The sequence below is a fragment of the Oncorhynchus mykiss genome, chromosome 1 (assembly GCF_013265735.2).
Source record: "Oncorhynchus mykiss isolate Arlee chromosome 1, USDA_OmykA_1.1, whole genome shotgun sequence".
Classification (NCBI taxonomy): domain Eukaryota; kingdom Metazoa; phylum Chordata; class Actinopteri; order Salmoniformes; family Salmonidae; genus Oncorhynchus; species Oncorhynchus mykiss.
This window is the reverse complement of record NC_048565.1, coordinates 30,238,291-30,372,777: the sequence shown is the minus strand read 5'-3', so window position 1 is coordinate 30,372,777 and position 134,487 is coordinate 30,238,291. Positions and strand designations below refer to the sequence as shown.

At 41.3% G+C, this 134,487-nt stretch overlaps 2 protein-coding genes, 2 long non-coding RNA genes and 1 other non-coding gene across 13 annotated transcripts; 3 read left to right on the top strand and 2 right to left on the bottom strand.

Annotated features, from left to right (window-relative positions):
* Positions 1-6,175: 6,175 nt before the first annotated feature.
* Positions 6,176-13,012, bottom strand: fam174b. Its single transcript, XR_005051438.1, has 3 exons — positions 12,414-13,012; positions 11,385-11,516; positions 6,176-7,066 (listed from the first exon to the last, which is right to left on the bottom strand). It is a non-coding gene; the product is annotated as a family with sequence similarity 174 member B (transcript).
* A 7,117-nt stretch (positions 13,013-20,129) lies between these two features.
* LOC110520865 lies at positions 20,130-26,023 on the top strand. Of its 2 annotated transcripts, none has more exons than XR_002473027.2 (4): positions 20,130-20,506; positions 21,972-22,214; positions 24,897-25,036; positions 25,276-26,023. It is a non-coding gene; the product is annotated as an uncharacterized LOC110520865 (long non-coding RNA). The 2 variants fall into 2 exon arrangements; XR_002473028.2 differs by having other exon boundaries at positions 24,897-25,086.
* Positions 26,024-36,362: 10,339 nt separating this feature from the next.
* Positions 36,363-69,159, top strand: chd2 (chromodomain helicase DNA binding protein 2). Of its 7 annotated transcripts, none has more exons than XM_021598263.2 (42): positions 36,363-36,568; positions 38,089-38,152; positions 38,317-38,376; positions 39,662-39,722; positions 42,586-44,341; positions 44,668-44,779; positions 48,812-49,037; positions 49,594-49,680; positions 49,864-49,925; positions 52,230-52,355; positions 54,454-54,630; positions 54,716-54,849; positions 55,233-55,458; positions 55,559-55,659; positions 55,862-55,903; positions 57,139-57,329; positions 57,479-57,603; positions 57,789-58,005; positions 58,289-58,378; positions 58,572-58,762; positions 58,897-59,085; positions 59,217-59,376; positions 59,621-59,773; positions 60,274-60,345; positions 61,078-61,227; positions 61,444-61,592; positions 61,701-61,797; positions 61,940-62,032; positions 62,162-62,335; positions 62,901-63,070; positions 63,168-63,349; positions 63,559-63,697; positions 63,872-64,022; positions 64,139-64,255; positions 64,381-64,503; positions 64,687-64,827; positions 65,099-65,212; positions 65,450-65,628; positions 66,156-66,255; positions 66,369-66,573; positions 66,702-66,963; positions 67,107-69,159. In XM_021598263.2, the coding sequence occupies exons 6-42, from the start codon at positions 44,718-44,720 to the stop codon at positions 67,405-67,407; spliced, it is 5,478 nt and encodes a 1,825-aa protein (XP_021453938.2). In that variant the 5' UTR covers positions 36,363-36,568; positions 38,089-38,152; positions 38,317-38,376; positions 39,662-39,722; positions 42,586-44,341; positions 44,668-44,717; the 3' UTR covers positions 67,408-69,159. The 7 variants fall into 7 exon arrangements, with proteins under 7 accessions (XP_021453938.2, XP_021453929.2, XP_021453922.2 ...); XM_021598247.2 differs by having other exon boundaries at positions 36,372-36,572; XM_021598271.2 differs by having other exon boundaries at positions 36,373-36,572; positions 57,139-57,320.
* A 3,434-nt stretch (positions 69,160-72,593) lies between these two features.
* rgma (repulsive guidance molecule BMP co-receptor a) lies at positions 72,594-88,150 on the bottom strand. Of its 2 annotated transcripts, XM_036975431.1 has the most exons (5): positions 88,013-88,150; positions 83,216-83,334; positions 78,306-78,817; positions 75,515-75,861; positions 72,594-75,484 (listed from the first exon to the last, which is right to left on the bottom strand). In XM_036975431.1, the coding sequence occupies exons 1-5, from the start codon at positions 88,024-88,026 to the stop codon at positions 75,154-75,156; spliced, it is 1,323 nt and encodes a 440-aa protein (XP_036831326.1). In that variant the 5' UTR covers positions 88,027-88,150; the 3' UTR covers positions 72,594-75,153. The 2 variants fall into 2 exon arrangements, with proteins under 2 accessions (XP_036831326.1, XP_021453913.2); XM_021598238.2 differs by having other exon boundaries at positions 72,594-75,861.
* Positions 88,151-88,539: 389 nt separating this feature from the next.
* Positions 88,540-94,523, top strand: LOC118964375. The gene is made up of 3 exons (XR_005051428.1): positions 88,540-88,676; positions 91,559-91,604; positions 94,454-94,523. It is a non-coding gene; the product is annotated as an uncharacterized LOC118964375 (long non-coding RNA).
* The last annotated feature ends 39,964 nt before the right edge of the window (positions 94,524-134,487 follow it).

Here is a 134,487-nt window from a genome sequence, read left to right as displayed (position 1 = left end):
AGGTGTTCTTAATGTTTTGTACACTCAGTGTAGATCGCCATCAAAATGACCGATACACTTTTGGGAAAATACCTCTTTCTGAGTTGATGTCTATCAGACACAGACATCTCAAAGGAAATAGTTTCATTGTATGAAACTGTTACAGGACACTTTTATGAAGCTATGAATTGAGTTCCATGACAGTATGTAGGATCATGCATGTCTAATTTGGGCTCATATTGTTGCCCTACAAGAGACATGAGCAGTGAATAATTTTGAAAACATGTTTACAGTAACCTGTGAAAATGATCTAAAACAGAAATGTGTTGCTTTGTTCATTGTTAAATCAAACTAATTGGTGTTGGTAGGCAAATTGCTTCTTTGTCAATGAGAAGACTGAAAATGTTATTGCATTTACATGGCAAGTGTGTCATCTAAAATGAATGTAATTACAACGTTTATAAATACTTCCTCCAAGGGCAATGTGAATTGAACTACTAAGTTATCAATAATCAATTTTGGTCATTATTTCTTTGAAATATACAATAAATCTACTTCATCAGTACTGTTGGAGACATCATGTTATATCATATCATATTAGACAGATTGAAGGCAGGAACACCAGTCTGCAGGGCACTGGTTGAACCACAAGATGGAAGCACTTCTTCATAGGGGAGCTAGCTAGCTATATGTAATATTATTGCATTGTCTTACATTTTAAAAATCCTTAATATAGCTACAGTAATAGTGAAATGATAGTGTTTAACAATATTTCCACAAAATGTTTTATTGGGCTCACACAAAATGGCATTCTAATGGGGCAGGCATCTTATTGATTAGCAAAAGACGGACCGTCTCTTGTTGTCAAATTGACTGGGGCCAGCAAATCTCTTGTTGTCAATTCAACAACGGACCAGTGAATTTGACAAGAGATTTGCTGGCCCCAGTCAATTTGACAACAAGAGATTTGCTGGCCCCAGTCAATTTGACAACAAGAGATTTGCTGGCCCCAGTCAATTTGACAACAAGAGATTTGCTGGCCCCAGTCAATTTGACAAGAGACAGTTCATTGTTGAGTTGTTACATGTAGTACCTTTAATTAGTGAACATGGGTTCAACTACATGCTAATATACATATTTGTGATGGTTTGTAAGCTTTCACTTTAAATTGGGAATTTGATCATTGAAGTAGTAGGTGTAGGCCTAGTTTCTTATCTTGCCTTAACTTCTTCCTCATCAGGGAAACTGTGTGTTACAAGGAATGACATAATTGCATTTCTTTCTTTCCTTCTGTTCTGTTTGGAGTTTGGTGTATAATGAGTCTTTGAATATAGTGTGTTCACTTATGAATGTTTTCATTTCATTCGATTTGGAGATACGAGGTAACTGCACACAGAAATCCCTGGGTAAAGCATGAATGGTTGAAAATACAGCACATTCGTAATCAAAACAATCAAAACAAAAACAAGATGGTTTCATTGATCCTACAGATGATCTACAGAGGCCACAGCAAGTGTTGTAGACAACAACCAGTTGCTTTGTGAGAGGACCCTCTTCAAGCCACAGGACTCCAGTCATCCAGGGCAGACATGGGCTATTATTAGTTTACCTAGAGTGCTCAGTCAAAGGCAGTGTAACGTAGTAATGTTGAAAAGAGGCACTCAACTGTTGTGGAAAAAGTTTGAGATAATACAGTCCAACAGGGAACACACCCAGCTGTTCACACACTACTGTTTACACAGGAACAGCCAACATCTTCAACCTTTCCCTGAGGTTTTGACAATGACTTTTTTGGAATGTGCCTCTTAAGACCATTTCCAAATATAGGTGTGTTTAAGACCTTGGGTTGACATTGGCTAATGCTTTGCTGTTCAGAAGGTTGTGGTTGTTTTACTAAATGCCCTACTCATCAATAAGTAGGAAGCTGTTCCTGTGAAAATGTTTTATGTTGTCAACTGGACATCATAATCGTCAGACAACTTGTTATCAACAAATAATGTGAACATTGTTTCTTAACAAAACTGGGGCTTGAGATGGAATGTGTGTAAATATTTTGCAGTCTGTTTATATGCACGTCTAGCTCAAGGGAGCTGTGTTAAAGAAAGTTCTATTTAATTCTAAAAGTAATTTCAAAGGTTTGGCAAAATGTTCAGCACTGTAGAAAATGTTTACTTCCACGGCGGGAACATGCCTCTGTTAATAGATGTTAGTAGAAGTATTTAAAATATTCGTAGTGTGGCCTACTCCAGTCGCAGCCTCTCATGTGTTCTCACACTCCTTCTGATCCTTCTGCAAAAAAAGTTTTGTTTTGATAGGATTCTTCTGTAGAATTACATGTTGCTCTTATTACACTGACAATTAAGTTAAACATAGATATAGTCTTACTATAGATGTCAGATGGCCATCCAGAGTAATAGATGCATTTATTCCTAAAATAACTGCTGTGTTTTGCAAAAGCAGAAACGGACTGTGACCAATACAACTAAACAAATTACCCCTGAAACGGGCTTGTTGGACATACTGAAGAGATGTTCACATATCCTTCTGTCAAAATGTGATCATTATGATCTTTCTTTGGTATTCTATTTTGAGGTTTTCCCTTCTGAAGTCTATATATGTCCTCTGAAACACAGTCAACTTTTTTGTTCAAATTTCTTTGATGCACATTATTGTGTTGGATCTGAAAGTGATTTTTGTTTCGGAACGACACCATACTAAAATTCCCTTTGTAAATCTGTTGAAATAGCCTCATTTCGTCAGGAATGGTTCTTTCTAATAAAGTTAATCTATAGTATCACAGGAATGGTTTGATAGTTACAGAAGGGAGGAAAAGTTAATGGAAAGGTGTATAACATGGTGACAGAGTCGATATACAACCCTGACTTCATATGGAACTCCATAAGCCAAGGGCTTAGCAAAGATTTGTACATTTGTCACATTTCAGTACAATTATTCATTAAAATGAATGACATGTTTCAGCAGACAGACCAAGTTAGGAGATAGTTGATGGTAGGGGAGAGTCATTTTATTTGGTTAATGTTTTATATAAATGGAAATCCATGGAGCCAGCCAGTGGGTTGATATCAACTACATTTTTTGTGACAGAAAAACCAACCGTAGACATGCTTTCAATATTTTATAAAAGAAGCGTTAAACATTGGTTTTCTCACGTTTTTGGCTTAGAGTTGGGATGAGGGTAATTAGTGAAGGTCTACATATAGCATGGCAGATTTAATTTCATTTACAAGAGGAAAAGCTGCATAAACCAGATGATTCATTTAAAATAAAAGTTCTCAATAAAGTTCTAATGAACAGTGTTACAAGACATAAGCCCAAAAATAAATTACTTGTACATTCAAACACTGCACTGAAGATCAGAAACATTCACACTATTTTCCTTTTGGAGAGGATATTGTAGAAGAGATAAATTGCTGAGGAGAGGGACGATGAAGGTAGCAACAAAATATCTAAAACAAATACATCAAAGGAACAAGGCGCCAATTGTGCATTACTGAAAACTGAAGCTAACTTAATCACACACAAAATATCTAAATAAAAATACTCTGATGACTGAAATATGATATAGACTACAGTTTCTTATATTAGTATACAATGGGAAACATGAATTTTACTGTCAATCTTAAACAGTAATGTATTTTAACTGCAGGCTGAAATATATCAATCTAGATGTAAAACAAGTAAACAGCTTTAAATCATAATGCGCCGTCTGTCAATGTGTCATAGGAAGAATGAACAGAAAGTTCCTGAATTGTGTTACTTTTGACCATATAATAACAGTGAATAGAATCAATAGATTGTATTCTGAAAATATAACGTGCTTTTTATTGATAATAGAAATTTACCTTGTAATGATTGTATGCAAAATGCTTCAGCTATCCACTATGGGTTAGTACACATTTCCCTTGTGAAAAAAGGTAGGAAAGTTTATTATTTGCATACAGGTGTATGACTTATCAGGCAGCTCAAATGGAATTCATTTGAGTTGCCTGAAAACCCCTACATTTACTGTAGTTGATAGTGTAGGGTTCTCTCAGATAACAAAACTGGTTAACCAGACAAGGTCACCTGAGTTCATGGGTAACTTGTGTTCAACAATAGGTTTTAGGTTTTGGGTAGTGTACATTTACTGAGGTATGGTTCAATTAAAAAGCACTGTACATGCAAACAAAAAAAATGAAATAATAATTTTTACTTTTTTTTGAATTTTACCCCTTTTTCTCCCCAATTTCGTGGTATCCAATTGTTGTAGTAGCTACTATCTTGTCTCATTGCTACAACTCCCGTACGGGCTCGGGAGAGACGAAGGCTGAATGTCATGCGTCCTCCGATACACAACCCAACCAGCCGTACTGCTTCTTAACACAGCGCGCATCCAACCCGGAATCCAACCCAACCCAGGGACTCTGATGGCACAGCTGGCGCTGCAGTACAGCGCCCTTAACCACTGCGCCACTCGGGAGGCCGTACATGCAAAATTACCCTTTATCCATTCCTTGGGGGCTGAAACATGTCTTGCAAGGTCATATTGATCAAAAAAAGATGAGCTACTGTATGTGTGTGTATATATGTGTGTATATATATATATATATATAGACTTTGCAGGGTATTGAAAATAAATGTATGTTTCTCAATTGTAAAAAAAAAACATACAGTGGGGCAAAAAAGTATTTAGTCAGCCACCAATTGTGCAAGTTCTCCCACTTAAAAAGATGAGAGGCCTGTAATTTTCATCATAAGTACACTTCAACTATGACAGACACAATGAGAAAAAAATCCAGAAAATCACATTGTAGGATTTTTAATGAATTTATTTGCAGATTATGGTGGGAAATAAGTATTTGGTCAATAACAAAAGTTTATCTCAATACTTTGTTATATACCCTTTGTTGGCAATGACAGAGGTCAAACGTTTTCTGTAAGTCTTCACAAGGTTTTCACACACTGTTGCTGGTATTTTGGCCCATTCCTCCATGCAGATCTCCTCTAGAGCAGTGATGATTTGGGGCTGTTGATGGGCAACACAGACTTTCAACTCCCTCCAAAGATTTTCTATGGGGTTGAGATCTGGAGACTGGCTAGGCCACTCCAGGACCTTGAAATGCTTCTTACAAAGCCACTCCTTCATTGCCCGGGCAGTGTGTTTGGGATCATTGTCATGCTGAAAGACCCAGCCACATTTCATCATCAATGCCCTTGCTGATGGAAGGAGGTTTTCACTCAAAATCTCACGATACATGGCCCCATTCATTCTTTCCTTTACACGGATCAGTCGTCCTAGTCCCTGTGCAGAAAAACAGCCCCAAAGCATGATGTTTCCACCCCCATGCTTCACAGTAGGTATGGTGTTCTTTGGATGCAACTCAGCATTCTTTGTCCTCCAAACACGACGAGTTGAGTTTACCAAAAAGTTATATTTTGGTTTCATCTGACCATATGACATTCTCCCAATCTTATTCTGGATCATCCAAATGCTCTTTAGCAAACTTCAGACGGGCTTGGACATGTACTGGCTTAAGCAGGGGGACACGTCTGGCACTGCAGGATTTGAGTCCCTGGCAGTGTAGTGTGTTACTGATGGTAGGGTTTGTTGCTTTGGTCCCAGCGCTCTGCAGGTCATTCACTAGGTCCCCCCGTGTGGTTCTGGAATTTTTGCTCACCGTTCTTGTGATCATTTTGACCCCACGGGGTGAGATCTTGCGTGGAGCCCCAGATCGAGGGAGATTATCAGTGGTCTTGTATGTCTTCCATTTCCTAATAATTGCTCCCACAATTGATTTCTTCAAACCAAGCTGCTTACCTATTGCAGATTCAGTCTTCCCAGCCTGGTGCAGGTCTACAATTTTGTTTCTGGTGTCCTTTGACAGCTCTTTGGTCTTGGCCATAGTGGAGTTTGGAGTATTTTATACTGATAACAAGTTCAAACTGGTGCCATTAATACAGATAACGAGTGGAAGACAGAGGAGCCTCTTAAATAAGTTGTTACAGGTCTGTGAGAGCCAGAAATCTTGCTTGTTTGTAGGTGACCAAATTTGCAAATAAATTCATTAAAAATCCTACAATGTGATTTTCTGGATATTTTTTTCTTTCTCATTTTGTCTGTCATAGTTGAAGTGTACCTATGATGAAAATTACAGGCCTCTCATCTTTTTAAGTGGGAGAACTTGCACAATTGGTGGCTGACTAAATACTTTTTTGCCCCACTGTATATATATATATATATATATATACGCACACACACATACATACACACACACACATATATATATGTTGTTGTCGTTTTTTTTTACAATCCAGCTTTTGAGAAACATACATTTATTTTCAATACCCTGCAAAGTCTATTCTATGAACAGTTTTCCACTATACTTACATGCACTTAAAACCTTAACCAACCCCCAGTTAGAGATAGCAGCAAAATGGGAGACTCTGAAACACACACAGGAAAACATGCACCCAAACCAACCACGAGACAGAGGACAGAAAGCCTCAGACAATTTACAGTGTATGCATATTTTAGTGGTTAGTGTAATATTTGGAATAGCCAAATAGTTGCCAATTAAAATAATATTTGCACCAGACTAGTAAATAAGTATTCTTCAGTGTGCAAACCATACATATGAAACTAATAATCTGAGGAATGCATCTAATATTACAGTGAATAATATACCATAAGCATTAGAGGACAGCCAGAGGATTGCCTTTACGCAGAAGCCATCAAATGTTCTCTATGTATTTAGTTTTAGCTTAAAGAGGATATGCATTTACTGAGCTAGCTGGGCGCAGTATCCCTCTGAAGATGAGTCTTCTGCATTAGAAGTGTATGATGTGTACAAAATGATTGTAAATACAGCATGTTCACAATCAGAATACATTCTAGAAAACAAGCCAACCGAGGTACCTCTTCTGAAAATATTGGGTGAGATGGGTAACTTGACTAGACTTGACAGAAGTTACCAAACACTGAATACATCAGGGAACAGCTTTACGAAACATATCCTTGGGTTGTGTTTCCACTGGAGAAAATGGTGGGTTCAAAATCCAACATCCTCTGTTTAATGCTGGCATTCACCTGAAAAACAAGTGAAAATACAGAATAAGGTTACATATAGAGTACCAGTCAAAAGTTTGGACACACCTACTCATTCAAGGGTTTTTCTTTATTTTTACTATTTTCTGCATTGTAGAATATTTCAAGAACTTTGAAAGTGCAGTCGCAAAAACCATCAAGCGCTATGATGAAACTGGCTGAGGACCGCCACAGGAAAGGAAGACCCAGAGTCACACCCTGACTTTAGAGAGCTTTTTATGTCTCTATTTTGGTTTGGTCAGGGTGTGATTTGGGTGGGCATTCTATGTTCCTTTTTGTATGTTTTTCTATTTCTTTGTTTTGGCCGGGTATGGTTCTCAATCAGGGACAGCTGTCTATCGTTGTTTCTGATTGGGAACCACACTTAGGTAGCTGGAGACAGGCTGGGGAATATAGCCGCCCGAAAAAGGAGCTGGAGGCAGCTAAAGCTGAGATGCGGCGAGATGAGGCAAGGCAGCGCAGCAGGCATGAGAGGCAGCCCCAAAAAATGTTTTTGGGGGGCACACGGGGAGATTGGCGGAGTCAGGCGATAGACCTGAGCCAACTCCCCGTGCTTACCGGAAGCAGAGTGGTACTGGTCAGGCACAGTGTTATGCGGTAAAGCGCACGGTGTCTCCAGTGCGCACTCATAGCCCGGAGCGCTATATGCCAGCCCCCCGCAAGTGCCATGCGAGAGTGGGCATCCAGCCAGGGCGGATTGTGGCAGCTCAGCGCACTTGGTCTCCGGTGCGCCGTTTTGGCCCAGGGTATCCTGCGCCGGCTCTGCGCACTGTGTCTCCGGTGCGCTGGGACTGGTCAGTTCGTCCTATGCCTGCGCTCCGCCCATGCCGGGCTAAAGTGGGCATTGAGCCAAATGGAGAGGTGCGAGTGGTAAGCACCAGATGTCCAGTGCTCCCCCATAGCCCGGTTCGACCTGTGCCTGCACTCTGGAGGGGCTGGGCTAAAGTGGGCATTCAGCCTGGAGGAGTGGTGCCAAGGCTGCGCACCAGAGCTCCAGTGCTCCCCCACAGCCCGGTTCATCCGGTGCCTCCTCTACGCACCAGGCCTCCTGTAGGTCTCCCCAGCCTGGTGGGCCCTGTGGCAGCCCCACGCACCAGGCTGTCTCTGCATCTCCTCCCTCCAGAGTCGCCCTCCAGTCCGGAGCCTCCAGAGGCGCCGTCCAGTCCTAAGCTCCCAAAAAGGGCGCCAAGTCCGGCGCCCGCAACGAGGGCGCCCAGTCCGGGGCCCGCTACGAGGGTCCAGTATTTCTTTGTTTTGGCCGGATATGATTCTCAATCAGGGACAGCTGTCTATCGTTGTCTCTGATTGGGAAACATACTTAGGTAGCTTTTTCCCACATGGTTTTTGTGGGTAGTTGTATTCTGTTTTGTGTCTGCATCAGACTGTTTCGTTTTGTTCCATTTTGTTATTTTGTCTCAGTGTTCAGTTTAAATAGTCATGAACACTTACCACGCTGCGCTTTGGTCCGATTCCTCTTCTTCAGAAGACGACACCCGTTACACAGAGTTACATCTGCTGCAGAGGATAAGTTCATTAGCGTTACCAGCCTCAGAAATTGCAGCCCCAAAAAATGGTTCACAGAGTAACAGACATCTCAACATCAACTGTTCAGAGGAGACTGCGTGCATCAGGCTTTCATGGTCGAATTGCTGCAAAGAAACCACCACTAAAGGACAGCAATAAGAAGAAGAGACTTGCTTTGGCCAAGAAACACGAGCAATGGACATTAGACTGGTGGAAATCTGTCCTTTGGTCTAATGAGTCCAAATTTGAGATTTTTGTTCCAACCGCAGTGTCTTTGTGAGACGTATAGTAGGTAAACAGAAAATCTCTGCATGTATGGTTCCCACCGTGAAGCATAGAGGAGGAGGTGTGATGGTGTGGGGTTGCTTTTCTGGTGACACTGTCAGTGATTTATTTTGAATTCAAGGCACACTTAACCAGCATGGCTACCACAGCATTCTGCAGCGATACACCATCCCATCTGCTTTGCGCTTAGTGTGACTATGATTTGTTTTTCAACAGGACAATGACCCATCACACCTCCAGGCTGTGTAAGGGCTATTTGACAAAGAAGGAGAGTGATGGAGTGCTGCATCAGATGACCTGGCCTCCACAATCACCTGACCTCAACACTCTTTTGGTTACTACACGATACCATATGTGTCATTTCATAGTTTTGATGTCTTCACTATTATTCTACAATGTAGAAAATAGTACAAATAAAGACAAAACCTTAAATGAGTAGGTGTGTCCACATTTTTGACTGGTACTGTATAGTTTCTTGTGAAATGATTCCAAGTTGTGAATACTGTACAATTGGACAGACCTGGCTTCCTATTCAATCAACATGAGCTATCAGGAGACAGAATATATTTAGCATGGGTTCCCAGATCCTCAAAAAGTTCAACAGCTGCACCATCAAGAGCATCCTGACCGGTTGTATCACCGTCCGGTATGGCAACTGCTTGGTATCCGACCGTAAGGCACTACAGAGGGTAGTGCTTATGACCCAGGACATCACTGAGCAAGCTTAATGCCATCCAGGACCTACATACTAAATAGGCAGTGTCAGAGGAAGTCCCAAAAAATTGTCAAAGACTCCAGTCACCCAAGTCATAGCCCGTTCTCTCCGGAGCAAGTCTAGGTCCAAAAGGCTCCTTAACAGCTTCTACCCCCAACCAGTCTTTTAATCAAATGGCCACCCGGACTATCTACATTGTTTTTACACTGCTGCTACTCGCTGCTTATTATCTATGCATAGTCACTTCACCCCTACCTACATGTACAAATAACCTTGACTAACCTGTACCCCCGCACATTGACTCGGTACCAGTACCCCCTGTATATCGCCTCATTACTGTTATTTTATTGTGTTACTTTTTATTTTCATTTTTACATGAGTTTATTTTATAAGTATTTTATTAACTCTCTTGAACTGCATTGTTGGTTAAAGGCATGCAAGTAAGCATTTTAAGGTAAGATTTATACCTGTTGTATTCGGCGCATGTGACAAAATACATTTTATTTGAAACCCCACATCTTACAGAAGAACAATGTTGAAATAATTGATTTACTACTGATCCGTTTGCATTTCTAAGTCGACTGTCCACTGGGTGTGGGAGGAAATAGCCTTGCTGAGCTGAGTTTGACTTATAAGAATACTGTAGAATATAAGGTAAACAGGAGGCCATATCTTTCTCACAGGAAATTGGGACTGTGTCAAAGAACAATTGAAAGGACGGATGGGAGAAGCCTTATATCAACACTTGAAATTTTACTACACACAGAAAGCATATGTGACGTAAAGCTGTGCAAAGACCAGAAGTACTTTATTTTACCGTACTGTTTCCATTTTCCCTGGTATTTTAGTAGCAATGGATACATTCTTGAAGGCTACTTCAAAGAATTTAACACCAGTAACATTGGAACTAGGCTACCTGGTACCAAATGTTACATGGTGGTGTTTGTTTTATGGAATCACAATGAAACATATGTTATTTATGTTATTGCTATGTAATTAACATTTTCGCATGTTATTTCTTAGATAATAGCTATTAATTACTTTACCGTGAAATATTGTGAAACCATAGGTTCAGTTAACTCCAAGAACTTCCCGAACCATGTGAGATGGATGATATTGAATGTATTTGGTTGAGCTCAAACAGTTCCCACTTTCATGGTTATTGTTGTTTAGTGTTTATTAAGCAGACAGTCTCAAATCTAAATATCCTACTTTCAAACATTTCCAAAATTTGCAATTATGGCAAGGGAAATGTGTGTGGCAGCTCCACACAGAAAACCTTTCATGATTAAACATCTAAGGGAAGAACATTATTGTTACCTTGTAAAATTTTTAATTTTGCTTAAGCACTGGCAATGAAAGTAGTGGAGATTAAACAAAAAAAGCCAATATGATGCATTTCCGTATGCTCTAATTTTGTCCTTATGTTTTTAAACTGAAATAGTATGAAGAAGGGCTCAGGGCACATGCGCTTTGCATTACGAACTGAACATATCACAGAGAAAGTTACCCATTCACGGATGCAACAAAAACATATCGATAACATTCATCTAATGAGTTAATCAATGGCACTGAAATATTTTGAAGACTTCTGAAACAGGAATAATCAGTGAGCTATAAATAAAGGTAAAAAATAGAAAGCATCCTCATAAACAGGGATGTCTGAATCAAAAAGAAAAGGCTGAACGGCTGTGCCACTCTTGTGGGTTTGGGAAATATTTTGGTGCTCCCTCATTTCAAGTTCAGACCGCCTTGAACTGATGAGAGTAGGCCTACCTGTACTTGACATCAAAGAGGGTGGAGTCCTCTTCATCATCATTCTCCTCATTCAAAGGAGCCATTTCTACTCGCTCTGCTGGTGTCGTGATTATGTCATACTTTCGTGTTTTCCTGATTCTCCGTCCAGATCTATGAAAAAACAGAGAAGTGTTGTGATAATTACATTTCAAGAGGGCTGCATTTACACAGGCAGCCCAATTCTGATATTTTGCCTAATTATTGGAAAAATTGCTGATCTGATTAGTTAAAAGACCAATTAGTGAAAAAAAATGATCAGAATTGGGCTGCCTGTGTAAACGCAGCTGAGGTGTGTAGTAGTTTCCCACTTGGAACAAAGAAGAATCTGATATGACTGCTTTGCCATATGGACAGGATTAAAGTAGTGTATTGTGGTTGCAGTTTAGCGTTTTTCGTCATTAATCTTGTTCTGTAGGCAGCTCTGCAGAGTGGTCACTAGCTGGTACAGCCACAAAGACATCAAATCTGATTTTAAACCTAACCACACTACTAACCCTAATGCCTAACCTTAAATTAACACCAAAAAGCATGTTTTCAGGAATTTTTACAATATAGCCCATTTTGACTTTGCAGCTGGCCCATCTAGAGAAATCGCTCCGTTCTGCCTCTAGGGTAAGATTCATGACAGTAAACGTCAACCTGCATTGTGGTTAAGGCCTAATGTTCCACCTGGTGTAGGGAATGATTATGTCATCGCTGATGTAGCCTAATGTAGTGGTGTTTAACATATTTAGATATTCAATTACTGACACAATATGATAGTTGCTGCAATATAAAGAACACCAAGACGCATCCCCTGTTTGTCAACTCTCCTACTACATACTGGCTGATCGAAATCAATAATGACGCACATGCTAAGTTTTTTAAGTAAGATCTTTATGAATGCTTCAATTCGATTTCATAGAAGAATAGTATAGTATATTACAATAGTAATATATGTTAATTAAGATAATACAGTTGCCTATAGAGTTTTTGGTTGCCTATTGGTGTAAACATAAATCAGCCTACCTGATCACTTTGATTACCAAGCACGTGATGAGAACAGCTGTTAGCGCGCAAATAATAATTACAGTATTTTTAAGAGTAGGAAGATATTCTAACATTGAAGACATTCTTGATTCGGTCTTATCTGTGTCGTTATTTGACAAATCCCCTCCATGAATGGATGATGTTGAATTTAGCTGCGTTGAGGGTGAAGGTAGAGTTTGTGGTTCACCGATAACTTCCCATGCCACAGCAATAACCAAAGTGAATATGAAACTGTATGACACCATCCTGCTTGAAAGAATAAGAGCAAATGTCTTGTGAAAATTATCGTCTGTGTTCTTTCTATCTAAATTACTTTCACGAAGCCAAGGAAGATATGTGATTGAAAATATTCAAAGACATGCTGTGACATTTCATGAAAGGTGTTTAAAATTGCGCCACCGCTCGCCAAACGAAATTGAAACGATTCCATAAAATGGTGTAAATATCCAATCTGTATAACCCAACAATACTATCTCCTGAATGGTTGCGGACTGCTTCTTTCGCTGCTCGCTGCTTCTCCTAACTGCTGTCAAAGCAAAAGGTGCCAGGCTTCCGGTCTGGACAGCCTGGTATCATAGACTAGACGTAACATAGTACACGTAAATCCGGGAAACTAATTTCTATGATATGTTACGTTTGGTATTGTTACATAAAACATATGGTTACTGAAAGTAGGGTTGTTGGGTTGGGTTGGGCGTATAATGTGAACGTCTAGCAGCACAAAGGTTGTGAGTTTCAATCTCATCACTGACAATTTTTGAAACTTTTCAACTACTTACTACTTTTGTGCAACTTTGCAACTACTTAGCATGTTAGCTAACCCATACCTAACCATAACCTTAACCTTTTTAGCTAACCCTTCCATAGCTACGTGAAGTAGGAGTGCTTAGGGTGCTGCAGTATCCCCTGAAAAATTGGAATAATAATATATATATATGTAATTTTATTTCACCTTCATTTATCCAGGTAGGCTAGTTGAGAACAAGTTCTCATTTGCAACTGCGACCTGACCAAGATAAAGCAAAGCAGTTCGACACATACAACAACACAGAGTTACACATGGAATAAACAAACATACAATCAATAATACAGTAGAAAAATCTATATACAGCATGTGCAAATGAGGTAGGATAAGAGAGGTAAATTTACAGATGAGCTATGTACAGGTGCAGTGATCTGTGAGCTGCTCTGACAGCTGGTGCTTAAAACTAGTGAGGTAGGTAAGAGTCTCCAGCTTCAGAGATTTTTGCAGTACCAGTCAAAAGTTTAGACACTAACTTATTCAATGGTTTTTCTTTATTTTGACTGTTTTCTACATTGTAGAATAATATGAAGACATCAAAACTACGAAATAACATATATGGAATCATGAAGTAACCAAAAAAGTGTTACACAAATCCAAATATAATTCTTCAAAGTTGCCACCCTTTGCCTTGATGACAGCTTTGCACACCCTTGGTATACTCTCAACCAGCTTCATGAGGAATGCTTTTCCAATAGTCTTATTTCATGGTTTTGATGTATTCACTATTATTCTATAATAAAATAATAACCCTGGAATGAGAAGGTGTGTCCAAACTTTTGACTGGTACTGTATAGTTTCTTGTGAAATAAGTTGTGAATACTGTACAATCGGCAGACATGGCTTCCTATTCAATCAATATAGATATATACAGTGGAGAGAACAAGTATTTGATAAACTGCCGATTTTGCTGGTTTCCCTACTTAATAAAGCATGTAGAGGTCTGTAATTTTTTTTATCATAGGTACACTTCAACTGTCAGAGACGGAATCTAAAACAAAAATCCAGAAAATCACATTGTATGATTTTTAAGTAATTAATTTGCATTTTATTGCATGACATAAGTATTTGATACATCAGAAAAGCAGAATTTAATATTTGGTACAGAAACCTGTTTGCAATTACAGAGATCATACGTTTCCTATAGTTCTTAATCAGGTTTGCACACACTGCAGCAGGGATTTTGGCACACTCCTCCATACAGACCTTCTCCAGATCCTTCAGGTTTCGGGGCTGTCGCTGGGCAATACGGACTTTCAGCTCCCTCCAAAGATTTTCTATTGGGTTCAGGTCCGGAGACTGGCTAGGCCACTCCAGGACCTTGAGATGCTTCTTACGGAGCCACTCCTTAGTTGCCCTGGCTGTGTGTTTCGGGTTGTTATCATGCTGGAAGACCCAGCCACGACCCATCTTCAATGCTCTTACTGAGGGAAGGAAGTTGTTGGCCAAGATCTCACGATACATGGCCCCATCCATCCTCCCCTCAATATGGTGCAGTCGTCCTGTCCCCTTTGCAGAAAAGCACCCCCAAAGAATGATGTTTCCACCTCCATGCTTCACGGTTGGGATGGTGTTGTTGGGGTTTTACTCATCCTTCTTTTTCCTCCAAACACGGCGAGTGGAGTTTAGACCAAAAAGCTCTATTTTTGTCTCATCAGACGACATGACCTTCTCCCATTCCTCCTCTGGATCATCCAGATGGTCATTGGCAAACTTCAGACGGGCCTGGACATGCGCTGGCTTGAGCAGGTGGACCTTGCGTTCGCTGCAGGATTTGAATCCATGACGGCGTAGTGTGTTACTAATGATTTCCTTTGAGACTAGACTGTGGTCCCAGCTCTCTTCAGGTCATTGACCAGGTCCTGCCGTGTAGTTCTGGGCTGATCCCTCACCTTCCTCATGATCATATTGATGCCCCACGAGGTGAGATCTTGCATGGAGCCCCAGACCGAGGGTGATTTACCGTCATCTTGAACTTCTTCCATTTTATAATACTTGCGCCAACAGTTGTTGCCTTCTCACCAAGCTGCTTGCCTATTGTCCTGTAGCCCATCCCAGCCTTGTGCAGGTCTATAATTTTATCCCTGATGTCCTTACACAGCTCTCTGGTCTTGGCCATTGTGGAGAGCTTGGAGTCTGTTTGATTGAGTGTGTGGACAGGTGTCTTTTATTCAGGTAATGAGTTCAAACAGGTGCAGTTAATACAGGTAATGAGGGGAGAACAGGAGGGCTTCTTAAAGAAAAACTAACAGGTCTGTGAGAATTGTTACTGGTTGGTAGGTGATCAAATACTTATGTCATGCAATAAAATGCAAATTAATTACTTAAAAATCATACAATGTGATTTTCTGGATTTTAGTTTTAGATTCCGTCTCTCACAGTTGAAGTGTACTTATGATAAAAATTGCAGACCTCTACATGCTTTGTAAGTAGGAAAACCTGCAAAATCGGCAGTGTATCAAATACTTGTTCTCCCCACTGTATATATACACTGTATACACATATATACATCTGAAAAATAATATATATATTATTTTTCAGATTTATATATGTATATTCAGTGGTGATTTTATACAGTGGTGATGTAGAATGTAAATCTTGGTGGGTCCAACAACAAAAAAAGGGATACATGCCAGCAAAGCCACTACACAACACAACACAACACAACACTAAACAATACATTAATTGCACTATAACGGTGACAAATGGTGCCCACAAACTGTTAGGGCCTACATAAAGCTGTCCCAACAACAGAGTCCCAACAGCAGTCCCAACACCTTACGACTGCTTCACCTGGCTATCAGCGGAGCCTTGTCTGGCAGCAAAACAGTTAATTCAGCCTCATTTACTGCCTTTAAAAAAAGCATACAGTGGGGCAAAATAGTATTTAGTCAGCCACCAATTGTGCAAGTTCTCCCACTTAAAAAGATGAGAGAGGCCTGTAATTTTCACCATAGGTACACTTCAACTATGACAGACAAAATGAGAATATTTTTTTTTTTAATGAATTTATTTGCAAATTATGGTGGAAAATAAGTAATGTAGGTCAACGAGCCAGTGGCGTGTATTCACGGCTGCCAAGGGAAGCCAGTCTTCTCCAAATTGGGTCCCCTGAGAAGAGCTGTAATATTATCAAACTAATTATTAAAAATGTATTATCTTCAAATGTGTATAGAGTACAACCTTTTAGTGTCAATTAAGGTCCGCTTACACTTTTAGAATGTGTTTTCATGTCACACCTACTCCTGATCACTGGTCCTGACAACCCACATTGCGTACACCTGGCAACCATCATTGCGCGTACATGCTCCCCATCGTTAAAAACACCTGGACTTCATCAACACCCTGATTACTCTCCCTTCATATTGCCCTCACCAACCTCAGTCATCAGGCAGAGTTTGTGGACATTTCAACAGATGGTTAAAAAGAGCCAGGGACGGGACGGGACTGGACTGTGTCGGCACTTGTAGTGCAGGAATGTGGGGTGGAAGAAAACGTATTACGGATCATCTGGCTGTTTGAAAATAGCACCGAAGAACATGGCTGACGTTTTACATTCTCCCAACCAATTGTGCTATTTAGTATTTATTTTTTTTGCGTTTTCTGTAACTTATTGTGTACATAATGTTGCTGCTACCATCTCCTATGACCGAAAATATCTTCTGGACTTTAAAAGAGCGATTACTCACCATGGACTGAAATAAACGTTTTACTTTAACGAGTCTGGCGAGAAGGATATCCTGCTTTCACTGGAACAAGCCCAGATCCACGTGCTTTGTTTGAAGAAAAGACGCCGGAAAAGGGTCCGCAGATTGGGCTTCCTTCTGAAAATACGGAGGCGAGCGAGTAAACTCGCACTGCCTTCCATTCTTCTCACTAACATGCAATCATTGGACAATAAAATGGATGACCTACGATTAAGATTATCCTACCAACGGGACATTAAAAACTGTAACATCTTATGCTTCACCAAGATGTGGCTGAATGAAGATACGGACAACATAGAGCTAGCGGGATTTTCCATGCACCGGCAGAACAGAGACTCTACCTCTGGTAAGACGAGGGATGGGGGTGTGTGTCTTTTTGTCAATAACAGCTGGTGTGCAATGTCTAATATTAAAAAAGTCTTAAGGTACTGACGTAGAGTACCTTATAATAAGATGTAGACCGCATTATCTACCAAGAGAGTTCTCATCTGTGTTATTCGTAGCCATCTATTTATCACCACAAAATTAAGCTGGCACTAAGACCGCTCTCAACCAACTCTATAAGGCCATAAGCAATGAAGAAAATGCTCAAAATGCTCACAAAAGCGGTGCTCCTAGTGGCCGGGGACTTTAATGCAGGCAAACTTAAATCAGTTTGACCAAATTGTTACCAGCAAAAACTAAAGCAGGAAGTACCAGTGACTAGCTCAATACGGAAGTGGTCAGATGACGCAGATGCTACACTACAGGACTGTTTTGCTAGCACAGACTGGAATATGTTCCAGGATTCATCTAATGGCATTGAGGAATACACCACCTCAGTCATTGGCTTCATCAATAAGTGCATCGACGACGTCGTCCTCACAGTGACTAAACGTACATATCCCAACCAGAAGCCATGGATTACAGGCAACATCCACATCGAGCTAAAGGCAAGAGCTGCCGCTTTCAAGGAGCGGGAGACAAATCCGGACACTTGTAAAAAATTCCACTATGACCTCATACGAACCATCAAACAAGCAAAGCGTCAATACAGGATTAAGATTGAATCCTATTACACCGGCTCTGACACTCGTCGGATGTGGCAGGGCTTGAAAACCATTACGGACTACAAAAGGAAACTCAGACGCGTGCTACCCAGTGACGCGAGCCTACCAGATGAGCTAAATGCCTTTTATGCTCGCTTCGAGGCAAGCAACGCTGAAACACGCACGAGAGCACCAGCAGTTCTGGATGACTGTGTGATCACCCTCTCGGTAGCCGATGTGAACAAAACCTTTATACAGGTCAACATTCATAAAGCCGCTGGGCCAGACGGATTACCAGGACGTGTACTCAAAGCATGCGTGGACCAACTGTCAAGTGTCTTCACTGACATTTTCAACCTCTCCCTGACCAAGTCTGTGAAACCTACATGTTTCAAGCAGACCACCATAGCCCCTGTGCCCAAGGAAGCGAAGGTAACCTGCCTAAATGATTACTTCCCTGTAGCACTCACATCGGTAGCCATGAAGTGCATTGAAAGGCTGGTCATGGCTCACATCAACAGCATCCTCCCGGACCCACTAGACCCACTCCAATTCGCATATGTCCCCAACAGCTCCACAGATGACGCAATCTCAATCACACTCCATACTGCCCTTTCCCACCTGGACAAAAGGAACACCTATCTGAGGATGCTGTTCATTGACTACAGCTCAGCGTTCAACACCATAGAGCCCACGAAGCTCAACACTAAGCTAAGGACTCTGGGACAAACCTCTGCAACTGGATCCTGGACTTCCTGATGGGCCGCCCTCAGGTGGTAAGAATAGGCAACAACACATCTGCCACACTGATCCTTAACACTGGGGCTCCTCGGGGGTGTGTACCTCCTGTATTCCCTGTTCACCCACGACTGCATGGCCAAACACGACTCCAACACCATCATTAAGTTTGCTGACAACACAACAGTGGTATGCCTGATCACCGACAACAGTGAGACGGCCCATATGGAGGAGGTCAGAGAAATGGCAATGTGGTGCCAGGACAACAACCTCTCCCTCAATTTGAGCAAAACTAAGGAGATGATCGTGGACTACAGGACAAGGCAGGTCAAACAGGCCCCCTTTAACATCAACGGGGCTGTAGTGGAGTGGGTCGAGAGTTTCTTGGTGTCCACATCACCAACTAACTATCATGGTCCAAACATACATAGACAGGAGACTGATAATATTTGGAATGGGTCCTCAGATCCTCAAAAGGTTCTACAGCTGCACCATTGAGAGCATCTTGACCGTTTGTATCACCACCTGATATGGCAACTGCTCGGCATCTGACCGTAAGGCTCTACAGGGGGTAGTGTGAGTGGCCCAGTACATCACTGGGGCCAAGCTTCCTGCCATCCAGGACCTATTTACTAGGCGTGTCAGAGGAAAGCCCATAAAATTGTCAGAGACTCCAGTCACCCACGTTTACGACTGTTTTCTCTGCTAATGCAGGGCAAGCGGTACTGGAGCGCCTAAGTCTAGGACCAAAAGGCTCTTCAACAGCTTCTACCCCCAAGCCATAAGACTGCTGAAGAATTCATAAAATCGCCACCGGACAATTTACATTGGAACGAGGCAGTTGATTTACTGGCTAAACAAGCTCTTAGAAGTGGGAATGTTGATGCAGTTTCAATGAGCAAGGCAGAGGCAGAAAGCCTGATATGGACAGCCATGGTGCCGAGATGGTAGGAGCAGTGGAATAGAGATACTAAGGGCAGGCATTTATTTCAAGTACACAGGAAAGTCGGGGAGGATGGAAGGGACAAGAGGGGAGGCTATTTTTACAAGATTAAGGGCCAGTTGAATAAGTCCTTAAATGTGATAGGGAAGCATCCAATGGGAAAGTGTGATTTTTGCCAGGGGACAGTGGTGCATGTATTGCTACAGTGTGGGCAGTGTCAGAGGGAAAGAGGGAGGCTGAGATCTTGTATGAGGGAGAAGGGGATACAGGAAATTAGTTTGAAGAGTATATTGAGTAGAATGTCATTAGATATAGTCTCAAATATGTCATCTTTATTAAGAGCAATGGGGCCGGCAGGTAGGATTTCGTTTCTCCCTGTCTCTGGCCCACACTCCAGTACAGATGGTGGCGGTAATGCACCATAACGTTGGATGCCAACCACCAATAAACCCCACCGAAGAAGTCATCAGGCAGAGGCCATGGGTTTTGGACGTTGACGGAGCACGTCAGAGAAGGAAGACGGAGACCGCGCTTGTTTGAAATTGAAAGGTGTCGCGGTAGCTTTTGATAAAGATTGTCATCAAGACGAAGCAGCTGCATTATAAGTGGGATGCACTGTTGACCGCAACATCTCGAGGCGTTCGTGCTGATTGTACGGAGATTGTGACAGCGGGTTAAATGACGTCCCTTGAGAAAGCAAGAACAAGATATGTCAGGAGAAGTGCAGTATTACATAATGAGATGTATACTTGGAAAATGGATATGGTTTGTTAAAGAAGAATGGTAGAAAGTGTAAACTGAGTGAGCTGAAGACCGGTGGAGAAATGGAAGTGAATGAGGGCGAAGTATCGGAGGTAGGTGTGGTGAAGTTAGCCTAGTGGTTAGAGCGTTGGGCTAGTAACCGGAAGGTTGCAAGTTCAAATCCCCGAGCTGACAAGGTACAAGTCTGTCGTTCTGCCCCTGAACAGGCAGTTAACCCACTGTTCCTAGGCCGTCATTGAAAATAAGAATTTGTTCTTAACTGACTTGCCTAGTTAAATAAAGATAAAATAAATAAATAAAAAAGTTCTCGGAGCCCGAGGCTTGCATTGCAGGTCAGGATAAAGATGTGACAGTAGGAGTGAAGTTTTTGGAAAAAGTGGACCCTTGCCTTTTGGCTGATCCATTTGTGGTTTCGGGGTGGGTGAAAACAGAATTGTGTACTGTGGAATCGGTGAGGGTAACCAGAAGTGGTCTAGTGATAATTGTTTGTTTCTGCTGGTCAGAGGGAGAAGGCGCTCAGTGTTAAACGAATGGGGGGGCAAGAAATGTGAATTGTTTTGCTCTCAAGAAAAGGGTGCCATTGAAAATAGTGATTACTGAGGTAACAGTAAATGTAAAAGTTGACAAACTAAAGGGGAACATTCTCGGTGTGTGTAATGCTCGTCGCTGGGTGTGATGCAGAAAGGGTGGCGAGAGTGGAGAAACAGAAGTCATTGTCTGTTTTAAGTTTTATGTTGTTTTTGCCCGACAAAGTGATGTTAGGATATATGTTATCCTGTACTAGCTTTTGTACCGAAAACATGACATTGTTACATGTCAAGCTTATGGGCATGTGGCATCAGTGTGTAGGAGGGAGGGTCCAAGGTGTGACAAATGTGCAGAAGGGCATGAGACAAAGGAATGTGTAGCATTGAGGAAAGTAGTGGAATGTGTTAATTGTAGGGGTGCCCGTGGAGCTAGGCATCAGAAATGTCTGGTGCGAGAGAGGCGGTTGAGGTTTCCAGGGTTAGAGTAGTGCAGGAGTTGTCATATGCTGATGCAGTGAAGAAAGTGGAGAGATCCTGTGAGGAGTAGTGTGCATGGTAGATCTGTACCTTTACAGAGGAATAGGCCAACAAGTGATATGTTTCAGTAAGATTGGATGTTTAGCATTTATAGCAATGGTTATCAACTGTAATGCAGGGATGGAACATGAGTCACAGTGCGTATGAACATACAGCGTTAACTAGGGAATATAATTTCTCCAAGTCGGGAGCACTGCATTTTCTAGTGTAATTTGGGGTTGTGTGCAGAATTTTTTTAAAGAACCCCTTAATTAGGCCATCTATTGGAAGTGTAATGGTTGCTTCATAGGTCTCTAATCTCTTTTAATGGTTTTAATATTTAAAAATGTACAAAGACACAAGCTTGAACTTTCACTTGAAAGCATTTCACTGTGTTTAATTTGTCACTAATTTGTTGGCTTACTTTATTTGTGCAACATTTAACAGCTGATTAGTATATTTGTAATTTCCACTTGACTGAGCCTACTATTAAATGCATTACCTTTTTCCACAGGTTCCCATTTCATGACAAGCCCAGGCTACAGCAGTGGGTAGCAACTGTCAGGCGGATGAATTGGAAACCAACCCAACACTCTTGTATCTGCCCATCACTTTTAAGATGAGTGTTTTTGGGATGATGACAGGGGAAAGGTCAGCCTCACTGCTTCTGCTTGTGCCCATTATTTTCTCCCCTGGTTGTCTTCAAAAGTGGTCACAATGCCCCAGGGAAAGATCAAGGAATACAGTAGGTACAGAGGTAAGTGGCAACTCTGATAATGTGAAAGCGTCTGCGGCATGATCACACTTAATGTGTACGTAACATCGTTGAGGTACTTGTTGATGATGATGATGTTGGTCACAGCAATATCAATGTGTTGTGTCTTTAGTATCATTAAAGGTGAAAACTGTTATTTTATCAACTCAATTCTCTGTAATTATTATTATGTGATTAAACTAATCCTGTATATGTAATTAACTAGGAAGTCAGGGCACCACGGAAAATCTTCAGATTACAAAAATTATAATTTTCCAAATATAACTCTTCAGATATTTTAATATCAGATCAATTAGTCTTCTATTAATGAATTATTCTTTATCTTACGTCAGTCTCATTTCAAACGTCGTAGAATTCTTGGTTATCTGTACAAACCCAGCCTAAACTATGAATCATCCATACACCAATTAGCTTAATCATTTATTTACTTACTAACTAAATAATCACAGAAATGCATAACAAACAGAAGATATTGGTTACTAACAATGATAGGGAAGATCCCCTAGTGGACTAAACCGACATGACAGCTTGGTGGACAAAGAAAAGGGGGTGTGGACCGATAAAGGAGCTTGAAAGACAAAATGGATCACTACACACAGTGGATAATTATATTAATTAAAATGCTAATCCTTTGCAGATGAACGCTCGCTCATTCGGGAATAATTGCAATCAATATATTTACGCCCATATGTCGTTGTCTTCTCTGTTGGAATCGTCGGTCCGTCTGCTGGAGAGTCAGTTCATCAGAGTCTCTCTGGTTACTTATGGTGTTAGCTCTATCGGCGGCTCCTGATAGTGTCTGTTGTAATGGGTACGTCAGGGGTCCATTGTTCTTAGAGTAGATGTTTCGGCGGTTGTCGGTATTTGCATCCCAGGTTTACATAATTTCTAGCTGCAGACTAGTAATTAGTATCTAAGATTTGCTCTTATTCTGTAGGGATCGATAGTCTCAGAGTTTAACCATTTCCAGCCGTGTAGCCAATGCACCACGTGGTATGGCTTTGTAGTCGTGATACTCAACCATTACAACCACAGCTCACGCTGGGGGTTTGCTTAGTCTGAAGAGGATTTCCTCAGGTGGGGTTTTTATTAGTAACAATAGAAAAGGGCGGTTCCATGATGCCTGATCATGTCTGTGCTCTCAGGGTGTGCTCCCTGTGCTCACTGGGAAATCACAAATAGTTTCATCTTTACTCATTCATTTTATAAACCCATAATTCAGAAATGTACACATTCAGACATATAGTTGTGTGTTTCCTGTCCTCCATGAGGTCACCAAATGAAACACACTCGTCATACCTGTCCCTTAAGTGTCCATGGACCCTTCCCACATTCTCACAAGTGGACATATAGTTTAATTCTCCCATTTTGGGGATTTAGGAGTTCGGCCAAGTGAAATTCCTTGTTCTCTCTCTGTATGCTCAGTCCCCTCCTGTACTCCCTGTTCACCCACGACTGCATGGCCAGGCACGACTCCAACACCATCATTAAGTTTGCAGACGTCACAACAGTGGTAGGCCTGATCACAGACAACGACGAGACAGCCTATAGGGAGAAGATCAAAGACCTGGCTGGGTGGTGCCAGAATGACAACCTATCCCTCAATGTAACCAAGACAAAGGAGATGATTGTGGACTACAGGAAAAGGAGGACCGAGTACGCCCCCATTCTCATCGACAGGGCTGTAGTGGAGCAGGTTGAGAGCTTCAAGTTCCTTGGTGTCCACATCAACAACAAACTAGAATGGTCCAAACACACCAAGACAGTTGTGAAGAGGGCACGACAAAGCCTATTCCCCCTCAGGAAACTAAAAAGATTTGGCATGGGTCCTGAGATCCTCAAAAGGTTCTACAGCTGCAACATCGAGAGCATCCTGGTTGCATCACTGCCTGGTACGGCAATTGCTCGGCCTCTGACCGCAAGGCACTACAGAGGGTAGTGTGTACGGCCCAGTACATCACTGGGGCTAAGCTGCCTGCCATCCAGGACCTCTAAACCAGGCGGTGTCAGAGGAAGGCCCTAAAAATTGTAAAAGACTCCAGCCACCCCAGTCATAGACTGTTCTCTCTACTACCGCATGGCAAGCGGTACTGGAGTGCCAAGTCTAGGACAAAAAGGCTTCTCAACAGTTTTTACCCCCAAGCCATAAGACTCCTGAACAGGTAATCAAATGGCTATCCGGACTATATGCATTGTGTGCCCCCCCAACCCCTCTTTTTACGCTGCTGCTACTCTCTGTTATCATATATGCATAGTCACTTTAACTATACATTCATGTACATACTACCGCAATTGGGCCAGCCAACCAGTGCTGCCGCACATTGGCTAACCGGGCTATCTGCATTGTGTCCCACCACCCGCCAACCCCTATTTTACGCTACTGCTAATGTCTGTTCATCATATATGCATAGTCACTTTAACCATATCTACATGTACATAGTACTACCTCAATCAGCCTGACTAACCGATGTCTGTATGTAGCCTCGCTACGTCTTTTTTACTGTTTTTTTTATTTTATTTCTTTACTTACCTATTGTTCACTTAATACCTTTTTTGCACTATTGGTTAGAGCCTGTAAGTAAGCATTTCACTGTAACACCTGTTGTATTCGGCACACGTGAGAAATAAACTTTGATTTGATTTTCTCTCTTTCTGCATGGTCAGGGGGAGAGTCTCCGCCAAGAATTTACGACCTGAGATAACAGAACCTGGGTGTAGGAGTCAGAGGGGGAAGCCACGATCTACACCCAAAAAGGGCCACATCATGACAACTGTGATGCTGAATGTGCATGATGACACCAGTGGTATGTCAGATGTAGGCCTACATCACAATGACATAGCTGTGATAGTGGATGTGAGTTAAATGTGGTGTCAGATTAGCAGAGGATCTAAACCCAATACAGACAAACCCATGCGCTCTATCCCAGTTTGCCTGTAATTTTACTGTTTGTTTTCACATGACACTTACCGAAGGTCCTCCTGCGTATTCCAGCTAACTTTGTTAATCGCATGCTAGTTATCAAATTTCACTTGTGTGTTCCAGGCCGGCTGCTGCTGATTTCTTGCTTCTCACTAGGCGATGTTGCCACACCTCAGCTGAGCAGAGGATCCAATATGACAAACCATGCAGTAATTTCTCAATGGTACAGCTTCTTGGTTAAATACAAAGGTTCTCTTTCATTTTCTCCTCTACATTTGGATTGACAATGGTGCTTGTGTGCATCTAATATATTTTATGAGCTTTGATTAGAAGCATAACCAAACGGCTTTAGAAGTATAACACAGAAACTATAGATAACGTTATCCAGAAATCTTAAAATCTGTTTTCTGAAAGTTATTTTAAAACTGTAAATCCCTATCCTAAAGAAAATTATCCAACTTGTTACTCTATTTTGGACTATCGGTTTCTGTCAAAACACCCACACTGATGAAAGTGATATTGTGGAAAGCCTAGATATGGAACCGCTTGGATGATATCAGTCTTTGGGCAAGGCATCATGAGGTTAAATCATGTCCTCTGCCTCTCTCACTCCTCTCTGTCACTTCTCTCCTCTACACGTGGTCATTGCTTCAGCACGTGGACATTGCGGTCCTCCTGATCAAGTTCAAATGAAGTGTTCAGTATTCTCTGATTCTCAACACAAGTAAAAGAGGTCTCATACAGTGAGTATACCAAACATTAGGAAGAACTTCCTAATATTGAGTTGCACCCCATTTTGCCCTCAGAACAGCCTCAATTCATTGGGGCATGGACTCTACAAGGTGTCAAGTGTTCAACAGGGATGCTGGCCCATGTTGATGCCAATGCTTCCCACAATCCTTATTTAACCTGTCTCCGCCCTTCATCTACAATGATTGAAGTGGATTTAACAAGTGACATCAATAACGGATCATAGCATTCACTTGGTCGGTCAGTCTGTCATGGAAAGGGCAAATCAAATTTAACATGTCACATGCGCCGATGTTACCATGAAATGCTTACTTACAAGCCCTTAACCAACAATTCAGTTCAAGAAAGAGTTAATAAAATATTTACTAAATAAAGTACAAATAATTAAATCAATCAAAAAGTAACAACAAATGTGTATAACAATAATGAGGCTATATACAGGGGGTACCGGTACAGAGTCAATATGCCGGGATACAAGTTAGGTGTTCTTAATGTTTTGTATACTCAGTGTTTTAAATTTGTTTTGCTCATAATGGTAGATGTATGCATGTGCTCTCTCTTTTCTAGTTGCACAACTAAGTTTGACTTCCAATGACAGTCTGCTCACTATAATTCCCGTCCAATATATTTGTACATGCATGTCTGGGGAAACCCCTTGATGCAGAGAAGATGGATCACCAGCTCAGCTCATCACTGTCCAATTTCTGGTGGGGAAAACGGACATTGCTCAACCTGCGCTTGATTTGGCCCATTTGCTACCCGGCCAAACAGTAACATTTTAATGCATAAATCCTTTAGCTTTTGCATTTTAAAATTGTGTGTCTCTTAAAAGCGGGCTGGTTATTAAACAGTTTAATATCTTCTCAATTAGTTAAGTTATTACATATTAAAAGATTAGCTGTGGATTTTTCCACTATATTATTGCTTTGTGACTCTCCGACCAATCGCTAATCATATCCTGTAGTCCTGTGAAGTGGAGTTCCCCCTCCACCAATCCCTCAAGGCTCCAATGTTAAGTCAAACTCCATTCTCTTATAAACTGTGCTGAACTGATACAGTGAACCAGCTGAAGTCGTTATGTAAACTGACACCACTGGAGGTCTTGGCGCTATTTGTGTAGAACAAGAAAGAAAACAAGTAGGCGGACAGTACAAGTAAACTTTATTGAACTATTTACAAAACATAAGTAGGAGCAGATTAGAATATCGCTTACATCAGAATGCACAACCTTCCACTTCTGTAAGGAGTTCTTTATTTTGCCATTCTTACTATGTTGAAGCACTTGATTGTTTTTGAATAGCAGGACAGAAATAAAGTACCTCAAGAAAGGATATACATTTTGCTGGGTCTATCTGTCATAACTCACAATGTCAGTGGCTCTGTAAATACATCATGTTGTGACTTGTAGAATCCTGGAGTTGGAATATTATATTACTTTTACATAACGCTGCTTTTATCATACTGTCCTATTTAGAATGTGTAAATGCAGCTTTACTGATTGTCAAATAATAACGGCATAACTTTTGTAACAAGTGGCATGTTGTGTTGAATAGAAAATATACAATTGCTAGGTCTCCTGAGGTGCACATGTAGCGCTAACTAGAGCACGTATGATTTAGTCCTCAATAAGTTACGTGCACACAACTACATACACAGAATTACCTTTCATGGTTGGAGTGGTTGTGGTAACTGCAGATTTCCCGTTCCCCAATGTTGGTGGTGCAAAAGCAGATTTCCCCTCCCGAAACTAGTTGCAGCCATGCAGATCCACGTCCCTGGCAACATTGGCAGAGTGCCCAGAAACTATACCACACTGGCGGAGTGGGGTAGTCCTAGAAAAACCGGAACTAGCAATATGGCAGCAGCCACGAAATGGTCATTGCCACAAAGTCAGAAGGCACGCCTACTTGACCAATCAGATGAGGAAGTATGATGTCCTACTCTATGCCGGTTTGTGGGAAATACCTACTTATCGAGTAAAAAAACAAAAAATTATCTCCCATTCCACCTGATTACATATGTGGCGTGCCACATTCAACATATGAATGGTGTGATTGGTAAAATGATGTCGACCTTTTAATGGGGTGATTGTTGTCTAATCTGGTGCCCATTTAATGGTGTTCTGTTTCAAGTTGCGGGACTTGTAAGAATGCCACCTGGGGAAAGGCAGAAAAACGAAAGACAAAGAGAAATATCCTGCTGAAAAAGGCAGTAAGTTCAAAGGCTGATCACTGGAATATAAACCATACGCTTTTACAACATAAATATTGAATTCCCAACTAACAATGGAATGTTCCTCAATAAAACCGTAAAAGCCTTGGTTTCATGCATGTTAACATTAGAAGTCTCCTCCCTAAATTTGTTTTATTCACTGCTTTAGCCCACTGCCAACACGGATGTCCTAGCTGTGTCTGAATCTTGGCTTAGGAAGGCCACCAAAAACCCTGAAATTTCCATCATTAACTATAACATTTTCCGACAAGATAGAACTGCCAAAGGGGGTGGAGTTGCAATCTACTGCAGAGAGAACTCTGCAGGCTATGTCTTATTATCCAGGTCTGTGCCCAAACTACTTTTAAAAATTCACCATTCCAGAAACAAGTCTCTCACTGTTGTCACTTGCTATAGACCACCTTCTGACCCCAGCTGTGCCCTGGACACCATATGTGAATTGATTGCCCCCCATCTATCTTCAGAGCTTGTGCTGTTAGGTGACCTAAACTGGGACATGCTAAACACCCCGGCCATCCTACAATCTAAACTTGATGCCCTCAATCTCACACAAATGATCAATGAACCTACCAGGTACAACCCCAAATCCGTAAACACAGGCACCCTCATAGATGTCATCCTAACCAACCAGCCCTCCAAATACACCTCTGCTGTCTTCAACCAGGATCTCAGCCATCACTGCCTCATTGCTTGCGTCTGTAATGGGTCTGCGGTCAAACGACCACCCCTCATCACCTTCAAACACTCCCTAAAACACTTCAGCGAGCAGGCCTTTCTAATCGACCTGGCCCGGCTATCCTGGAAGGATATTGACCTCATTCCGTTAGTAGAAGATGCCTGGTTATTCTTTAAAAATTTTAGAACCAGGAACAGATATAGCCCGTGGTTCACTCCAGGCCTGACTGCCCTTGACCAGCACAAAAACATCCTGTGGTGTACGGCATTAGCATCAAATAGCCCCTGCGATATGCAACTTTTCAGGGAAGTTAGGAACCAATATACACAGGCAGTTAGGAAAGCAAAGGCTAGCTTTTTCAAACAAATGTGCATCCTGCAGCACAAACTCCAAAAAGTTCTGGCACATTGTAAAGTCCATGGTGAATAAGAGCACCTCCTCCCAGATGCCCACTGCACTGAGGCTAGGAAACACTGTCAACACCGATAAATCCATAATAATTGAGAATTTCAATAAGCATTTTTCTACTGCTGGCCATGCTTTCCACCTGGCCATCCCTACCCTGGTCAACAGCCCTGCACCCCCCAGAGCAACTCGTCCAAGCCTCCCACATTTCTCCTTCACCCAAATCCAGATAGCTGATGTTCTGAAAGAGCTTCAAAATCTGGACCCCTACAAATCAGCCGAAAGCCAAGTTAACAGATCACCGACCATTTCGATTCCCACCGTACCTTCTCCGCTATGCAATCTGGTTTCAGAGCTGGTCATAGGTGCACCTCAGCCACGCTCAAGGGCTTAAACGATATCCTAACCGCCATCGATAAGAGACATTACTGTGCAGCCATATTCATCAACCTGGCCAAGGCTTTTGACTCTGTCAATCACCACATTCTCATCGGCAGACTCAACAGCCGTGGTTTCTCAAATGACTGCCTCGCCTGGTTCACCAACTACTTCTCAGAGTTCAGTGTGTCAAATTGGAGCCAGAGGGTTCTAAATGTATGCTCTTCAACTGATGGCTGCCCGCACCTGCACGCCCGTCCAGCATCACTACTCTGGACGGTTCTGACTTAGAATATGTGGACAAGTACATACCTAGGTGTGTGGTTAGACTGTAAACTCTCCTTCCAGCCTCACAATAAGCATCTCCAATCCAAAGTTAAATCTAGAATTGGCTTCCTATTTCGCAACAAAGCATCCTTCACTCACGCTGCCAAACATACCCTCGTACAACTGACTATCCTGCCGATCCTTGACTTCGGCGATGTCATTTACAAAATAGCCTCCAACACTCTACTCAGCAAATTGGATGCAGTCTATCACAGTGCCATCCGTTTTGTCACCAAAGCCCCATATACTACCCACCACTGAGACCTGTATGCTCTCGTTGGCTGGCCCTCGCTTTATGTTCGTCGCCAAGTATTTGCTAGGTAAAGCCCCGCCTTATCTCAGCTCACTGCTCACCATAGCAGCACCCACCTGTAGCACACGCTCCAGCAGGTATATTTCACTGGTCACCCCCAAAGCCAATTCCTCTTTGGCTGCCTTTCCTTCCAGTTCACTGCTGCCAATGACTGGAACAAATGGAGAGAAAAAAAATCACTGAAGCTGGAGACCCATATCTCCCTCACTAACTTTAGGCACCAGCTGTTTAAGCAGATCACTGCACCTGTACATACCCCATCTGTAAATAGCCCATCCATCTACCTCATCCCCATTCTGTTATTTATTTTTTGGCTCCTTTGCACCCTAGTATCTTTACTTGCACATATCATTCCTGCGTTTAATTGCTATATTGTAATTATTTTGCCACTATGGCCTATTTATTGCCTTACCTCATTTGCACACACTGTATATAGTCTTTTTCTATTGTGTTATTGACTGTATGTTTGTTTATTCCATGTGGAACTCTGTTGTTTGTGTTGCACTGCTTTACTTATTCTTGACCAGTTCGCAGTTGTAAATTAGAACTTGTTCTCAACTAGCCTACCTGGTTAAATAAAGGTGAAATAAATAACATCTCAAATTTAAGAAGGTGGCACTTGTTGTCATAACTCTGTGGTCACTAAAGATCCCATGGCACTTATTGCAAGAGTATGTAATGATAAGTACCATTTTAGGTGCAATGTGTATAGCAAACTATATTCCTATCATGTAATACTGTGTATAAAAATACCATGTATGAATAATGTATATGTAACTATTTGTATAAAACATGTGTGAAACAAAGTTATTTTTGTCCTCCAAAGAGGAGGGTAGATGGGTCAATAAAATAAGTATGTAAGTGGGGTTAGGGTGGTGAGTTTCCCATTACACTGAGTCCAATCAATTAGTATTATTTCATGTTTAGCCATCTTCCATAGCTTGAAGTCCATGCTTTTGTACAGAGACGGATACTGGTACAAAATACCAAAAAGGTAGACTGCAAGGCTATGTTAAGTTAAATAAATAAGTGACTATAGTAAGTGCCTAGGTGCCAAATAAAGTAACAGGATTTAAGTTAAATCTTAAATTAGCCCATTTCTGTGAAACTGTGTACGTTTTACTTGTGGATTACTTGTATTTGAAACTCAAAATAAAATCAAGTTGTGTCGATTTCTTTGCATGCCATTTTAAAAACAATGGAGATATTAGAGTAAACCTATTTGGGTTAATACAAGTAACTGAGTAAGGACAAACATGATAAACTTGCAAGCTAAGCTTGAATAAGACAAGTGATTACCACTTTGCATTTACAACGGTTTTATTATAGCTAATAAATAACCACATTTCTGTATAACTAGATAAAATAAATGAATGTCCCTCGTCTTCCCCTGTAAACTGGGTGGGGGCATACACATCATCACACTGCCTCATCTGATTGGTTGAGTAGGCGGGGCTTCTCACTTTGTGGCAACTAGTTAATTAAGAACGTGAGTAGATTATGTTGCAGACAGCGGTCAGCAATTTTGGACGCTGTCTCCAGTTCTTTATACCTTAGTTCTGTCAAGGTGCGTTGCTCTTTGTGGCCAACAGTCCTTTGATTTCATTTGGAATGCTTGCAGGGAAGAAGGAATGGGGATTATTTACTGCCGGAAGACTGAGCCCTGTTTGGTGTGTGTAGGTCGGCCACTGTTCATGATGCTGGAGCCCTGCAGGACAGAGGGAGTCTGGACCTTTTCATGCATTCATTAAATGCGACATAAACATAACATTCTGAGTATTGTGTGCGCCCCAGAAACTGATGAGCCATATATTGCGAGTACATCCATTGAAATGTCTTCAAAGGAATATTTTACCCAAATTACACATTGGGTTCCTTACCCTGTAAGCAGTCTATGGACATGGTATGACTGCAATCCATGCATTGGTTTAGTTTCCTTGGCACTGTTTCCACATGCTAACATTTGATCATTTGTAGCACAAATCCCATTCATTCACTGATTATTTGAACATGATGCGTGATAAATGTTTATCAGTCCTATGTCATGGTATTTGTGTCACAAATGCTAAAACATTAGCATGTGGAAACAGTGCCAGGAAAACAACAAAGATATGTATGGATTGCTGTCATACCTTGTCCATAGGTTGTAAGGAAACCAATAAGTAATTTCATAATTTGGGTTAACTATTCTTGTATGACCCTGTTGATGCTGCATGTGTGGATTTTGAAAAATAGCATATGCTGCGTTCAAAACAACTGGGAACCTGAAAATGTCAGACTTCAGTGTGTTCAAGGCAACTGGGAACTCTGACTAGGAAAATTTGTTTTGAACTGTCATCCAAGTCGGAATTCCAAGTCGGAAACTTAGGCATCTTTCTAGAGCTCCAACTTTCCGACCTGAAGATCACTGACGTCATGACTTGACCTCTTTCTTTCCGAGTTCCCCGTTGTCTTGTAAGCACCACTAGTATTCTCACTCAGATAGCTGCATGAATCTGTCTGAAATTTATACAAATGCAATATTTGGGACCACATTATTTTAGCAAGCTAGACATCTAAATATATGTTCATTTTATCAAGTCTTCACCTAGCATTTAGTTTTTCTTAGAAAGATTGCCAGGTGCACAGTGTTTCCTCCGACACATTGGTGCGGCTGGCTTCCGGGTTGGATGCGCACTGTGTTTAAGAAGCAGTGCGGCTTGGGAGAAAAAGGGGGTAGATTTCACAAAAAAATAAAATAATTTAAAAAAAGAAAAGGTAAAACTGATTTAAGTTTCCCTGCATTTAAGTCAAAATAGGAGCGCCGCCTCTGGAAGAGTGTTTTCCTGTTTGCTTATGGCGGAATACAGCTCATTGAGTGTGGTTTTTGTGCCCGCTTCGGTCTCTGGTGGTATGTAGACAGCTACGGAAAATACAGAAACTCTCTAGGTAGATAATGTGGTCTACAGTTTATCATGAGATACTCTTCCACAGGCGAGCAAAACCCTGAGACTTCCTTAGATACCGTGCACCAGCTATTGTTAACAAATATGCATAGGCCCCCACCCCGTCTCTTACCAGAGGCTGCTGTTCTGTCCTGCCGATAGTGTATAACCCGCCAACTGTTCTTAATGTCGTTGTTCAGTCACAACTTGGTGAAACAAGATATTACCGTTTTTACTGTCCCGTTGGTAGGATATACGTGCTTTCAGTTCGTCCCATTTATTTTCCAGCGATTGAACGTTAGCTAGCAGAACGGATGGCAAGGGCATCTCATTGCCTGATCCTCACAAGGCATCTCGTTCCGCGAAACCTACGTTTCCTTTTAAAGCGAATCATGGGGATCTGGGCCTGGTCGGGTGTCCGTAGTATATCCCTCGCGTACGAGTCATTGGAGAAGAACTCCTCGTCCAACTTGAAGTGAGTAATCCTAGTAGTGGAGGCTTCCAGGTTTTGAATTGAAGTCAATGTACCAAGAGGACAGAAGCTAGCTGTGTACTCCGGCTACACCATGGTGCTACCCTGCAGAGTGCTGTTGAGGCTACTTTAGACCTTCATTGCAAAACAGTGTGTTTTAATCAATTATTTGGTGACAAATATATTTTGTAAAGCTCCTCTGAGGAGCCTCCACTGTTGTAAACAAGCTGGTGCATTGTTTTCTACAAAAATGAAGGTTATTGACCACACATAATAAAATGAGAGCATCTACAACCAATTGCGCTCTAATAGACACTAGATGGCGGCATTTATTCACCCTTTGCTTCCCGACTGTTCGTAAACAGGATTAGGGTTGCCACACTGCCATATGTTCACGTTACAGAGCTTGTTTACGGAGAACAAACGGAAGACCGAGTGGACTACCTGTGCTAGTTAGTCATCTGCGTCTCAGAACACGTGTGTAAACGGTAGACAGACGCCACAAAGGTGTTGTCACTGAAAAAATACGGTGTGTTGAAACTGTTAAAACTGGTTTAAACAGTGTACGGTAGTGAAGGCTTGTCGAGCTATAGGCGGACGGGCTCATTGTAATGGATGGAGTCAAACATGTGGTTTCCATATATTTGATATTGTTAAATGTATTCCATTCCAGCCATTGCAATGAGCCTGTCCTCCTGTAGCTCCTCCTCCCAGCCTCCTCTGTTGTACAGTGTGTGTATTTTGCAGTTGTGAAATTAGTTTGATGTTATATGAAAGTAGAGGGATTTATATTTCTAGAACCTTACTGCAATTGAGAATCGATTCACGTTTAGCTGGAGTATTTGGCAGCTTTGGCTTCCAGAGCCAAACCACCCTTTAAACAGACATGTAAAGTCCTTGGATTAAGGAGTAACGTTAGGCTCCTTTAGTCCAATATTGGGCTAACTATTGAGTATGGGCTGTCAAATGCTGCTTTTTAATTTATTCATTTTACAACAACTACTCTTTGTCTGACACACTACTGGTTTTATCAAAATAAAACAACTCTGAATTTGTTTTTGTTGTAATCAGATCTGTTGTCTGTTCGGCAGGAATTGTAAATCAGACGCAAACGCAGAAAATGAGTAGATCTGGTTACTGTTGCCTGGATACTTGTTATTCAAACCAGTGAATAAGGGCTACAGCAAAATTCTACTGACAGGAAACGGTGGTCTACTCTTTCAGTCTAATACAATACAAACGTTGCAGTTAAAATTACCATAAACTTCATAAATGGGCATATCAACTGGCAATAATACTTTAGTTCTAGAGCATGTGTAAGCAAGCACGTGTAACCAACTTCAACCTTTATGATTTTATGGGCTGTTAATGTTCAACAATGACAATAAGTTTGTTAAATGTTGCATTAATATATCCCCTCTTCCCCCATCACAAATCACAATGTGTCTTTCAGCAGGAGGTAGAATTTGACCCTAACTACTGATAGTGGATAAGATATCCCCCCCCCAGTTTGGGTAGGGTAATCTGATCCCAGATATATAGTGACAGGGTAACTTCTAGCTCAACTGGCACCATTTTGTTTTTCCTGTGCAAATAAGTTTCTGTGATCTGTCCAATAAGGGAACGAAGGGTGACGTTTTTCATTTGAATGGGGGTTTGGTTTACAACTCTTGTTGCTAGGCTGTGGATATTTTTTCCCCTCTTCGCCCATCACAAATCACAATGTGTCTTTCAGCAGGAGGTAGAATTTGACCCTAACTACTGATACAGGATAAGTTTGGGTAGGGTAATCTGATCCCAGATATATAGTGACAGGGTAACTTCTAGCTCAACTGGCACCATTTTGTTTTTCCTGTGCAAATAAGTTTCTGTGATCTGTCCAATGAGGGAACGAAGGGTGCCGTTTTTCATTTGAATGGGGGTTTGGTTTACAACTCTTGTTGCTAGGCTGTGGATATTTTTTCCAGGAAATCTTCCACTGCAAAACAGCCAAAGCTGTTCCGCTCACATCTTATTGGTCGGTGATGGGGTGGAGTACTGAGGACTGAACAGTACATTCAAAATGGCGTATGTGTTTTTGCTGCTTCCCACAAAGCAACGCCACTATGGTCTATCCATGACATTCTTCAATTGTACCTGTATACAATTGGTTCTTACATGGTCAATGCATATTATTTGTAATATTAATAGAAATTATCAATACAAGCAATTACATATCATAGGCAAACAATTACAAATGTGGTAGTCTATATTAGTTTGACACTGGTATATTTTGACATATCTACTGTGTTCTGTAGTTATTTAATTGAATAGCCTTTAGCTATGCAACACGTGATGAAATAAGTGTACTGAAATACAGGACAGGAGGTAGTAAAACACAACTTCAGCATTGTTTAATGTTCAAAACTAAACTATTCAACAATGAAGTTGGTTTATACATCTTGCCTCATAAACACAAAACATTTCTTAAGAAGAACAAACATTAATTGCAAAACAGACAGTAAACCTTTGAGCATAGATCTTTGGACAAAACGAGGGAAATGTTGCCACAATGTATCTCCTAGTTTTAACATTTGATACATTTCAGACAAGTGTATAAAATACATGTAGAGCCACAATGTTGCATATTTTCCTCAATAAATCGCTTTATAGTAATTATCTAAACCATTAGAGTAGAGGCTCTGCTTGCTACCCAGGATGCTGGTGTGTTTCAGAGGAAGTTGTGTACGCTTACGTTGAAAAAGAGGGGGCAGAGCTATTGAATAGGATAACAGTTCATGCAGACCCAGTGGGAAGGACAGACGGAAGAGACCAGCATCCAGCACAGAATGGCAGAGACGCAGAACTGTCAGGGTGAAGATCCCGATAAAATGACGAAAATCTGCGAGAAATGCGGCGGTCGCGCAGGTAGAAGACGGGGGATAGCGCCCGTCTCACATGTGGGTAAGAAACTAAAAAACAAAAACAGTTTTCCCCTATAAAGGCGCGTTTAGAAGATGTGGCAATATGGTGGAAAGAGCGAGGGTTCTAAGGTCTGTTGTAAAAATGGCCATGGTGTGTTCCCTGTTAAGAATTATACAAATAAAAAATTCGGACCTAATGTTCGTGTGGGTTGAAATTCTAATTCGTGGGATGAATAGGAGAATGAAAAAATGTGTTGCGTTAATTTAAGTCAAATACAAAGTAACATTATTATTGGGTACACTTTCGAGTTCTAGAACCTACGCATTTAAAATGTGCTTTGTCCTTGAAAGGGCAAATGCCCTTGTCTGAAATTGACAGATAATTAACTAAATTGAGTAACGTTACACATTAACAATGTTATTTTAAGTGGGTTGAGAGTAAGATGAAAGTATGAAGCTTTATATTGTGAGTTCTATTATATAGTGCATTTCGATGTTTTTCCATACAAAAAAAATATATCTGTTAGAAAAGGCTTTATTGCCAGGTTTAGGTGTTACATGCTGGAAAACATTCCAGACAGGTATAGTTCTGGCTAACTTAATATTTCAGCTAATTTTAACAGTAGTTAAAATTATTCAATTAAATTTGAAGTTAAACATGTTCGATAATGGTGCTTTTTCTTTACACATAACACAAGTTGTATGTTCAAATGAAACTGCAACGTCTTGAGGAGCATATATGAAGCTATTTTTCAAAAAATTGTAAATAGGGTGTTGGCTTTTAACTCTTTGTGTTACAGAATGGAAATAAAAGTCTCAGAAATAATTCTGTAAATATTTTTTGGGTTATTATTTTAGTAGTTATGGGAGTAGGTTTTTCACACTTCACAAATACAGAACGATTCACTTGATCACATTTCATAGAGGAATTATTAAGAAATACACCCTTTTCCAAGACACAAAAGCTACTTAATGCTATCCTGATCAGGTTATTGAAATATGTCCATACAGTGAGGATGAGATTTTTTTCCATAGATATTTAATGTAATCAAGTTGATGCTGTGTTATCATCTTTATTAAAGCTTAATATAAAAGTCCCTGGGGCTGAGATATTGATTCAGCCAAGTCTCAAGATGTCCATGTTTAGGGACACTATATTTAAATAAGGTATCATTGACCAGCTGCTATATTGTGGTCATAAATTGGTTGCTGGTTTAATCTTTGTGTTCCATGAACAATTCTTACTAATTTTGATACAAAAATCGTTGGATAAATGGCCACAACGCATATTTCAAGTTGAAAGTATAGTATTTTTGGACATGCATGTATTCAAAGTGTAAATGGTTATAAGTTGCCTTCTGCAAATTAATCACAAATTAATTTTGGGTAGATATTAGTTGATCGAGTATATGGTTGCCTCTAGTATTTGTAGTAACATTTCGAATATGAAATTCTGTACAGATGTATAGAATCTCTTGTATCAGACAATGTATGGCATTCTGCCAGATTTTGTGACATAATCACCATAATCTAACATGTATATTTCTTTTTTTCAGGAACCATTGAAGTTTGAAAAATGAGGGTAAAGAAGAATACTGAAGTTTTGATACTTGGAAAATGGTAGGTTTGTGAAAAACTGAGCTTGTGATGGCATTTTATGACTATTAATTATTAACAGTGCGTATGTTTAATTTAGCAAGTACGTTTCTCCTGACTGCTATATTAGACTGACCAATAGGTTGTGCTGTTTGCCTGTTTTCACTTTTGTATTTGTACTTTTGAAGGTTTGTTATCTGGGTGGCCCACCAAATCGATGACTAGGGGGATCGGAGTAATCAAGGCTTGTAAGTATAAAGTGTTCGCTTTTAATTAAAGACGGGAAGAAGATAGAACCTGAAAACAACACATTTTGAATAACATCTATTCCATGTAAAATATTATATGGGTGTGTGTTATAGTGTATCCTAACACTACATTGTAACATTTGCATTGTGTACTTACTTGGCATTTATTTAGTCTGTGCCCATTCAATACCTGAAAAGGAGAGTAAATAAGGAAATTTCTTAAAATGAATAAATACGTTAAAAAAAAAATCGCTGAACACACTTGTGAGCAGTGTTATGATTGTTAAGACCACAAGAGGGCAATATTATTCACTATTAAAGTTAGCTCTTATTGCTACCATGATGCTGCTTCAAATCTTCGCATTTTGTGGTTAGACTTATTTTTAGAATTTGATTCTCTGCTAAGGTCTCTGTTAAGTGCTTGTAAAAAATGCTATTTATCCTCTTTGGGAGAACTAACTGACATTTGTACATTAGTACGAAAAAAATGGCTAGCTAGCCAATGGGTAAGTAAAGAAATGATCTCAGACAAGTAAAGGACATCGGAAATTAAAGTGCTTTTAATAATATGCCTATTAATTTGGCTCAACTCAATCTTGCCTAGGTCTTAAATGTATGATCGTTATCCTAAAAGTAGTATTATCCTTGTGTTGAAGTTGCTATATGGCTTAAGTCTGTTCAGGTTCTTTATCAGTTAGAATGTTTCTGGTTGAATGAGATGAGTTAATATAGTAAGTAATACTAATAAGCTAACTAAAGTTGTTAATACGTTAGCTAGCTAGCTTGCTAAATTGGTCAAGTTGGCAATATTACTAATCAAGAAGATGCCATGTTGTATTCTGTTAATATGAACCATGGTTATCATAATTGATAATACACACACATGTTTGATGAAAATCTGTAAATGATTTGTTTGGTTGAAAAGGTGAAAGGTCTGTAATATAATGTCACAACTCGTAGACTAGGGTTGCAGAATTTTGTAATGTCCTCTTGGGGGGGTCATAAAAAAATCTAAAGTCAGGAACCCATGTTTTTTTTTAAAATAATTCTGCACTACTTGAACTGAGCATTACGCATAGCACTAGGAAACCTGATCACTTGAGAGATCACATTTTTGGGAACTTGAATTTTGGTTTGCAAAAACGGTATTCAAGTAAAAGCCTAGATGAGGAACTCCATTCCGAGAGACCACATTTTGTAATATTTGGCCAGTATGAGTGAGTATTCACAACTTGTGGTCTGGTGTATTTGATGGTCACCTAATTTCTCATCTTATCCCTTACAGAATCAAGACATGGACTGACTGCCTGTTCCATTCCCTCCCCATGAAGTAAGAAGACAGCTATGTAAGTCTAGTCTGTGTTGTGTGCTGTAACAAATGGAATGTTTCTTAAAATGTCTGCTGTAAATGTAATGTTAATGCTCTGTACTAAATCAATTCCTTAGAAAAACATTAAGTTATGTTTAATAACATTGAAGTAACATAACTTCTACATAAAAGTTCAAATCCAGGCATGTCATGTTTGCCCAAAACACAGGGCCTTAAACATAGCACTTGATATTTAACATCCATAACAATCCAGAGCTGGGCTATTTATTGGTAACGGGAGTAGGATTCCCAGTGATGTGGTATAATTTGGAAAACTGATTTTAACCAATTGAGATCAACAGATCTACCACCATGACATTTCTACCTCTTCTTGTAGTGTTATTAAAATATGTATATTCCAGTGAAAGTTTACCCTTTTGTTGTTTTTTGCTGCATGGTGAAAGCTATAATTATATCACACATTGTTACATGCCACTGAACAGACACTTCAAATTAAGCTAAATCAGTTTAAAGTTACTAATCTCTTAATTTGGTAATGAAGCCCTGTTACAAGGGCATCCTATTTTATAACAATGATTTAAAGGGATACTGCGAGATTCTGTTTTTCTACTTACCCCGTCCAATGAACTTGTGGATACTATTTTTATGTCTCTGTGTGAAGTATGAAGGAAGTTTGGAGCTAGTTTCGCCAGCCAATGCTAACTAGCGTAAGCGCAATGACGAAGTCTTTAGGTACGCTAGCGTATGATGCGTAAAGGACTCGCCCTTTAAATCTTTACTTCAAATATGCTCATGCTTCTCCTAGAAGCTAGAAGTTGCCATTCATTGTTGATAACTCCTGATGCTTAAATAACTTTCAAATATTCCGTGATTCTTCTCTTGCCTGTGGCCCAATTATTCACAACTGCCCAAATTTATCCCCCAGTATTTTTTCCCCCCTCTTTTTTTTTGTTATCAGCTTTATTTTGAAATGTAATAGATTGAAGCTCCTTTTTTCACTTAGTCAGTGTATTCTGACATAATACATAGACTACTGCATTATGCTATTCTACCTATTTCCTAGCTGGGATAATAAAGTCACCTACCTACTACTACCATTATGATTCAGTATTTTCTGCTTTATTCGGGAGGAATTTCACTTTTCTTAAAGTCAAACGATCACAGTTAGGCCATGTTGTCTTTTTTTCTTCAGTAAAAAGGTGAGATGCGAAATAATCCTGTATTAATTAGACCCAACCCACCTCTACTAATGATTTATTTGCATGTCCACTAAATTATAACTTCAAACTAAAGGCCCAATGGATATTTCCTTGTACTTTGAATATGAGATGGTTTCTCGTAATAATTCAGTTTTCTTGGCAAGATCCTCCGAAAATCTTCACTTTGTTTTCACTTGTTGGTCATGAACTGACATCTTCGGTCGGAACCTGCCTCTATTTTTTTCTTGGCTTAAGTGAATGCGTAAATAGATTTTAAGAACTCTTTTTATTATTCTCGTTCTTATTAAAATTATTTTTGTGATTTCCTCTCGTCCTTGGTGAATCTCTGCTGGTCATGTGTGGAAGTTTGAGGCCGGGTGCATGCAGAGGAAGCACATTTAGCATATTTTGTGCAGTTTAACTCCATGCATGATTACTATTGTTGGGAATGTTGTGTTTCGTTACAAATAAAGGAGCAGTAGTTTAGATACAACTAATAGTTCATCAATATCAGTTGGCCAAAAGTGGATTATGAGATTAACTCATGCCAGCGTGTGCTCAATTTGATTCCTGTGAACCCCCTAGTGGGCAGTTGAAGTAGTTTAGCCTAGCTTGACAGTAAAATAATAATAAATCAAATTAATGTCACCAATTTATTGTCTATCTATTCTAATGAACATTGTATAATCCCAAAAGTAGATCACCAGCCATGGGTTGTATGAACGATTTTGATTTGTCAGATATAAATAACGACTTTACATTATCCATGCTAAAATGATAAATTATACTGATCTGTAATGATTAACAGACATTTTGTAACATTCCATTTGCTTAGCTTTCACCTGTATTTCCTGTTTTGTCTTTGTTGTTTTCAAATTATTCAGCTGTAAAATTTGTTGAATGCTTGCTATTAAATTGCATAATGCTGTGTTCATGTGCTCTCGGAATCATCGGAAATTTGGAACTGGGATACCCCCCGGAATGCTCCCAGAATTTACGTAATTACGAGTTTCCGACATCCAAAACCAATCATAACGAGCGCCCAAGTATGAAATAGTCGTACTCCTAATGTTTCCCCGTTCTGGTAGTTTTGAGTTTCCTACTTCAGGTGAACGAAGCGTAATAATATTTGACTTTAGATTTATCGTTAAAACACTCGTGAGAATCATAGATTTCTAAAGGTTTTAAATTATTGCTTTTGTGGAAATTTGAACAGCTGATTTGCATTACTTTTAGTATTCCATCCCCCAAAAATATTAACATAATTGTCTAACGTTTATATTTGAAAATCATGGGCACAAGGTCATTTGGGGTGAATAGGGCTGAATCTTCAAATTATATTCACATTTTGTCCAATCTGTCTGCATATTACACATGTGTATGGTTAGTAAGCATTCAGCCCTTAATGCTCTTTATATAAACATTCTGGATTTTGGGGGATTTATTTTAATTGCGATATTTGTCACTGCATACTGCTATGATACAGACATTTTAACTTTGGGTTTCATTACCAACTCGACTTTCAGCTAGCTATTGAGCATTGGAATCGGAATCTTTTGTGGTGTTGTTGAAGCTCTTTTCGCAGGCAAATTCCAATTGATGGGATAGGACAAAATTGAGGTCTTAATTAAATGTAATTGGGGCTTTCGACTCATTTTCTTTTTCTTAATTCCATTAAAGACCCCATTCTACTGGACATTGAAGTGGAGACAGCTGCTTTGTCATCAAGATGGCGGCGTTGATTTGGGAGCTAATTGGATTTTTGAAAAGCTGACTGGATTTTTCAGGATTTTATTTTACTGGATAAGATGCATCAATTGGAATTACATCAAACTTTGACATGGACTCTTGTGCTTTGGATGTGCTGGCAATTCTTTGGACTCAATTGTTTGAATATTGTAATGGTTTCCTTTACTGGGTTCAGTTACACTACTTTTTCTACTTCTGTGATTTCCTAATAGGATGTTATTTATGTTAAATAAAACATTGCAATTTTCACTATTCTGACTTTCTTTCATTGATCAATATGCTACCCAAGAATGTTACAGGACTTGTCTTTTCGCTAAATGTGAAAATTCTCTCCAGCTGAATCAATTTTACTCAAATGTAATCCAGTTTCTGGTATTTTCTTGGGCTTCCGATTTACTCCTGTTTACTGGAAGGTATGATACGTTTGCCTTGTACAATCTAAATTGACATTTAGTGCTAGCTAAATTAGGCCCACTAACTTTAAATAAGATCTGGAGAATTGGAGGGTAAACGCAAGTAATACTTTACACAACTTTTTATTTTGTGAACTTTTACACCTATTACGCAAGTTTTTTTGCTCAAGTGTTTACGCTACTTGTCTCGAGCAATACTTAACAATGTAGCAACTTTTTAAAACTATTTATATCCCGGGTTAATTTAATTGACCAGTTTATTACTTCCTACACTTTTGTAGGACTGTAATGTATTCACAATCCGACTCGTAATTGGCGCAAACATTTATTTTTAAATTTAAGTAAGTCAAATGAAAGGGTATGGCTTCTAGTGATCAACGCATTCCATGGTGAATGAAGGGGCTGGCTAATCTATACAGTAATACTCTGCATTTCTACATAGCTCTACATAATACACAGTTGAAACAGCTTTTGGCAAAAACTGAAATGGTGGCCAAGGCTCTGCCTCTAAAATGGCTCCTGAAGTCATACTTCCTGTCTGAGCAGGAAGTGATGGGTCTTAGTGTTTAATTATTTTTGTACAAATATTACCCTTATTGATAAATAATATATATGGATATGACTTTGGCAAAGGCTATCCTCTTGAAGTGATGCAACTTTTTATGAAATAAAAATGTAATATAGGTTTGCCGTTTTTATACAAAATAAAGGGGGTGGGACTTTGGGACATCACCTGAGTGTGGGGTAAATGGAAATAACGTCAATCAAAGGCAAAGCTTTCAGAGCTAGGAAGGAGCTCTAGATGGCGGATGAGCCTTGGGAAGGGGAACAATTCATTGGGCTTTCGTCAGCCCTTTTTCTTTTTCATGAAATCAAGCTGGAATATGCCGCTCTATGAATATTTTTTTTATTTAAAATAAAAACTAGTACTATAGTGAACAGTAGATTAGGTTTACTGCTTTTATTAGTTTTTCGTCGTGTATATCGGTTTTACTGAGTGTATGCGCGAGTCGTTGTCTTCTCTGCCTAGGTCTGGCAGCCATGGCGCGCCTCCATTTTTCGTGTGCTCTGTGAAGAGCTCTAGCCTTTCGTCTCACGATCACTTGTGTTGACGCTTCAATATCCTATTAATGTCTTTTCCCCTAATGTTTATTTTCATTCAACCTTTTTTTTATATATACCTTTTTTTGGGGGTAATGAGTATTATATAGTCTATAGCCTATTTTGCGGATGTGAATCTAATACTTCATTATACCTTACTGTACATGGAATAGGTATGTTTACATTTTTATAATGCCTACAATCGATTTAATTTTTATTTATCACATTTTGGTCGTCCTTTGTCTGATGACGCAGTTAGAATTAGTGCATGTGGCTCGGTCGGTGGATCTAATTGTAATTCTCAACACTTGGCTTTTTAATTACAGGATGTCATCAGTTGTCATTTATCCATCGATAATTTATATATTAATATATGTCCAATTTAAACGCCTGACACAACGTTGTCTTATTTCGTAACGTCAAGGATTTTACTGTCCTCTGAGAAACACTATCTTATGGGACTTTTATGATAGTTCATCACTCTTCTAACTTTTGACAGCAAATACCAGCACATAAGACCATCAAATCCAACGTTTTCAAGATAAAACTATGATGAAGAATAAGAATAAAAAGCAAGAAGATGAAGGTTCGACTCAAAGCAATGCATCAAGGTACGATCATCTATTTAACTTTTTAGACATCTGTTTTCATTGTTTACCTTGACAAGCATGGTTGATCGCCTGTGGACACATTTGCTACATAGTTTTAACGATTTGTACCAGTTTCAAACCAATGACCTTGGTCTTGTTTAATAGCCACACCCTAATTTTGCTAGCATTTTGTTACACTAAAGACTGAACTTTCAGGCCCATGTTATTTCATCTTTACCCACATGTATACAACCTAGAATAAGTTTAATTGGCTTTTTTCCCAAGAACAAATACATGATTTCAATGTTTGTTGTTCCATCGTTACTATGTGATATGACCTTGTCATATTAGTCGACACTGCATTGCACCATTTGAACATGCAACGCGTATTCTTTTTTCAAACGTTTTAGAACTCTAATTTACTCATGTTAACAGCATGTGTGGCTGAAGGGAAGTATTTAAATAAATATCCAGTAGGCTCTATTCAACTTGTTTTCTGCATTGGCAACTATGTAGGTAAGTTTAAAGACGCATTTGTCATCATTTGAAACAGTTGACAACATTGGTTTTTAGTAAGCTTAAATGTGGGTAGCCTAAATTATAAAGTGTGTAGTATTTGAATGAGAACTGTTAAATATATAGTAGGCCATACAGTCAATCACGACTGAATGTTCACTAGATTTTAGTTTCTATTTAGGCTGTTGTAGATCTATTTACCTCCTGGATATTTTGTCTTCAGTTACTCCTTCATTTGTTACAGGCTTCTGTCCATAAGAAAGGGAGCCTCTATTATTGTAGGCCTATTTGAAAACGGCTTCACTGGTAGTCAGTCCTCTTGTAAATGTATTTAACTTTGACATGTTTTATGGATAGCCATTTGAAAAAGTTATTAATTAAGGTGTGTATATACTGAAAAAGTATGCATTCTGATGTCATTCAGAGAACAATTTGAGGGGTTATTGGCATTGATGTAGCTCTTTCTGAAGTGCTCTTCACTGGTACACAAATCAGACTAACCATTGACATACTACATTTTGCACAGATTTGGTGTTCACTCAAAAGTTCTAGATTAGGCTTTTCTATTAGGCTGTATTTTCGGATTTGATAGGACAGCTGATTCAATTGAGTGATGTCCTCAATGCACAGTAGCCCTTTATTCAGCTGTGCCTATATTTGTGACCAAGAGGGGCTTATATTCTGATACCAAGGAATAGGCTACTAGCTAAGTGCCAGGATGGTAAATGTCATGTATTGCAGATGTTTTCATGGTCTCAACAACTTGAGCTATTAGATTATACTTTTATTTGTAAAATAATACAAAAGTTGGGATTCAAATGATTGAAATGTATTATCTGTTTGCGTTTGAACACAAAACAATGTAATTTATTATAATCAATAAAAAGTTATACATGTGCACAGGTTATTTTGAGGCATACTTGTGTCAAATAACCATTCTTGCTTGCAAAATCATGGTAATCTTGAGTGGAACATAATATCTGCTTATCCATCAGTGAAATCATTTCATTCTATCGGGGATGGTAAGTGCACATTGCTTACATCTCTGATAGTTTTAGAATTCAGTCATGGAATTAACTGTCTTATGTCGGCCTATGTATAATTGGTGACTGGATATCGTAATTAAAGCCTGATGGGGCCAACATGTTGTCACCTATTACATGGCTTACATTTCTTACCATAGGCCTACATGACTACTACAACTACAGGCCTGTTTGGGATTGTCTTCAAGAGAGAAGTATTGCATTGGTTTTAGATTGTCAATCCATGCAAATGTTTCAGCTTAACTGCCCATAGCACTTAATTCAACTGATAATGGGTCACATACATGGCATGAAGACGTTGTCAAACAATTAAAGGCTGTGTAGTGCATTTGCTATCCTGTTGGCAGCCATTTTAATAACCATGCACATTTTATCCGAAGTCTGTCCCTCAAAATACTAATCCTCTACCACACTTTTGACTGCTCTCGTCCTGATAGAGGACTACTTTTCAAGCACATGTAAGCAAAAGACACTGGGAGAGCAGATCCCTTCAATAAATATTATTTTGAAATACAGGGCATGAAGTGGAGTCCACTTTTAATTCACAAAATGGCTCTTGTTTTGTACTTTCTGTATTAAAAGTGTGCATAGAACTACAGGAAAGGGGAACAGGAAGTGTTTCAAAGGTCATAGGCTTTTTTTTGGAGCTGTGATTGGCTCATTCCTCACCTAGCAACCCACCAGCCTGTAATCATTTACTTCAGTTTTTTGTCCCGCCTATGTCTAACTTCACATTCAATGAAGGGAGTCACTTGCTCATGGGGGTTTGAGCGTTTGTCACTGGGTGACTGACTGGTCAATAAATTACAATAACTTTATCACAGTTCATTAGCTTTTGATATCACAATAACAAATCTTTCTTATCTGAATGGTTATATAAACATTTAATCAGTTAGATTTTCTATAGTTAGATGTATATTTTCAAATGAAATATTATGTACTAATAGAATAGCTCTAGTTATATGCATAAATACTGTCATAAGTGACTACACATAGGTAATAAAGCATGGCTACACATTAAATGATTGTTTTTGTTCTATTGTAGCAGCCTTCTCCATGTTTTAACCATTTTAAGGTAGGCTGACTGTGGATATGATCTATTTTGAAAATGAAATAATGCTGGATGTGGGTACCCCCTATAGTCTGTTCAAGGTACTGCACATTCTGTTCGTATGGGGCATAGACAGACAGGTTTACATTCTTGTAATTTGCTGGGTTTATTATGTAAGAATTACAGTTTTAATAAATAAATGTTAGTGATTAATGTCTTCTGGTTTCATTAAATAAAGACATTCCATTTAAATTGAATAATGTTGACATTTCTTCTAATCTTTTTTTAGTTGCATGTAACATTTTCACGGTAAAGTACAGTATGAATATGGCATTTTTTGGTTAGATTGCTAAAAATGTGGAGTGTTTTGAATGTATCAGGGCATGGTTCTGTCATTGTTTACATACATTAGTTAAATGTAGCCTAATATTTGCATTAACAAAATGATATGATGTGCTCTTGAGGTGAATATTACTTCAGGTCTAGATGTTATAATTGGTTGTTTTGATAGAATCTCAGTAGGAGCTTCATGTTTGGTGGAGTCACTGTTGGCCCTATGTATGTACTGATGTGGCACTGGCAACCATAGGACTTATTTGGCGCCCTCTATTGTTTTAAAACAGTAATGGTTATTTGTGAAAGTTTGTAGGCTATGTTAGGAATTGAATGAATGCAAAGATATTTTTAGTGTGAGCAACTTTTAAATACCGTGATAAGATTTTTCAACATACCAATAATAGTATTGACATAAAACACATCCCTGATTGAGAAGCACTTGTGTGGTTTTCAGCAATTTCTCCTGCATGGGGTTATGGAAGTATTTTTAAAGATCTGTTTTAACAGGTTTGGATTGGCATTGAGAGTGGTCTTGTTATGACAAAGTTAATCTGAGCACACTATGGTGATGTAATGATGTTTCCTTTCCACCTAAAGGTGTTAGCATTTTGTGTGTAGTCTTTTCAGTACTACATGAACTCCATTCACTTAGAAAACATGTTACACATTCTCCAACTTTTTGTACTTTGTGAAATAAGCCTCTTAACTTTCTACACACAAATCCTAGATGACATTGGCTGCTGTTGTGTCCTTGAGCAAGGTGCTCAACACCCCACAACAACAGCTCCATGGGTGCCCAGTGCGGCAGCCCCCTGCTCCAACTGTTAGGATGAAGCGGAAGTCAAATTTCCTTTGGACCTTGTGTACTATTTTGAATAATAAAGTGTGTACAATTTTGAATAAAAAAGTGATCTTCATTTGTTGAGCCAAATCAGTGCTTGACAACAGTAGGTGGGAGATTGGAGAAACTGTTCATGAAATGGGCTTGTTATTGAAAAGGGAAATCTTTGCATAGCTTACCAAATGAAAGTACAGCACTATAAAAGGATGATATTAAGTAAATATGGTAATATTTTAGACTTAAATTCCACATTTTTGATGCTATAGCAATTCGGCCTCAGAAGAATCGAACCACTCTGGGTTGGAGTCTGGGAGTCAGTCGGAGAGTGAGCACGGCAGGGAGAGGAGAAGATTGCACCACTCAGGAGAGTCCAACAGCTCTTCTGAATCTGGGAGCCAGTCCGGGTCTGAGAGTGAATCCCAGCAGGCCTCGGCAGAGGTCAAGGACAGACAACCAGTTAAAAAGAAAGACAATCTGTCAGATGTGAAGAAGGTAAACAAAGCAAGGCCTGTACTGCAAACTAGTTTGCTTGAGTTATAATATGTAGGGCTGAAAGGCCGTTGCAGCGTTGGAAATAAATTGAAGCCATATGCCAAGTCTGTGGTCTGTGTATATATATATATATAAGCCCCATTTCAGTTGAATGCATATAGTTATACCACAGACTTGGTATCCTACTCCCCATATTTGGTTATACCATTATTTACCTGATGATTATTTGCCTGATGGTTTCTAGATTGTAAATCAGATTTTCTATACCAGGCCAGAAGAAGACATGTACTGTATTTACATTTTAGTCATTTAGCAGACACTTTTATATAGAGCGTCTTCATATTCCGTTCAGATTCAGAAGCAATTAGGGTTAAGTGCCCACAAGGGCACATCAACAGATTTTTCACCAAGTCGGCTCTGGGATATATCGCGCCATCAGTTACACAACAGCTTTTATGCATGGACACTGCATATTTAGAAACGGAGTCCTGTCTTAATTGGGTTGGAGACGGAAAATGGCAAGGATGCAATGATCCAATTTGGTATTTGATTCCAGATGTGGGAAGAGCATCCAGATGTCTATGGGGTCAGGCGATCAAATCGCAGTAGACAAGAACCTGCTCGTCTCAATATTGGAGCTGGGGTAAGAAGTGCAACATGAAATCTACTGAAATACTGCTGAATGGAAATTCTTTAAAGAAAACTCCCAAAAAACTTCTAGTGTATGTCGTGTGGATTTATTGGTGTCTCAGTCAATTTAGCTGCAACCCCTTATGGCAAAGCCTAATCTCTCATTGAGATGTAATCAATTTCAACACACTTGCAGGGTAGCAGTGACTCCGAAGGTGAAAGTCCTAAAAGAAAAGCATCACGACAGAAGAAGAAAGAGTGAGTATTGAGATTATTAGATTTGTAATTTTCAGTTTTATTTTCTTCTCGATTTTTTGATTCTTATCCACTTAAATCTATCATGTCGTGGGATGAATTTATTATGTTGTGCCAAATTCTGCTCAATGTTGGGCTATGTGTAGAATAACTCATTTGAATCATGACTTAGGTCTACTTGTCAAATCAATTGTAAATGGGTTAGTTAAACCGACAAATGCCATAGATGACATTCGTTATCTGTAGCATTACTGGCAATCCATGTTTTTTTTTGCTTCCAAAATGCACTTTCTGCTGTCCAATTAGACTCTTCCATAACCTTGGATCACATTCTTGATTGATATCATGAACATATAGCCATAGTATCCCATGACAGTCTGGATGTAAGTGCAAGACATACAGTGCCTTGCGAAAGTATTCGGCCCCCTTGAACTTTGCGACCTTTTGCCACATTTCAGGCTTCAAACATAAAGATATAAAACTGTATTTTTTTGTGAAGAATCAACAAGAATCAACAACACAATCATGAAGTGGAATGACATTTATTGGATATTTCAAACTTTTTTAACAAATCAAAAACTGAAAAATTGGGCGTGCAAAATTATTCAGCCCCTTTACTTTCAGTGCAGCAAACTCTCTCCAGAAGTTCAGTGAGGATCTCTGAATGATCCAATGTTGACCTAAATGACTAATGATGATAAATACAATCCACCTGTGTGTAATCAAGTCTCTGTATAAATGCACCTGCACTGTGATAGTCTCAGAGGTCCGTTAAAAGCGCAGAGAGCATCATGAAGAACAAGGAACACACCAGGCAGGTCCGAGATACTGTTGTGAAGAAGTTTAAAGCCGGATTTGGATACAAAAAGATTTCCCAAGCTTTAAACATCCCAAGGAGCACTGTGCAAGCGATAATATAGAAATGGAAGGAGTATCAGACCACTGCAAATCTACCAAGACCTGGCCGTCCCTCTAAACTTTCAGCTCATACAAGGAGAAGACTGATCAGAGATGCAGCCAAGAGGCCCATGATCACTCTGGATGAACTGCAGAGATCTACAGCTGAGGTGGGAGACTCTGTCCATAGGACAACAATCAGTCGTATATTGCACAAATCTGGCCTTTATGAAAGAGTGGCAAGAAGAAAGCCATTTCTTAAAGATATCCATAAAAAGTGTCGTTTAAAGTTTGCCACAAGCCACCTGGGAGACACACCAAACATGTGGAAGAAGGTGCTCTGGTCAGATGAAACCAAAATTGAACTTTTTGGCAACAATGCAAAGCGTTATGTTTGGCGTAAAAGCAACACAGCTCATCATCCTGAACACACCATCCCCATTGTCAAACATGGTGGTGGCAGCATCATGGTTTGAGACTGCTTTTCTTCAGCAGGGACAGGGAAGATGGTTAAAATTGATGGGAAGATGGATGGAGCCAAATACAGGACCATTCTGGAAGAAAACCTGATGGAGTCTGCAAAAGACCTTAGACTGGGACGGAGATTTGTCTTCCAACAAGACAATGATCCAAAACATAAAGCAAAATCTACAATGGAATGGTTCAAAAATAAACATATCCAGGTGTTAGAATGGCCAAGTCAAAGTCCAGACCTGAATCCAATCGAGAATCTGTGGAAAGAACTGAAAACTGCTGTTCACAAATGCTTTCCATCCAACCTCACTGAGCTCGAGCTGTTTTGCAAGGAGGAATGGGAAAAACTTTCAGTCTCTCAATGTGCAAAACTGATAGAGACATACCCCAAGCGACTTACAGCTGTAATCGCAGCAAAAGGTGGCGCTACAAAGCATTAACTTAAGGGGGCTGAATAATTTTGCACGCCAAATTTTCAGTTTTTGATTTGTTAAAGTTTGAAATATCCAATAAATGTCGTTCCACTTCATGATTGTGTCCCACTTGTTGTTGATTCTTCACAAAAAAATACAGTTTTATATCTTTATGTTTGAAGCTTGAAATGTGGCAAAAGGTCGCAAAGTTCAAGGGGGACGAATACTTTCGCAAGGCACTGTATATTTGGTTTGATCTTTCAATTCGGTGGCGTTTGTATTTGTCATTATTTTTTCCAATAATTTTCTGGATACTGTCCTTGCCATTTTCATGCATATGTGGATGTTTGTGCTTGTCTAAAGTGGCTCATTAGGAGATTCAGACAGCAAGACTGAGGTGGTCTTCAGAACTTTACTTTATGTTTAGTTATCTGATCAAATCTTGCTAACCAGAGCACCCTAAGCCCGGTGTAGAGCATTAATAAACCCAAAGGGTGAACTTGTGGTATTTCTGTGTTGTAAGAAATACCTGGAAAAGTGATGAATCGGATGATGATGATGATGATGATGAGGAGGAGGAGGATGCCAGCAGTGCAGACAGTGAGCAGGAAGAGAAAAAAGTTAGATCCAGACGACTTCCTGCTAGAAGGTAAGGGTGTAGTGAAGCCTGGCCTTCAGACAGCTAATCTGTCCACTTTCATGTCCATTGTGTGTGATCAGAAACTGGCTGTTGTAGTGCTTTTTTGGCTTTGAAAGTGCTGTATGACCGGGTTTCTTTTTAGCCTTCAATCACATACAAAATATGAAATCGGTCAATTCCAATCTGATAATTGTTCAAAATGTTCTTCTGTGTATTATTTATTACTGTGCATTTAATATGTTGTATCAACTATGATATGCATTATACTATTCTATATTGTTATATTGCAGTGAATATTTGCATTTAGACTCAGAAGGATGACCAAAAAAAGAACAGTTAAATCCTAAAGTCAACCAAAATTATGTTTTGATGAAGGCTTGCTAACATTATCAGCTACAGTGCCTTTGGAAAGTATTCAGACCCCTTGACTTTTTACACATTTTGTTATGCTACTGTTCTAAAATTAATTAAATAAATAACAATTCTCAGCAATCTAATCTACACACAATACCCAATAATGACAAAGCAAAAACTGTTTTTTAGAAATGTATTAAAAATATATGTACATTCGTATTCAGACCCTTTGCTATGAAACTCGAAATTGAGCTCAGGTGCATCCTGTTCCCATTGATCCATCCTTGAGATGTTTGTACCTGTGGTAAATTCAATTAATTGGACATGATTTGGAAAGGCACACACCTGTCTATATAAGGTCCCACAGTTGACAGTGCATATCAGAGCAACAACAAAACCATAAGGTCAAAGGAATTGTCCCTTGAGCTCCAAGACAGAACAGTGATCTCCATCATTCTTAAGTGGAATAAGTTTGGAACCACCAAGAGCTGACCTCCCGGCCAAACTGTGCAATTGGGGGAGAAGGGCCTTGGTCAGGGAGATTACCAAGGACCCGATGGTCACTCTGACAGAGCTCCAGAGTTCCTCTGTGGAGATGGGAGACCCTTCCAGAAGGACAACCATCTCAGCAGCACTCTACCAGTCAGGCCTTTATCGTAGAGTGGCCAGACGGAAGCCACTCTTCAGTAAAAGGCACATGACAGCCCGCTTGGAGTTTGCCAAAAGGCACCTAAAGGACTCTCAGACCATGAGAAACAATATTCTCTGGTCTGATGAAACCAAGATTGAACTCTTTGGCCTGAATGCCAAGCGTCACGTCTGGAGGAAACCTGGCACCGTACCTACGGCAAAACATGGTGGTAGCAGTATCATGGTGTGGGGATATTTTTCAGCGGCAGGGACTGGAAGACTAGTCAAGATCGAGGCAAAGATGAACGGAGCAAAGTACAGATAGATCCTTGATGATAACCTGCTCCAGAGCGCTCAGAACCTCAGACTGGGGTGAAGGTTCACCTACTAACAGGACAATGACCCTAACCACACAGCTAAGACAACTCAGGACTTGAACCCGATCGAACATCTCGCTCTCGAGACCTGAAGATAGATTTGATGCAACGCTCCCCATCCAACCTGACAGAGCTTGAGAGTATCTGCAGAGAAGACGGGGAGAAACTCCACAAATACAGGTGGGCCAAGCTTGTAGTGTCATACCCAAGAAGACTCAATGCTGTATTCGCTGCCAAATGTGCTTAAACAAAGTACTGACTAAAGGGTACTTATGTAAATGTAATATTTCAGTTTTTATATTTGTAATACACTTGCAACAATTTCTAAACCTGTTTTTGCCTTGTCACTGTGAGGTATTGTGTGTAGATTAAGGGGGAAAAAAACAATTTAATCAATTTTAGAAGGCTGTAATGTAATAAAATGTGGAAAAATTTGAGGGATCTGAATACTTTCCGAATGGACCGTACATTAAATATTTTTGTAGGCTTTAGGACCCCCCCCCCCATTGATCACTTGGTATTCTAAAGGCATTTAATTAAGAAATTCACCTGTAAGCCTATCAACAATAAATTATTAATATTGCTGAGGTCGGAGGGTTGAAAGCTGTCTCAAGGCCATTGGTGTGAGTCAGATTGTTAGGAGTGATTATAGTCAGCTAGAGCTGTTAGAGGAAAACTAGTAAGTAGGCTGTCTTGCAGAGTGGTTAGAAGTGGTATATGTGTGTATTTGACTCAATATTTTACAGACCAAAGAACAAATCATCTACAGTCAAAAAACAGCAGCCTCCAAAGGGAAGGAAAACCAGGAAACAAGAGTCATCTGTGGAGGAAGATGATGACGACGACGATGATGATGATGATGATGATGATGACGAAGATACCCCAAAGAGACAAACCCGGCGAAGGGTGTCTGCTAAAGTCAGGTATGTCAATGTTTCACTTGTTCAATATAAAATATGAAGGAAATTGTTTACCGTGCATGACATGCATTGTGTTGGTTTGTTACAGTTACAAGGAGGACCAAAATGACTTTGAGACTGACTCTGACGACCTGATAGAGATGGAGGGAGCTGAGGTGGAGCCGGAAGATGACAGCGAGACCATTGAGAAGATCATGGATACCAGGACAGGCAAAAAAGGAGGTGATGCATCCTCACTTAGTATCTCACCTGTATTGTGTTAACCCATCTAGATAGACATTGCCAGCAGATGGGCTTGATAGGCTGATAGGCTTGAAATGGGCATGGTCTAATTGATTCAACAAATGAAAACTCATATCTAAGTTTCTCTTTTTTAATAAACCAGAATATCATTTTTTTTGTGGTTGTTTATCAAAGTTAGCTGAATAACTAATTGATCCTGCTTTATAGTGTTGAAAGAGACAGTAACCGAGGTGCTCATATTACTATGCTAGACAAGATATCTGTTTACTAGCGGCTGCCTCCTGGTTAGGAATCTATACTGTGAATAATATTCAGATATTGAAAATATTAATGTCCAAATGTTGTGTGTGTATCCATTTTAGCCTGCGGGGCTTCCACTACCCAGTATGCTGTTGAGGAAAATGGGGACCCAGGAGCCGACTTTGACCCAGAGAAGGATGAGGGAGAGATCCATTACCTGATCAAGTGGAAAGGCTGGTCCTACATCCACAACACCTGGGAGAGCATCGACTCCCTCACTCAACAGAAGGTCAAGGGACTCAAGAAACTAGATAACTTCAAGAAGAAGAACGATGAGCTCACTGCTTGGTGAGGGCTTGTTGTGTACACATGTAAAGTAGCTACAATTTGAAGTTTTATCTTTCAGTGTTGTGTTCTTTTACTTTTTGACACTGATTATCTTCCATAGGTTGAGCAAAGCATCCCCTGAGGATTCAGAATATTACAACTGCCAGCAAGAGCTAACCACTGATTTAAATAAGCAGTTCCATATTCTGGAGAGAGTCATTGGTAAGAAACTAAACTCCTTTGAAATGTGTCTTCATTGACTAGCAGCAATGGTTCATCGATGAAAATATATTTGACAAAATTGTGATTATTACAACAGACTTACCTTCTTTCTTCACACTTTATAATATATTTACAGAATTAGTGTAATCAACAATTATAGCTATTTGGGGAATGTAATTTGAGATATTATTATTATTTTCAGCGACTAAAACCGGGAAGACACAGGGTCTCTCGGATTTTCCTTGTAAGTCCCTTATGTCATCACCAACATTATCATACACTACATATACAAAAGTATGTGGACACCTGTTAAAATGAGTGGATTCTGCTTTTTCAGCCACACCCATTGCTGACAGGTGTATAAATTCGAGCACACAGCTATGCAATCCCCATAGACAAACATTGGCAGTAGAATGGCCTTACTGAAGAGTTCAGTGAATTTCAATGTGGCACCGTCAAAGGAGGCCTCCTTTCCAACAAATGAATTCATCAAAATTCTGCCCTGCTAGAGCTGTCCCGGTCAACTGTAAGTGCTGTTATTGTGAAGTGGAAATGTCTAGTAGCAACAACGGCTCAGCCGCGAAGTGGTAGACCACTCAAGTTCACAGAATGGAAGTGCTGAAGTACGTAAAAATCATCTGTCCTCGGTTTCAACGCTCACTACCAAGTTCCAAACTGCCTCTGGAAGCAACGTCAGCACAAGAACTGTTCGTCTGGTGCTTCATGAAATGGGTTTCCATGGCCGAGCAACCGCACACAAGCCTAACATCACCATGCGCAATGCAAACGTTGGCTGGAGTGGTGTAAAGCTCACCGCCATTGGACTCTGGAGCAGTGGAAACGCATTCTCTGGAGTGATGAAGTACGCTTCACCATCTGTCAGACCAACGGACGAATCTGTGTTTGGCTGATGCCAGGAAAATGCTACCTGCCCGACTGCATAGTGCCAATTTAATGCTACAGCATACAATGACATTCTAGACGATTCTGTGACTCCAACTTTGTGGTAACAGTTTGGGGAAGGCCCTTTCCTGTTTCAGCATGACAATGCCCTTGTCTGTGCACAAAGTGAGGTCCAGAAATGGTTTGTTGAGATCTGACTTGCCTGCACAGAGCCCTGACCTCAACCCCATTGAACACCTTTGGGATGAATTGGAAAGCTGACTGCGAGCCAGGCCTAATTGCCCAACATCAGTGCCCAACCTCACTAATGCTCTTGTGGTTGAATGGAAGCAAGTCCCCACAGCAATGTTCCAACATCTAGTGGAAAGCCTTCCCAGAAGAGTGGAGGCTGTTATAGCAACAAAGATGGGGCCAATTCCATATTAATGCCCATGATTTTGGAATGAGATGCTTTACGAGCAGATGTCCACATATGTTTGGTCATGTAGTGCATCTTCATTATCATACTAAGCACATTTTGAATAAAACCTTCTGAAAAACATTTTCACTGAAGATGTTGTTTTCACTGTACTCCAGCTCACAGCCACAAGAATGGTGCTTCTTCCAATGAGCCAGAGTACCTGTGTAAGTGGATGGGCCTGCCTTATTCAGAGTGCAGCTGGGAGGATGGAGCTCTGCTGGGGAAGAAGTTCCAGCACTGTATAGACGGCTTCATCAACAGGAACTCCAGTAAAACAGTCCCCTCCAAAGACTGCAAAGTGAGTGAGGAAAGTGTCCCGACTAGATAGATTGCACATCAATACTCATCACAATTGTTTTATTTAAACATTTACTAATATCAGCTAGAACACAAATGTACAATATGTAGCTATGGTAATTTCAGAACAGTGCAGTGATTTTCTAACTCTAATTTCAGGTGTTGAAACAGAGGCCCAGATTTGTTGCACTAAAGAACCAGCCATCGTACATTGGGGATGAGAACCTGCAGCTGAGAGATTACCAGTTAGATGGACTGAACTGGCTGGCTCACTCCTGGTGCAGGTATACATCAAGTCACGAGGGACACTAGAGAAACAGTAGAGATTATTACTGTTTTAATCATCTCATTTAGTGGATGTACTGATACTGTACTGAGGTGTACTGTTAATTACCTGGAATTAGGTAGTTCGTAGGTCATTTTAGCATGAATGTAACCCTAATAAGACTCCATGTTCTTTGTTTTTCAGGTGCAATAGTGTGATCCTGGCTGATGAGATGGGTCTGGGGAAAACCATCCAGACCATCTCGTTCTTGTCCTACATGTTCCACCAGCACCAGCTGTATGGGCCCTCCCTGGTGGTGGTACCCCTATCCACCCTCACCTCCTGGCAGAGAGAGTTTGACACCTGGGCCCCCGATATGAACGTGGTGGTCTACTTGGGAGACGTGATGAGCAGGAAATCGGTACGGAAATCTCCTCTTTACAAAACTCGAAAGAAGCGTTGTAGTCTTGTTGCCAACCAAAAATGAATGTCCCCCTCTTTAATTTTTTATTTAACCTTTATTTAACTAGGCAAGTCAGTTAAGAACAAATTCTTATTCATGGGTTAAGTGCCTTAAGGGGCAGAATGACAGATTTTTACCTTGTCAGCTCGGGGATTTGATCTAGCAACCTTTCGGTTACTGGCCTAACGCTCGAACTACTAGGCTACCTGCCGCCCCTCTGCTTTGCTTTTGTGTTGAACAGATCCGTGACTATGAGTGGGTATGCCATCAGACGAAGAGAATAAAGTTCAATGCACTTATAACCACGTATGAAATTCTACTGAAAGACAAGGTAAGGCATCTGTATTTCTTGGAAGCATTTTCAGACAGATGCATTTCGATATACTGAATCGGCTTCGATTTGTACTGGCCAAAATAGTACACATTTTGTGATTTATTTAAAATATAAAAAAGACCAAGAAAACATTTAATTGTTTGATTGAATACAACTCTCCACTCACTCAATGTGTGTGGTCTGTCCATAGGGGGTGTTGGGGAACATAAACTGGGCTTTCTTGGGTGTGGACGAAGCTCACAGGCTAAAGAATGACGACTCCCTGTTGTACAAAACCCTGATCGAGTTCCGGTCCAACCACAGACTTCTTATCACAGGGACACCACTGCAGAACTCTCTCAAAGAGCTGTGGTCCCTTCTGCACTTCCTCATGCCTGACAAGTATGTACTTCTCCTCTCTATAAAATGCATCATGTATATTTTGGCAAATGTGGACTTTGAGAAGAACAACCTGTGCATTTGTATTCATTTACAGTGTTCTTATCTCGATGCAATTGTACTTTCCCCCTCTGAAGGTTTGAAAATTGGGAAGATTTTGAAAGTGAGCATGGTAAAGGGACTGACAATGGCTACCAGAGCCTTCACAAAGTCCTTGAGCCCTTCCTCCTGAGGCGTGTAAAGAAGGATGTGGAGAAATCCCTGCCTGCCAAGGTAGAACAGATCCTCCGTGTGGACATGTCTGCTGTGCAGAAGCAGTACTACAAGTACGTTCCCTCAAATGTAGCACTTCTGTCTATCCATGTCTGCCTGTCTGGACAGATGATTTGAGCAGTATCTAAGGTCTTACTCCTTGTCCCTGAAGTTAACTGGTGGTTTGTTTTGGTGCTTGTTTCAGGTGGATTCTGACCAGGAACTTCAGAGCCCTGCAGAAAGGCACCCGAGGCAGCTCCTCTGGCTTCCTCAACATCGTCATGGAGCTGAAGAAGTGCACTAACCATGGTTTCCTCATCAAACAGCCTGAGGAAGAGTGTGACACTCCACAGGAGCACCTGCAGGTAGGACTAGCAAGAAGAGCTCAGCTCAGCGCATTATGGCAAAATATGTATTATGTCCATGTGATAATACAGTGGACTAATTATCTCTACTTTTGCTGTTTTGAACATTTAGAAATACCCTCATTGGTTAAAATGGCAGCAGAGCATGATTACATGTAGCCACACTAATGTATCGGTTTGTTAGAGGGTGGAGAAAATATGTTAATTTCCCTAAGTTTGACCGTTGACCTTTTGCGTATCTCAGGCGTTGGTGAGGGGCAGTGGGAAGCTGGTTCTTCTGGACAAGCTACTGACCAGACTTCGGGACAGGGGCAACAGAGTCCTCATCTTCTCCCAGATGGTGCGCATGTTGGACATCCTGGCTGAGTACCTGGCCCTGAAGCGCTACCCATTCCAGGTAGGGTATAACACAGCCCAGGGGATGGCAAGGCAGCAGGTCCAACCCTTCAGTAGTGTACCTGCTGTTCTTTTATTCTGCATGACTTGTCCTTGTTCTCTTACGTCTCCATTAAATGTTAATACATCTTTATTATGGTGACTTAGTGAGGGTGTTTTCAGTAGCTGTTGAGATATTGGAGCAGTGTTGGAGTCCACTCAGATGTTAACCGACTCATGTGTCAGTGTTGCCGCAAACATGCTCTTGCATAGTTATTTTTATCCTCAAGTTATTTTTGATGGGGACTGGCTGGTCCCCAGAGCCAGAGTGACCACTGGGTCTTAGCACAGGTAAATAACTAGACATAGTTTTACTGTTGTAATTCTCTTTGACAATATGCTGCTTGCCTGATGGATCATATAATGCCATGTATAGCTGAGCATTCCCAAGTGGGATCTTAGGGTTTGGAGTTCAGGCAAGGTTCCAAGGCCTGAAAACTCTCTCCTTCCCTCTCTTCTCAGCGCCTGGATGGCTCCATAAAGGGAGAAATACGAAAACAAGCACTTGACCACTTTAATGCTGAAGGTTCTGAGGTATGTCATCTATACTATGTTTTAGCTATTGCAGATTGCAGGTCTGAACATTCGAGGCGTTGATATTTGAAGTGTCTATGTCAGCCCTGAATCTGTGTCGGAACTCAGTTGGTATGCATTTCACTTACTCAGCGACGTATCTACCTGAAGATAACCATAGTGATACCATACATTAACATGACAGTCAGTACATTGTTTCATCTAGTGTTAAGATTTATTTTCCTCAGAAGTTATCATATTCTTTTGAGGTCAATTTAGCAAGACACATTTACTGACCTGTGATAGCGTAGCTCAACCAAGTAAAAACAAAATGGCCGTGACTGTTACCTGGTGTGTTTTACCACATCAGGTAACACTTTCTTTGGATCGTCCCAAGTAGATGGTTTGTAGATGTTCAATAACTGTCAACATTTCAACAAACTATCTACTAACCCTAGCTCAAATCTTAACCCTTATCCTAACACTTGTTCTAAACCTCACCTTTACTGTAACATTAACAAGCAGTTTCTTATCAATAGGTAGTTTGTTGATATATGACCATCTGTGGATCATCTATATGGGAATATCCAAATAAAGTGTGAACCCACACCATAAAAGCCACAAGAACGGTTATCACACTTGACATGTTCTCTACTTCAGGCATTTTGTCCCTTCACCTGTGATGTTCAGCAGGTTTGGCGTGATGCACTATGTGATTTGTTTTGAGAATAATAATCCCCCCTCTCTGTCCAGGACTTCTGTTTCCTGCTGTCCACAAGAGCTGGAGGTTTGGGTATCAACCTTGCCTCTGCAGACACTGTGGTCATCTTTGACTCTGACTGGAACCCTCAGAATGACCTGCAGGCTCAGGCCAGGGCTCACAGGATTGGCCAGAAGAAGCAGGTATCTACAACTAGACCCACTGTCCTAAGTATTGAGGGAAGGTTTAGCTAAGCACAAGATTGTTGGTCTGATTCTGGTGACTTGATCCTAATGAATAAAACCTGTGAGGTACAGTAGGAAGTTAGTAATCAGTTTGGCATACGTTTTCTTTGGCAGAGCCTTCATGGAAAATGTTTGTCTTCCAACTTTGTGAGTATTTCTTGTATTTCTGAACAGGTGAATATCTATCGCTTGGTCACAAAGGGATCTGTGGAGGAAGACATTATTGAGAGAGCCAAGAAGAAGATGGTTTTGGACCATCTTGTAATTCAGAGAATGGACACCACTGGCCGAACTGTATTGGATAACAACTCCGGAAATTCAAAGTGAGGAAACTTCACCATGCGGTCTACTAGTCTTTGAGTGATATTTTGCTTTGACTGAAAACATGAGGTCTCTCAGGTTCTTAACTTAACGTCAACATCTTTTCACAGCTCCAACCCATTCAATAAAGATGAGCTGACTGCCATTCTGAAGTTTGGAGCTGAAGATCTGTTCAAAGAGGCAGAAGGGGAGGAGACTGAACCTACGGTACACAGACACACATTTCTATTGATTATGTACTCTGTTGAAAGTTAAATTGTATGAGTGAATGATTTTCAAACTTCCAGATTTGCAGAATGTCTGCGTTTCTTGTCCTTTACATTGTACCTTTCTCTTTTTGCCCTTGCAGGAGATGGATATTGATGAGATCTTGCGGTTGGCTGAAACCAGAGAAAGTGACCAGGGATCAAGTGCCACAGATGAGCTTCTCTCTCAGTTCAAGGTACCTAGAATTTGAACCAACTCTCAGCCTGCTTTTCACAATACTTCTCGGAATACCTTTAGCTACTATTCTAACTAAAGATATAATATTATTCCCAGTCTCAGACAGTACATGTGTGTCTCCCTCCAGGTGGCCAACTTCTCCAACATGGAGGAGAGTGCTCCAGAGATGGTGGAGCGGATGGTGCCTGACTGGGACGACATCATCCCGGAGGACCAGCGGCGGAGGCTGGAGGAGGAGCAGAAGCAGAAGGAGATGGAGGACATCTACATGCTGCCTAGAAGCAGGAGCTCCAATAAGAGGGTATACAGGAGAGAACACACATCTCACGTTAGATTTCTTGAGCATGACAGAGATGTGACTACTCCATGGTGCTGCTCAGGTGGCTGTGTGTGAAGGGGCTTCCCCAGGGAATGTGTGTGCTGCTGAACTGTTTACTTTCATCCTCTCCTGCTCTCTGTCGGGGGACTGGGGGTCTGATGGGGTGGTAATGAGGTGTTTACTGCCTCACGGTGTAGGTGAATCCCTGGTGATTCCACTGTGTGTGTATGTGAATCTTCTGCATGAGAAGCTTCCTTAATGAATCATTAGGGCTTATAGCAGCATTGTCCCTTGTGATGCAACAGTGGGTATTTATATCACACAGATACACAGAGTCACCTCAATTATTCATTAGTGTGATTCAATTATAATTCTTGATTAGATTTTCTCTTGATTTTATTTAATATTATAGTAGAGAAAACAAACATCCTTAAACATTTCAGCATTCAGAAGTATTCATAACTCAAAAAGGCATTGGGCAATTAATCAGTAGGAAGTAGGTTTTGCTTGTTGTGTCTGAAGGTTGTATTGTGTCTATTAATTGCAGGCCCAAGCCAACGACAGTGACAGTGACGTTGGCTCCAAGCTGAAGCACCGCTCCTCGGGCTCCGAGAGCGAGACGGACGACAGCGGCGATGACAAGAAGCCAAAGAGGAGAGGCAGGCCCAGAGCCCGCAAGAACAACGTGGAGGGTTTTACTGATGCAGAGATCCGCAGGTTTGTAGGTCTCTTTGGCCATTTAGACTGATTTTTAGAATGGTTTCTCGGTGTTTCATTAAACACTTAGTTCATGTTTTACACTTTCCTTCACCAGGTTCATCAAGGCTTATAAGAAATTTGGAGCTCCGCTTGAAAGGCTGGAGGGCATTGCCCGGGACTCAGAGCTGGTGGACAAATCCCAGGCAGACCTGAAGAGACTGGGCGAGCTGATCCATAGCAGCTGCGTGACGGCTGTCCAAGAGCATGAAGAGCACCTCAGAGAGAATCCCAGTGAAGGTGAGTGTGTCTGACTGCTGCCGACGGCCTGCCTGCCTGTCTGTCTGTCTGACGGCCTGCCTGCCTGTCTGTCTGACGGCCTGCCTGCCTGTCTGTCTGACGGCCTGTCTGCCTGTCTGTCTGACGGCCTGTCTGATTCAGATTTTTAGGAATCAGGGCTTAGAATGTGTGTGCTAATATTTTGACTCATGCATACCCGGTTCCTTTAGCCAAAGGCCCTGGGAAGCGCAGAGGTATTAACATCAAGATCTCAGGAGTGCAGGTCAATGCCAAGTCCATCATTCAGCACGAGGAGGAGTTTGAGCCACTGCACAAAGCTGTGCCAGCTAATCCTACTGAGAGAAACCAGTAAGTTACCATTGCAGATATATCTGAGGCCTGTGAAACATTTTATCAGATGAAAATAAATATTACTATAACAGATGTGGGTCAAAGAGGTAACAACTGATGCAGACACCAGGGCATTGTCATGATGGGCTGCAGTAGCAGAGGGTTTGACCACCTCTCCTCTTTTCGCCACAGATTCCAACTGACCTGCAGAGTGAAGGTGCCTCACTTTGACGTGGACTGGGATCTGCAGGATGACACTCAACTGTTGCTGGGGGTCTATGAGCATGGCTACGGAAACTGGGATCTGATGAAGACCGACCCCGATCTCAAACTCGCAGACAAGGTAACCATCAGAATGTCAGAATAAAAAAAGTTCTCAGAAAGCTGTGGAACTCGATGAAACTATAAAGCTGTGCGTTAGATTGGCTCCTGTTAAGAAATTGTATTCTATATGCACAGATTCTCCCAGATGACCCAGAGAAGAAACCTCAAGGGAAGCAGTTGCAGGCCAGATCAGACTACCTTCTGAAGATGCTGAAGAAAGAAGCGGACTGTAAAGATGTTACTAAGGAGGAGGTTAGAAAAGACATGGCTGCTCTGTTTAACAGGACCTCTCAAATAATAAATGTACAGTCTGTCTGGTATTGGTTTTTGCACAGTATATACCCCATTGGCTCATCATATCTCTCCCCCCCTCCCAGGCCAAAGTGAAGAAGAGGAAGCCTCGGGTGAAGAAAGAGAACAAGGCCCCTAAAGATGAACAGGGCAATGACATCTCCTCCCCCCGCATGTCAGACAACCCCTCAGAGGAAGGGGAGGTGAGGGTAAGTCATCTCAAAACACCCAGCTCTACCTGCCTATCAACCACCAGCCTTTTCACAAGGGAGTTTCTTGTTGGTTACAGAATACCGGGATAGAGAAAACAAGGGAAATGTGATGCAGTCTTTGTTGGTAGTCCACCAGAACTAGTTTACTTATTTACCTTTCCATGTTCTTTATTTAACCAGGATGACGGGACTGAAAAAACTCCCACAAAGAAGAGGCAGAAGAAAAAGGATAACAAAGAGAACAAAGAAAAACACGGAACTCCTAAAAAAGAGAAGGACGCGGACAAAGACAAAAAACGTCCAAAGCCAAAAAAAGAAAAGGTACTTTGGCAGTGGCAAACTTTATGCCTTGTGCTGCGGTAGTATACAATCTCACACCCACTAACCTTTTTTGTTTCCAAACAAATGGGACAACATTTAGCTTTGTCTGTGTTGTTGGTGGTGGATTTAGGAGCAAGATGGGGTGTACAGATTAGGTTATAAGATTGCTCCTGGATCACCGGGAGGGATAGTGTCACTGTGCAGGTGTTTGTATGGAGATCTGTGTTAACCTGCTTGGTGGTGTGTCTGTCTGTCTTTATCTGTGTCTCAGGCAAAAGGAGCTAAAGGGAAGAAGCCCCAGGGGCCGGTCCACATTACTGCTGGGAGTGATCCTGTTCCCATCGGAGAGGAGGACGATGAGCTGGACCAAGAGAACTTCAGCATAGTGAGTTATTGCACCCTGTAACGACTAGAGCATGGCCATGCTAGTTACCACCGGCGTGGACAGGATAAGGAAACATATTAACTACATTGAAGACTAATGTAGGTGTTAATAAGCCATTTAATATGTCAAACATAATGGATGTTCTGTTACAGCTGAGGATAATTGAAACATGGATCATCTTTGGCTTGGCGCTCTCTTGTACTTAGCGGAGTAAACTGTCTGTGTGTGTTTGTCCAGTGTAAGGAGCGCATGAGGCCGGTGAAGAAGGCCCTAAAACAGCTGGATAAGCCTGACGAGGGCCTGTCTGTTCAGGAGCAGCTCCAACACACACGCACCTGCCTGCTGAAGATAGGAGACCGCATCACTGAGTGCCTTAAAGCCTACAGCGACCCAGAGCATGTCAAAACATGGCGTCGGTAAGCCCTCAGCCAACCACAAGTTATAAACTGAGTGTACAAAACATTAGGAACATCTTTCCAATATTGAGTTGCATCCTTTTTTGTATGGATTCTACAAGGTGTTGAAAGCGTTCCACAGGGATGCTTGCCCATGTTGACTTCAATGCTTCCCACAGTTGTGTCAAGTTGGCTTGATGTCGTTTGGGTGGTGGACCATTCTTGATACACACGGGAAACAGTTGAGCGCTTTATTTAACCTTTCGCCTCCCTTTCATCTACACTGATTTGAAGTGGATTTAACAGGTGACATCAACAAGGGATCAAAGCTTTCACCTGGTCAGTCTGTCATGTGAAGAACAGGTGTTCCTAATGTTTTGTACATTCAGTGTATGCACTGAAGGTTTGATTATGAAACCAACTCCTTGGTCATTTAGGTCAATCTATGTTTTTAATTCCGATGCCATTGAGTTTCATTAAAATAGTTCTCCATATTAAGGGTAAGTCTGTGACTTAACATGACTTACCAAGATGTCTTTGTTTGGCAGGAACCTCTGGATTTTTGTGTCTAAGTTCACAGAATTTGGAGCGAGGAAGCTTCACAAGCTGTACAAGATGGCTCAGAAGAAGCGGTCTCGGGAGGAGGAGGTGAGCTGGTCTCTTTTCTCCTAGTATGAAAACTCACAGGCTTCTGTAACAAGTACAACCAGACAAACGTTATTTTTGCTTGGTCCTGTGCTTGACCCTTTGCTAATTTTCAGAAGGAGCATAGAAAAAAGGGGGATGACCCGTCAGGCAGGAAAAAGACTTTCCGAGCAGAGGCGTCTGGTTCCAGTCGAGACTCCACCGGCACCCAGCCATCGTCCAAGTCTCATCCAGGCATGCCCCACCCCTCTCCAACGTCCCCCCATGGTCCCCACAGAGAAGGCTACAACCAGTCCAACAAGCGACACTTTGGAAATGATGGTAAGAGTTGTTTATTTTGTATGAAGTATGCACAATTCTATAACATTGCAGCAATTGTGTGGATTTCTATAAAAAAAAATATATGAGCATGACACTTCACGGGCCACTATTTTATCTTATTATAAAAGATCGAGGAGATTGGCAGCGAGATCGTAAATACAACTACCCTGGAAATAGCAACCAGCCCTGGCAAAGCGAGCGGCATCATCCATATGACGCCCATCGGTATAAGGACCATCACTATGGTGACCGTCGTCCGCGTGAAGACTCCTACCGCAGCAGCTCTAGTAGTTACCGTAGTGGCGGCAGCAGCAGCTCCCCTCGGAAGAGGCCGTATGACCAGTATGACAGCGACCGAGAACACAGGGACCGTCGTGCCTATTACGACAGGTGAGAATTAGGCCTTTTCAAACACAATAATGTAGAGGTTTGTATTTGTCAGTATTGCAATGTAATGCTAAAACCATATGACTTGTGATAGCTTGTAGCTCTGTAGTAGTAAGCTCTGAAAGACATCATCCCTCTCGCTCCAGACATCCAGACTCAAAGCGGAGACGCGGCGATGACTTCCGTCCTCCCCAAGATTTCAGGGGGAGTGGAGGCCATCCCCAAGACTTCAGGGTGAGGATGCCAGAGCATAGGGGGCCCCCGGGGCCAGCAGGGCCAGAACACTTCACCCGGCCCTATCCAGACAACAAACCCCCCCCCCTGCTGGACCCACGCTCCCCACAGGCGCAGAAGTCCCCCCAGGACTCACGCTCGCCAACTGCAGAGCGGACTGCAGAGCAGAAAGCAGCTGCGGCTGATTTAAACTGGAACAACAGGAAGACATGAGGACTGTCGCTGAAGGACAATGTGAGTGTATTTTGTTCAGGTGATGAACACAGTGTGAACTCCACATGCTGCTGAAGGACAGGTCTGGGCTGGCTAGACTCACTGGTTTGCTTGGCCTGACACACCCTCAGTCGCAAATACTCTGTTTACCAGCAAACACCAAACTCCAAACCCCTCCTCCGGGTGTGACTGTGGTAGTGAACTGTCTGTGCCCATATTGAAATCTATTACAGATGTTTTTTTTAGTTTTTTTTAGATGAAATGACAGGTGATCAGTCAGTGTTAGTGGTGAGTCTGTAAAATGCCTGTGGATCACTAGTCCCATGGACTATTATCTGGGGAAAGCTTACAATGCCTAAAAGGTTGATGTTGACTGATCTTGGAACATAAAAGTGCCTACAGTATTTGGCCTTTTTGACTGTTAGAGGTATGGGATTATTCCCAAAGGAACCATGACTTTGATTTTCTTTTTTGTGTTTAGCTTCATGCCATTATGATGTCCATAGGAAATGTTTCTGTAAAAATGTTATATTTATCATGTCACCCTCACCTTCAGATGTTTATGAATCTTAATGTTGAGTTGGTCGTGCAACTATCATCATTTCATAAAGAGATGCACCTTCTTCCCCAAATCCAAATGGGAGTGCATCCGTATGTCTAAATTGAAGTGGAGAATAGTAAGTTAGTCAGCTTGCCAGTACCTAGTCCTCAGAATGACTATTTAAAAGGTTTTAATGAGCATTTCTCATTACTGTTGATAATCATTCTTCTGAAAAGACATTCATCATTGCAAGTTTCTTTAAGTTGATAAAAACCACTTACTCGCTGATAAGTTGAGGACCTAATGAAAGGACAACTTTCTAAGCAGTATTTAAGGTAATTCATTGTGCAAAGGTTCAAAAGAACACTATGACTATGTTTAAGCTATCCCTAATAACATTTTATTTGTAGATGTGCAAAGAATGAAGCTATTTCAACCATATTTCTGTGTCTTATGTATGAATGGTACTTTTGCATCTTACATTGCACTAGAAGTACTGCACTCTACCGCTTTATTCCACCCATAAAAGTATTGAACGATGTTTGAGAAGACTGGAAATAATTTTCTCTTTCTCTAAAGTTAAAAGATTGCTGTCGCTGGGAATCAAACAATGTAACTAACTTCTGGTAAATTTTCAAAGGGACATTTGAGTGTTTACGGATGTGGTTGATGACAAGCTGTTATTGGTCAATCTGGTTCAGTGCCAAACCAGAGACTGGCCCTGCTCTGGTTCTTATGATTTCTGGTGTTTTGGTGTGCTTCTCCATTTGTGCCTTATTTTTGTGTATATTTTCATACTGTATATGGGTTCATGTACATTAGTGTACTCTACTACAGCAATGATGCAGTATTAAACAGTCATGTTTTGAGACTTTTCTCAATGGATGATTTGTGGAATGCTTGTTAAGTGAAGACTGGAGGTGGGAACAAATTGTTTAGTTTGTCATGTTCTTCTGTAACTCCCCACAAGTTATTGGGAAAAGGATAAACAGCATTACACAGGTGAATCTGTGTATGTCCTCTGTGGGTAGATCTGTTACAAGGAATAGCCAACCAACACCGCCTTCCTTCTCTCCACGCTACAGTCCCTGGACCTGTCCTCTTGAAAACAAGCCGAAATAATTTATATTTGTGAAAGCCACTCTTCACATGAAATGTACTGTAAAAATGTTAATAGACATATGTATTAAACTTTCCTACATTATGAAAAGCATTGTCACTTGTTTATTCATCTAGTAAAGTATAAGACCAACAATCAGTCTGATTATGATAAAGGTTAATAGCTTTGTGAATGCTATTAATGATGTCATTGGGAATCTTGACTCTTCCCACAACATTTACAGTGCATTCAGACCCCTTCACTTTTTCCACGTTTTGTTAGGTTACAGCCTTATTCTAAAATGGATTAAATCGTTTTTTAACGTCAATCGACACAATACCCCATAATGAAGCAAAAACAGGTTTATGAAAATTTCGCACATTTTTTACTAAAATGACATTTACATAAGTATTCTTCAGACCCTTTACTCAGTACTTTGTTGAAGCACCTTTGGCAGCCTCGAGTCTTCTTGGGTATGACGCTACAAGCTTGGCACAACTGTATTTGGGGAATTTTCCCCCATTCTTCTCTGCAAATCCTCTGTCAGGTTGGCTGGGGAGCATCTCTACAGAGATGCTCGATCGAGTTCAAGTCCGGGCTCTGGCTGGGCCACAAGTACATTGAGACTTGTCCTGAAGCCACTCCTGCATCGTCTTGGCTGTGTACTTAGGGTCGTTGTCCTGTTGGAAGGTGAACCTTTGCACAAGTTTTAGGTGCTGATTGCTCTGGAGCAGGTTTTCAATGATCTGTACTTTTCTCCGTTCATCTTTCCCTCGATCCTGACTAGTCTCCCGGTCCCTACTGCTGAAAAACATCCCCACAGCATGATACTACCACCACCATGCTTTACCGTAGGGATGGTATTGAACCAGATGAGTGGTGCCTGGTTTCCTCCAGACCTGATGCTTGGCATTCAGGCCAACTAGTTCAATCTTGGTTTCATCAGACCAGAATCTACTTTCATGGTCTGAGAGTCCTTTAAGTGCCAAGCGGGCTGTCCTGCCTTTTGTCTGGCCACTCTATGATAAAGGCCTGACTGGTGGACCACTGCTGCTGAGACTGTTGTCATTCTGGAAGGGTCTCCCATCTCCACAGAGGAACTGGAGCTCTGTCACAGTGACCATCAGGTTGTTGGTCACCTCCCTGACCAAGGCCTTTCTCCCCCTATTGCTCAGTTTGGCCCGGTGGTTCCAAACTTCTTTCATTTAAGAATGATGGAGGCCACTGTGTTCTTGGGGACCTTCAATGTCTGTTCCTCGACACAATTCTGTCTCGGAGCTCTACGGACAATTCTTTCGACCTCATGGCTAGGTTTGTGCTCTGATATGCACTGTTAACTGTGAAACCTTATATAGACAGTTGTGTGCCATTCCAAATCAATTGAATTTACCACAGGTGGACTCCAAGTTGTAGAAACAGGATGCACCTGAGCTCAATTTCAAGTCTCATAGCAAAGGTCTGAATACTTAATGTTTTTATTTATTTTGAATACATTTGCAAATGTCTAAACCTGTATGCTTTGTCATTATAGGGTATTGTATGTAGATTGAGGACATGTTTTATTTCATCAATTTTAGAATAAGGCTGTAACAAAGTGGGAAAAGTGAAGGGTTCTGAATACTTCCGGCATGCACTGTATATGCTAATATGAACATCCATGGCTATTACCATCGAGATGCTTGTTTTGTATGATATGTCAGGACTCCCCCGGAGCAGTTCAAACGTATTCATACCATTAAACGCTTACACCAGGGGGCAGTGTAACTAAGCAAATCAAGGCGCTGAATGCAACACCACTGGGAATCAAGAATTTTAACAATGCTTTTCATCTCAAGTATTTCATTATCACTATGAAACACGAGGTTCACTTTAGGTGCTGTCTATTTTTTATTTAATAAATAAATTTACAGTATAAACAGTTTGTGGCACCGCTTTTGTCCTACATACACAGTTTGATCTTTCTGGCTTCTCCCAATCGGACATGTTTTTTTTTATTCCATATTTTTCTACCGTTACAAGTCTGACAACCTCTATTCACAATCAAGTTCAAACCAAGTAAGAGCCAAGTGAAAAAACATAAAGTGCGTTAAAATGAAAGACATGAACACCAAAAAAACTTTCTTGTATTCCCTTAGTAGACATCTAGGTGGATGGAATGAAGGTTAACATGTCTGCTCCTGAGCAGGTAAAGGAATGCTCTGAAACTACAGTAACCAGTATAGGATTCCTGCCATTAATGGATAGCTGAAAAATAGGCCCTGACAACCCAACAGCTTTGTAATGTTCACGTTTTCACAATCCTTTTTAAATAAGTCACATTCACCAAACCTTTTCTCATATACAAAACTGTAGTGATAAATTCAACACAACAGATAATACAATATTTTAGCAATTCAACAAACATGTATACAATCACACATTACACATGTAGAACCATATATCAAACGCACAATACAAATTACATCTATAATCACAAGATTCAGTGTTTACATTCATTTTTGTTTCTTTGATCATCTTTTAAGGCCAGACTAAGAACAAACTGCACATGCTCCCATAGCAGTAGTTAGGCCAAATACTTCAGTGTAAGGATATATTACCTTTTAGGTTGTTTAATAGATGAGTGCTAAGGGACTAGGAAGGTAAAACCCAAAAATATTAAACCGAGATGAAATCGGAAAACCCCCCGAAGCAAATCGTCTGACAAGGTTTTATCCTTACTTGGGTATACAACAAATAATGGCAAATCAAGATCCAACCAGAATGAAAGGTTCAATGTCTTCTTCATATAACATGCCTTTGAAGTATTAGTACCTCCAGCCTCAAGATGTAGAACTTGATTAAATCTGTATCGTGAAAGTTCAGCGCTATAGCATGATTGACATTTAAAGGCAAAGCTCCTGGCTCGTGGAGATAAATGCTGCATGTGTCGGCTCAATCAGAAATTACCTTTCAATTTCGCTATCGCACTGAACTTCCGCTGTACGAATTTAAACGAGCCCTTAGGCTTACTAGTGAATGAAATTATTACACAGACAATGCAATGGAGAAACTACAACACATCAAAATGATACTGTAGATCAGTGGAGGCTGGTGGGAGGCGCATGGGCTCATTGTAATGGCTGGAATGGAATCAGTGGTGGAAAAAGTACTCAAATATCATACTTGAATAAAAGGTTTTTTTTTAAATACCTGAATAGAAAATGACTCAAGTAAAAGTCCCCCAGTAAAATACTACTCGAGGCAAAGTCTAAAAGTATGTGTTTAATATACTTAAGTATCAAAAGTAAATGTAGTTGCTAAAATATACTTAAGTATCAAAAGTAAAAGTATGAATCATTTAAAATTCATTATATTAAGCAAACCAGACGGCTAGCCAGGGTCACACTAACACCTACAAACAAAGCATGTGTTTAGTGAGTCCGCCAGATCAGAGGCAATAGGGATGACCAGGTGTGTGAATTTGACCATTTTCTGTCCTGCTAAGCATTCAAAATGTAACAAGTACTTTTGGGTGTCAGGGAAAATGTATGGAGTAAAAAGTACATCATTTTCTTCAAGAATGTAGTGAAGTAAAAGTTGTCAAAAATATAAATAGTAAAATACAGATACCACAAAAACGACTTAAGTAGTACTAAAGCGTTTTACTTAAGTAATTTACACCACTGAATGGAATAAATGGAACGGCATTAAACAATTAACATTTAGAAACCATGCGTTTGACTCATTTCCATTGATTCCATTTCAGCTGTTAAAATGAGCCGGTCCTCTTATAAAACTCATCCCACCAGCCTCCACTGCTGTAGCTGCATGCATTTCACATATGACAGAAGATCAAATTCAAAACCAGAAACTGACAGCTTATTTACCATACTGCGCTGAATAAGTCAATCCACTAAGTTCAAGTAGTAGCACCAGCGTTCTACACAATCCAAATGGAAACGTTAATCAGAAAAGTTCACAGAGAAAGAGAGAAGTGAAAATTCAGCTGTTGGGAAAATTGTTGGCACCAGGGCTTGTTCTTTGGCAAAGATTAAAGCCATAAATGAACAGGTCTACAGACAGATGCAAGTTGTACGTTCCCTATAGCGGAGCCATGTCAACACCCTCTTTTACGTACAGGGCCTGCTCTCTACAGTGGTCAGTAAACCACGTTTCCATCCACAGTTTTTATGTGGGTAAAATCATACCGTATAAAACAAATCACGACAGTGGTGTTAGAAACAGGAGGCTTTGGTACAACTTTATAAATGCCGATAAATAATTTGTTCATTCAACATGGTGGGATCTTTTTGTGTTGGTAAAATTAATTATGCGAGAAATGGCAGTGGAAACCCCTTTATGCGCAAATATTAATAGAATAACCATCATATCGTAGAACTTGGAGTCACGTGATGATATGGTGAGTCCTCCGACTAGGGAAACAATGCCGCTTATTAGACGACAGATGAAATAAATGAACTTCACAGGGTGATGAAAGTGCACGGTGATGAGCTTGATGCTCCTTTCCAATAAATGTTGAGGATCTGGTGACATGATGATTGATGCTTGACTGCCATTTGACAAATATTCTTGCTCTTATCCATAATAATGTCAATGTAGACAAGCCTACCCGCACTGTATCTGCCAGCTGTTGGCTAGAGCGCATGTGTCAAGACCAGAATAGATACATTTTCTACAATTTGTGACAAAACTATCGGTAGAATTGAAAATACAATGGAAACAAATTGAACTTAAAGTACATTTTGTGTGCACTACGTCATCACACTGATTTGTATCCGCAACAAGTCCATTTGGTGGAAGCACACCACGGGTGGGAAAACATTTTATTTTAACCTAGTGTGACTATACCTTTCTCAAACCCATCACATTGCCAATATACCTACATCTGCAGGGAACTGTTGACTGCCTAGACAAGAAACAAATGATCAGTAGAAAACAATTTCTTGGCTATGATACATTGTACATGAAAGTTGGTTGGTTGAATGAAGAGAGATACTGTGTAAACGTGATCTGCGTTTCTGCATTGTGTGCCCTTGGTAGAATTTGTTCAGGGCTTTTTCCTTATGAACATCTCCATTCCTAATTAGACCTGATACAAAAAAATACATTTATCATACTTAACACTTTAAAACGGCAATATTTGAACTAAGTCTTTTTGACACTGATTGACAGGTAAAAAGTTGGGAAAATATTTTTTTACCGTCTGCCAGTTCACTTAGAAGTAACCACTTGGCAGGCAGAGGCAGTTTCAACTGACTCTAGACCACCATGACGGTTCTATATTAGAACCTGGGGTGCAATATAACAACATTAAGAAATATTTCTCCCAAGGAAAGATTTCTTGCACTTTTGAGTAACACTCACTCTCACTCACAACCGTTTCTGGAGCACACAATTAACCACAGAGGTGCGCACGCACACACACACACACACACACACAGACAGACAAACAAACACACAATGTTACAAAAGACCTGGCGTTATGACCTATTAATCTCCACAGCAGACAACTAGACTCGCTGCTCTGACATCCTTTTGGCTGAGAGCTTCCTCCAAAAAGCTACAGCTTTTCCAAAGCTGGAAGATCATCAAACAGGGAGCTACTTCTGGCCAGAGGTTAACAAAAGCCCCTGTCATGTCGTCTAGCCCATACCCATGAGCCACAGGGAGCTCCACTGGCTTGGAACCAGTGAGGTTCTTTCTGCAAGAGATAATCTCATCTCGCTTCCCATAGGCGCATGCAGTCCCAGTGGGAACGTGGGATTTAATCCCAGCTTGATATCCAAAGTACTGGGGCTCCTGGGCTCTCCTCACTCACCACCGCTCCCCTTCATCAAAGGACCAGTCCTTAAACCAGCAGAATGAATGTAATGATAGGTGGGAGCACATAGAGCTCACCTCACCACCAGATGGAAGTCAACACATGATGACAACAACAAAACAATGATGAAACCATGGCTGGGATGAGTTTGATTGCACATGGGCTGCTCTGTCCCCGCAGAGGCATGGAAGGGCTTGCGGACTCCACTGGCCACCAGCCACTGAGGACAGAGCAGTGGTGGTGAAGTATGACACGGTGAGAGCACTGTTTCACACCCACTGACAGCTAGCATAATGAGCATGATGTTGGCAGGGGACTATAGATGTACAACACAGCCAGAAAGTTGAGGAGGACTAGCGAGAACACATCTGATCCCCTTGGCGCCGCATTACTCCCAAATGCATCCTTTTCATAAATGTGGTATTTGTCCTTGTTGGAGTGGAGCATTTTCACATCCTCAAAGGCATAGTAGGCAGCCATGGTGAAGTTGACGTCCCCAGAGGAAAGCAGGTCGAACACACAGGACTGGAAGTACAGGTCCTCCACTGGGAGGCGCTCTTTACACTTAGCCATGGCAGCCTTGTAGGTAAACCCATGGGGAGGGCTGCCAGTCCTGCTCAGGCCGTGGCCCTCCACTGCACGGGCCCTGAATGTCCTGAAGTCGATGCGTTGGTTGGCGGGGCAGCCGTGCAGGCAGAGGTACAGGTCCTGGTTGTCTCGGTCTTCTACAGAGTTCACTACTTCCTCTGGCATCCGCACAGCAAAGGTCAGGTATCGCCCCACCTGCCGGACCACAATGGTTGTACCGATGTAGCGTGCGTGGATCTCCACCTGCTGCCCAGGCACCTTCTCCACGATGCGTAGCGTGTTGGCCCCGTGGCGGTCTCCGCCGTTCTTGGAGCCATCGGCGAATGCTGCAGGCAGCTCGTCTGTCTCTGCATGATACATCTTCTGGTCCACACACTCCTGGAAGTTCTTAAAGATGATTGTCAACTGTAGCAAGAGAGAGGGGATTAGAAATAGCAGTCAGCACAACAATAGTTAGCTCATTCAATACGTTTCAGGTAATGGTGGAGCCTTTTGAGGCTGAAAATAGAAAAGGTACATATAGACATCAAATTAATGAAATCATTGAACACCAGTTGAATTTAATAACTGTATGGAGGCTCTCTATTGTCATGTTTATGTGGACAAGAGTTAGTGGTAGGGCTACACAAATGACTGAGGGGTATCTTTGTGCTTTGGCATTAACACCACCAGTAGTTTGTGTAATGCAGACCCCAACCCAGTTTCACATTTCAGCTCTGCCTCAACATAGGGGAGGCCAAAGTAAACGGCCTCAGAAAACATGGGTATAGGCCATGTTAAATCGGGCCTTAGTGTGCAGACACAAAGACGAGCCATTCATAGTGGTGAAAAACATGCCTGTGAACCCCAGAACTATGCTCTGGGGAGTGGCACTGGGCCAGTAGGGGAGAGCATGCTCTGCGGCTAATTAACTCAGGCTGGTCACTTCTCCGCTTGCATGGTTTCATTAGGACGCCAGTGAGCCGTTGTCACAGAAGTGAGCCCGGTACAGCCAAGAGGCTCTAATCTCAGAGTGGAGGGGGGAGGGGAGCACGAAAATGCCTTACCCAGTGAAGTCATCTGCCACCCAGCCCACCCCTCAATCTCCCGTTTTCGAAGGACAACTTTATCTAAGAACATGCAAAAACCCTGTGCATAAAGAAACAATTTGCATCATTAACCTTAAGGTAGTCAGTGTTTCCCCTATATTAAATTGCCAGCGGTGGCCCATCGCTGCTAAATTGTCGCCAACGCTAAATAAAAGTCATTTTTTATATATTTCTACTGAGAAGAGCGTTTAAGTGGATAGTCATTGGCTCAATGACTGGAAATCTAAGGGAACAGCTAGCATGTCACACTGGTAGAGTATACAACCGACAGTTCCCATACACTGCAGCAGGAGCCAATGTTAATCAGAGCTCCAGCAATGCCATGGTCTATCTATAACCAGGGAAGTCTTGTTTGTATAGGCTGTAGCATTGTTTTCCCTTTGTCCAGACTGAATAACTTAAAAAGCTGTCTAATTTGTTTCCAAGTACAGCTGTGTACAAATATAATTACCTTAAGTGCACAGAAAAAAGCCTGAATGCTGAAAGTGCATCATTAGGTCTGATGATGGAAAATTGGTCTTTCTCCATGTGATTGAGGACAAAGTTTCAGTGTAAACCCTGAAGTCAGGATAGAGCGCACGGAGGCCTTTTGGTCACACAATCACTATTGCCAAAATTTCACCAAATGTGGACCGAATATTAAGTGAATTCACAGACTACAAATGCTCAGGGTTCTTGGTTTTCCCCTTAAGTTAGTGAAAGCCATTTCAGGGTAAACCCTCCAGGCCGTCCAATGTACCATAGAAGCAAAACAATGATAATTGATGAGGTATGAGGGCCAACTAATGTGGAGAAAATGTCTGCAGTTTCCTGCATGGCTTGAGCACTTAGTTAAAACAACAGTTTCTAATTCACATACACACAATGCTAGGGTATGGACTGCTACACATACAGTGGGCCTAAAATTAGTCTTGGCTGTTAACAAAACAAAAAAAAGCGAGAGGGCTGGAGCCACCTGGTAACGTTTGATGTTTATACTGCTGTTATAATACTGGCATATCATTTGTAAACCTTATCAAGATCCCAACAATTGGTCTGTGTATTGCCTCTTGGTCTGCGATGGAATTGATCCAAACATTAACCAGAGTCCACAAGGCTGTTCCTACTTCTCTACCCACATTAAAGAGGCCCAGAACCTTACATACGAAGGTCTTACTTACGATACTATTTCTTGATTTGAGAGCTCCTACAAACTAATCACTGCAGTACAATTTGTCTGTTTACTGATTCATACAAGCCGGCCAACATATTTTCCCATTCCCTGAAAGGGCTTTCTTTAGTAAGAAAATGGCAGAATAGAGGAGTACCAGCCCTGGTCAGGACAGACAACAAAATGTTCCCTTTCCTAAAAACCTCTACCTGGCATTTTAACACAGCTTTCCTTTATGGGCCCATTTTGGAAGCTCAATTATGTAATAGTGGACATAGCAAAAAATATAGCTTGATAGATAGCTATTTCTGAGTTCTTTACTTAGAAAACTTGTACACTCCTCCGCAGCGGTGAGAAGACAGGTGTTTTCAGAATTTTTTTGCAAGGTCTGTTGGTATTTCTATGATAAGAGAAGTGGTGACATTTTACTTCAAGCGAGTAGTTTTGCAAGGTTTCAGTCCTTGGCAAAGAATTTATCACAGAATACTTGATCAGTAGTTAGACTGTCTGGGGATGCATGACATTGATAACTGTGCTGTGCCCACAATATAGTTAATATGTCATGGATTCAACATGTGAATATGATAGAGAGCTGTAGAGGCTCCTCTCACCTTGCTGGTGGCCGTAGCAGAGGAGCCAGGCACGACAGGTGTGTTGGTCACCTGAACAGACAGGTATTTGTTATGGATAAGTGGCCAGGCTCCCTCCACTTTGCAGGTCTGGAAGTCATCGCTGAAAGTACGGAGGTGCGGGTCTCCAAAGAAGCCACAGTGGGTGTAGTTGGGTGGCGAGGATTGGCGATGAAGGCTGCGTTCGTAATGACACTGCTCTGGCCCATCGGAGCGCTCCTGGCTGTCAGGCTGTAGCTGTGGTGGTGGAGCAGGGGTCCGGGCTCGAGGCTGAGTTGTAGGCCCCTCCTTGGAGCAGTTGTTCTGGCTCATGAGATCCTCTATGCCATGTTGGGCTGAGTGGTAGGCTAAGTCGCCTCTGCAGGTGCGTGCGGTGCGGCGTACACAGTTGTTGTACGCCCGCAGCGCAGTACAGAACTCCTCCTCCGGGCCGGAGCTTGAGGTGGAGGCCCAAAACTCTGAGTTACACTTGAGGATCTTACACTGCAGACTCACTGTAGAGAGAAGCAAACATTAGGACCATAGTTCAAACAAACAATGGAAAAAAAAATACTTACAATGGACAGTTTTTTTTATGTACTAAGAAATTTAAATAAAAGCAAGTGTTAGTCTTATCTGTGTGTTTTGAAACCTATAACAATAACCTATGTAAGGGCTATGCCTTCTATTTAGACTTCTGTAATTCCAAAAAGCCCTGCAGCATCCTTTTAGTTTTTCCATGTTTTTTCAGTGTCAAGACAAATTGAGCATTTATTTCCATTAAATAACTCTGACCTCATGTGTAAAGAAACCCAAAATTCCACCACATGTGGATTCCAAGTGGCTGCAATTTGCCAAGTTCAAATCAATTCTGCTCTGAGATTTCATAACACTCAATGAACACCATCGCATTCTTAAAGAACATACAGCACACAACGTGAGATTCACAGTTTCCAAGAGATACAGTAGACTTGCAAAAGTTAATGCATCACCAAAAATATATATTTTGTGGAAGACAAGGTGTATTAATTTAACTTGTAAAAAAATATATACTAACTTTATTTCAACAGGGACATAGGGGGATAAATTATTAAAAACACCAACATACACCCCAGGCCACTCTTGTAATGGCACCGGACGAGATGACTGCCGTTTTACAAGCGCCTAACCAATTGTGCTATTGTGTTGTCCTTTGTCGCGCTATTTGTAACTTACTTTGTTTCTGACACTGTCTCTCATGATTGATAAGAGCTTCTGGATATCAGGACAGCGATTACTCACCTCATACTGGACGGACGCGAAAGATTTACTTCAGACACCAGACAAGGCACAAATCCCCGTCATTTGCATGAAGAGACAGAAATATCGGGGACATGGGTCAGGGTGCCATGTAAGGATCCGACAGCAAGCGGCTAATCCGCCGCTGCCATCAGTCCTATTAGCCAACGTGCAATCATTGGATGAAAAGATAGATGCGTTCCGATCAAGACGAACCTGCCAACGGGAGATTAAAAACTGCAATATCTTATGTTTATCCGAGTTGTGGCTGAACGACGACATGGATAACATACAGCTGGCGGAGTTGTCCGTGAATCGTACTACACCAGCGCCAACGCTCGTCGGATGTAGCAGGGCGTAAAAAACTATTACGGACTACAAAGGGAAGCACAGCCGAGAGCTGCCCAGTGACACAAGCCTACCAGATGAGCTATGCTCACTTCGAGGCAAGCAACACTGAAGCATGCATGAGAGCACCAGCTGTTCCGGACATCTGTGTGATCACGCTCTCCGTAGCCAATGTGAGTAAGACCTTTAAAATAGGTCAACATTCACAAGGCCACAGGGCCAGATGAATTACCAGGACATGTACTTAGCATGCGCTGACCAACTGGCAAATATCTTTACTGACATTCTCAACCTGTCCCTGACCGAGTCTGTAATACAAACATTTCAAGCAGACCACCATGGTGTTCTTGGGCACAGGGACTATGGTAAGCTGCCTAAATGACTACCGACCCATAGCACTCACATCTGTAGCCATGAGGTGCACCATTATCCCAGAAACTATAGACCCACTTCAATTTCCATACCGCCCCAACAGATCCACAGATGATGCAATCTTAATTGCACTCCACGCTGCCCTTTCCCAACTGGACAAATAAAACACCTACATGAAAATGCTGTTCATTGACTACAGCTCAGCATTCAACGCCACAGTGCCCTCAAAGCTCATCACTAAGCTAAGGACCCTGGGACTAAAAACCTCCCTCTGCAACTGGATCCTAGACTTCCTGACAGGACACCCCACGGTGGTAAAGATGGGTAACAACACATCTGTCACCCTGATCCTCAACATGGGGGACCCTCGGGGGTGTGTGCTCAGTCCCCTTCTGTACTCCCTGTTAACCCACGACAGCGTGGCCAAGCACGACTCCAACACTATCATTAAGTTTGCTGATGACACAGAGGTCGGCCTGATCACCATCAACAATGAAACAACCTACAGGGAGGAGGTCCGAGACCTGGCAGTGTGGTGCTAGGATAACCTCCCTCAATGTGATCAAGACAAAGATGATCGTGGACTACAGGAAAAGGAGGGCCGAGCACACCCCCCATTCTCCTCGACAGGGCTGTAGTGGAGCAGGTTGAGAGCTTTAAGATCCTTGATATCCAAATAACCAACGAACTATCATGGCCAAAACACACCAAGACAGTCAGTAAGAGGGAACAACGCCTATACCCCCTCAGAAGACTGAAAGGATTTGGAATGGGTCCTCAGATCCTCAAACGGTTCTACAGCTGCACCATCGAGAGCATCCTGACAGGTTGCATCATTGACTCTGTACCGGTACCTCCTGTATATAACCCCGCTACTGTTATTTTATTGTTGCTCTTGAATTACTATTTTTTTTATTACTTCTGTTTATTTTAGTAAATACTTTTAACACTTATTTTTCTTAAAACTGCAATGTTGGTTAAGGGCTTGTAAGTAAGCTGTAAGGTCTACACCTCTTGTATTCGGCGCATGTGACAAATACAATTTGATTTGAATTAGTCAAAACAAGCTACTCAGAAGTGTTAACTGCATAAATTCACCAATTGGTACCCTACCCAGTGTTTTCATGTATACTATATCCTCCTGTTGCATGGCTAAAAGCCTTTATAAAACCCCCACCAGGGGTGAGGAAAGACCTTCCCATTTGAGAATCCAGCTCGTTGAAGTGAACCGGAGGGGGTATGAGTTTGTGTGAGCCAATGTGGGAGGGGGTAGTCTTACAGCTCTGAATGAAGACAATGTAATTTGCCATTGAGAAGAGACCAGCAGAGTCATAAATTAGCCCTGTGTAAAGGGATTAGATTGAGTTTCATCAGCAATGGGTTGAGGCAATGGGGGGGGGGGGGGGGGGGGGGGGGGCTCCAGGACCAGAAGAGAGGTCTCACCATTCCACAGTTCAAACTGGATATAAGATATCCACCTGTCCATTGCAGAAGGCCTTAATCAAAGAGTAACGCAATTTTCAACAGGCATTCCCTGGTACTTAAATTACATGAGCTGAAATTTAAGTTGCTTTGGGAGGCATGAAAAAAGGGGTGGGTATATAGGACATAATAGATGTAATTAAAAGCAAATACCAATACAATTGGATCTCCTAGCTGTCGCCTAACAAACAAACTTCAGTTTAGGCCTTCATTTCCTCCACCAAACTTTTCCTCAGAACTGAGCAGCCAACACTCAGTTGAATGCTGATGGTTCTACCACACCACAACAACGATTTCCCCACCACCACCAAATTACACACCAGTCCCGCCTCAGCAACTAATAAACTTCAAAAAGGAACACTTGCATTTGTCAGTAAGTGATTTGAAAGAAACCAATAAAAATGGTAAGCCATCATTGTCAATAAGATTGTGTTCTTAACCGAAGTGCCTAGTTAAATAAAAGGTAAAAAAATAAAATAATGAAGGTTGGCAAATTGAGTTCTATGGGGCATGGAGATATGGTATTTTTGTATCTCATAAACAGGAATGGTAAGACCATTAGGTAAGACCATTATTAGCTGTGCTTGATCAAGTTTTATTTCATGTTTACTTTTACTAGAACCATGCAGGTCAAACAATGAATAACCTAAGCATGGTTATGAATTGCTCAGGGGGAAATTCGATGTGCAGTTCAGGGTAACTTTACTTGTTTTGACCGAGGCCAAAATAAAAAGTCAAATCAAGAAAGTAGGCTACTTTAGTAAAGGGGGATAGAATCCGTAAACCCTACCCCCATCCCCCCATCCCCCCAAACAAACAACCGCACGGGGGTGTAGCACTTGAGTAGCCTAGAGCTGCGTAAAACGGTTAAATTAAAATAAGACGTTATTTCTATAACTAACAGAAAAGTATTACGACTATAACATAGGCCTCAAACTCACAACATGGAGCACAAGAAAGGCGAAATAAGTGGCTGTTTGCACCGACAGTCGATTCCACGGGTCTCTGATATTTTATGCATTTTGCCAGTGTTGACATGCAATTTATTAAATTCTTACATTTTTGTTGATACACTCAAATATTGTCTTTTTAATACTATGTGAGCTGCAAAACGTACAAACGGATGCTACATTTGTAGAAAATGTACTGTTTTGGCACGACGGCAAACGCTTTTGCTAAATGTAACAATGCATTTATGTATCCATTCTGTGAAGCTTGTTTCAATTTAACATTGTATCCGTGAATATTGCCTCAATGTAACAATGTGTCTTGTCCTTTTCATTGTGTGGATTTTGCCATCATCGTGGTACTGGGCTAACTTTGCAAGACCTCAAGAGAGAGTATAACTGAACAAGGATTGTAATAACTACATGAATCATATTAACAATGTTTACAGAGGCATGATTCAATTAGTATCTCTAATATTATCTTACCAGAAGGAAACAGGCAAAGAAACACAACAAGGATCTTGCCGACTTCAAGCGCCGAAGGTCCTCCTGCTCCTTTCCCCATAACCATCCATCCAGCACGGGGTCGCACTTCTCTCCTCTCCCTGGTGGAATCAAATGAGAAGGTGGAAAAATGAATTAGAAGAAATTCGTATCGTCTATCTGGTTGAATAACCCAAATCAGAAGGCTACATGAGGTCTGGAGTTAAGGAATGCAGTCATGTCCTCGAACAAGAACTTGGTTCGAACTCGAAGTAACTTCGCCTTCTTTCTAGAAGCCTATTGACTGCACTCGAATTCCTCAGCAAACAGTGAAAGCTGGCAATCGAGCTTCCATTTACGGAGTGAGGAGATTCGATTTTATCTGGCCCGGTTTTGCACCGGTTGAAAAGTGATTGCGTTCGTTTAGTTGCTTCCTGGGCGTGAGCCGTCATGTCTAGATGGGATACAGCTTTTATCCCCCCAAAAATGTGGGGTGCATTATAGCTAACCTTAACCAAATAATCCTAACCTGCTGTGTAAATTCTTCTAAACCTGGTACGAAAACAACATTTTGACAAAAGCTATATCCTAAACAAAACCTGCCTGAGCCAGTGCCAAACAACTGGCCTACGCTGGCTCAAAACAAATGTGAAATAGTCACCTAGGTTATGCACGTGGAGTAATGAGTATGATTTTATGTTTTCACATGCAAAGGTGATTGCTTTTGATTTATAAAAAAAATCTGCCTTCCCAATTAAAACTAGTTAGAAATTTTGAACATATATTTTATGGAAAAGAGATATGTTTCTGAACGATGACCAATGCTCCCTTGTTGACAACATAATGGAGCAGCGCAGATTACTGTTCGATTTGAGCAGGCTCTCCTCCCTCACCGTTTTTGCCCTGTCACGTCACGGGCCATAGACTGGTGCACCGCGAGTCAGTTTAATCGAGCTTCATCAGTGCCAAGAAGGTGCAGTTTAGGCAATTGCCTACTACTGACTGGGCCAATGAGGTGCGGTTGTTCCAGCTTTCGGCCCCTCCTAAGTGTCAAATTACACCTCAATGTGTAGATTTGTTCGTTGAAGTCACGTTTGGGTCTCTTGTCAATAGTTTATTGGGAACAGTGTTTTGCTTTGCAGCTAACAGCACATGCTAACCTAAATAATAGTATATGTCGCGTAAATATATGTTGGAGCAGGTAAGCCTGTAACGTGGTGAATCGCACTTATCGTGTGCTTTGACCTATAGTTTATATGAAACGTACTAACCATCCTTATTAACTACACTGAACCAAAATATAAATGCAACATGCAACAGTTACGGTTCATATAAGGAAATCAGTCAATATAAATACATTCATTAGGACCTAATCTATGGATTTCACGACTGGGCAGGGGCGCAGCCATGGGAGGGCATAGGCCTACCTACTTGGGAGTCAGGCCCAGCCAATCAGAATTACTTTTTCCCCACAAAAAAGGCTTTATTACAGACAGAAAAACTCCTCAGCAGCCCCTCCCCCTTCAGACGATCCCGCAGGTGAAGAAGTCTGATGTGGAGGTCCTGGGGTGGCATTGTTACACGTGGTCTGCGGTTGTGAGGCCGGTTGGGCGTACTGCCAAATTCTCTAAAACGGCATTGAAGGCGACTTATGGTCGAGAAATGAACATTCAATTCTCTGGCAACATTCCTGCAGTAAGCATGCCAATTGCACACTCCCTCAAAACTTGAGACATCTGTGGCATTGTGTTGAGTGACAAAACTGCCCATTTTAGAGTAGCCTTTTATTGTCCCCAGCACAAGGTGCCCCTGTGTAATGATCATACAGTTTAATCAGCTTCTTGATATGCCACACCGGTCAGGTGGATGGATTATCTTGGCAAAGGAGACATGCTCACTAACAAGGATGTTAACCATTTTGTGCACAACATTTTAGATAAATAAGCTGGGATCTTTTATTTCAGCTCATGAAACATGGGACCAACACTTTGCATGTTGCATTTATATCTTTTTTCCGTACTGTTCAGTTGGGGAACCCTGCTATAAAAGGTGCAGAAGCTCAAGCAGTAGAACATTTGAGGTGACGCTACTCAGCTCAAATGAGCCCCTGCTCAAGTCAAGCACTGAATAGTAGTACAAAAGTTCTATCTATGACACCATGATGACCGACACCTGACAATGTCAAATATGTCAAATGATTACAGTGACATAGGCAACTTAAAGCCATCATGTAGGCTACAAAAACAAATGAGATCTACACAGAATGATTCAGTTAAGTGATAATTAGATGCTATTTGTGACAATCTGTGTAGAATTGAAAATGGGTGAAAAATTATGGAGATAAAAAAACAGGAAAAAAAGATAATAGCCTTACTAATCAAAAAGAGGGTGAGAAATCCTGATATACGTTTAAAAAAAAGACTTAAGATACTTAAGCAAAACTTCTTTAAGCTGTGTCAAATGATATGTTATGCTGGTTAGTACACTCTCAACGAAACCAGTAGAGATGTCACTAAAGCGAGTCATGTCCTTTGTATGGCATAACATGTTTCTCACCATGTTGATCCATTCTTTTTATCCTTAAATATCAGGCAATTAAGGTGGCTGATGTAATAAGACATTGAACTTATTGCTGCACAATTGCACTTCAATGAGAAGATATTTAGAATAATATTCAGCTGAGCGGTTATGTAAGCTTACATACATACTGTGTAGGCTAATAAGGTTATACCATTGAGATAGATTACTCATCATGGATATAACCCATTTTAAAATGGACATTGCCATTGAGTGTGTCCACCATTTTAAAGGAGTCAACTGGGTGGGGATTCCTATGAGTTGGGAGAAATCAGACAATGAAGAAAATGTACTACTTTAAAATGGAGATGCCATTTTGTCACATGCGTTAACTTGGCACAGATACAAAGATGGGTCTTCTATCTATCTCTATGGGTTATACTAGTCTATTGGGGTTGATGAAAAACCCTGGGGACATTAGCCTACTGGAGAACCACCAAATACCATCCAGACTAACTATTTTTCTGGAAAGAGGTAGAACATGGGCAATGGCTATAGATTAATATGACTGAATTATCAAACTAAATTAAACAGCATAGTTTGTGGGAACTACATGTGTTTTAGTGTTTGGTTGGGCCACTTGAGTGGTATTACAGTGATAGTAGGCTATATTTCTTAACATAATGTTCTGCAAGGACTGGGAGGTGTTTTGCATTGCTTATGAATGTGTGGTAATTGACATATATCCTAGACTTGTAGAACATTTAATGACACCTCACTGTACATATGTAGGATCTTAACTTGAGCCAGTTTGCTACACCAGAAAAATAATCCTGCAGCCACAGGACATGTGAATTATTATGTGGATTATAATGAATGGACATTTTGGTAGGGGTCGCAAAATTTTTCTTATGTTAAAAATCTAGTATGAAATTTAAAAGTGGAAATTACAAACTTCAGAAGCCTTTTTAAACCTCAAATACACTACATTTTTACAATTTATGCATTGCAGGAATGTTCTCCTGCAACAGGGTGATCAAATTAAGATCCTACATCTGTAGGCCTAATAGCAGATATCAAAGGCCCCCATGTAATGCCTCCTGTAATGCTAGATAAAACCACATTCACCCCAAACTTAATCAGTCCATGGAACAAATGGATGTTTTGATCTCATTTTGCCATCACTGACCTTGGAATATAAACGTCAGGCCTATCTGTACGCTTACAATACCAAGGCCTACATTTCGATTGAAATTCATAAACTGAGTCTACTACAATGTTCCAGTTGGTGTCATTCGGCTATATTTTGGGGAGGTACACTAATAATGCATCTGTCCCATAGACACATTTGGTCTGTCTTAGCCTATACTGTATGACACCGGGGAAGTTACTTCACACTTTCCAACAGATGACACCTTTAATTAACTCTAGATATGGCAAACACACATGGCATTATGAATGCAGACACATGGCATTATGAGTGCGGGATAAGTTTATTTGACATAGAATTGGTCTTTGTGGCGCTTTAGCGCAATTATTAGGCTACAGTAGCCAACAACTGTCAATCAGTCATCGACATTGAATCGTGATACTTTCCCGTTTCCTTTCTACCACAGCGAATAATGAAGCCCATCTCTTTCTGTTTTTTATATATTCAAAACACAAATATGATAGGTGCTTAATTGGAAGCTGTCTTATATGCTTCCAATTGCAGTTTTTTCCTGAATAATGCGTGCGTACGGTGTTTGATTTGAGCAATGTGAAAGAGGAGAAGCATATGATATTGTAGGCCTAATGTCATCATATTGAGTACATATAAATATTCTTAACAATGGTGAACTCACAATTACACATAGGCCTATGAGGCTATACAATTATTGATAAAGCAATGCCATATGTCAACAAATTGCCATGCCTATAATAACATTCAAAACATGTTATTACAGTTGGACAACTTGCATTGCGAATCCTATTTTGTAGCCTGTACTGTGTATGCAATTGGTCTATTTTGCCCAAAAACATTTTACATAAAGAAAATATCTATAGCCTAGCACATAAAGCAGGGGCTAATTTATTAAAAGAGTCATCAATATTTACTCTTTACAATATAAATAGTCTCCTATAGTCCACTGACAAAAATAGGAAAGAGCCCTTAAACAAAAAATGACCCATTGACAGAAATATCACCAATGTCCATCGACATTACGAGTTTAGATTTCAGACTTCAATTTCTCTCTGAAAATAGCCCAATTGTCACTATATTGAGAAACGGCCAATACCAACCTTCGCGACTGCATGGAGCTCTCCAAGTTTAGCTGCGGAACGCGAGGAAAGCGCAAATGCGCGAGCAAGAAGCCACTCCGAAATTCCACCCGAAATACCGGTAGCTAGCTATGTGTTGTACAGCACGCTAATCCAAATGTAGTGCGTATAACACTGTTTAACTTGGTGGGAAATGCCGCCTTCCATGCATGGTTTCCTTCGATGGTGTAACAGATAACGAGTGTGATTAAAGTATTTCTTTTCACACAATAATAAGCTGGTAGTTGAGATAGAGAACCTGGTCAATTAACTGATTCTCCTACACTTGGAGGCAATTCGTCTGCCTCATTACTTTGACTAAACAGTCACCCGATATAACGAACATGTCTCATAAAATATTAATAGAATTTAACTCCAACAGTTGTTCTCATCTTTGCGCTTGTATTCCTGCACTCAGTTTATTTGGTTCTTGTTGATGTTGAGAGGAAGAGCCCTCGGGACACCGCTGCTGCGCCACATGGACTGCTGATATCTCTGGCCTGGCTCGTTTCCTCGCCTCGCTGTTGTAAAATGGCTAGTTAGAAAGTGTGAGAGAGACAATGATCGTCTCTGCATGACGCCGCTGGGACCCCACTTCAGTCCCCCGACACCTCACGCAGTTTCAGGCAATTGGCGAATGTTTAGAGTGAGTATGATTATTATCCAAACATTACGCACAAGCTGCTGCAACAAATGTTAATAAACCACAATAACTAAGATTCATGCTCCTCCTCCACATTTCGTTCCTCCCACTACTTTGTATTACAACTATAGCAACTATAACCACTGTTATCAAATGGTAATAATAGTAATGCAGACTCTGTTATAGTGGGCTACAAATCAAATCAAATTGTATTGGTCACTTACACATATTTAGCAGATGTTATTGCGGGTGTAGCGAAATTCAGAAGTATCTAACAATTCATTAGACAGTAGGCCTAGTTCACATTTATGCCAAAATAGCCTACTATTTACCCAATTACCTAATTGAGTTTGAAAGAGAAACAGCAATGGATAAACAGTAGTACAGTGGAAGAATAGAGCTAGGATACACATCCAACATGAGTATGCATTAGAGATAAGAAAATAGTTTAGGATTTGGCGGGGAAGGTAGAAAATGGATCAGATTCAAAGACAGAGGTGGAATAGGTGAATTACACTGCACCTGTGTTTTAGGATCAAAATCAAGAAGAGTGACCAGACCACTCCCTCCTTCTAGGGAGCCATTACAAGGCCAGCCTCCACCTGCATCCCTCTGTGGAGAAGGCTCTCACTGCCCCAACCTCCTTGTGATTAGGAAAATCCATCAAACAAGTGATTGGAGTCAACCATATCATTGAGTCAGGGGATAGACATTCGCTAAACTCCAATGGTGTATTATGCCTTCTTTCCAGTTGTAGTGAGACAGGAAAACATCCAGCATGGATTGGCACCAGAAATAGGTGGCCCATGTTTTTAAACGTATTTCAGGACATGAACCACTACATACAGTTGAAGTCAGAAGTTTACATACACCATACACCATACACCTTTAAATACATTTAAACTCGGTTTTTCACAATTCCTGACATTTAATCCTAGTAAAAATTCCCTATCTTAGGTCAGTTGGGATCACCACTTCATTTTAAGAATGTGAAATGTCAGAATAATTCCCAGTGGGTCAGAAGTGTACATTCACTCTATTAGTATTTGGTAGCATTGCCTTTAAATTGTTTAACTTGGGTCAAATATTTCGGGTAGCCTTCCACAAGCTTCCCACATTAAGTTGGGTGAATTTTGGCCCATTCCTCCTGACAGAGCTGGCGTAACTGAGTCAGATTTGTAGGCCTCTTTGCTCGCACACACTTTTTCTGTTCTGCCCACAAATTCTATATGGGATTGAGGTCAGGGCTTTGTGATGGCCACTCCAATACCTTTACTTTGTTGTCCTTAAGCCATTTTGCAACAACTTTGGAAGTATGCTTGGGGCCATTGTCCATTTGGAAGGCCTATTTGCAACCAAGCTTTGACTTCGTTCCTGATGTCTTGAGATGTTGCTTCAATATATGCACATAATTTTCCACCCTCATGATGCCATCTATTTTGTGAAGTGCACCAGTCCCTCTTGCAGCAAAGTACCCCCACAACATGATACTGCCACCTCCGTGCTTCACGGTTGGGATGGTGTTCTTCGGCTTGCAAGCCACCCCCTTTGTCCTCCAAACATAACAATGGTCATTATGGCCAAACAGTTCTATTTTTGTTTCATCAGACCAGAGGACATTTCTCCAAAAGGTACGTTATTTTTCCCCATGTGCAGTTGTAAACAGTAGTCTGGCTTTTTTTATGGCGGTTTTGGAGCAGTGGCTTTTTCCTTGCTGAGCGGCCTTTCAGGTTATGTCGATATAGGACTCGTTTTGCTGTGGATATAGATACTTTTGTACCTGTTTCCTCCAGCATCTCCACAAGGTCCTTTGCTCTTGTTGTGGGATTGATTTTCACTTTTCGCACCAAAGTACGTTCATCTCTAGGAGACAGAATGCGTCTCCTTCCTGAGCGGTATGACAGCTGCATGGTCCCATGGTGTTATACTTGCGTACTATTGTTTGTACAGATGAACGTGGTACCTTCAGGCGTTTGGAAATTGCTCCCAAGGATGAACCGGACTTGTGGAGGTCTACAATCTTTTTTCTGGGGTCCTAGCTGATTTATTTGATTTTCCCATGATGTCAAGTAAAGAGGCGTTTGAAGGTAGGCCTTGAAATACATCCACAGGTACACCTCCAATTGACTCAAATTATGTCAATCAGCCTATCAGAAACTGCTAAAGCCATGACATCATTTTCTGGAATTTTCCAAGCTGCTTCAAGGCACAGTCAACTTGGTGTATGTAAACTTCTGACCCACTGGAACTGTGATACAATGAATTCTAAGTGAAATAACCTGTCTGTAAACAATTGTTGGAAAAATTACTTGTGTCATGCAAAAAGTAGATATCCTAACCGACTTGCCAAAACTATAGTTTGTTAACAAGAAATTTGTGGAGTGGTTGAAAAACGACTCTAACCTAAGTGTGTGTAAACTTCCGACTTTAACTGTATATTGAAGCAACATCTCAAGACATCAGTCAGGAAGTTAAAGCTTGGTCGCAAATGGGTCTTCCAAATGGACAATGACCCCATGTATACTTCCAAAGTTGTGGCAAAATGGCTTAAGGACAACAAAGTCAAGGTATTGGAGTGGCCATCACAAAGCCCTGACCTCAATCCTATAGAATATTTGTGGGCAGAACAGAAAAAGTGTGTGCGAGCAAGGAGGCCTACAAACCTGACTCAGTTACACCAGCTCTGTCAGGAGGAATTGGCCAAAATTCACCCAACTTATTGTGGGAAGCTTGTGGATGGCTAGCCAAAACATTTGACCCAAGTTAAACAATTTAAAGGCAATGCTACCAAATACTAATTGAGTGTATGTAAACTTCTGACCCACTGGGAATGTGATGAAAGCAATTAAAGCTGAAATATATAATTCTCTCTACTATTATTCTAGTGTTTCTGTCACGGCTGTTGAAAGGAGAGGACCAAGGTGCAGCGTGGTGAGCGTACATTTTCTTTTATTAAACAAAATGACACCGAACAAAACAATAAACACTACAAAAACAAACCGTGACGCTCAAAGGCTATGTGCCCTGAACAACATCAACTTCCCACAAAGACGGGTGGAAAAAAGGGCTACCTAAGTATGGTTCTCAATCAGAGACAACGATAGACAGCTGCATCTGATTGAGAACCACACCCGGACAAACACAAATAAATACAAAACATAGAAATAAAGAAACTATAATGCCCACCCTAGTCACACCCTGGCCTAACCAAAATAGAGAATAAAAGCATCTCTATGGCCAGGGCGTGACAGTTTCACATTCATAAAATAAAGTGGTGATCCTAACTGACCTAAGACAGGGAATTGTTACTAGGATTGAATGTCAGGAATTGTGAAAAACTGAGTTGAAATGTATTTAGCTGAGGTGTATGTAATCTTCCGACTTCAACTGAAGCAATGTATTCATTTGCGGTCACAGCGTAGGTCTGCCCATCATTGATAGCCATTGAGAAGCAGCATTTTAACATTGATGTAACAGCACACACATGAAAGGCTACCACCCAAGTGTGAAAATAATGGCTTTAGAAGTGCCGGATGCTGGCCCCGTCTCAAACACAGCTGGTGGAGCGGGTGCCTGCCTCGCTGCAGCAAGAGGCCTATGGTCAATTAATACAACTAGTCAGTTGACATCAGTATGACAGACTTTGCAGTTTTGTAGAATGATTTACTGTGCTGACATAGTAGATAGAACCACTATCGAAGGCCCACTGTATTTTTTGCGATAAGATATAAAGATGTCAAGCTCATTGTATTTCATCTGTCATTGTCAGATGCAATCAGCCATATTATTACACAGAGTAAAAGAAAGGATCAATAAATCCTCTCTGTGGCTCCATGTGATTTCCTTTAATTTGCTTTCACCGCTGAATACTGACATGAGGAATCTCATTATGTTTCATTTAATCCATTATACCAAGTCTGTCAGGTCTACACCCACATAAAACCCCAGCCATTGAAACAGAAACTGGAGGTGAAAATCGGATTTGGGAAGGATCCAACTGTCATCTCAGGATATTCCTTTTAATTATCATGAGAGGAGATCATGAGCCGCTGATACTAGCGGAACCATTTATTTTCCAATTTGTTAATGTAAAAAGGAGTAAGAAATCAAATGGTTACATACTAGACTTTATTTTATGTTTACTCAATTAATCTATGCATGACCCAAAAAATACAAAAATAGCCATAATAGACAAACCATGTTATTTTTGCTCACCATGCCTGAAAGTGTCTCTGACAATAAAGTATAGATGTGGTTATTCAACTCAAGGAGGATTTTCCAAATGTCCTATACTGCATTAACTAGCCCATGCTATCTATTGTGCCATATAAAATTACGGAAAACATTACAGCGCAGCGTTCATAGTGTTTCATTATATGAGGAATCCAGATGTAATGATGTAGACACTGCTCTATCAAGTAGTATTACCTTGTAATAGTGTCACCCTGCTCTATACCTTACATTTCTAAAAGTGTCACTTTGACACTGTTTTGAAAAATAAATATTTCTGATTGCACTTTCAGAGCTTTATCAAATGTATTTTTCTTAAAGGTTAAGGTGGCAGATAAGATGTTGGAAGGGTCAGGCTAATATACGAAACACCTTTGTAATGTGTATGTCAGGAATTTAAATGCAAGGTAAAAGTAAAGACCCCTATATCTGACACCATTCTATCTCTATAAATGATATCTTTAAATCACATTTTGTGTGTAAATGTCACCTTGGCTATACATGATAATCAACCTTACACACCAGACTGGGGTTATACATGGGACAACAAAAGAAAAAACAATGGTGTCGACAGAAGATAAATAAACCAGGGTAATTAATATGGGTACTGTTAGGTTAATGCCTCCTCTCAATGTTTTTACTTTCCCATCATCAGTGAAAAATTAGTAATGAGCCATCAGAGAGCTATACAGGAAAGGGTAACTGTCTCCCTAATGTTCAAAGGTCAACTGCAAGGACATCATATGTCTGGGTTTGTTTTTAAAGTTATTTTTCAGCACATAGCTAAGATCACAACAATTTTGCACGCTATTTGTGCCTCACTTGCATTTGGCCGCAAATTAAATATGAAGTATTGTATGACAATAAACAATAACCTTTTTTCAAAAACAGTATGAATTTCATCTGCTTATCATTAGAACCTCTCGGAAATCTAAGCTTGTGATGACAGCCTCTGTTTGGATACAGGTTTGTTTACATTCTCAGCCATCGCTCTGTTTTTGCTTGGTGGATATTCCAGATTCTGATTTGTTTGCACAGGAATGCAAATAGGTGCCGAACCCTCAAATGTTAAGTTTCACCTAATACCAAACATTGAACAGGAACAATCAGTCATGCAAGTTTTTTCAGTTTGTCACTTACAAAATGTGGATATTGTTGTAATGTGTTATTTTAAGTGGTAAATTGACCACTGAACTATGTATTGACAGAACAAGTGTTTAGGGGATTACAGCGATAATTATTCAGGATTCTCTAACAAATTACAGAGATTATTTCTTAAATTAGTGTTTACATTGAATTGAATACGATGGGATGCTAGCATTTTGACTGCCTAATGGCTGCCTAGCCCACCTGTCTACTACCTAGCATAGCAACAAGGTGCCAAAAGTTAATCAGGCAGCTGTCAGTGAACTGAATATCTGCTGAGGTGTCTGTGCATTTTGCAGACATACACCAGACAGATTTGTCAGGGCTGTCAGAGAAGCACACCCCCTCCTGTGATTGTTGTGCCAACTGAAATAAATATGTTTATTTATCTCTCTTTCACACAGTGTTTAACGAGATAATCCCTACTCCTGTGGACTTCATGAAAAAATGCATTAACTTAATCCATGACAACAGTTGACAGGTGAGTGTACGGCAGTTATTTAAGTGTAATTCTCCTCACAAATTAGAAGAATAATAGATATGAATAAATAAAGAGTTGCATTTGATAATATGTAACCTTCATAAAATGCAGTGCCACAATACAGTAAATGTTATCAAGAGACTTCTTCTGTTTTTCTATCAATGGGCGATAAGAAATGATGTGGTCATTAATTGTGTTGAACGGGCAAAGAAACATACCAACAGCCCAGGGCACTGGTTCCACTGGTCAATTTTTCCCAAAGCTCACATCTGAACTGACATCTTTATCATGACATGGCAGGACAGAGACAGAGAGGTGATGGAGGCACCATGAGTGACCATTGACAATAGAGAAGTGACATACTGAGTGTCATACTGGTGACCAATGGCAATAGAGAAGCCATGTTTGAGACTGTTTGCAATTTAGGTATTAATAACGACAGTGATTTGCATTGTACACTGCATGACTAAAAGTATGAGGACACCTGGTGGTCGAACATCTCGTTCCAAAATCCTGAGTATTACTATAGAGTTCGTCCCCCCTTTGCTGCTATAAAACCCTCCACTCTTCTGGAAAGGCTTTCCACTAGATGTTGGAACATTGCTACTGGGACTTGCTTGCATTCAGCCACAAGAGCATTAGTGAGTTTGGGCACTGATGTTGGGCGATGAGGCCTGGCTCACAGTTGCCATCCCAATTCATCCCAAAGGTGTTTGATGGGGTTGAGTTCAGGGCTCTGATCTCGATAAATCATGCCTCTGATCTCTACTAACCATTTCTGTATGGACCTCACTTTGAGCACAGAGGCATTATCATGATGAAACAGGAAAAGGCCTTTCCCAAACAGAATCGTCTACAATGTCATTGTGTGCTGTAATGTTAAGATTTTCCTTCACTGGAAATAAGGGGTCTAGCCTGAACTATGAAAAACAGCCCCAGACCATTATTCCTCTTCCGCCAATCTTTACAGTTGGCACTATACATTCAGTCAGGTAGAGTTCTCCTAGCATCCGCCAAACCCAGATTTGTCCGTCTGACTGGCAGATGGTGAAGCATGATTCATTAATCCAGAAAACGCGTTTCCACTGGTCCAGAGTCCAATGGCTGCTAATTTTACATAACTCCAACCAACACTTGGTATTGTGCATGGTGATCTTTGGCTTGTGTGCGGCTGCTCGGCCATGGAAACCCATTTCATGAAGCTCCAGACGAACAGTTTTTGTGCTGATGTTGCTTCCAGAGGCAGTTTGGAGTGAATGTTGCAACCGAGAACAGGCAATTTTTAGACGTTTCACAATAACAGCACTTATCGTTGACTGGGGCAGTTTTAGCTGGGCAGAAATTTGACGAACTGACTTGTTGGAAATGTGACATCCTATGACGGTGCCACATTGAAAGTCACTGAGCTCTTCAGTAAGGCCAATCTACTGCAAATGTTTGTCTATGGAGATTGCATGGCGGTGTGCCCGATTTTATACACCTATCAGCAACGGGTGTGGCTGAAATAGCCAAATCCACTAATTTGAAGGGGTGTCAACATACCCCTGGCCATGTAGTGTATCTTTATTTGTCCTCTGATCCATGAGTCAAACTATTGATGCCAGTGTTGTGAGTCAAACAATAGGCTACTGCCAAAAATGTTAGTCACTCGGATATGACACTGTATAAGGGTGTGAGATCAGAACACAGAGATGATGACATACATTCTAGTCAGAGCATGAGGAAAACACCACAGGTACATTTAGTTTTCTTTTCATACATTTTAGAATGATTCCATTATGGTATTATTGACTGTATTATTAAATCATGTGGAAGAAAAATATAATTTGCTTACGTACTAAAAAACAAATATGTTTCAAGACAAAGTCGATATGAAAAGGAAATGTGTTCCATCAAAAAGTTAAATAGACATTAAAATCTGATTTCATTGTTACCAGTTTGACCTGGAGGCCTTCACAGAGTGTAAACACACCAGACTGATATGGACTGCATATATTACACATACATTATGTATTAGGCGCCTTGTTCAGCTGAATAAAGAATTGTGTGCTGTTTCCCAATCTGATATCAGATATCAAACTAAATGGAATACAACGGCAAACAAAGAAAAATGAAGACGGGTCCATGTCTTCTCTTCACAGCTGGTGTGCAAACTCAAATGAAATTGGACTCAAAGGTATCATAGACTGGATGAATGACGTCTGAAATGAGGAGGGGGGGGGGGGCATCATTGTCATTGATAATGAAAAGTTAGAATTCATTTAATCTATTTGCTGGTGTTATGTAGAGAGCAGGCACTGCATAGAAGTACTCAGACGTAGTCAGTAACAATGTGACATGCAGGAAAGCTGTAAATTGGCAGAACCTTACACACAGAGGTACGGAGTAGAATGCTTACACCCTCATTAAAAAAACACATTCTCTTTCTAGGCAGTGAAGGTGAATCTTTAATAAAAAAGCCCAGACACTGATCCAGTGAGAATTATGTGCAATGTTTAATTCTAGACATGTACCAAACCGGACGAGGGAATGTGTATGGACTGCGAGTATAAACAGTCCTGATGCAAAATAGAGAATATCAGACTGAATGACACTGCATGTCAAACTTAATGACCATTAGGAACATTGGTAAGTGTAGAGCCATACACAGCGAACAGAATGGTCCTTGGAATAATGCATGTGGTTTGTCAAAAACATTGCATTGCAGTATGGGTTGGAGAACAACAGGCCTGCTGCTATTTGCATGTTTAGTCTTGTTAATTTATCCCACAGTATAGAGGCTTATCTCAATAAAACAGCTGTCTTGTGAATTTCTTGCTGCATAACGTCTCCCAAATGGAGAGGGCAGATCCCAATTTTCTCAAGACATGGACTATAATTTCCCACATTTAGATGAGCTTCCACTTTGCACAGACTTTGGAATGCACATTATCGTAGATGGCTGTCTTTAGTCACATAATATATAAGGGAAATTAGTTCACCGACAGTCCCAAAATTGACAGCAGAAAATACATTGACACCATGCCAATCTTTGGTTTAGTTGTCATAGAAACAGCCTGTGTTGCCATTTTGTGTTTAGTATTTGATCAAACATTCATATCACTTCATCCCAAATGTTGGTACACATTGCAGAAATTATACATGTGGGTGAAGATCATTATTTGTCATTCATGTGAGAGGGGAAATTACAGTGCAATACAGATTATGTCAACAGAACCCACCTTGCATGGAGACTGCAGATAATCCACAAAATATGACTGGATAAATATGAATCTTCTACTCTGATCTGTGTAAACTGTTGTATTATGAATCATACATAGAGACCTGTCATGCTTATCCAAGCTATTACTAAATCTCTATAAAAAATGCATTTCAATAGACTAGACTTTATGTGGTACCTGTAATACACTGAGTGTACAAAACATTAGGAACAGAACTCTTTCCATGACATAGACTGACCAGGTGAATACAGGTGAAAGCTATGATCCCTTATTGATGTCACCTATTAAATCCACTTCAATCAGTGTAGATGAAGGGGAGGAGACAGGTTAAATAAGGATTGTTGAGCCTTGAGACATTTGAGATATGTATTGTTTGTGTGCACCATTCAGAGGGTGAATGGGCAAGACAAAAGATTTATAAGTGCCTAGCAGGTGCCAGGCACACCGGTTTGAGTATGTCAGGGAACTGCAACGCTGCTGGGTTTTTTAATCACAACAGTTTCCTGTGTGCATCAAGAATGGTCCACCACCCAAAGGACATCCAACCAACTTGATAAAATTGTGGGAAGCATTGGAGTCAATATGAGTCAGCATCCCTGTGGAACGCTTTCGACACCTTGTAGAGTCCATGCCCCGATGAATTGAGGCTGTTCTGAGGGCAAAAGGGGGTGCAACTCAATATTAGGAAGGTGTTCCTAATGTTTAGTCCGCATAGAACACTTTTTGTTTCTCAGTAGAACCCTTTTTGGTTCCAGGTAGAATTATTTTGACTTCCATGTAGAACCCTCTGTGGAAAGGGTTCTACATGAAACTCAAAAAGGTTCCACCGGGAACAAAAAAAGGTTCTTCAAAGGATTATCCAATGGGACAGCCGAAGAACCGTTTTAGGTTCTAGAAAGCACCCTTTCTTTCTAAGAATGTACACTCAGTGTATATTTTGCATTGGCTTTTAATAGAGGCAGATCTAGAAATGACAACATTTGCTGAATAATGCTGATAATCTTAGTTGAACCTTTTCCCTCTCTACGTGTGACTATCGTAGGGACTGAATCAATAATAAACAGACACCAATGCCTGCTCTATGTGTTAGAGAGGCATATTTAAGATGGCGCAGAAGAGGATGGCTGACGTTTTACATGCTCCTGACCAATTGTGCTATTTTGTTAGTTAATTTGCGCTGTTTGTAACTTATTTTCTAACTTATTTTGTACATAATGTTGCTGCTACCGTCTCTTATGACCGAAAATAACTTCTGGACATCAGAACAGCGATTACTCACCACAAACAGGAAGAAGCTTCTTCCTTTAACGAGTCCGAAGCTAAGGATATGCTGCTCTCCTGGGACAGGCCCAGATCCCCGCCATTTGCGTGAAGAAAAGACGGAGGAAAAGAAGACGCTGATCGGGCTGTTTTTTGAGAATCCGTTGGCAAGTGAGTAAACTCCTACTGCCTTCAGTTCTACCTGCTAACATGCAATCAAGGGAAAATAGTGGTCATCCGCATCAGATAAGCTAAGCTACAGGACTGTTTTGCTAGCACAGATTGGAATAGGTTCCGGGATTCATCCAAATGGCATTGAGGAGTATACCACCTCAGTCATCGGCTTAATCAATAAGTGCATCGACGACGTCGTCCCAACAGTGACCGTACGTTCATATCCCAACCAGAAGCCATGGATTACAGGAAACATCCGCATCGAGCTAAAAGCTTTCAAGGAGCGGGACGCTAATCCAGACGCTTATAAGAAATCCCGCTAAACCCTCAGATGAACCATCAAACTAGCAAAGCATCAATACAGGATTCAGATTGAATCCTACTACACCAGCTCTGACGCTCGTCGGATGTGGAAGGGCTTGAAATGTATTACAGACAACAAAGAGAAACCCAGATGTGAGCTGCACAGTGACGCGAGCCTACCAGATGCGCTAAATGCCTTTTAGGCTCGCTTCGAGGCAAGCAACACTGAAGCATGCACGAGAGCACCAGCTGTTCTGGATGACTGTGAGATTAACGCTCTCAGTAGCCAATGTGAGCAAGACCTATAATTAGGTCAACATTCATAAAACTGCAGCCAGATGGATTACCAGAACGTGTACTCAAAGCATGCATGGACCAACTGGCAAGTGTCTTCACTGACATTTTCAACCTCTCCCCTAAGTCTTTAATACCGACATGTTTCAAGCAGACCACCATAGTCCCTGTGCCCAAGGAAGTGAAGGTAACCTGCCTAAATGATTACTGCCCTGTAGAACTCACGTCGGTAGCCATGTAGTTCTTTGAAAGGATGGTCATGGCTCACATCAACAGCATCCTCCCAGATACCCTAGACCCCCTCCAATTTGCATCCCTCCTCAACAGATACACAGATGACGCAATCTCAATCGCCCTCCACACTCTCCTTTCCCACCTGGACAAAAGGAACACCTATGTGAGAATGCTGTGCATTGACTACAGCTCAGCGTTCAACACCATAGTGCCCACGAAGCTCATCACTAAGCTAAGGACCCTGGGACTAAACACCTCCCTGTGTAACTGGAACCTGGACTTTCTGACGGGCCGCCCCCAGTTGGTAAGGATAGGCAACAACACGCCTGCCACGCTGATCCTCAACACTGGGGCCCCTCAGGGGTGTGTACTTAGTCCCCTCCTGTACTCCCTGTTCACCCACGACTGTGTGGCCAAACACGACTCCAACATCATAATTAAGTTTGCTGATGAGGCCTACAGTGGTAGGCCTGATCACCGACAATGATGAGACAGCCTATAGGGAGGAGGTCAGAGAACTGGCCGTGTGTTTTGTTCACCCTCAGGAGACTGAAAAGATTTGGCATGGGTCCCCAGATCCTCAACAAGTTCTGCAGCTGAACCATCGAGAGCATCCTGACCGGTTGCCTCACCGCCTGGTATGGCAACTGCTCGGCAGTTGACCGTAAGGCACCCCAGAGTATAGTGCGAACAACCCAGTACATCACTGGGGCCACGCTTCCTGCCATCCAGGACCTATATAATAATAGGTGGTTTCAGAGGAAAGCCCATAAAATTGTCAGAAACTCCAGTCACCCAGGTCATAGACTGTTTTCTCTGCTTCCGCACAGCAAGTGGTACCGTAGCGCCAAGTCTAGGACCAAAGCGCTCCTTAATAGCTACCATTCAGCAGCCATACAACTGCTGAACATTTAATCAAATGGCCACCGGACTATTACATTGACCCCCCCATTCATTTTGCACACTGCTGATACTCGCTGTTTATTATCTATGCGTAGTCACTTCACCCCTACCTACATGTACAAATTACCTCAACTATTTGGTAAATATTTTATCTCTTCTTGAACTGCACTTTTAGTTAAGGGCTTGTAAGTCATTATTTCACTGTAAGGTCTACACTTGTTGTATTCGGGGCACGTGACAAATAAAGCTGAATTTGATTCACAGACTGCCACAGTCTTACACTGTTTCAGCTACAGTCTCTCTCTCTCTCTCTCTCTACAGTAACACATCACTCAACAAGGACATAAACACCTGGACAATGTAGATCAATTCCAATGCCATCCACAACCTGCATACCCAAAATTTAGAGTTGAGCGTCACCAACATCTGGGAATCTGGCATTAGAAAATAAGCAGTAGGTCTGTAAATTCTTTGGAGACCTTTTATTTCTTTCTTTCTTTTGCTCTGCTGTTGAGCTTTACCAGTGTCCTGCAGTGTTGTCCTGTGTGCACAGCTGCAGGGGCTAAGGCTTGCCCTTCCTTTTGTGGCATCCTGTCACAATGGCTGCAACGAGAGCTAAAGTTATTGCAGCTGCAAGGCAATTATCGGCAGCCTTAAATCATTTTTCAGCTTTCATGCTCGGGCGATAGTGGAGAGTACAGCTTTGAAATGGTGTTTGTGTAATTATGAGGGTGACTGGTTCCTCGGACAGAACAGACAGTTCTTAAAGGCCCAATACAGCTGTTTTTATAACAATATCAAATAATTTCAGGGTAACAATTAAGTGCTTTACTGTAATATCTTTCCATTAAAATTGACAAAAGTACACTGAACAAAACACAACATGTAAAGTGTTGGTCCCATGTTTCATGAGCTGAATTAAAAGATCCCAGAAATGTTCCATACACACAAAAAAAGCTTATTTCTGTCAAGTTTTGTGTGCAATGTTTTTTTTACATTCTGTTAGTGAGCATTTCTACTTTGCCAAGATAACACAATGCCACAGATGTCTCAAGTTTTTAGGGAGTGAGCAATTGGCATGCTGACCTCAGGAATGTCATCCAGAGCTGCTGCCAGAGAATAAAATGTTCATTTCTCTACCATAAGCGTTGTTTTAGAGATTTTGGCAGTACGTCCAACCGGCCTCAAAACCGCAGACCACGTGTAACTACACCTGGGGAATTGTCTGGGACCAGCCAACCGGACAGCTGATGAAACTGTGGGTTTGCATAACTGAAGAATTTCTGCACCAACTGTCAGAAACCGTCTCAGGGAAGCTCATCTGTGTTCTCATCATCTTCACCAGGGTCTTGACCTGATTGCAGTTCGGCGTCGTAACCGACTTCAGTGGGCAAATGCTCACCTTCAATGACCACTGGCATGCTGGAAAAGTGTGGTGTCATCGCACAAACATTACGATGCATGACTCTCTTGCAGAAATGCTGTTGACTCCTGCGGGATAGAGACCTTACTTATAGTGATCCAGCAATGAGAACCCACAGCCTCAGTGGACTGAAACACAAAAAAATTATATATTGCAACAAGCATGTGACCTTTCCTGTAAGTAGACCAGTCAAGATAACCTTATGAACACATTCATATTCAGTGTACATATGAAATACTTTAACTGTGCTTGAAGCCAATATCATGGGTCAATAGCTTGATACCAGTTCAGAGAGTAATATTATCTTTGTTCAATAGCGGGAAAATAATTTGTGACTCTAACGACTTGGAACAAGGTCATTTACATACTGAAATATTTATAGTCTTCTTAAATTTAGCGGGGTGTAGAAATCTGTGGTGGCTGGAAGAGCAGATTAATTTGAAACTCATTAAGACGTGCTATCAGCTCAATGTGCTGGAGAGTAAGCTAGTAGCAGTATCCCATTAGATGCTGCTCTCAGTAGACTGCTGATATTGTTGGTTAGAAAGGGATGTCATGGAACTCTGTGTGATACATGTTCATTTCCCACTGCCCCCGTGTAGTCCACTCCGTCTCCCTAAAATACACTGTGGCTCGTTAATGAGCCGTGGAAATGTCATCGCTCAGATCCACATTAATCAAAGAGTGGGCAGACAGCTGATTACAGGAAAATGACTTACAGATTTCCCCAAATGACTTACAGATATCCCCAGTCCTCCGAGACAACAGACCTCTCCTCTGAGCTAAATTATGCTGTTATTGATTGTTTTCTTTAAGATGATATTGTAATTGCTCAAACTTGGCTGTTACATTAGAACTCTATTAATTAAAAACTCTTAAGAAAAAAATCCTGATGCTGAATTACGCAGAATAAATATTTGTTATCCATAAAACCACTCAGGGACACAGTGTAGACACAATTATACGTTCACAAAATGGTACACCATGTTGTGAAAATGTTATGGTCGACACCACCAGCCCAAATATTGACAGGAGGGCTGATGCAGAGGAATGGTATGAAACCTGATGTATTTGACATGTCTTTGTGACACTGCAGTGGAGCAGCAGCACATGATACAGACTTGCTCTCAGTACAACACTCTCAGCCAATAGTCGGGAGACAGAAGGCTGAAGCTCAACATAACTCCCAATGCCTAAATAATACCAGTGAGTCATAGTTGCCTTTAGGCCATACTGCCATTATTTTCCTTGTCTCAACATGTAGTCTAGTCCTTTCACCAGGAACTTTAATTAAACATGGTATAAGCTGACACCAGATACCCAACCTCACCATTCTCCCTCAGTCTGACTGTAAAAGAAGGTGTTGACATGTCTTCTTTAATTCTCCTCCTGTTTCATGTGCAATGTCTTCTTTAATTCTCCTCCTGTTTCATGTGCAATGTGCACAACTAAGTGTGACACGTATTGTGTTTGTGTAAGTGTTAATATCTGTAGTTTAATACTTGATTGGTAAAAACCTTCATTTAACTCCAAAAGGGGCCATCCCTGGTAAAATACAACTCAAATTATATTAGCAGATGTGTGCGTGCTTTTGTTTTCCCTTGAGTGATATGGGAGTTACTTTTTGTAAATGCAATGTGTAAAAGGGAATGGCAAACTGGAATACTGGGAAAAGTCTGTCTCTCTGCCAGTCCAATTGGAAACAATACTCAGTATCCTCAGATTCCATTCTCCGTCCAATCAAAGCAAAGCGTGAGAAATACCACTTCTTGCCCAATAAATATGTGACATTAGGACATGCCACTTATTGGACGAAGTGCTACTTTTTAGAAACAACAATTGTTTGGCTATGTTTCCTGTGAGCCAACAGAGATTGCCAGTCTAAACACTGGGCACACACTGGTTGAATCAACTTTGTTTCAATGTAATTTGTCAAGGTATCAAATCAAATCAAATGTCAAATCAAATTTCTTGGTCACATACACGTGGTTGGTTATTGTGATACTGAGATGTGATGTTGAATCAACGTGGAAAATACATTGGACTTGAAAAAAGTAGTCAACCAGTAGGGTTTCCATCTTATTCCAATCATTGTCATAAACATTGACATAATTTACTTTCACATACAGCTTGTGTAAGAAAAGGTAGAGTTACTTTTAACTATTCAATGTTATTTAGGTAGTCTATACAAATGAGTATGGAAGCAGATCAGTGTCTAAATGTTTTGACATCACAGCTTAGCTCAATTGAAGACAGCTAATTTTCCAAAGCTCAGCAGGGTACACAAAGGCAGGCATTTAGATGGTAGACTTGTTCTTACTGAATTGCATTACCCCTCATATACCAGTAAAAGTCACTGTTCAGGCTGGAATCGTTGGACTGTGCATCACATTTTATTTTAATATACCTCTATTTAGGTTGATGGCATGACATTGAAACAATGACGTGAATTCAAACGTACCATTCTACTACTATCATTGAAATAACATGTTTAATCAAATATGAAATTCAACATAATTTCATCCAATATATATTGAATATAAGATGAATTAAAAAAAAAAAAAATCCACGTGCAATTTCTATTTATTACAACTTATACATACGCTACATGACCAAAAGTATGTGGACATCTGCTTGTCGAACATCTCATTCCAAAATCATGGCCATTAATATAGAGTTTGTCCCCCCGTGCTTTGTGCACGGGGAAATTGTTATGCTGATTGCCACAAAGTTGAAAGCACAGAATCGTCAGAATGTCATTGTATGCTGTAGCGTTAAGATTTCCCTTCACTGTAACAAAGGGGCCTCCTCCACCAAACTGTTGGTACTATGCATTGAGGAAGGTAGTGTTCTCCTGGGATCCGCCAAACCCAGAATTGTCGGGCGGACTGCCATACAGTGAAGTGTGATTTATCACTCCAGAGAATGCTCTAGAGTTCAAAGGCGGCAAGCTTTACACCACTCCAGCCAACGCTTTGCATTGTGCATGGTGATCTTAGGCTCCCGACGAACAGTTATTGTGCTGACGTTGCTTCCAGAGGCAGTTTGGAACTCGGTAGTGAGTGTTGCAACCGAAGACAGACAATTTGTATGCGCTACGTACTTCAGCACTCGGCAGTCCTGTGTGGCCTACCACTTTGCTGCCGAGCCGTTGGTGCTCCTAGACGTTTCCACTTCACAATAACAGCACTTACAGTTGACCTGGGGCAGCTCTAGCAGGGCAGACATTTGACGAACTGACTTGTTGGAAAGGTGGCATCCTATGACGGTGCCATGTTGAAAGTCACTGAGCTCTACAGAAAGGCCATTCTACTGCCAATGCTTGTCTATGGATGTTGCATGGCTGTGTGCTCGATTTTACACACCTGTCAAATAAATTAAAATTTGATTTGTCACATACACGTGTTTAGCAGAGGTTATTGTGGGTGTAGAAAAATGCTTGTGTTTCTATCTCTAACAGTGCAGTAATATCTAACAGTTATATCTAACAATTTCACAACAAAACACACAAATCCAAAGTAAAGGAATGGAATTAAGAATATATAACTATTTGGGCGAGCAGTGTCTGAGCGGCATAGACTAAGATACAGTAGAATAGGATAGAATGCAGTATATACATATGAGATGAGCAATGCAAAATATGTAAACATTATTAAAGTGACTAGTGTTCCATTATTAAAGTGGCCAGTGATTCCAAGTCTATGTATGTAGGGGCAGCAGCTATTTAACAGTATTTAACAGTCTGATGGCCTTGAGATAGAAGCTGTTTTTCAGTTTCTCGGTCCCAGCTTTGATGCACCTGTACTGACATCGCCTTCTGGATGATAGCAGGGTGAACAGGCAGTGGCTCGGGTGGTTGTTGTCCTTGATGATCTTTTTGGCTTTCCTGAGACATTGGGTGCTGTATGTGTCCTGGAGGGCAGGTAGTTTGTCCCCGGTGATGCATTGGGCAGACCGCACCACCCTCTTGAGAGCCCTACAGTTGTGGGTGGTGCAGTTGGCGTACCAGGCGGTGATATAGCCTGACAGCAACGGGTGTGGGTGAAATAGTCAAATCCACTAATTTGAAGGGATGTCCATAAACTTTTGTAAATATAGTGTAGTTGTGATTCTTTTGAAATATGATTGTTGTAACAACATGTTAGTCAGGTTAAGTCAATGTATTAAAGTTCAAGTTGTACCCTAGTTAATTTATAACGTGGTTGAAATTAGATGAAAACAGTAATGGTTAATTACTTTTTTAAATCCAATGTATTTTCCATGTTTTCCACGTCACAATACGTTGACAAATTACGTTGAAACTAGTGTGTGCCCAGTGCAATGTAACTAATTTAGCCTGTGTAATACTGCTGCATTGTAAGGCAAAGCGCAACAAGAGGAATACTATTGTGTAACTAATCTGTGTTCCAGTCAGATTGTACAGTACTGGCAACTCAAAGGAAAACAACAGCTTGGAAATTAATGTGCAGTCGAGAATACAGAAACAGAGCGAAGCTTTTCAAAAAGTAAAATGACTCCTTTGTCTGAGCTCAGAGGATGCACCTTGTTTTGGGTGAGTTCTCCAGATGGCTAACACATGTTCCTTTGCTTTCCTGCGGCTATCAGTCTCTTTTCCACAGTAAGGTGATCTGCACCAGCGATCCCAGCTGTATCTTTGCCACGAATTCTATTATTTCAGCAGTCCAGCGCCTAGATCTAAATTCAAAATCTCTTTTCCCAAGACCCACCTGTACTCCATTTGGCATAATGCCTGGCTGTCCCCCTCCCACACAGCTCTGACAGGAGAAAGAATGCTCAAACACTTCTCAGCAGATCTGCATGGACACTCATGAAGAGGGCAAACCAAGACAGATAGATGGATGAATATCGACAAAGCCAACAGGAAGAGAGATAGAAAGCAAGCAAGCAAGAAAGAAAGAAAGAAAGAAAGAAAGAAAGAAAGAAAGAAAGAAAGAAAGAAAGAAAGAAAGAAAGAAAGAAAGAAAGAAAGAAAGAATGAAAGAAAGAAAGAAAGAAAGAAAGATGGGGTAATGTTGGAATCCAAACTGTTTGAGAATATTTCAGCTGTATTGATTTTTGTGTGCATAAGTGTGTGTGCTTGTGAATGTGTGTTTGTCTGTCTGTCTGTCTATTTGTGTGTGCATGTGCGTGTGTGTGTTTGAGTGTGCATACATCTGAGTGTGTGCATGTGCGTATCCAGTTATATTTTTTACACATTGGCACTACTGCCAATATCACTCAATGTGGAGCTCTGAAAATAAATCCCAAGCTTTTAGTCAATACCAGGGTTTAATATTTCCCCGAAAATCTACCAATTGTCCTTCCCAATAAAATTGCAATCATTCCGGTAATGTCGCGCTATTTACGTTCAAACCCGAAAATGCTATTTAAAAGCATGCACTGACTGTACAAAATATTAAGAACACCTTCCTAATATTGAGTTGCACCTGTCCCCCCCACCCAGCATGTTCGTGACACAAACCGGTGCGCCTGGCACCTAGTACCATACCCCGTTCAAAGGCACTTAAGTCTTTTGTCTTGCCCATTCACCCTCTGAATGGCACACATGCACAATACATGTCTCAATTGTCTCAAGGCATAAAAATTCATCTTTAACTTGTCTCCCCTTCATCTACACTGATTCAAGTGGATTTAACGCATCAATAAGTGACATCAATAAGGGATCATAGTTTTTTCCTGCATTCACCTGGTCAGTCTATGTCATGGAAAGAGCAGGTGTTCTTAATGTTTTGTACACTCAGTGTATAACACCAGCGAAAAAAATCTGACTTGATTATACCACTGAAAAATTAAGATTTATGGACAGGAATTGAATGGTTTCTTTTTGTAGCCGATTTGTCATAATTTAATCAACTCAAAGTTATGTCAAAGTCACCACACAAATTGTTGATGTAGCCTAGTTTAAATGTAGGCCTAAAATATAATGAGATTATTAGCCTACAGCCTAAAGCTATACTGAACAAAAATATAAACCCAACATGTAGTGTTGGTCCCGTGTTTCATGAGCTGAAATAAATGTTCCATATGTAACGGATGTGAAACGGCTAGCTAGTTAGCGGTGGTGCACGGTAAATAGCGTTTCAATCGGTGACGTCACTTGCTCTGGGACCTTGAAGTAGTGATTCCCCTTGCTCTGCAAGAGCCGCGGCTGTTGTGGAGCGATGGGTAACGATGCTTCGTGGGTGACGGTTGTTGATGTTGTTGATGTGTGCGCCCGGGTATGGGCGAGGGGACGGTCTAAAGTTGTACTGTTACACATACACACAAAAATATTATTTGAGCATCTCCCCTTTGGCAAGATAATCCATCCATCTGACAGGTGTGGCATATCATGAAGCTGATTAAACACCATGATCATTACACAGGTGCACCTTGTGCTGGGGACAATAAAAGGCCACTCTAAAATGTGCAGTTTTGCCACACAGTACAATGCCACAGATGTCTGAAGATTTGAAGGAGTGTGCAATTGGCATGCTGACTGAAGGAATGTCCGCTATAAGCTGCCTCCAATGTTGTTTTAGAGAATTTGGCAGTACGTCCAACCAACCAGCCTCACAACCGCAGACCAAGTATATTTATGCCAGCCCAGGACCTCCACATCTGGCTTCTTCAGCTGTGGGATCGTCTGAGACCAGCCACCGGACAGCTGATGAAACTGTGGGTTTTGCACAACCAAATAATTTTTGCACAAACTGTCAGAAACCGTCTCAGGGAAGTTAATCTGCGTGCTCGTCGTCCTCACCAGGGTCTTGACCTGACTGCAGTTTGGCGATGTAACTGACTTCAGTGGGATAATGCTCACTTTCGATGGTTTCAAATGTACCGGGTACTGTAGATGGCAGAAAGAATGTATGGCGTTGTCAATGTATGGCGGTTTGCTTATGTCAATGTTGTGAACAGAGTGACCCATGGCAGCGGTAGAGTTATGGTATGGGCAGGCATAAACTACAGACAACAAACACAATTGATATTTATCAGTTATTATCCCAGTTTTTCAATGACTTGCATACTCAACAGACATGTTATCCATTGAGCATGTTTGGGATGCTCTGGATCAATGTATACGACAGCGTGTTCCAGTTTCCGCCAATATCCAGCAAACCTTGCATAGCCATTGAAGTGGAATGGGACAACATTCCACAGGTCACAATCAACAGCCTGATCAACACTTTACGAAGGAGATGTGTCACGCTGCATGAAGCAAATGGTGATCACACCAGATACCGACTGTTTTTTTGATCCATATCCCTACCTTTTTTTCAACAGATCCGTATCTTTATTCCCAGTCATGTCAAACCCATAGATCATGGCCTAATTTATTTATTTCAATTGACTGATTTCCTTAAATGAACTGTAACTCAGTAAAATCTTTTAAATTGTTGCATGTTGCATTTATATTTTTGTTCAGTGTACATTCGTTTTAGGTTACTTTGACTGAAAGATGTCAGCAAGCTTGTTGGCCCTTTTTGCTCACCTTGCACTTGGATATCAGGGGAATTTCGGAAGGTTTTGGCTGTTTGTACTGCATGATAATCTGCTTATTGTGGTTACTTTGTCACAGGAAACGAACAGACAAGCAAACGTAGGCGTAGTAGCGGAGAGTCAGCACCATGGATAGAGCCGAGGTTGATCAAATCCCCAGGAATCTGAGTGAGGCCTGTGCACTCTCTTTTGATAATATAATGGAACAATAATGGAACAATGTTGCAAATGTCTATTTTCTCGAGCACGTTTGTAGACACAAATTCAAAATTGTCCATACCTATATCGTAAATATTAATTATTTTTTTGTTTGTGCCTTTTTGGTCTTGATTTAAGTTTAGGGTTAGGCATAAGGTTAGCAGCGTGGTTAAGTTTAGTGTTAAGGTTTATGGAAGAGAAAAAATAAAAATAGGCTTGGTTTATGAGTATTGTTGACCATGTTTTAGCCAATTAGCCATTTAGTTGCTTCAGTTTATAGCTTCAGTTTATAGCTTCAGTTTATATTTTGAGCCAGTGCCACAAAGACAGTTTGGAGATTTATGACTGTGAGAGATCGTCTGTAGCCTACACATGATAGTAGGCAATGCAATTCATAGAAGTAGCCTAAGTGAAGTTTTATATTGAGGACTTTACATTGAGTTGTAGGCCTAGGCTAAATACAGTAGGCTGCTAGTGTTGCAGGGCCGGCGCCAGAACTAATGACTTGGACAGGCATTTCCATTGGGGGGCAGTTTTTTTTACACGGGACCTCCTATGTCCACATGCAAAACATTTTTCAATTGTTTTTTTAGTAAATATGTAATTTAACTCTGAAAATGTATTACCTTTTAATGTGTTATGAACACAACCAGTCATGGTGTTTTCATCTGATTGTCAAACAAATCACTTCATAGGTGGTGCATGAGTTGCAAGTTTGGGGAAGCTTACAATTAATCCTAACATTTCTACCGATCAATTGTCACTAGCGAACTAGCAACATTGTATCAACTAGCCTATTTCAGGCCCTCAGAATTTACAGCAGGAGTGAACTCGGGACAGACAGCTGTTTTTGCACAAGGAAAAGTATTCTGTGACGTTTCCAGGTTATAATATTTTTCTCTTTCACACCGAGGCTTGATGATTATTTCAGTGTTATTTGCCTCGAAGCGAGCATAGAAGAAGTTTCGCTCATCTGGTAGGCTCGTGTCACTAGGAAGCTCTCAGCTGTGCTTCCCTTTGTAGTCTGTAATGGTTTGCTAGCCCTACCACATCCGACGAGTGTCGGAGCCTGTGTAGTACGATTCGATATCAGTCCTGTATTGACTCTTTGCCTGTTTGATGGTTCGTCGGAGGGCATAGCGCGATTTCTTATAAGCTTCCGGGTTAGAGTCCAGCTCTTTGAAAGGGGCAGCTCTAGCCTTTAGGTCAGTGCGGATGTTGCCTGTAAACCATGGCTTCTGGTTGGGGTATGTATGTACGGTCACTGTGGGGACGACATCATTGATTCACTTACTGATGAAGACAGTGACTACTGTGGTGTACTCCTTAATGCCATCGGAAGAATCCAGGAACATATTCTACTCTGTGCTAGCAAAACAATCCTGTAGCTTAGCGTCTGCTTCATCTGTCCACTTTTTTATTGACCGAGTCACTGGTGGTTCCTGCTTAAATTTTTGCTTGTAAGCAGGAATCAGGAGGATAGAATTATGTTCAGATTTGCCAAATGGAGGGTGGGGGGAGAGCTTTGTACACGTCTCTGTGTGTGGAGTAATGAGATTTTTCCATATGGTTGCAAATTTAACATGCTGAAATTTGGTAAAACTGATTTTAGTTTACCTGCATTAAAGTTTCCAGCGACTAGGAGCGCTGCCTCTAGATGAGCGTTTTCCTGTTTGCTTATGACAGCTCATTGAGTGCAGTCTTAGTGCCAGCATCGATCTGTTGTGGGATGTAGACAGCTACGAAAAATACAGATGAAAACTCTCAAGGTAGATAGTGTGGTCTGCAGCTTATTATGAGATACTCTACTTCAGGCGAGCAAAACCTTGAGACTTCTTTAGATATGGTGCAACAGCTGTTGTTTACAAATATACATAGTCCGCCACACCTTGTCTTTCCAGACGCCACTGCTCTATACTGCCAATACACTTATGTTGATAATGTCGTCGTTCAGCCCTGACTCCGTGAAGCATAAGATATTACAGCTTTTAATGTTCCGTCGGTAGTTTAATCTTCCTCGTAGGTCGTCAATTTGATATTCTAAAGATTGCATGTTAGCTAGTAGAACGGAAGGCAGAGGGGGTTTCTTCGATCGCCTACAAATTCTCCGAAAGAAGCCCGACATCCGCCCTCTTTTCTCTGTCTTCTCTTTACGCAAATGACAGGGATTTGGGCCTGTTCCTGGGAAAGCAGTATGTCGGGCTTGTTGGACTCGTTAAAGGAAAGAAAGCCATAAGAGTCATAAGAGATAGTAGCAGCAACATTATGTGCAAAATAAGTTTAAAAATATGTTACAAACAACCCCAAAAAAAACAAATAAAAAACACAGTTGGTTAGTAGCACTTAAAATGTCAGCCATCTTCTCCGGCGCCATGATATTAGTGGTGGAAGTGGTGAGTTGAGATAATAAAAATCTGACATCCCCAAATAGCACTCTCCCACATATGTGTGCAGCAGGCCGGGTACTTCTATGCGTGCTCAGGCACGCAAACACTCCCTCAACATTAACAGGACAGAGAAACCAGACACTTGCTCATTGCTCACATGGAGCACTCCAATCAAAAGACAGTGAAAACATTTATTAAAGTCGTAAATGATGTTTATGAATTAACCCAAAACTTTTTTCTCACAAGTGTAGCAAGTTGTGAACTATGTAAACTTTTCCACTCCAAGAATAAGAACAGTAAATGACTGTAATTAATACATGCATTAAAATAAATGTATGTAACCAAATGACAGGGATTAATGGTACATTTACTACTGGTGACATATGTAATGGGGAATTGATAAAAATATACATTCAAAGGATAAAAAATTCACACAATTAAACAATGAATGTGCAAGAATTGGCGGGAGACATCTGAGCGCATTCTGGAGAGCTGAGTACATGCATTCTGGAGAAAGAATTGTCTACAGTGGGGCAAAAAAGTATTTAGAGGGAGTTGAAAGTCCGTGTTGCCCAGCAACAGCCCCAAAACATCACTGCTCTAGAGGAGATCTGCATGGAGGAATGGGCCAAAATACCAGCAACAGTGTGTGAAAACCTTGTGAAGACTTACAGAAAACGTTTAACCTCTGCCATTGCCAACAAAGGGTATATAACAAATTATTGAGATAAACTTTTTTATTGACCAAATACTTATTTTCCACCATAATTTGCAAATAAATTCATTACAAATGGTACAATTTGATTTTCTGGATTTTTTTACCTCAATTTGTCTGTCATAGTTGAAGTGTACCTATGATGAAAATTACAGGCCTCTCTCATCTTTTTAAGTGGGAGAACTTGCACAATTGGTGGCTGACTAAATACTTTTTTGCCCCACTGTATATCTCTGCAATATCCCTCCCCTTCTTCTCGTCTCAACATTTTACATTATACTGAAGACATATATTATCTTCGCACTTACACTGGCAGCCGCAACTCTATAATCAACAAGGCCAATTGCCACTCGAGCTACACAAATTGCGTGTTTCCAAAATAGGCATAGGCTAATGATGCAGAATCTGTGGCTTTGGTGAAGTATTTTGAATTATTTGTATTTATTTCTGTATAGACACAAGTAAATATATCATTTGGGCAAGTGCATTTCAATTTACTGTAAGTCTATTGGAGGCGCCACCTATTCCAAAAAGTAGGTTACCTTTGCACATTTGTCCAAAATAATTCCAGCATCCGCAGCCAACTTTCTTCAACAAAAAGAAAGCATCCGAGCGAGCGAAACAGAGCCCCTCTGTCTTACTGTACAGTATCCCATGTATTTGATGCTGTCTGGCCAAAAATAGTATGAGATGCCATATTCTTTTTGACCAGACAGCATCAGATACATGGGCTACACATACTGAGACAGAGCGGCTCTGTTTTGCTTGCTCTAATACCTTTTCTGAGATTCATGCATCTTTCTGTGTGCGTGAGTCTCGGTCAAATAAATTATCAATAGTTAAATATTTTATTTGGGCAAGGAGGTACGGTAGGGTGGACTAGGCCCCCTAAGGCCCCCCCATTGCACTGGCCCTGTCACTTAATGATGACTGGTCTAATGTAGGCTATGAATGAAGCCAGAGTTGATGGTCTGGTTATTGCATGCAGCTATTTGTACATGCATATTTTTATTTATTTTTTTGCATTAGTGCTGCATAAAATGTTTATATTATTGGTCCACGTGAACCTCAATATATTTCTCAGGAAACAAGGAAGAGCTTGGTATGGAAGTCCCGGGATACCGGTCACTGGTATTAAACCCTAATCAGTATAGCCCACACAGAAGAAATTTGACATCACAGAGCAGTTTTAGATAAGAAACTGAATTCCTGTCAGATCACAAAGCCAAGACTTCTACAGCTAGAGACACTCTCAGAGTATCTGCCCATACTTGCCTCTTGTTGCATCTATCAATACTGAACAAAGGTGTTGACTGTTTTGCATGTATTAAAACAGAAAAAGATACTGAGTGAGCTGTTGAGGAATGAGGCCTCTGTGCTCTTAGCAATATTGTTTGCCTTCTCTTTACTAGAATACATGCCCTCATCTCAGTTCATGCAGTTGCTTGTCACATATTTAACCCATGACTAACAAAGGAACTTTTCCCAACGCACACCTAATGAGAAAATATTAAGTGTTGAAAGTTCTGTTAAGTCTTCCATTCTCGCATCAAGCGGTAAACATTTCCATCCTTAACCTGCACAGACATGCTTACCCCTGTTTTGGTATCATCTATCTCTCTCTTGAAATTAGATTGTTTATTTATAAACACACGCACACACACATGCACGCACGCACACACACACACACACACACACACACACACACACACACACACACACACACACACACACACACACACACACCTCTCCCGCCCGTCTCTAATAATTTACAAATTCCTCCTGCAAATTTACAAATTCCTAATTTACAAATTTGCTCGTGCAAAATACTTTGACACAATATAGCAGGCTGACAAAGAAGTAAAACCCCCAGTTTCAGTGAGGCAATTTTCAACCAATGTAGTTTCTGCACAATGGGGAGAATAAAATAGGCCTTGAATTGAAACCACAGAGGCAAACTGCTCAAATAAAAAGACGCAGGGAGAGTGAGGTAAATGTTAGATGGATATATACAGTTTGGAAGGAGAGGGATAAAGAGGGAGGGATCAAATGAAGAGGGAGTTAAGGACCCAGAGATGCACACAGGCAGACCCTGCTTCTACATCTACTGCTTCTATATCTAGAGTGGCTTACACCCTCCACACTTCACCCTTCTTTTATCAACAAAACTGAAAGAAAAGCAAAGACTTTTGATAGTAAAATGTATTTGGCTTATACACATTGAACCACATTCATTAAAATAACAGTAATTTGTTCTGCAAAAACAACAGTCATGTTCTCTCTCATTCAGCAGTGGTTTGACACTGTGGTGAAACTCTATAGGTTGAATCTGCTTTTATGAATCAAATCAAATCAAATTATTTTGGTCACATACACATGGTTAGCAGATGTTAATGCGATTGTAGCGAAATGCTTGTGCTTCTAGTTCCGACCATGCAAAACCTGGACCCGTACAAATCAGCTGGGCTTGACAATCTGGACTCTCTATTTCTGAAACTATCCGCCGCCATTGTCGCAACCCCTATTACCAGCCTGTTCAACCTCTCTTTCATATCGTCTGAGATCCCCAAGGACTGGAAAGCTGCCGCGGTCAACCCCCTCTTCAAAGGGGGAGACACCCTGGACCCAACTGTTACAGACCTACTGTATATCCATCCTGCCCTGCCTATCTAAGGTTTTCGAAAGCCAAGTCAACAAACAGATCACTGACCATATCGAATCCCACCATACCTTCTCCGCTGTGCAATCTGGTTTCCAAGCCGGTCACGGGTGCACCTCAGCCACACTCAAGGTACTAAACGATATCATAACCACCATCGATAAAATACACTACTGTGCAGCCGTCTTCATCGACCTGGCCAAGGCTTTTGACTCTGTCAATCACCATATTCTTATCGACAGACTCAGTAGCCTCGGTTTTTCTAATGACTGCCTTCCGTGGCCTCTAACTGCTCTTAAACGCTAGTAAAACCAAATGCATGCTTTTCAACCGTTCGCTGCCTGCACCCGCACGCCCAACTAACATCACCACCCTGGATGGTTCCGACCTAGAATATCTGGACATCTACAGTGGGGCAAAAAAGTATTTAGTCAGCCACCAATTGTGCAAGTTCTCCCACTTAAAAAGATGAGAGAGGCCTGTAATTTTCATCATAGGTACACTTCAACTGTGACAGACAAAATGAGAAAAATAAATCCAGAAAATCACATTGTAGGATTTTTTATGAATTTCTTTGCAAATTATGGTAGAAAATAAGCATTTGGTCAATAACAAACAAGCAAGATTTCTGGCTCTCACAGACCTGTAACTTCTTCTTTAAGAGGCTCCTCTGTCCTCCACTCGTTACCTGTATTAATGGCACCTGTTTGAACTTGTTATCAGTATACAAGACACCCATCCACAACCTCAAACAGTCACACTCCAAACTCCACTATGGACAAGACCAAAGAGCTGTCAAAGGACACCAGAAACAAAATTGTAGACCTGCACCAGGCTGGGAAGACTGAATCTGCAATAGGTAAGCAGCTTGGTTTGAAGAAATCAACTGTGGGAGCAATTATTAGGAAATGGAAGACATACAAGACCACTGATAATCTCCCTCGATCTGGGGCTCCACGCAAGATCTCACCCCGTGGGGTCAAAATCATCACAAGAACTGTGAGCAAAAATCCCAGAACCACACGGGGGGACCTAGTGAATGACCTGCAGAGAGCTGGGACCGAAGTAACAAAGCCTACCATCAGTAACACACTACGCCGCCAGGGACTCAAATCCTGCAGTGCCAGACGTGTCCCCCTGCTTAAGCCAGTACATGTCCAGGCCCGTCTGAAGTTTGCTAGAGAGCATTTGGATGATCCAGAAGAAGATTGGGAGAATGTCAGATGAAACCAAAATATAACGTTTTGGTAAAAACTCAACTCGTTGTGTTTGGAGGACAAAGAATGCTGAGTTGCATCCAAAGAACACCATACCTACTGTGAAGCATGGGGGTGGAAACATCATGCTTTGGGGCTCTTTTTCTGCAAAGGGACCAGGACGACTGATCCGTGTAAAGGAAAGAATGAATGTATTGTGAGATTTTGAGTGAAAACCTCCTTCCATCAGCAAGGGCATTGAAGATGAAACGTGGCTGGGTCTTTCAGCATGACAATGATCCCAAACACACCGCCCGGGCAACGAAGGAGTGGCTTCGTAAGAAGCATTTCAAGGTCCTGGAGTGGCCTAGCCAGTCTCCAGATCTCAACCACCTAGAAAATCTTTGGAGGGAGTTGAAAGTCCGTGTTGCCCAGCAACAGCACCAAAAAAACAGTGCTCTAGAGGAGATCTGCATGGAGGAATGGGACAATATACCAGCAACAGTGTGTGAAAACCTTGTGAAGACTTACAGAAAACGTTTGACCTCTGTCATTGCCAACAAAGGGTATACAACAAAGTATTGAGATAAACTTTTGTTATTGACCAAATACTTATTTTCCACCATAATTTGCAAAGAAATTAATAAAAAATCCTACAATGTGATTTTTTTTATTTTTTTTGTCATTTTGTCTGTCATAGTTGAAGTGTACCTATGATGAAAATTACAGGCCTCTCTCATCTTTTTAATTGAGGGAACTTGCACAATTGGTGGCTGACTAAATACTTTTTTGCCCCACTGTATAAGTACCTAGGTGTCTGGCTAGACTGTAAACTCTCCTTCCAGACTCATATCAAACATCTCAAGAGAGGATGACTTTCACTTTAGCAGTGATAAATTCATGAACTTCTTTGAGGAAAAGATTATGATTATTAGAAAGCAAATTACGGACTCTTCCTTAAATCTGCGTATTCCTTCAAAGCTCAGTTGTCCTGAGTCTGCACAACTCTGCCAGGACCTAGGATCAAGAGAGACACTCAAGTGTTTTAGTACTATATCTCTTGACACAATGATGAAAATAATCATGGCCTCTAAACCTTCAAGCTGCATACTGGACCCTATTCCAACTAAACTACTGAAAGAGCTGCTTCCTGTGCTTGGCCCTCCTATGTTGAACATAATAAACGGCTCTCTATCCACCGGATGTGTACCAAACTCACTAATAGTGGCAGTAATAAAGCCTCTCTTGAAAAAGCCAAACCTTGACCCAGAAAATATAAAAAACTATCGGCCTATATCGAATCTTCCATTCCTCTCAAAAATTTTAGAAAAGGCTGTTGCGCAACAACTCACTGCCTTCCTGAAGACAAACAATGTATACGAAATGCTTCAGTCTGGTTTTAGACCCCATCATAGCACTGAGACGGCACTTGTGAAGGTGGTAAATGACATTTTAATGGCATCGGACCGAGGCTCTGCATCTGTCCTCGTGCTCCTAGACCTTAGTGCTGCTTTTGATACCATCGATCACCACATTCTTTTGGAGAGATTGGAAACCCAAATTGGTCTACACGGACAAGTTCTGGCCTGGTTTAGATCTTATCTGTCGGAAAGATATCAGTTTGTCTCTGTGAATGGTCTGTCCTCTGACAAATCAACTGTAAATTTCGGTGTTCCTCAAGGTTCCGTTTTAGGACCACTATTGTTTTCACTATATATTTTACCTCTTGGGGATGTTATTCGAAAACATAATGTTAACTTTCACTGCTATGCGGATGACACACAGCTGTACATTTCAATTAAACATGGTGAAGCCCCAAAATTGCCCTTGCTAGAAGAATGTGTTTCAGACATAAGGAAGTGGATGGCTGCAAACTTTCTACTTTTAAACTCGGACAAAACAGAGATGCTTGTTCTAGGTCCCAAGAAACAAAGAGATCTTCTGTTGAATCTGACAATTAATCTTAATGGTTGTACAGTCGTCTCAAATAAAACTGTGAAGGACCTCGGCGTTACTCTGGACCCTGATCTCTCTTTTGAAGAACATATCAAGACCATTTCAAGGACAGCTTTTTTCCATCTATGTAACATTGCAAAAATCAGGAACTTTCTGTCCAAAAATGATGCAGAAAAATTAATCCATGCTTTTGTCACTTCCAGGTTAGACTACTGCAATGCTCTACTTTCCGGCTACCCGGATAAAGCACTAAATAAACTTCAGTTAGTGCTAAATACGGCTGCTAGAATCCTGACTAGAACCAAAAAATTTGATCATATTACTCCAGTGCTAGCCTCTCTACACTGGCTTCCTGTCAAAGCAAGGGCTGATTTCAAGGTTTTACTGCTAACCTACAAAGCATTACATGGGCTTGCTCCTATCTATCTCTCTGATTTGGTCCTGCCGTACATACCTACACGTACGCTACGGTCACAAGACGCAGGCCTCCTAATTGTCCCTAGAATTTTTAAGCAAACAGCTGGAGGCAGGGCTTTCTCCTATAGAGCTCCATTTTTATGGAACGGTCTGCCTACCCATGTCAGAGACGCAAACTCGGTCTCAACCTTTAAGTCTCTACTGAAGACTCATCTCTTCAGTGGGTCATATGATTGAGTGTAGTCTGGCCCAGGAGTGGGAGGGTGAACGGAAAGGCTCTGGAGCAACGAACCACCCTTGCTGTCTCTGCCTGGCCGGTTCCCCTCTTTCCACTGGGATTCTCTGCCTCTAACCCTATTGCAGGGGCTGAGTCACTGGCTTTACTGGGGCTCTCTCATGCCGTCCCTGGAGGGGGTGCGTCACCTGAGTGGGTTGAGTCACTGATGTGGTCATCCTGTCTGGGTTGCCCCCCCCCCCCTTAAGTTGTGCCGTGGCGGAGGTCTTTGTGGGCTATACTCAGCCTTGTCTCAGGATGGTATGTTGGTGGTTGAAGATATCCCTCTAGTGGTGTGGGGGCTGTGCTTTGGCAAAGTGGGTGGGGTTATATCCTTCCTGTTTGGCCCTGTCCGGGGGTGTCCTCGGAGTGGGCCACAGTGTCTCCTGACCCCTCCTGTCTCAGCCTCCAGTATTTATGCTGCAGTAGTTTATGTGTCGGGGGGCTAGGGTCAGTTTGTTATATCTGGAGTACTTCTCCTGTCCTATTCGGTGTCCTGTGTGAATCTAAGTGTGCGTTCTCTAATTCTCTCCTTCTCTCTTTCTCTCTCTCGGAGGACCTGAGCCCTAGGACCATGCCCCAGGACTACCTGACATGATGACTCCTTGCTGTCCCCAGTCCACCTGACTGTGCTGCTGCTCCAGTTTCAACTATTCTGCCTTATTATTATTCGACCATGCTGGTCATTTATGAACATTTGAACATCTTGACCATGTTTTGTTATAATCTCCACCCGGCACAGCCAGAAGAGGACTGGCCATCCCACATATGCTCTCTCTAATTCTCTCTTTCTTTCTCTCTCTCGGAGGACCTGAGCCCTAGGACCATGCCCCAGGAATACCTGACATGATGACTCCTTGCTGTCCCCAGTCCACCTGACTGTGCTGCTGCTCCAGTTTCAACTATTCTGCCTTATTATTATTCGACCATGCTGGTCATTTATGAACATTTGAACATCTTGACCATGTTTTGTTATAATCTCCACCCGGCACAGCCAGAAGAGGACTGGCCACCCCACATAGCCTGGTTCCTCTCTAGGTTTCTTCCTAGGTTTTGGCCTTTCTAGGGAGTTTTTCCTAGCCACCGTGCTTCTTCACCTGCATTGCTTGCTGTTTGGGGTTTTAGGCTGGGTTTCTGTACAGCACTTTGAGATATCAGCTGATGTACGAAGGGCTATATAAAATAAATTTGATTGATTGATTGATCTCCAATCCAAAATCAAATCTAGAATCGGCTTTCTATTTTGCAACAAAGCCTCCTTCACTCACGGCGCCAAACTTACCCTAGTAAAACTGACTCTCCTACCGATCCTTGACTTCGGCGATGTCATCTACAAAATGGCTTCCAATACTCTACTCAGCAAACTGGATGCAGTTTATCACAGTAGCTGCATCATGCTAAGGGAATGCTTGACATCGGTAAATACTTGGGAGTTTTTCAGGAAAGAAAGAAACAGGATGGAGCTAAGAACAGGCAAAATCCTAGAGAAAAACCTGCTTCAGTCTGCTTTACACCAGGACTGGGAGAGGAATTCACCTTTCAGCCGGACAATAACATACAACGGAAGGCCACATCTACACTGGAGTTGCTTACCAAGAATACAGTGTATTTTCCTGAGTGGCTTTGACTTAAATCTGCTTGAAAATCTGTGACAAGACATTGCTGTCTAGCAATGATCCCCAACTTCTTGACAGAGCTTGAAGAATTTAAAAAAAGAACAATGGGCAAATATTGCACAATACAAGTGTGCAAAGCTCTTATAGATGTGCCCAAGTAGACTCACAGCTGTGTTCGATGCCAAAGACGTATTGACTCAGGGAGCTTAATACTATTGCAACAACTCGATTTTAGTTTAGTTAACCTTAAAAATGTTAGAATTTTTTCATCCACTTTGACATTACAGAGCATTTTGTGAAGATTGTTAACAATTTCTTTTTACAGTTAAATCCATTTTAACCACACTTTATCACATAATAAAATGTGAAGAAACCCAAGGGGTCTGAATACTTTTGCAAGGCACTGTATGTTGGCTACTGTTGGGAGACTGTCAGTTCATGCATTATGTGTATTTGTAGGTGTTTTGTCAAATGTTGTGTGAGAAGGGCGGATACAGTTGGAGAAAAAAACGTTGAATCATGACTTAGAACAGCAAAACATTGCATCAAAGTCAGCTTCCCTTTATGTGTGTTTTTGTCTCCCTCCTCAGCCTGTGTGCTTACACGCTTGCACCTGGGGGTGCCGTTCCTCAACTTCCTGGGAACAATAAAAAACTGTTGGAGACATAAAATACAGGCAGCCCTTCCACTTCAACACCTAAAGCTAAGGTGGAGACAGGGAAAAGATGAGCAGGCTATTTGTCATTGCTGGGGTGTGGTTGTTAGGGGTTAACTACGGCATTTGTTGCACCATTTTTTTATGGGTTAAGATATTGTTAAAAACATGACAGTAGATACAAATGAAAAATCACAGCGAATTACTCACTCAGACAAACAGGCCAGCAACTAAGATGTGCTGGCTCTCTGATATGTCAAGAGGGAAGGCAGGGATAGAGCCAGATAAGATGCTGAGGAATTTTTTAATGTTCCTACTAGAACATACAGAGAGGAGAGGAGCAATTAGTCACTCAAAAGTTAGGCAAATCTCTTACCTTGTGGTGATTTATTACACTTAATATTACAATACAACTTTTTGAAATGTACTGTATCTACAATTTCAGGAATCCTTTGAAGGATATTCTTCATAGGACATTTTAGAAAATTGAAATGTATTAAATTCAAATACGGTATATTCATATAGATGTTGAGTTTGTACCAAGTTTGTGTAATTCTTGAAAAACACGGGCATCACATAAAACAATACCACGACAGCAGTATTTACTAAACTTTATTCTCTCCAGTCTTTAGAGCAATATTTCTCTATTGTGATCACCGGTTAAGGAAGCTTTCATATTGTGAGAGGTACAGGAAGGACAATGATATAAATCACATTTAATGTAATTGAAAGAGATAGCTGCTAGTAAAATATCCTACTCCCTAGTGCTTGTCTTGGTGGTAGTGTGAGGGTGCTAAAGCTAGGATGGAGAACATTTACACTGCTCAAAAAAATAAAGGGAACACTAAAATAACACATCCTAGATCTGAATTAATTAAATATTCTTATTAAATACTTTTTTCTTTAAATAGTTGAATGTGATGTCCTTAAAACAAGTCAAAATGAGGCTCAGTAGTGTGTGTGGCCTCCACGTGCCTGTATGACCTCCCTACAACGTCTGGGCATGCTCCTGATGAGGTGGCAGATTGTCTCCTGAGGGATCTCCTCCCAGACCTGGAGTAAAGCATCCGCCAACTCCTGGACAGTCTGTGGTGCAACGTGGCGTTGGTGGATGGAGCGAGAAATGAGGTCCCAGATGTGCTCAATTGGATTCAGGTCTGGGGAACGGGCGGCCAGTCCATAGCATCAATGCCTTCCTCTTGCAGGAACTGCTGGCACACTCCAGCCACATGAGGTCTAGCATTGTCTTGCATTAGGAGGAACCCAGGGCCAACCGCACCAGCATATGGTCTCACAAGGGGTCTGAGGATCTCATCTCGGTACCTAATGGCAGTCAGGCTACCTCTGGCGAGCACATGGAGCACATGCCCCCCAAAGAAATGCCACCCCACACCATGACTGACCCACCGCCAAACTAGTCATGCTGGAGGATGTTGCAGGCAGCAGAACGTTCTCCACGGTGTCTCCAGACTCTGTCACGTCTGTCACATGTGCTCAGTGTGAACCTGCTTTCATCTGTGAAGAGCACTGGGCACCAGTGGCGAATTTGCCAATCTTGGTGTTCTCTGGCAAATGCCAAACGTCCTGCACGGAGTTGGGCTGTAAGCACAACCCCCACCTGTGGACGTCGGGCCCTCATACCACCCTCATGGAGTCTGTTTCTGACCGTTTGAGCAGACACATGCACATTTGTGGCCTGCTGGAGGTCATTTTGCAGGGCTCTGGCAGTGCTCCTCCTGCTCCTCCTTGCACAAAGGCGGAGGTAGCGGTCCTGCTGCTGGGTTGTTGCGCTCCTACGGCCTCCTCCATGTCTCCTGATGTACTGGCCTGTCTCCTGGTAGCGCCTCCATGCTCTGGACACTACGCTGACAGACACAACAAACCTTCTTGCCACAGCTCGCATTGATGTGCCATCCTGGATGAGCTGCACTACCTGAGCCTGTTGTGTGGGTTATAGACTCCGTCTCATGCTACCACTAGAGTGAAAGCAGCGCCAGCATTCAAAAGTGACCAAAACATCAGCCAGGAAGCATAGGAACTGAGAAATGGTCTGTGGTCACCACCTGCAGAACCACTCCTTTATTGGGGGTGTCTTGCTAATTGCCTATAATTTCCACCTGTGTTCTATTCCATTTGCACAACAGCATGTGCAATTTATTGTCAATCAGTGGTGCTTCCTAAGTGGACCGTTTGATTTCACAGAAGTGTGATTGACTTGGAGTTACATTGTGTTGTTTAAGTGTTCCCGTTATTTTTTTGAGCAGTGTATATTTCTATGTTATATACATGCTTTTGTTGGGCAGTTGTAAAATCAGCCAGTGCCATTTTTATTAGTGCAGCAGTGTTTCCCTGATGCTCCCCAAGGCTAAACCATCCTGGCAGCTGACACATGCAGGATCAGGCCAACCACCTGTCAGCTCATTTCTACACATGGCCTCTTCTGTCAAACACTCACCAAATCCCCCTTTGCCCCAACACAACACCTTTGATTGGCTTCTCTATTGCCATCCTAGCTGTCACGTTTACCATCCGAATTAATTAAAGTGATATCCCAAAACACACAAAGTACTCCCTATATTGTACTATTTCATAAAAGCTTATCTTGGCTAGACTACATTAGTATTTCTGAGGTAACCACAAATCCTTCTTGGCATCTTCCATCTGTTATCTTTATTTCGGACACACTGTCTTCTTCTGCCAGTGGGCTGTAGTAAGCATCCAACATTATGCAATTTAGGTATTTTATTGAGGTGGTGTGAAACCCAGCCTGCTCATTTTCTGAAAGTACTTCTGCATATTCAGATGAAGGCACCTAGGAATGTGGAGAAAAGCTGGGGAAGGGGTTACTATAGATATCCCATCCAACCTGCAGTAGAGGTAGATTGACAGGCAGCCAGTGCTTATTGCTTAGAATATAATTTATATTTTTGTCTCTTTACATATGGAGCCTGAATTGCAAAGGAAATTCCAGGATCAGCTTGAGTAGATTCAGCAAATTAACCAAAGCAGATTAAAATGAAAAACAAATACCCCATCCCTGTGCAATTGGATTTGTGTCAACTTCATCTCTAGAGACTTTTGTTTCCAGAATTCCATGATTATGATATTCAGTGGAATGTGACAACGTCAGTTATACCACATTGATCCAATCAATCCAGGCAACAGAGTAAACACTGCTGTGTTGTGTTATTAATTATCACTGTCTGTTATTGACAATTATTAACATTCGCTACCCTAAATAGGTCAGGATAAAAGTTTTGTATGAGATAGTTCGCTGTTGTTGGTTTCATGAAATAATCTTGTAATATTATGCCCAAAATACATAAATACAACATATTAAAAATAAATACATGGGAATATTCCCCAGTGAAGTTCACTATCACCTTTTCTCAGCCAACCAGCTGTGTTGCATGTCTGTGCACATTCAATTGAACGTCTGTTTGGGAAATGAAAAAAAAGAGCGTTCATTGTTTGCAGAATTAATGTCATATTGATATTAATAAATAGCTTAAGAACGATAAATGCATCTTTACTGGGCATTTATCTCACACCCATCCTTATCTGCGGTTAGCTGTTTAGCCATCATTACTGAGCTTGACAATAGGGTTCCTAAAAGTGGTTTGTGTGTACAGGGATGAGGAATCAGTGTCTAGTGAGGGAAATAACACCATGCATTCTCACATAATGTGCCTGGGGCATTATAAATGAGCCAAGGGACATATGGCCATGGTAGTGTGTGTTTTCAAAGCCTGCCTTGTGTTAAGTGTCCATTTCTCTTATCACGACTTCATCATGCATTCCATGAATGGTCCTCCCAGACAAATTGTTGGTATTACCTCATTATGCTGTGAAGACAGTGCTTTCACAAACAGCATGCAGTGAATCATTAGATAGTATGCATGCTTTATTAGTAGTACAATCAGGGCTTTCTCAGAGATAGAGTTTCATGGAGCAGTACTCCGGCTGTTTCCCTCCTGTGATTTCATTAGTGTGGGAAGAAATTGTAAAAATCACTAGCTGTCAGGAGAAGATATCATGGAGTGATTTGTGTACAGTTACAAAAGGCAGAAATGGAGCAATTTTACTTACCGGGTGAAAGCAAATACTGTATACGGCATGACGCATTTTTATCATGTCAGAGAGGGTTCTTGACAAGACATGAGTATGTGCTCTTCTTTGTGGATTCGTAAAGGCACTAAGTTCTACCAAAATGTACATTTGAATTGGAAATTTAACCATGAATAATTCAACCTGAAAAAATAGAGCAACAAATTAACTCAATAACCACAACCCACAATGCATTATTCATATCAGTGACAGTTAAATTGGACCTCATTATTAAAGACAATTCCATGTCGAGTTTAAGGGAACTTTGGCCTCCTTTCTATTTTGGCCTCACATTCTGTGATACAACTCTGACAGGGGCTGGCTTTGATGTTTTATACCAATAGAAAGAGTTAATGGGTGCAGAATTGAATGAAACTGCTGGGGACCAGTGTGTGACTGGCATCGTTTCCTTTCAGTTCTGAAAGGCAGTAGCTAAGCAGTCCCACAGCCATGCAGAAAGCATCCGATCTGTGCCCTCTAACACTGTTTTGCCTCCCCAGCCATTTCCTTTGCAGAGACAAAACCATTGCAGTTACATTGTTATATTCAAATGACTAAACAGTATAGAGAGGATAAAGAGGGCCAAAACTACATTAATAGAGAAAATCTTACATCACAAAAGAAGTTTAATCAAAGTAGGCAATAATGTAGCTTGGGAATTTTGTAAAAAAAAATAAAAACGACAGCCATGATTTGTTCAACTGACACAGAACAAACTCTGTTGTTGAAGCAGTTCCTGAGAAAAGGCTTGAAACGTCCAATTTGAAAATGACAGAGGGACGCTGAGTCCTTCGGTGCATCTATTCAGCTTGCAGGAAAGAATTTTCCCAAGCCCAGTGTTCTCACAATTGCGCTTGCATCTCAAATAAACCTCCTATGGTTTCCCAACTTCACAGACAGAGGGGTAACGGGGGAGCTAGGGGGTTGGTGGAGCGGGGGAGTGGATTGTGAGTAGAAAAGCATTTTATAGAGATGCTGATTTCTTATTCACCCAGCCTCTGCAAGAGCAGAAACATGGAGGAATGCAGAAAGAAAGCCCTCCCTCTCATTGAGAGGCCATCGTATATGAATTCGAAAAAGGATTCCCTGGTGGGAAAAGGCTGACCCCCAAACCCATTGAGGAAAAAAGCTGCTGCTGTGCTGTGCTGCTGAGGGCCTCTCTCTGCAGAGGTGCCTTCTGGTACGAGGTGGCGGTTGTTCTCACCTGCAGATAGAGAGAGAGGGGGAATGAAAGAAAGAGAAAGAGAGAGAGAGACAGAAGAGAGAGAGGTAGAGAGAGCGAGAGACATCTCCGGATGTTCACGACAAGCCCTCATCTGCCTTTGCAGCAGAGCGAATTAATAACAGTAAAGGCCCGCTTGAGTCCGCTAAAATGGGCTGTTGCCAGATCCTTATCACATCTTTTCAGAAGCAGTAGTAAAAAGACTAAAAGACGTATCATCCTGCATTCCAGCTCATTTTGCCGATATCCTCTTGCTTTCTGTTTTGTCTGTGGTAGATCAAGATGTAGGCATTATGAGGCATGAAGATCGCCGTGACAAAGAGCTGTCAGACCTGATAAGAATCGTAAACACAGTAACATAGTCTATGTGTGGCAGAGATAAACATCCCTGTGATAAACAAAATTATCTTTGGGATGTGATGTTCTGTTGTATAATTTCATATGCTGTTGCCCTCTGACAATGAAAATAAATGAAAATAATGTACCCAAAATTACTTTGATAAACAATGGCTGTACAAAATGAGTTACAAATTAATTTGGAGGCCTTTAGAGCTGCTACATTCTTTGTGTGGACAATTTATCATATGTTCATCTATAACTGTGTAATGTTTACTTTCAACATACTGTAAACACACACCAGATCACCATTATGGTGATGAATGGTCTTGCTTGGTTCCATTCCAGATCAGAGGCACAATAGGGGCCAGAGGCAGCAAGTCCACATCCTGGCAGTGCTCTTTGGATGTGCACTTCTCTCATATCCCCTGATTTGAATTCAGTTAAAGTCAGTTTTATGCATAGACTCTGGCAGATTTGGGGGAATTAGAGATAATTCACTTTTTCAGTTTACGTGACTATTAAGCAGATGTTGGAAGAAAAGTATTCCTCAGTGGAGAAGGGCCAATAATAACATTTGGATATCCACATTATCCGAGGACGAACACATGGCATTTCAGCAGAATGTGTGCGCGTGTTTGAGTGCATTTGCATGGGTTAACCTCGGAAATATCCTCTAATCCTTAAAAACAACTTGGTTTATGTCTCTCTGAAAACACTGTGTGGTCATCAATGACATACAGTGCCCTAATATCAATGCATTACGTCTGATAATATGCACGACAATGATGTGTATGTGGTGAATTTTTATTTTTACCTTTATTTAACTAGGCAAGTCAGTTAAGAACAAATTCTTATTTTCAATGATGGCCTAGGGTTAGTTAACTGCCTGTTCAGGGGCAGAACGACATACCTTGTCGGCTCGGGGATTTGAACTTGCAACCTCTCGGTTACTAGCCCAACACTCTAACCACTAGGCTACCCTGCCGCCCCAGGGAAGAAGAGGTGAAGTACACTATTTCTGGGTTATGAAGTACACTATTTCTGGGTTATGGGATGACATATGTCATCAATTTACCTCTGAATCAGCCGAAAAGCATTCATCATAATATTGACCTTTACATGCCTGTTTGATATTCACAGGCATGTGAAAATGTTCTGAATACATTTTGTCAGAGGTATAACAAAAGTTTACTGCATAGTATTGCTCATTATAGGTTGTACATTTATTAATAGGCACATTTAATGTAGACAATAGGGAATTTTGGTTGACCTGTTAACGTGATATTGTAGTTCTGTTCAACACCTTCCTAATATTGAGTTTCACCCCCTTTTGCCCTCAGAACAGCCTCAATTTGTCGGAGTATGTACTCTACAAGGTTTAAAAAGCATTCCACAGGGATGCTGGCCCATGTTGACTCCAAAGCTTCCCACAGTTGTGTCAAGTTGGCTCGATGTCTTTTGGGTGGTGGACCATTCTTGATATACATGGGAAACTATTGTGTGTGAAAAACCCAGCAGCATTGCAGTTAACACGCTCAAACCAATGTGCCTGGCACCTACTAACACACCCCGGTAAATGGCACTTAAATATTTTGTCACACTCTGAATGGCACACATACACAATCCATGTCTCAATTGTCTAAAGGCTTAAAAAAATTATTTAACCTGTTAAATAAAATAAAATAAAAAATTATACACTGATTGAAGTGGATTTAACAGTAGACATCAATAAGGGATCATAGCTTTCACCTCGATTTACCTGGTCAGTCTATGTCATGGAAAGAGATCCTAATGTTTTGCACACTCAGTGTATATGTAGATGTTACAGAATTTTAGGGAAAGGGAAAGGGGATACCTATCAGTTGCACAACTGAATGCATTCAACCAAAATGTGTCTTCCGCATTTAACCCAAGCCGTCTGAATCAGAGAGGTGTGGGGGGCTGCCTTAATCGATGTCATCAGCGCCCCGGGAGCAGTTGTTGTTGGGGGTTAACTTTTTTGCTCAAGGGCAGAACGGCACTCTGAAACTTTCGGTTACTTGCTCAATGCTCTTAACCGCTAGGCTACTTGCCGAATGTTGCTTTGATGGACATTTTTGTGAGGAGATTCATAGCTTGCTTGCTGGATATTTATCCATTTTTATTTAGACTGAGCTGAAGATGCATCCCACTCATAACCTCCATCTCTGTATGTGAAGGACTGTTGTGAAAAAGGTATGGTAATGACAGCCCAGTGACAGCTCAGAGTTAAGGTTTCCAGCGTGACATAGCATAGCATGAGCTGTTCACAGCGGCCCCATTAAAGATGCTCTTTATTCAAAGCCTTTCAGACGCTCCGGAGCAGCTCTGTTCTGTGGTGTTGACGGGCCCACTGCCTAAGGGATGCCCAGAAAGCCTCTGTAGACTGCTAAAGTTCAGAGCTTTTCTTCCGCCCCCTCTATTCAGACCCCTGTGGGTCTATTTACCAAGGCCATATGCTACCGTTCCACTGAGCAGCCCCCAACTTCCATTGCACGTACAAACTTCTCCGTTTTTAAGACCGTCATCCATTTATTTTCTAGAATTGGCAGTGAGAGTCAAAAATGTGACACTCAATCAAACACCCATGAGAAAGTATGAACATTGGCAAAACAAACTAGGATACACGATGAATGTGCTTGTCTTACTTTGAGGATGCTGCATTTAACTATACAATGCATGATCAATTGCGCACACACTCATTGAGGAGACCAAGGGTTGCAGAAAGACAGATAAAGAGGGTAGGGGGGCATATAAAAGGGACCAATTAGGCTTTGCAGTAGCAGCTTTGATGTGGCATTCGTATCTGAGAGACTTCCATAGTAAAGCAATGGATGTAGAGGGCTCTGGATGGGGATGGGGGGGTGGGGACGAGGCAGTGTTTCAGATAAACAAGCCCTGGGATATGTTCCGGGATTTATCCAATAGCATTGAGGAGTATAACCTCTGTCACAGGCTTCATCAATAAGTTCATCAACAACATCGTACCCACAGTGACCCACATTTCCCAACCAGCAAATCAAATCAAAATAAAATGTATTTATATAGCCCTTCGTACATCAGCTGATATCTCAAAGTGCTGTACAGAAACCCAGCCTAAAACCCCAAACAGCAAGCAATGCAGGTGTAGAAGCACGGTGGCTAGGAAAAACTCCCTAGAAAGGCAGCCATGGATTACAGGCAACATCCGCACCGAGCTAAATGCTAGAGCTATCGCTTTCAAGGAGCTGGACACTAATCTGAACGCTTATAAGAAATCCCGCTATGCCCTCCGATGAACCATGAAACAGGCAAAGCGTCAATACAGGACTAAGATAGAATCCTACTACACCGGCTCTGACGCTCGTCGGATGTAGCAGGGCTTGAAAACGATTCCGGACTACAAAGGGAAACCCAGCCGGGAGCTGCCCAGTGACCTACCAGACGAGCTAAATGACTTCTATGCTCGCTTCGAGGCAAGCAACACTGAAGCATGCACGAGAGCACCAGCTGCTCCGGATGACTATGTGATCACGCTCTCCGTAGCCAATGTGAGCAAGATCTTTAAACAGGTCAACATTCACAAAGCTGTGGGGCCAGACGGATTACCAGGACGTGTACTCAAAGCATGCGCGAACCAACTGGTAGGTGTCTTCACTGACATTTTCAAACTTTCCCTGGCCGAGTCTGTAATACCTACATGTTTCAAACGGACCACCATAGAAAGTGAACGTAACCTGACTAAATGATTACCACCTGTAGCACTCATGTCGGTAGCCATTAAGTGTTTTTAAAGGCTGGTCATGGCTCACATCAACACCATCATGCCAGAAACCCTGGACCCACTCCAATTCACATACCGCCCCCAACAGATCCACAGATGACACATTTTAGTTGAAGGCATTCAGTTGTACAACTGACTAGGTATCACACTCCACAATGCCCTTTCCCACCTGGACAAAAGGAACACTTTTGTGAGAATGCTGTTCATTGACTACAGCTCAGTGTTCAACATCATAGTGCGCATTAAGCTCATCACTAAACTAAGGACCCTGTGATTAAACACCTCCTCTGCAACTGGATCCTGGATATCCCAAAGGGCCACCCCCAAGTGGTAAGAGTAGGCAACAACACATCTGCCACGCTGATCCTCAACACTGGGGCCCCTCAGGGGTGTGTGCTCAGTCACCTCCTATACTCCCTGTTCACTCATGACTGTGTGGCCAAGCACGACTCTGACACCATCATTAAGTTTGCTGACAAGACAACAGTGGTAGGCCTGATCTTTAAAAAAATATTTAACTAGGCAAGTCAGTTAAGAACAAATTCTTATTAACAATGATGGCCTACCCAAGCCAAACCCTAAGCCAATTGTGCACCGCCCTATGGGACTCCCAATCACAGCCAGTTGTGATACAGCCTGGATTCAAAACAGGGTTTGTAGTGATGCCTCTAGCACTGAAATGCAGTGCCTTAGAACACTGCGCCACCCGGGAGCCCCTGATCACTGACAATGATTAGATAACATATAGGGTGGAGGTCAGAGACCTGGCAGTGTGGTGCCAGGACAACAACCTCTCTCAATGTGAGAAAGACAAAGGAGCTGATTGTGGACTATAGGAAAAGGAGGGACGAACAGGCCCACATTAACATCGACGGGACTGAAGTGGAGCGGGTCGAGAGTTTCAAGTTCCTTGGTGTCCACATCACCAACAAACTATCTTGGTCCAAACACACCAAGACAGTTGTGAAGAGGGCACGACAACACCTTTTCCCTTCAGGAGACTGAAAGATTTGGCATGGGTCCACAGATCCTCAAAAAGTTAAACAGCAACATCGAGAACATCTTGACTGGTTTTATCACCGCCTGGTATGGTGCTGACCTTAAGGTGCTACAGAGGGTAGTGCGTACGGTCCAGTACATCACTGGGGCCAAGCTTCCTGACATCCAGGACCTACAGTTGAAGTCGGAAGTTTACATACACTTAGGTTAGAGTCATTAAAACTCATTTTTCAACCACTCCACAAACTTCTTGTTAACAAACTATAGTTTTGGCAAGTCAGTCAGTCATCTGCTTTGTGCATGACACAAGTAATTTTTCCAACAATGTTTACAGACAGATTATTTCACTTATAATTCACTGTATCACAATTCCAGTGTGTCGGTTTACATACACTAAGCTGACTGTGCCTTTAAACAGCTTGGAAAATTCCAGAAAATGATGTCATGGCTTTAGAAGGTTGTGATAGGCTTTGAAGGTTTACCTGTGGGTGTATTTCAAGGCCTACCTTCAAACTCAGTGCATCTTCACTTGACATCATGTAAAATCTAAAGAAATCAGCCAAGAGCTCAGAAAATAAATTGTTGACCTTCGGTTCATCCATACTGTCTGGTTCATCGTTGGGAGCAATTTCCAAATGCCTGAAGGTACCACGTCCATCTGTACAAACAATAGTATGCAAGTATAAACACCATGGGACCACACAGCCGTCATACCGCTCAGGAAGGAGACGCGTTCTGTCTAGAGATGAACGTACTTTGGTCTGAAAAGTGCAAATCAATCCCAGAACAACAGCAAAGAACCTTACGAAGATGCCACAGTAAACCAAGTCCTATATCGACATAACCTGAAAGGCCGCTCAGCAAGGAAGAAGACACTGCTCCAAAACCGCCATAAAAAAGCCAGCCTACGGTTTGCAACTGCACATGGGAACAAAGATCGTACTTTTTTGGAGAAATGTCCTCTGGTCTGATGAAAGAAAAATAGAATGGTTTGGCCATAATGACCATCGTTATGTGTGGAGGAAAAACGGGAAGGCTTGCAAGCCGAAGAACACCATCCCAACCATGAAGCACGGGGGTGGCAGCATCATGTTGTGGGGGTACTTTGCTGCAGGAGGGACTGGTGCACTTCACAAAATAGATGGCATCACGACGATGGAAAATTACTTGGTTATATTGAAGCAACATCTCTAGACATCAGTCATGAAATGAAAGCTTGGTCGCAAATGGGTGTTCTACATGGACAATGACTCCAAGCATACTTCCAAAGTTGTGGCAAAATGGCTTAAGGACAACAAAGTCAAGGTATTGGAGTGGCCATCACAAAGCCCTGACCTCAATCCTATAGAATATTTGTGGGCAGAGCTGAAAAAGCATGTGAGAGCAAGGAGGCCTACACACCTGACTCAGTTACACCAGCTCTGTCAGGAGGAATGGGCCAAAATTCACCCAACTTATTGTGGGAAGCTTGTGGATGGCTAGCCAAAACATTTGACCCAAGTTAAACAATTTAAAGGCAATGCTACCAAACACTAATTGAGTGAATGTAAACTTCTGACCCACTGGGAATGTGATGAAATAAATAAAAGCTGAAATAAATCATTCTCTCTACTATTAGTCTGACATTTCACATTTTTAAAATAAAGTGGTGATCCTAACTGACCTAAGACAGGGGATTTTTACTAGGATTAAATGTCAGGAGTTGTGAAAAACGGAGTTTAAATGTATTTGACTAAGGTGTATGTAAACTTCCAACTTCAACTGTATATACTAGGTGTGTCAGAGAATGGCCCAAAAAATGGTCAAATACTCCAGTCACCCAAGTCAAAGACTGTTCTTTCTGCAACCACACGGCAAGCGGTACCAGAGCGCCAAGTCTAGGACCAAAAGGCCCCTTAACAGCTTTTACCCCCAAGTCATAAGACTGCTGAACAATTAAACCATCCGGACTATTTACATTGGGGCGGCAGGGTAGCCTAGTGGTTAGAGTGTTGGACTAGTAACCGGAAGGTTCAAACCCCCGAGCTGACAAGGTACAAATCTGTCATTCTGCTCCTGAACAGGCAGTTAACCCACTGTTCCTAGGCCATCATTGAAAATAAGAATTTGTTCTTAAATGAC

Bases quoted from the DNA above. Each gene is read 5' to 3' on its own strand.
- chd2 (XM_021598263.2), top strand. From the start codon at position 44,718: ATGATGAAGAATAAGAATAAAAAGCAAGAAGATGAAGGTTCGACTCAA. The intron at 49,926-52,229 runs GTGAGTATTGAG...CTGTGTTGTAAG, and splicing joins TCACGACAGAAGAAGAAAGA to AAATACCTGGAAAAGTGATG. The intron at 55,660-55,861 runs GTAAGAAACTAA...TATTATTTTCAG, and splicing joins TATTCTGGAGAGAGTCATTG to CGACTAAAACCGGGAAGACA.
- rgma (XM_021598238.2), bottom strand. The intron at 78,818-83,215 runs GTAAGATAATAT...TTCTCTCTACAG, and splicing joins TCTTTGCCTGTTTCCTTCTG to TGAGTCTGCAGTGTAAGATC. The intron at 75,862-78,305 runs GTGAGAGGAGCC...CTCTTGCTACAG, and splicing joins CTGCTACGGCCACCAGCAAG to TTGACAATCATCTTTAAGAA.